The sequence below is a fragment of the Furipterus horrens genome, unplaced genomic scaffold, assembly GCF_987537825.1.
Source record: "Furipterus horrens unplaced genomic scaffold, mFurHor1.1.pri manual_scaffold_19, whole genome shotgun sequence".
Classification (NCBI taxonomy): domain Eukaryota; kingdom Metazoa; phylum Chordata; class Mammalia; order Chiroptera; family Furipteridae; genus Furipterus; species Furipterus horrens.
In genome coordinates this window covers 178,295-322,473 of record NW_028327189.1, presented here as the reverse complement: position 1 = coordinate 322,473, position 144,179 = coordinate 178,295, and the positions used below count along the sequence as shown (strand labels likewise).

General features: G+C 39.1%; 1 protein-coding gene and 1 pseudogene across 4 annotated transcripts; both read left to right on the top strand.

The window, feature by feature from the left end:
- Nucleotides 1-31,367: 31,367 nt before the first annotated feature.
- Nucleotides 31,368-78,490, top strand: LOC149990263 (eukaryotic translation initiation factor 1A, X-chromosomal-like). 4 transcript variants are annotated; one of them, XM_090265480.1, is made up of 8 exons: nt 31,368-31,453; nt 31,656-31,761; nt 40,940-41,023; nt 43,054-43,157; nt 44,229-44,279; nt 75,331-75,412; nt 76,727-76,818; nt 78,176-78,489. In XM_090265480.1, the coding sequence occupies exons 2-8, from the start codon at nt 31,746-31,748 to the stop codon at nt 78,179-78,181; spliced, it is 435 nt and encodes a 144-aa protein (XP_090121606.1). In that variant the 5' UTR covers nt 31,368-31,453; nt 31,656-31,745; the 3' UTR covers nt 78,182-78,489. The 4 variants fall into 4 exon arrangements, with proteins under 4 accessions (XP_090121606.1, XP_090121607.1, XP_090121608.1 ...); XM_090265481.1 differs by lacking the exons at nt 31,368-31,453; nt 78,176-78,489 and adding an exon at nt 76,106-76,217 and having other exon boundaries at nt 31,540-31,761; nt 76,727-76,788; XM_090265479.1 differs by lacking the exon at nt 31,368-31,453 and having other exon boundaries at nt 31,552-31,761.
- A 9,627-nt stretch (nt 78,491-88,117) lies between these two features.
- Nucleotides 88,118-89,745, top strand: LOC149990262 (eukaryotic translation initiation factor 5B pseudogene; annotated as a pseudogene).
- The last annotated feature ends 54,434 nt before the right edge of the window (nt 89,746-144,179 follow it).

The following is a 144,179-nucleotide window of genomic DNA, read 5'->3' as shown; positions in this document are numbered from 1 at the left end:
GTAGTTAAAACAGTCTGGTACTGACATATAACACACACATAGCTCAGTGGAACCGAATAGAGAGCCCAGAAATAAACCCAAGTCTCTACGGTCAATTAATATTTGACAAAGGGGGCAGGAGCATACAATGGCATAAAAATATTCTCTTCAATAAATGGTGTTGGGAGAACTGGACAGGTAACATGCAAAAAAATGAAACTAGGTGGCCAACTTATATCAGCCACCAAAATCAACTCAAAATGGATAAAAGAGTTAAATACAAGTTGTGACAATACAAAAGTCCTAGAGGGAAATGTAGGCGGTAAAATTTCAAATAGTCAACCTAATAATGTAACACTATATATCTCTTAGTGCATGGGAAATAAAGAAATGGTAGTACATCACATTAAAAAGTCTCTGCACAGCTAAAGAAACCATCACCAAATGAAAAGGAAATTGACTATATGAGAGAACATATTTGCCAATGATACCTCAGACAAGGTTTGATCTCCAAAATAAATGAAGAACTCATACAACTCAATACCATGAAGATAAACAATTCAACTAAAAATGGGCAAAGGATCTAAACAAACACTTCTCCAAGGAGGACATACAGAGGGCCCATCAGCATATGAAAGAATGCTCAACATCACTAGCCATCAGAGAGATGCAAATTAAAACCACAATGACTTCCGACCAAGATAGAGGCTTAGACTGACATGCTCTGTCTTCCTCTACAACTAAGTAGAAATACAACTACCTCAAAACCAAAGATAACCAGAAATTCCAGAAAATAAAACTACATGGAAGCCCAACATATGAAGTTACAAACCAGCCATGCTCATCTGGACAGTTAGGAGGGGCGAAATCGGAATCAGGACAAAAAGGCCAGGCTGTGCTGTTCATTGTAGGAGCGGGGACAGTGGCGAGACTGCGAGAAACGCCAGGGGAGCAATCCTGGCTGCAGTCGAGACCCAGCAGCTCGCTATTCCAATGCTGGGGAAGGCAGACCCCCTCCACCCCCGCATTGCCTTGGACGGTGAGGCCGTGGGGAAGGAGCCTCCCGGTTTCTCAGCAGAGAGTAATGGCAGGAATCCATCTTGGACCCCCTCCCCACACAAAGCGCCACAGGGCAGTGAAAAGGGTCGCCGGTCGCCAGGTAGTGACGAGTGCACAGGGCGCTGCCCCCTACAGCCCACCCAGGAAACAAAGCTAAACAGAAAACTGAGAGGATGAAGCAGACCATGATCGAAATCCCGGTGACACAGCTCACCAGGCAGCAGATGAGGAACGTAAACGATGAGCAAATAAGAAATCTTTCTGAGGCTCAATTCAGAGCTATAGTCATAAGGTTGCTTACAGAACTAACAAAAGATTTGGAACAAGATGGGGAAGGAATGAAAGCTAGTCATACTCAAACAAGTGGTGAGGAAATAAAAACCAGATATCAAATCAACAAATCGGAACACAGGGAAGGAACAAACAGTCAACCAGTGCAGAAAGAGGAAACAAAAAGGAATGAACACGAGGAGAGACTCAGAAACCTCTGGGACAGCTATAAGTGAATGAACGTTTGAATTATAGGATTGCCAGAGGGCAAAGAAGAACTAGAAATTTAAAAAAAAAAAAAAGTGAAAAAATAATGAAGTAGAACTTCCCTAACTTGAGGGAGGAAATACACTTACAGGTCCAGGAAGCACAAAGAGTTCCAGAAAAACTGGGTCCAGGGAGAACCACTCCAAGACACATTATAATCAAATTGTCAAAAATTAAAGATAAAGAAAGAATCTTAAAAGCAGCAAGAGAGAAGAAGAGAATTATGTACAAAGGGGTCCCAATTAGACTATCAGCTGATTTCTCAAAGGAGACCCTGCAGACAAGAAGGGACTGGCAAGAAATATTCAAAGTAATGAGAATCAAAAACCTCGTCGGCAGCCGTCCGTCTCGAGAGACGATGGTGTAGCTTCTTAAGAGTCTATCTGCACCGCCGAGAATGGCTGTGCTGTCCGACTCGGGAGTGACACGGTATCTGTCTCCTCCCGTGTTGAATCGACATCTTGCGATGACGCTGGAGTGTCCTCTCCAGTGAAGCTGAAGCTACAGAGCCTGGGCAGGGTGATATGGAGGGTCTGCTGTTGCCCATGCAGCAGACCCCCCCCTCTCTTCGCAGCTGAAGGGTCCAAGGGAAAGACGGAGTCAATACAGCTTGGCTTCAGGTGCGCCGCAGGAGTTGCCGGTGTTGACTACAACGTCAAACCGCCTTAGGGACTCCGGCTCCGGATTTTCTGTCGGGGTTTACTCCCTTAGCCTTTCCCCTGAAGAGGTATGCCGCAAGGCAGCGGAGGTTTTTTGGAGTCAGAGTTTTCCTTCTCTGATGTGCCCTGACTGGAAGATCGAACCAGCGACACTTAGCTCGCAGGCCGACGCTCAATCCACTGAACCAAACCAGCCAGGGCATCACCTTAAGGATACTCCCTATATAATCACCTGAATAAGCTCCCAAGGTCTTCAGTGCACAGAATTCCACCCATTACCCATTACCTCCCATAGGCCTTGCCACAGTACATGAGGATGAGGCAGAAGCATGATAGAAAATACCAGCAAGTAACAATGATTTTTTTAAAAAAGGTCAAAATGCATTTATCAACACTGGAGGGCCCAGTGTATTCCAGGCACAGGAAGCCTTAGGGAGTTTATGGCCTAAGAGAGACTAAAGAGGAGAGAGATCAAACAAATAGTTTCTAAAATATAATTATGATGAAGTTACTAAGAAAAATACAGAATATGCAACATAGCAGATGTAACCTACTCTGAAAAGTCAGAGAAGCTGCTCCTAATGAAGAAAGGGGCAATTGAGAATTAGGTCTCAACCAGCAAGAAAGTGTACTTGAAAGTCTTATCATCATCATAAATACACTGGTTCTAAGAACGCCTTCACTATTCATCTTTTAGGAGCAAATATCAAACGAAATCCTTAATTTATTCTAAATTTGCTATGGCAAACTTCTATCTCTACGTAACATAGCACATATTTTTTCTTTCCTGATGAATATTTACAAAACCACCCCACACAGGACTTGGCACAAGCAAAAACCTACAGCCACGAATACTCTATCCAGCGAGGCTGTCATTCAGAATAGAAGGGCAGAGAAAGTGCTTCCAGGACAAAGTAAAACTGAAGGAGTTCATCAGATCCAAACCACTATTATATGACATGTTAAAGGGACTGGTTTAGAAGGAGGATCAAAATTATGAACATTAAAATGAAAACTGCATCACAACAACCAACAACAGAAGCTAGGAAATCAAAACAAAGGCAAACTAAGTAGGCAACAAGAGGGGGAAAAGAAGCATAGTAGGAGGGAGTGGAGTAGATAGGAAGAAATTGAGAAGAATGATATGCACAACCAATGGACATGGACTAAAAGGGGGGGACAACTGGAGGGCGGGGGGTCACTGGGTGGAGGGGAACAGAGGGAAAAGAAATTGAGACAACTGTAACAGTATAATCAATAAAAGAAATAAGGAAAAACAAACCACAATGAGATACCATCTCACACTGGTCAGAATGGTCATCACTAACAAATCAACAAACAAGTGCTGGTGAGGATGTAGAGAAAAGGGAACCCTAGTGACTGTTGGTGGGAATATAGACTGGTGTAACCACTGTGGAAAACTATGGATTTTACTCATAAAACTAAAAATGGAACTGCCTTTTGACCCAGTGATTTCACTGCTGGGAATATAGCCTAAGAATCCCAAATCTCCAATTCAAAAGAACTTATGTACCCCTATGTTCATAGGGATGCTAGTTATAAGAGTCAAGTGCTGGAAACAGCCTAACCGCCCATCTGTAGATAAGTGGATCAAAAAACGGTGGCACATTTACACAATGGAATACTGTATATGGAACAAGAAACTCTTTTCACTACAGCATGGATGGAACTGGAGAGTATTACACTAAGTGAAATATGTCAGTCAGTAAAGAACAAATACCATTTGATCTCACCTATAAGGTGAACCTAATAAACAAAAATAAACTAAAGAGCAATATAGAACTAGAGACATGGAAATATGTAATTGACTGACAGGGACCAGAGGAGATGGGGAGGGGGATAAGCATGGAAAGAAGGGGAAGAGTCTAGCCAAAGAATTTTTTATAAATGACCCATGAACATGGACAACAGCATGGGAACTGATTGTGGAAGCAGAGGGTGAGATGGGTGGCAGAGGGCAAATGGGGAAAAATTGGGTCAACTAATAGAATTGTTACAGAAACAGGGCTGTTCCAAAAGACCCCAGAGTTTGCGGCTGGGGGATGGGGAAAAGGAAGCAGCTTTTAGAATGCCTCCACATGCCTGAGGCTGGTGGCTAGTGTCTTTTTTATGCAAAATGGCTTTAATGCATCCAACGCCTCAGGCGGATGGGAGGGGACTTGGACCAGGGGAAGGTGTGGAGAAAGCACACAGAGCTTGCGGGAGCTTCTGTGAATGGTCAGAACTGGTTACCGCACCCACTGCATCAGAGGACATAGTCAGGGACTTGAAAATAAGCGGCAGACACTTTAGGCAGGCGGACTGTGCGGATTTGACTGAGGCTGAGGCTGACTATGTGAATTTAACTGGGACTGACGCAGTTTTAAGGAAGGGACGTACCTTGCTGCTTTGAAAAGGAACAGACTGACCATGTGGATTACAAAAGGACTAACTATACAGTTTACAAGGAGGCTGAGAATCCACAGAGGTTCTTGATTAAAAGCTGGTGGACCCCATAACACAGACAAGGTCTCCCCAATCAGGATTGAATGATTGGCGGCTACTGGTAAAGCTGAACTGTGTTTGGAAAGTAGGGAAAGGGTTTCTCTGACTCTTCTAAAACTAGCCTGGTTTGGTAGGGGGGAGGCAAGGATATGTGTTTATGGGTATTTTAAAGAACATAAGACTTAACAACAGAAATCTGCAAATAACTAAATCTATATAACTGTTAAATAAACAATTCTTTTTCTTTTCTCTAAACTCTGGTATTGAGAGTTACAATTTTGGCGGCGGGCAATCGGGCCCCTAACTAAGGAGCCCGCGGATTTGTTTCCAATTGGAGCAGCCCAGAGGTTCTGTAACAGAATAACAATAAAAAATTTAAGAAACAAAAAATAAGTGAGTCTATTCTAAAAACCTTGGTGTGCTTCTTTTTACTTCCTCTATATTGCTTCATTTGATCTAATCAATACAACATTTGCTGAAGTACAAATAGGAGTTTCCTCTGGAGGGGCGGAGAGATCAGAGATGAAGCATTAGCAGCTTCTTAAATTTGACACAGTCCCATCTAATGGCAATCCTCATGCTCCCTTTGTGTCTGTGACAAAGACCACACTACCCATGCCCCTATGTAGCAGTATACATTCTCAGGCTAATTCATAAATAAACCAGTCGTTCTGGGATGACTCTTGCCCTATCACGGATATGAAGAATTTCCTTCCCACATTAACCTTAAAAATGTAGTTTCTTCAACTCCATGCCCATCACTATGATCAGCAGTTAAATATACAAAGTGAACCCAATTAAGGCAAGAAATTTCTACGTTCCTTATGCACATATCAAACAGCCAATGTTACTAAAATATTATTTACTTAGCTTTATTTTAGTTTTACCATTCGATAAAAATCAGGTCTTCTCTGCCTCCATTTGATCTCACAGATTATCTTGTTCCATTACTACCAGAGTTCTGTTTATTTCTTAAAACCTTATTTTAATGCTCATTGTCTGATTATGTCCACAGCAAATATCTTGATCTCCTGTCTGTGTGATAAGTTTGTCTTTGCACCTTGGATTCTTAACAAGCAGGAAAAGAAAACTCAGGGAACACCCTACTACATCTTGGGAAAACTCCCAAATCATTATTCTTATCTTTCCTCCATCATGCTATGGCACTTCAGGTTTTGCAGCCTCTAATTTACATCCCTTTCTTTGCAATGCAAAAGGTTTCTAGCTGATGATCTGTTTAACATTAAACCACAAGTAATGTTCCTGTGCATTTCTCAAAGTGTTGGGCAAAGGAAATAAAAATTAACAGCCTAGGAATAATTTTCACCCCCACCATCAATCCCCACTGCACTTCTAAAAAGGTAACTTCAGAAGTCCATTTTGGGGAAAAAGTTTAACTTTTTTTTTTTTTTAGATTATTAGTTCTTTATTAAAAAAAGATTGGGTCATCTTTTTTGTGTTATTTTAACATTGTCTTTATATTACTAGCCAAGTGCATATTAGACTCTCAATAATTCTTATTCCTTTGAATCAAATTGAACATACAGTGCTTTAGGATCTAGAACAGCCCTCCAGTTTTCCCTGGAGGTTAACTTCCGTTTTCTTTAGCGAATAATGCAGGAAGAACAAATTTACAAATATTCAAAGCCAGCACGCTCACAGAATAATAGATGATGAAATGCCAGTATCCGTTCCCTAGATGTCAGCTGCTGCACTCATTACGGAGGAAGAGCCTGAGAACTAGAGGGGTGAGGCCGTCTGATCAAGCCACAAGGCTATCATGATTTTGGGTCCTTTTCTGCTCTCACCGTCGCAACTGCTATATAATTATTTTCAAAAATACCTTCTTCTTACTCTGTAGTCATTTTTCAACAGTCTACCCAACTCTCCCACTATTGCTGATTAACAAACTCTTCTAAAAGTAAACTTTTCTTCAGCAAGCTTTCAAAAAAACATGAAAGCCTCTATTCATTTTTCCACATTTGCTTTTTGTTTTTAATTAAAATTTATATTTTAATTTTTAAATTATTTCTTCTTCTTTTTTTTTTTTTGGTTTTTCAATTACAGTTGTCCCATTTCCCCCCCATTTCTCTCCCCCACCCAGCCCACGCCCCCTGCAGCAACCATACCCCTCCCCGCTGTCCTTATCCATGAGTCATTTATACACATTTCTTGACTAAACCCCTCCCTTACTTATCCCCCTTCTCTCCCTCCCCCCCATTGACTGCTATTCTGCTCTTTGTTCTATTTAGTTCTTTTGCTTGTGTTTTTCTTTAGTTTCCTGTATTAGGTGATATCATATGGTATTTTTCTTTCTTTGCCTGGCTTATTTCACTAAGCAGAATTCTCTGTAGTTCCATCCATGTTGTTGCAAATGACAGGAGTTCCTTCTTTCTCTCCGTTACATAGTATTCCATTGTGTAAATGTACCACGGTTTTTTGATCCACTCATCTACAGATGGGCACTTAGGTTGTTTCCAGCACTTAGCTATTGTAAACAGAGCTGCAATGAACATAGGGGTGCATAAGTTCTTTTGAATTGGTGTTTCAAGATTCTTTGGGTATAATCCTAGCAGGGGAATCGCTGGTTCAAAAGGCAGTTCCATTTTTAGTTTTTTGAGGTACTTCCATACTGTTTTCCATAGTGGCTGTACCAGTCTGCATTCCCACCAACAGTGCAGTAGGGTTCCCTTTTCTCCACATCCTCTCCAGCACTTGTTGTTTGTTGATTTGTTGATGATGGCCATTTTGATTGGTGTAAAGTGGTATCTCATTGTGGTTTTTATTTGCATCTCTCTGATGGCTACTGATGTTGAGCATTTTTTCATGTGCCTATGGACCTTCTGTATGTCCTCTTTGGAGAAGTGTTTGTTCAGGTCCCTTGCCCATTTTTTAATTGGGTTTTTTGTTTTCTTGATGTTGAGTCGTATTAGCTCTTTATATATTTTGGAAATCAGTGCCCTGTCTGTGATGTCATTGGCAAATATGTTTTCCCATATGGTTGGCTTCCTTTTCATCTTGCTGATGTTTTCTTTTGCTGAGCAGAAACTCTTTAGTTTGATGTAATCCCATTTGTTTATTTTTTCTTTTATTTCTCTTGCTTTAGGAGATGTATCCATGAAGAAATTGTTACATGAGATATCTGAAATTTTCTTGCCTATGTTTTCCTCTAGAATTTTTATGGTGTCATGGCATACATTTAAGTCTTTGATCCATCTTGAGTTTATTCTCGTGTGTGGTGTAAGTTGGTGGTCTAGTTTCATTTTTTTTGCAGGTCCCTATCCAGTTCTCCCAGCACCATTTGTTGAAGAGGCTCTTCTCCTCCATTTTATGTTCCTTCCTCCTCTATCAAATATTAGTTGACCATAGAGGCCCGGGTTTATTTCTGAAATCTCTATTCTGCTCCACTGATCTATATGTCTGTTCTTATGCCAGTACCAGACTGTTTTGATTACAGTGGCTTTGTAGTATTGTTTGATATCTGGTGTTGTGATTCCTTCTGCTGTGTTCTTCTGTCTCAAGATTGCTTTTGCTATCCGGGGCCTTTTTTGGTTCCATATGAATTTATGGAGTATTTGTTTTAGGTCTGTGAAATATGTCATTGGTATTTTAATAGGGATTGCATTGAATCTGTAAATTGCTTTGGGTAGTATGGCCATTTTGATGATGTTGATTCTTCCCGTCCAAGAACATAGTATTTGCTTCCATTTATTTGTATCTTCCTTAATTTCTTTCTTCAATGTTACGTAATTTTCAGAGTACAGGTCTTTTATCTCTTTGGTTAAGTTTATTCCTAGGTACTTTATTTTTCTTGTTGCTATAGTAAATGGTATTTTCTTTTTTGTTTCTGTCTCTGTTATTTTATTGTTGGTGTACAGAAATGCCTTAGAATTCTGTATATTTATTTTGTACCCCGCTATTTTGCCAAGTTCACTTATTATATCAAGTAGTCTTTTAGTGGAGTTTATAAGTTTTTCTAGGTATACTATCATGTCATCTGCATATAATGATAGTTTTATTTCTTCTTTCCCAACTTGGATGCCTTTTATTTCTTTGTCTTGTCTGATTGCTGTGGCTAGGACTTCCAACACTACGTTGAATAGGAGTGGAGAGAGTGGAGAACCTTGTCTAGTTCCTGAATTCAGGGGGAATGCTTTCAGTTTTTTTCCATTGAGTATGATGTTGGCCTCAGGCTTCTCATATATAGCCTTGATTATGTTAAGGCATGCTCCCTCTATTCCCATTTTGCTGAGTGTTTTCATCATTAATGGGTGTTGTACTTTATCAGATGATTTTTCTGCATCTATTGATATGATCATGTGATTTTTGTCTTTCATTTTGTTTAATGATGTATTATATTTATTGATTTGCGAATATTTAACCATCCTTGCATCCTTGGGATGAATCCCACTTGATCATAATGTATGACCTTTTGAATGTGTTGCTTGATTCAATTTGCCAACATTCTGTTGAGGTTTTTAGCATTCATATTTATCAGTGATATTGGCCTGTAGTTTTCTTTCTTTGTTGTGTCTTGACCTGGTTTTGGAATTAGGATAATACTGGTTTCATAGAACAAGTTTGGGAGTCCTCACTCTTCTTCGATTTTTCGGAATAGTTTGAGAAGAGTGGGTGTTAGTTTTTCCCTAAATGTTTTGTAAAATTTGCCTGTGAAGCCATTCGGTCCAGGGCTTTTGTGCACCAGGAGTCTTTTTTATTACGGTTTCAATTTCAATCTTTGTTATTGGTCTGTTCAGGCTTTCTGCTTCTTTTTTATTTAGTTTTGGAATATTATATGTTTCTAGAAATTTGTTCGTTTCATCGAGGTTGTCAAGTTCCTTGCCATACAGTTGTTTCAGTAATTTCTTAACATACTTTGTATTTCTGTGATATCGGTTGAGATATTTCCTTTTTCATTTCTGATTTTGTTTATTTGGGTCCTCTCTCTTTTCCTTGATGAGCCTTGCTAAAGGCTTGTCGATTTTGTTTATCTTGTCAAAGAAACAGCTCCTACTTTTGTTGATCTTTTGAATTGCTTGTATTGCTATGAACTTTCCTCTCAGGACTGCTTTTGCTGTATCCCATAGATTTTGGGCTGTTGTGTGTTCATTATCATTTGTTTTCAGAAACTTATTGATTTCTTACTTGATGTCATTGTTAACCCACTCATTATTTAATGACATGTTATTGACTTCCGGCCAAGATGGAGGCTTAGACGGGCACGCTCGGTCTCCCTCTACAACTAGGGAGGAATACAACTACTTCAAAACAAAAGATAACTAGAAATTCCAGAAAATAAAACTACACGGAAGCCCAACGTACAAAGTTATAAACCAGCGGCGCCCTTTGGGCAGGTAAGAAGAGCAAAAGGGGGCGGAGCTGCTTGCGGTAGCACCAGGGACAGCGGCAGGGAGAGCAGTCTCAGCTGCAGTCGAACCCCGGCAGCTCGCGACCCCAACGCTGGGAGAAGCAGCCACCACATCACCCGGAACAGTGAGGCCCAGAGGGCGGGAGGATGGATCCCGGTCTCCTAGCAGAATAACTGCAGGAACCCATCTTGGACCCCCGCCCCCACACAAAGCGCCACGGCGCTGCGAAATAGGTTGCGGATAGCCACGGGTCGCTGGGTAGTGACGACAAAGTGCCACAGCGCGGTGAAAAAGGTTGCGGACCGCCGCTGGTCGCTGGGTTGTGAGGAGTACACAGGCACTGCCCCCTATAGCCGGCCCAAGAAAACAAAACGCATCTGTCAAAATGAGGCAGACAACTATAGAAATCCCGGTAGCGCAGCTCACCAGGCAACAGATGAAGAACCTGACAGATGAACAAATAAGAAACCTGTCAGAGGCTCAGTTCAGGGCCATTGTTATCAGGTGGCTTACAGAATTAACAAAAGATCTGGAAAAAGATGAGAAAGAATTGAAAAACACTCATACTGAAAGGAAAACCTCATGCGAGACAGATGGTGAGGAAATAAAATCCAGAGTTCAAATCAACAAACCAGAACATAGAGAAGGAACAAACAGTCAACCAATGCAGAGAGAGGAAACAGGAAGCAAGGAAAATGATGAGAAACCTCTGGGACAGCTATAAGAGATTGAATATACGAATTATCGAATTGCCAGAGGGCGAAGAAGAAGAACTAGAAACTGAAAAATTAAGTGAAAATATAATAAAGCAGAACTTCCCGAACTTGGGGAAGGAAATAGACTCACAGGTCCAGGAAGCACAGAGAGTTCCAAAACAAATGGACCCAGGGAGAACCACACAAAGACACATTATAACCAAAATGTCAAAAGTTAAAGATAAAGAGAGAATCTTAAAAGCAGCAAGAGAAAAGAAAAGAATCATGTACAAAGGGGTCCCAATTAGACTATCAGCTGACTTCTCAAGGGAGACCCTGCAGGCAAGAAGGGACTGGCAAGAAATATTCAAAGTAATGAAAATCCAAAATCTACAACCACGAATACTTTATCCAGCGAAGCTGTCATTCAGAATAGAAGTGCAGAGAAAGTGTTTCCAGAACAAAATAAAACTGAAGGAGTTCATCAGATCCAAACCACTGTTATATCAGATGTTAAAGGGACTGGTTTAGAAAAAGGAGGATCAAAACTATGAACACTAAAATGAAAACTGCAGCACAAGAACCAATAACGGAAGCTAGGGAATTGAAACAAAGGCAAACTAAACAGGCAACGAGAGTGGAAAAAGAACTATAGGTATGGGGAGCATATTGGGGGGAGGTCAGCAGGGAAGGGGAAGGGGGAGAGGGAGGGAGATGGTATAGGAATTAAGAAACATCATAGGAGGGAATGGAATAGACAGAGAGAGGTTGAGAAGAACTAAATGTACAACCAGTGGACATGGACTGAAAGGGGGGACAAGGGGAGGGAGGGGGGCCACCAGGTGGAGGGGAGCAGAGGGAAGAGAAATTGGAACAAATGTAACACTGTAATCAATAAAACACATTTAAAAAAATAAAAATAAATAAAAAAATAAAAATATCCAAGTGGAAATCCAAGGCAATTAAATACAGAAATCTGGACATCAAAGAGAAGTCAAACTTGGAGTTATAAACTTGGATATGATTAACAGAGGTTTTATTGATTCCCATTAGATGCTATAATGTGTTCCAAAACAACCTATTTTTAAACAGTTTTATTAGAAAATCCAAGGAAAGGAAAACAGAAAATCGAGTACTTCAACTATCCCAGAAAGAAACAGTTTATCTTGATGAATTAATCACTACTTCCCTCAAAAAAAAAAAAAAAAAAATTTTTTTTTCCTTTTGTTACTCTGATTGGATTTTTTCTTGTATTTTGTCTTCCAAGTCACTGATTTGATTCTCTGCTTCTTCTAACCTACTTTTAATTCCTTATTGTGTATTTTTCATTATAGACATAGTATTAATTATTACTAACTGGTTCATGTACATGACTTCTGTTTTTTTCATGCTAATGTAGTTCCCACTAAGTTCCTGGTAGTTATTGATAATAAGTTACTTAAACATCCTTATTGTAGGGGCACCAAATATTCCCTGTAAAAAGTTTCAATATATAAGTATGTAAGGGCTTTAAATGTTCTTTGTAAGAAGTAGCAAGGACTTGCTAAAAGGCCTTGGAAAAAGGAATGTAAGAAGGAGTGTTATAGCAATTAGTGATTTACAAGCTAAAAGGACTTCAGCCTCTATCACCTCCCATTTGCTTGCTTGTGTCTGGTTTATAACATTTGTGAAGGTTGTGCTTTGCAGAATGTCTAGCCCTTTGAAAATAAATTGCCTCACAGGGAGTTCGTCCCTGGCTGAAGAGCTATGCTGCCGTCGAAGATAACCTTTAGCCTTGCGAATTTCTGTTCCTGTTACTGCCAAGACATTCCTGCAGTCCTGCCCAGCACCCTCTTCCTAAGACTGTTTGCCGCCAAAGAAGAAACAAAGAGACTGCACCAGTATAAAAGCCCAGCGTTTAGACTCCATTGTAGGTTGGAGCATGTTAGAGACCTGCTCAGGGTCTGCCCAACTCCTGGCCAATATTAAAAATCCTTTGCTTAACTTTATACACCGCTTCAGAGTGTTCAATCTCGCCTATGTAGCCGTAACATTATAACCATTACTTTGAACTCTATGTCTGATACCACTTTATTTAGTTTATTTTTCTGGATTCATCCTTTTCTCTTGGGGCTTTTTCTTTGTATCCGCATATTTGTTGTTAATTTGTGTTTGTTTCTATCTATAGGATAGATCTGCTTTGACTCTAAGGCTTTGTGGGTGACCAAATGTGGTAGGAATCCTGTGTGACTTAGTGGTGCATTCTCTTAGATCTCCTAAGCTGGATGCTCTAGGAATGTCTCTTGAGTACATTATGTGGGTTCTCCTGTAGTAGTTGAGTCTTGATTGTTGTTTGTCTGTTTGTGGGTGACATCTCACTTCCACCTGACTAACATGTAACATGCTGCGCCCAGGCCATTGTGCTGGACATGAGTGGCATCAGTGCACTGGTGATTATAACTGAGGGGCTCAAGACAAAAAACATTGTGCAAGCTCCTGTACAGTTGCTTACAGAACAAATCAACACAAACACACAAAAAAACAAACAAAAATTTTCAACAACAAAAATGTAAAGAATGGGAGAAGAGAAAAGAAAAAAATGGGAAAAGAAAAAGTACAAGACCTAAGGAATATAAAAAGATTATGAGAGAAAAGAAGAGAAACAATAAGAATAAGGACTAGAATGTGAAAAATGAAAAAATAGGAAAAAAAGAATAAAAAAATAAGAGGATGGAGAATAAAATAAAGAGCACAGTAAGAGATATGGAAGAAAAATAGAAGAAATAGAAAAATAAAAAAATTTAAAAACTATGAACAAGAAAAAAAATGACAAAAATAATAAAAAGGAAGACAATGGAATTTGTCTCAGCAGAGATTAGTCCCTGCCTGCTGAGATCTCCCTATACACTGCTCTGATGTCTGAAGCTGGTGTGAGACAATGTCAGATACTGTCTACATCTGGCTCTTGGCAGCTTGTTCAAAACTATAAGCAATTCACAGTTTGTGTCTGCCTCTACTCAGCTTGGCTATACATAGGAGGGGCCAAGTAGTGCTCCAAGGTTGGCTTTATCTCCAGTGGGCCCTTTCTGATTCCAGCAGTAGAAGCTTTGTTGCCTTTCATGTGGGTGGCTTATCCCAGCCCTGGTGTTCCATGTTGAAGAGCCCAGGATAGGGGTCCTGGCTTAACTCCTCTCAGGGGGAAGCTCCTAAAACTGTGCTATTCCTTCACAACATTAGCCTGCCACCAGTCTTGACGTGGTTCCTTGAATAAATAGTCCTCTTCTTATAGTCTTCAATTGTTAATACCAGGTGATTGTTCCCTTGTTTAGTTTTATTTCCAGTTTGGCTCTCGGACGAGGCGTGAGAAAAAGTCTACTTCTGCTCCAGCATCATTAAAAAAACATTTTTTGTATATTTTATTGATAATGTTATTGTAGTCGTCCCAATTTTTTCCGCTTTGTCCCCTTCTGCCCTGTACCTCCCTCCCCTCCAACAACCCCACACTCTTAGTTCATATCCATGGGTCATGCATGTAAGTTATTTATCTTCTCCATTTTCTTTGTTATCCTCCTGTCTGTTTTATACCTACAATTTATGATTCTTGGCCCTAGCAGCTTTTTTCCCCTCCTCTTGGATAATCCTCCATATAATATCCATATCTGAGGTTTTGATCCTGTTCTAGTTGTTTGCTTAGCTTATTTTTGGTTTTTAGATTCATTTGATAATACTTGTGAGTTTGTTGTCAATTTACTGTCCAAGACTATGTTGAATAAGAGTGGGGAGAATGGGTATCCTTATCTTGTTCCTGACTTAAGGGGGAATGCTTTCAGGTTTTGTCCATCGAGTATGATGTTGACTTCAGGTTTCTCGTATATGGCCTTTATTATGTTGAGGTATGCTCTTTCTAATCCCAGTTTGCTAAGTGTTTTCAATATAAATGGGTGTTGTACTTTATCAAATACTTTTTGAGCATCTATTGATATGATCATGTGATTTTTGTCTTTCATTTTGTTTATGTGGTGTATGTAGTTTATTGATTTCCAAATATTAAATCATCCTTGCATCCCTGGGATGAATCCCACTTGATAGTGATGTATGAGTTTTCTAATGTGTTGTGGATCCAGTTTGCCATTATTTTGTTGAGGATTTTAGCATCTATATTTATCAGCGATATTAGCCTATAGTTTTCTTTCTTTGTTGTGTCTTGACCTGGTTTTAGAATCAGAGTAATACTGGCTTCATAGAAAGACTTTGGGATTTTTCCTTCTTCTTGGATTTTTTGGAATAGTTTGAGAAGAGTAGGTGTTAGTTCTTCCCTAAATGTTTTATAATATTCACCTGTGAAGCCATCCAGGCCAGGGCTTTTGTGTGTCAGGAATTTTTTATTGCTGTTTCAATTTCACTCTTTGTTATCAGTCTATTCAGGCTTTCTTCTTCTTAACTCAGTTTTGGAAGATTATATGTTTTCAGAAATATGTCCATTTCATCTAGGTTGTCAAGTTTCTTGTTATACAGTTGTTTGTAGTAATTCCTTACAATCCGTTGTATTTCTGTGATATTGGCTGTGATTTCTCCTCTTTAGTTTCAGATTTGGTTATTTGAGTCCTCTCTCCTTTTTTCTTAATGAGATTGGCTAAAGGTTTGTCGATTTTGTTTATCTTTTCAAAGAACCAGCTTCTACTCTTGTTGACCTTTTGAATTGTTTGTTTAGTTTCCAAGGCATTTAATTCTGCTCTGATCTTGATGATTTCCTTCCTTCTACTCATTCTAAGCATTGTTTGTTGTTGTTGTTCTAGTTCTTGTACCTTTAGGGTTAGATTTATTTATTTGGGGTTCTTCTATCTTTTTTAGGAAGGCCTGTATTACTATGAACTGTCCCCTCAAGACTGCTTTCGCTGTATTCCTTAGGTTTTGGGCTGTTGTGTGTTCATTATCATTAGCTTCCGGAAACGTCTTAATTTCTTCCTTGATGTTCTTGTTAACCCATTTATTATTTAATAGCACGTAATTCATTCTCCATGAGTTTGAACGTCTTTGGTTTTTTTCCCTGAGGTTGCTTTCTAGTTTCAAGACATTGTGGTCTGAGAAGATGCTTGATATAATTTCAATTTTCTTGAATTTGTTGAGGCTTGTCTTGTGTCCTATCATGTGGTCTACCTTTAAAAATGTCACATGTGCATTTGAAAGAAATGTATATTTTGCTTTTTGGGGGTGAAAAGTTCTACATATATCAGTTAAGTCCATTTTGTCTAGAGTGTTGTTCAATGTCTCAATATTCTTGGTGTTTCTTTGCTTCTAAGACCTGTCCATTGTTGAAACAGGTGTTAAAATCCCCTACTATAAGTGTGTTGCTGTTGATATCCTCCTTGCAGTCTTATAGAATTTTTCTTATATATTTGGGGCTCCTATGTTGGGTGTATATATGTTTACCAGAATTATATCTTCTTGTTGGATTGTCCCCTTAAGTATTATAAAATGCCCTTCTTTTCCTCTTTTTATGACCTTTGCTGTGAAATCTGTTTTGTCTGACTTAAGTATTGCTACCCTAACTTTTTCTTCATGTCCATTTGCTTGAAATACCTTTTCCACCCCTTCACTTTCAGTCTGTGTAAATCTTTTGTTTTCTTGTAGAAAACATATATGTGGGTCATGTTTTCATTTCCATTCTGCTACCCTATGTCTTTTGATTGGTCCATTTAATCCACTTTTATTTAAGTTTATTATTGAAAGGTATTTATTCATATCTGTTTGTATCTGTGTTCCTCACCCCCTCTCTTTTTCTTTTTCTTCTTTTTCTTCAAGCATTCCCTTTAGCACATCTTCCAATGCTGGTTTGATGGAGATGTATTCTTTTAGTCATCCTTTGTCTGGGGAACTCCTTATATCACCTTCCATTTTGAAAGAGAGCCTTGCTGGGTAGAGTTTTCTTGGTTGTAGGTCTTTGAAATATTTTTTACCATTCTTTTGTGGCTTGTAGTATTCCTGTTGAGAAATCAGTTGAAGCCTTATCGGAGCTCCCATGTATGTTATTTTCTGTTTTTCTCTTGCTGCTTTTAGGATTCTCTCTTTATCTTTGAATGTTGCCATTTTAATTATGATGTGTCTTGGAGTAGGACTTTTTGGTTCATCTTCATTGGGACCCTCTGTTCTTTCTGGACTTGCATGATTTTTTTCTCTGATCAAGTTAGGAAAATTTTCTGTCATTACTTTTTCAATCAGGTTTTCTATGCCATCTTCCTCTTCTTCTCCTTCTTTTATCCCTATGATACAAATATCTTTTCATCTCACGTTGTCCTACAGTTCTCTCAAACCCTCTTTATTTTTTTCCAATATTTTTCAATCTTTTTAAATTATGTTCTATTGTTTGGGAATCTTTTCTACATTGTTCTCTAACTCACTGATCCAATTCTCTGCTTTGTTTAGCTTGCTTTTGATTGCTTCTACTGTGTTCTTCAGTTCAGAAATTGTATTCTTCATTTATTCCTGGTTCTTATTGATAGTTTCTGTCTTTTTTCATGCTAGTGTAGTTCTCCATAGTTCCTCGTAGCTTTCCTGGAGTTCTTTGTAGTTTCCTGGAGTTCTTTGCAATTCTCCTGGAGTTCGTTGTAGTTTTTCTTTGAATTTTTCAAATTCATTGGGCTTCCTTATAAAAAAATTTTTTAATGTGTTTTATTGATTATAATGTTACATTTGTCCCGATTTCCCTTCCCTTTTCTCCCCTCCATTTTTGAATTCCATGTCTGATAATTTCTTATTTCTGTTTCATCTATCTCTCTTTGGGGATTCCTTTGTCCGTTCATTGGAAGGTTGTTTCTGTGTTTCCCCATGTTAGATTCTTTTATTTTTTTTTTTTGTTTCTTAGATTTGTCTGCTTTTATTTCTCATTTTCATTGTATGATATTTTGTATAGGAGAGCTGGGGGATTCAGTGTTGCAGTCTCTGATCTCCTGAGCTTGATGCTGTTGGGATGCCCTTTATGTTGTTTGTTTAAGCTGTCCTGTTGTATTTCAGTCACTCTTTGGTGGAAAGTCCCCTCTGCCTAGTTGATTGAGGGTCACTCTGTCTACCTTGTCTTGATTCTTTTGTTGAGATGCTGTTAAAACACAAACACATAACCCGGGCAAGAAACCCACACCCTCAATAATATTCCTTACCCAAAATCAGACCACCAGCAGCAAATGAGCCAGTATTAATATAGAAGAGGTTAAGACTATTATACTATATGAAAAACAGATAAGAGTTGTTTTGACTGAAAGAAAGATTATCTTTGAGAGGGAAGATGGTAGAATAATAATAGTAGCAAGTAACATCAAACCTAAATAAGACAGTAAGTAATATTTACATTGTATGTTGAAAAAGAGAGAGTAGAATGCAGAACGAAGTCAAGAAGTGGAAGCATATAATATTAGGTTTATATACTATGTATTTAGTGTGGAGAGAGGATAAACAAAACAGACCCCAAAAAACATTCAAGGAGAATAGAAGGGAGAGAAAGTAGAAAACAGATTAAAGAAAGAGTTTTTTCCCAGTACAACCTTTGGGCACTGTCTTCTTTTTCTAGATCTGCCCCTGGTCAAAATTTGATGGGTTTCAAATCTTCTTTTCTGGCTGGCTTGCTGTGAGGAGATCTAGCTGGATTCTGAGGCTGCTATTCTCTCACTCGTGGGCCTGCCACAGCTCTCTGCTGTGAGCCACTTTCAGTGAATCCCCTACCCTGTCCTGCAGCACCCTCCAGCCCTCCTCATGCTTGTCTAGCAATGCTGTTCTGCAGTTGAGCCAGTGTGCATGCCCATATTCCCTGCCCAGCCTCAGATCCTGTCTCTACTCTTTCTCCCAAAAAGTATCTGTGTTGCCTCCAAGCTGCAGTAGCGGCCTGCATTCCTGGCTGGTAGAGCCTTATTGTGTGCCTGCATGTACCTCTTGCCTGTCTGGGGTCCCTACCAGGTGTGCGGTTCCACCGCAGCTTTCCCGTATGGGCCCCTCTCCACGGCTCAGTTCTGCTTTTTTGTTTGGTGGAGCCTTGGTGCAAGTGCCCAGGGGGAAGGGTTGCCAGCCAAGATTGCCGGCCCAGGGATTCTTCACCTAGACTCAGTTCATACAGTTTCTCACAGTCCAAGCTGTTCACTGTCTTCCCACACCTCTAGCTCTTTCACCAAACTTACTCACTGACTCCCTCTGGGACTTTGCTGGTCAGGGTGCCTATGGCAGGAAGAAGTTTCCAAGCAGATCCTCACTAATGAGCTGGTCAGCAGCTGCCCCTTTCAGCTTGGAGAATGCGGGCCAAATTTTCTGTCCTCTCCCATGCTACTTTCATGCTCCCATCCCTGTTCATCCTATCTGAAATCCATACTCACTCACTCCAATCCGTGTTTGTACTCCAAGTCCTTCCGTGATAGGAGCAAGCAGACAAGACTGCTACGTACTCTGCCGTCATCTTATTTTCAGAATGTCAATTCTTGCCTATCATAGGCAACATAATACTAAAGACACTAGTCCTAGCAAATAGGCAAAATAAATTTTAAAATCATCAAACTGAAAAAGAAAAAATCTTAGCTTTTGTGAGAGCATGGATGGACTAACAGCATTATGCTAAGGGAAATTAACCAGTCAGAGAAAGACTAATAGCATATAATCTCATTTATATGTGAAAACTAATGAACAAAATAAACTAACAAAGTAGAGAAAGGCTCATGGACACAGAGATCAGACAGAGCTGTCAAAGAAGAGGGTTTTGGGGTGGGTAAGAAAGTTGAAGAAATTAAGCAAACAAACAAAAAAGACCCATGGTCACAGAGAACAATATGGTGATTGCCAGAGGAAAGGCAATTGGTAGAGGGAGAGGAGGATAAGGAAAACAAATGTGGGTGGAAGTAGAATTAGAGTGTGAACACACAATACAAAATACAAATTATGTATTTTAAAATTGTACACTTGAAAGCTATGTAATTTTATTAACTGATGTCACTTCAATTAATTATATTTGTTTAAAGTGAGAAGTAAAACTTTTTTCAAATGACACAAAAATTTAAAAACAACCGTATTTACAATTGACAAAAATACCTAATAATAAATGTATTCAAGGAAACAAGCTTGTACTCAAAAACTACAAGACATTTCTGAAAGAATATAAACAGATGCAAATAAATGTAAGGTTATAGTGTGCTGATAGAATTAACATAATTAAAATGTCATTACTATTATTTTTATCTTTAAGAAACTCCATACTGTTTTCCACAGGGGCTGCACCAGTCTGCATTCCCACCAACAGTGCAGTAGGGTTTGCTTTCCTCTCCATTCTTGCCAGCACTTGTTGTTTGTTGATTTGTTAACTATGGCCGTTCTCACCAGTGTGAGATGGTGTCACATTGTGGTTTTAATTTGTATCTCAGATAATTAGTTATGTTGAGAATTTTTTTATATGTCTATAGGCAATATGTATTACCCAAATATATCTACAGAGTGAATTAGATTCTTCTTTAAATGCCCCAAATAAGCAAAGCCATTTTCAGAAAAAGAACAAAGTTGAAGGCATCATGCTGCCCAATATTAAACTATACTGCAAGGCTTTAAGAATCAAAACAGCTGAGTCCTGTAATAATATAAAAAATATATATATATATAAATCAATGGAAGACAATAGAGAACCTAGTAATAAATTTTTGCCTACATATATCAATTAAGGTATGAGAAAGGAAGAAAGAATATACAATGGGGAAAATAAAGTCTGATGCTGGAAAAACTGGACAGATTCTTTACATGCAAAAATGACACTAGACCACCTGCTTACACTGTTCAAGAATGAACTCATAATGGATCAAAGACAAATATAATAAATGAAATAATGAAGCTCCTAGGAAAAAAAACACAGTTAACAATTAGATGTCGGTCTTAGCAATATGTATATTTTTTTGTGTATGTCCTCCCTGGAAAAGGCAACAAAAGCAAAAGCAAATAGGGCTTCATACTACAGAGAAAACCATCAACACGATGAAAAGTCAGTCACTTTGGGCCAAGATGGAGGTGTAGGTAGACACATTGCACCTCCCTCGCAACTAAGAAGGAATACACAACTCTCTCAAAACTAAAAAACAATGAGAATTTCCAGAAAATTGAACTACATAGAGGTTCATCAAACAAAAGAATAAAGAAGAAAAACTCTGCCAGACAGGTAGGAGTGTTACAGAAAATCCCTGGAGTTTGTGTCTGCGGGATGGGGAGAAGGAAGCAGCTTTCAGAATGCCTCCACACACCTGAGGCTGGTGGCTGGTGTCTTTCATTATGCAAAACTGCTTGGATGCTTCCGGGGCCTCAGGTGGATGGGAGGAGTCTTGGACCAGGGGCACACAGAGCCTATGTGGCGTTCTGTGAATGGTCAGAACTGTTGGTGGCACCCACTGCATCAGAGGATGCAGTCAGGGATATATAGGAAGCTGCAAACACTTTAGGGCGGCACGCTCTGGGACTGTCTCCCTCGCTGGCGGATGTTTCCAGGGGTGCTCTGGAGAAGGAGAGGAGATCCACGCGGTTTACAGAAAGAAGACAGTTTGCAAGGAGGCTGAGGATCCCGGCGGTTTTGTATTGAGAGCTGAATGGCACCACAGCACAGAAAGGACCTCCCCAATCAGATTGAATGATTGGCAGCCGCTGGTAGAGCTGAACTGTGTTTGGGAAGTAGGGAAACGGTGTTTCTGACCTTCCTAAAACTGGCTAGGTTTAGTAGGGGGGAGGCAAGGATATGTGTAACTGTTAAATAAACAATTTTCTTTTCATGTGACTGAACTATTAAGAGTTGTAATTCTGGTGGTGGGCAACCAGACCCCTAACTAAAGAGCCCATGGGTTTGTTTTCAATTGGAGCAGTCCAGGGGTTCTGTAACAGGAGGGGCAGAGATGGGACAGAGAGGATGCGGCGAGGTGGCAGCAGCAGCTCAGGCAGTTGTGCAGAGACTGAGGCCATGGCAAAAAGTTTGATCACACATTTTAAAAGTACACAGGGAAACCTAGGAAGTGATTCCAGCCCCATACAAAAGACTGCAGCTCATGGTTCCTGTGCTGGGGAAAACAGAGCCACATTCTTCTGACTGTGAAAACTAGTGGGAAGTGGAAGAGAGGAAAAAACTGCCGGTCTCTCAACAGGTGAGTGGCATAGTTCCCTCTCAGAGCCATCCCCTACATAAAGCACCACAATGTCATGAAACAGGTTACTCTGCATTGATGAATACAAAGGTACAATGGGAAAAAGGACAATGAATAAGTACCTATCAATAATAATCTTAAATGTAAATGGATTAAATGTCCCAATCAAAAACATAGGGTAGGTGGATGGATAAGAAAACATGACCCACATGTATGCTATATACAAGAGGCCCACATCAGAACAAAAGATCTACACAGACTGAAAGTGAAGGTATGGAAAAAATATATTCCAAGAAAAGGACATAAACGAAGCAGGGGAGGCACTACTTATATCCAACAAAATAGATATCAAAATAGAGACCATAAAATGACAAAGGAGACTGAATAATAACTAAAAGATTAACCATTCAAGAAGATATAATGTTTGTAAAAATATATGCACCCAACATAGAAGCACCTAACTATATAAAGGAAAGTCATGCAGTACTTCAAAGAAATATATTGACAACACATACTAAGAGGAGGGGATTTTAACATGCCAATGTGAACAATGGATAAAATTTCCAAGCAAAGAATTAACAAAAATATTGTGGCATTGTAAATACTCTAGATCAAATGGACTTCATTGATAAATAGAAAACATTTAACCCTAAGAGGCAAAATATGCACACCTTTCAAAGCACATGTAACATTTTCAAGAACAGATCACATGGTAGAACACAAAACAAAGCTTAATAAATTCAAGAAAATTAATATGATATCAATTATTGTCTTGGATAACAATGGCTTGAAACTAGAAAGCAACCCAGGTATGTGCTCTGAGCAGCAATCAAACCAGAAAGATTTTGGTTAGAAGGCCAGGACTCAATCCACTGAGCCACACCAGCCTGGGGCTCTTCCTAATATTTTTCTTACATACAAGTATTCTGCAATGAGCATGTATTTCTTTTATTATTAAAAAAATAATCAGAATATGGTATCCAAGACTGGTTCCTGGAAGAACATGGCAGGTGAGTGAGGAGAGGCTGCCCTTGCTCGCTCCTGAGACTGGTCGATAGTTTCAGGTGAATGTGGACAGAGTATCTGTTGGCATATGGATACTCACAAGAGTTGAGCCTTGGCGCTGTGGGCAGCAGAGGAGGCCACCTTTGTGCGACCTTTCTGGCAATGTGTGTGGAGGAGACACAGGAGAGGCGTGGGTTCTGGCTGGCTTGGACCCCTAGGCAGTGGCCAGAGGAGCACAAAGTTTTCTCAATGCCCCTGGGTCTCCCCTGAGGGAAGTAAGAGGTGGAGATCCAGACTGTGCCTGCCAGTGGAGCCAGGAGGTGGCCAGGTGACATCTGGCTCTGGGAGGCAGGGAGCAGCAGTTGTTTTTATTTTTTATTTTTTGTGGTTTGGTTTTTTCTTTTTCTCTTTTTCTATTTAAAAAAATTTATTGTTTTTTGCAGATAGGGAGGGAAGGCTAGGGACAGGGAGAGATCCTTGAGGAGCGTGCACACAGGAGCCCACTTGCAGGAATGTGCTAGGCCCTCATACCCACTGCCATCCAGTGGAGTGGAATGTTTCTGGCCTGCCCACATGCCAGAAGACGGATCGCTACAAGACCACACGAACACCAGCTAGTGCTGAGAGTGGTCCCAGCACGCTCACATGCTGGAGCGGGGAATCTGCTGGCGGCATGCACGCCAGTCAGCGTGGCGCAACACCTCCAGCCCACCCACCCACCAGAACAGGGAATAGCTACCAGTCCATGTGCATGCCAGCAAGCATGAGGAAAAGCCCCCACTCACTAGCATGGGAAAATGCTCCTGGCCTGACTCCCCAGCACCTTCCCACAGCCCCAGCCTGCCTGCCAGCTGGCAGAGAAAAGCTCATTACACACGCTCAACCTGGGCTGCAGCTGAAAGAAGGTGAAATGAACTAGAGGAGCTTTGGAAAACTTTGGATGCTGGCTCTGGAGAAAAAACTGGAGGAGTAGCAGACCAGATTCCAGGGCAGATTGAGCCTCAGTGCTACAGGAGAATTCTCATAAGCAGTATGCTCCCCTCCAAGAGGCATCAGCCAGAGGGAGCTCAAACACCGCCAGAAGTGGGCAGAGGGACTCTCAGCCAGCTAATTTAAAGGAAGGACCCACAAAAGAGCACACAACAAACAAAACCAAAATACTATTGGAGAGTCCAAATAAAAGACATAAAGAGCATCCCAAGAACATCAAGATAAGGAGATCAAGGAGTCTGCACCACTGAATAACACAGATTTCTACCACAGATGGTCACTCTACAAAGGCAGGAAGAAAAAGCAGATCAATCTAAGAAGCAGAAACAAGACCAGTGCCCAAAGGGGAGGCAGAATAACACCCCACCAAACAGAAACAACACCCCAAGAAAAGGAAAGGAGGAATTCCCATAAGGAGGGATAGATGAGATAGAAGCAAGCAAACTCTCAGACATGGAATTCAAAACAATAGTAATGAGGAAGCTCAATGAACTCAATAAACTCAAAGAAACTACAACAAACTCCAGAGAAACTACAAAGAACTCCAGGGAAACTACAAGGAACTCACAGAGAATTAAACAAGCATGAAAAAGGACATAGAAGCTATCAATAAGAGCCAGGAGGAAATGGAGAATACGATCTCTGAATTGAAGAACACAGTAGAAGGAATTAAAAGCAGGCTAGAGGAAGCAGAAGATCGGATCAGCGAGCTGGAGGACAACGTACACAAAAACTCCCAGACAATTCAACAAAATGAAAAAAGACTGAACAAGACTGAAGAGGTTCTAAGACAGCTGCAGGACAACATGAAAGGTAATAATATCCGTATCATAGGAATTCCAGAAGGAGAAGAAGAAGAGCAAGGGATAGAAAACCTCTTTGAGAAACTGACAGAAAACTTCCCTCACATGAGGAGAGAAAGAGTCACCAGGTAGTCCAGGAAGCACAGAGGGTCCCAATGAAGATGAACCCAAACAGGCCCACCTCAAGACACATCATAATTAAAATGGCAACATTCAAAGACAAAGAGATAATGCTAAAAGCAACAAGAGAGAAACAACTAATAACATACAAGGGAGCTCCAGTAAGGCTATCATCAGATTTCTCAGCAGAAACACTACAAGCCAGAAGGGAATGGCAAAAAATATTTCAAGCAATGAAAAACAAAGGCCTACAACCTATAATACTCTATCCAGCAAAGCTCTCATTCAAAATGGAGGTTGAAATAAGGAGCTTCCAAGACAAAAGAAGGCTAAAAAAATACCTCCCATCCAAACCAGCAATGCAAGAGTTGCTAAAGGGTCTGATTTAAGAAGATAAAGAAACAGAGAGAGACAGAGAAAAACATGAGTACAAAGGGGAAAAATGACAATGAATAAGTACTTATCAGTAATAACCTTAAATGTAAATGGATTAAACGCTCCAATTAAAAGACATAGGGTAGCTGAATGGATTAGAAAGAATGACCCGCATATATGCTGTCTACAAGAGACACACCTTAGAACAAAAGATCTACACAGACTGAAAGGGAAGGGATGGAAAAAAGTATTTCAAGTCAATGGACATGAAAAGAAAGCCAGGGTAGCAATACTTACATCGGACAAAACAGATTTCACAGCAAAGTCCATAAAAAGAGACAAAGAAGGGCATTTCATAATACTTAAGGGAAAAATCCATCAAGAAGATGTAACCCTTATAAATATATATGCACCCAACTTAGGAGCACACAAATATATAAGGAAAATTTTGAAAGACTCCAAGAAAGATATAGACAGCAACACACTCGATCTTTGAAGCAAAGAAACACTGAACAACTCTCTAGATCAAATGGACTTGGTCAATATATATAGAAGTTTTCACCGCAAAGAAGCAAAATATACATATTTCTCTAATGCACATGGAACATTTTCAAAGATAGACCACATGGTAGGACACAAAACAAGCCTCAATAAATTCAAGAAAATTGAAATTATATCAAGCATCTTCTCAGATCACAATGGCTTAAAATTGGAAATCAACCTCAAGGAAAAAACTCAAAAACATTCAAACTCATGGAGAATGAATAACATGCTATTAAATAATGAATGGGTTAACAATGACATCAAGGAAGAAATCAAAAAGTTTCTGGAAACTAATGATAATGAACACACAACAACCCAAAACCCATCGGATACAGCGAAAGCAGTCCTGAGAGGAAAGTTCATAGCAATACAGGCCTACCTAAGAAAGCTAGAAGAATCTCTAATAAAAAATTTAACCTTACAGCTACAAGAACTAGTGGAAGAAAAACAAGCAAAGCCCATATCAAGTAGAAGGAAGGAAATCATCAAGATCAGAGCAGAATTAAATGACATAGAGTCTAAAGTAACAATTCAAAAGATCAACAAAAGTAGGAGCTGGTTCTTTGAAAAGATAAACAAAATTGACAAGCTTTAACCAGGCTCATCAAGATAAAAAGAGAGAGGACCCAAATAAATAAAATCAGAAACGAAAGAGGAGAAATCACTACTGATACAACAGAAATACAAAGGATGATAATAAATTATTACGAACAACTGTATGGCAAGAAATTTGACAACCCAGAGGAAATGGACAAATTCCTGGAAACCTATAGTCTTCCCAAACTGAATCAAGAAGAAGCAGAAAGTCTGAATAGACCAATAACAGCTAGTGAAATTGAAGCAGTAATCAAAAAACTCCCAGCACACAAAAGCCCTGGACGGGATGGCTTCACAAGTGAATTCTACAAAACATTTAGGAAAGAACTAACTCCCATCCTCCTCAGACTATTCCAAAAGATACAAGAAGAGGGAAGACTCCCAAACTCGTTCTATGAACCCGGTATAACCCTAATTCCAAAACCAGGTCAAGACACAACAAAGAAAGAAAACTACAGACCAATATCGCTGATGAACATAGATGCTAAAATCCTCAACAAAATATTGGCAAACCGGATCCAGCAACACATTAGAAAGATCATACACCACGATCAAGTAGGATTCATCCCAGGGATGCAAGGATGGTTTAATATTCGCAAATCAATAAACGTGATACACCACATAAACGAAATGAAAGACAAAAACCACATGATCATATCAATAGATGCGGAAAAAGCATTTGATAAAGTACAACACCCATTTATGGTAAAAACTCTCAGCAAAATGGGAATAGAGGGAGCATACCTCAACATAATAAAGGCCATATATGAGAAACCTGAAGCCAACATCATACTCAATGGGCAAAAACTGAGAGCATTCCCCCTGAGATCAGGAACAAGACAAGGCTGTCCGCTCTCTCCACTCCTATTCAACATCGTCTTGGAAGTTCTAGCCACAGCAATCAGACAAGAAAGAGAAATAAAAGGCATCCAAATTGGAAAAGAGGAAGTAAAATTGTCATTATTTGCAGATGACTTGATAGTGTCCATAGAAAACCCTATAGACTCCACAAAAAAACTACTCAACCTAATAAGTGAATTCGGCAAAATAGCAGGATACAAAGTCAATATTAAGACATCGAAGGCATTTTTATACACCAACAATAAAAACTCAGAGATAGAAACTGAAAGAAAAATCCCATTTACCATAGCAACAAGAAAAATAAAATACCTAGGGATAAACTTAACCAAGGAGGTAAAAGACCTGTACTCAGAAAACTATATAACACTGAAGAAAGAAATTAAAGAAGATACAAATAAATGGAAGCATATACCATGCTCATGGATGGGAAGAATCAACATCATTAAAATGTCCATACTACCCAAAGCAATTTATAGATTCAATGCAATCCCTATAAAATACCAGCAACATATTTCACAGACCTACAACAGATACTTCAACAATTTATATGGAACCAAAGCAGAGCCCAAATAGCCACAGCAATTTTGAGGAAGAACACAGGAGGAGGAATCACAGTACCTGATATCAGACTATACTACAAGGCCATGGTAATCAAAACAGTCTGGTACTGGCATAAAAACAGACATATAGATCAATGGAACAGAATAGAGAGTCCCGAAATAAACCCAGGTTCATATGGTCAACTAATATTTCACAAAGGGGAAAAGAACATCAAATGGAATGAAAAGATCCTCTTCAACAAATGGTGTTGGGAGAACTGGACAGGGACATGCAAAAAAATGAAACTAGACCACCAACTTACACCATACACCAGAATAAATTCAAAATGGATCAAAGACTTAAATGTAAGCCGTGATACCATAGAAGTCCTAGAGGAAGAAATAGGCAGGAAAATCTCAGATATCCCACGTAGCAACATTTTCACTGATATAGCTCCTAAGGCAAGGGAAATAAAGGAAAGAATAACCAAATGGGACTACATCAAACTAAAAAGTTTCTGCTCAGCTAAAGAAAACATCAGCAAGATGAAAAGAAACAAACATATGGGAAAATATATTCTCCAATGACATCTCAGACAAGGGATTGATCTCCAAAATATGTAAAGAACTCATAAGACTCAACACCAAGAAGACAGACAACCCAATTAAAAAATGGGCAAAGGACCTGAACAAACACTTCTCCAAAGAAGACATACAGAGAGCCCATGGACATACGAAAGTATTCTCCACATCACTGGCCATCAGAAAGATGCAAATAAAAACCACAATGAGATACCACCTCTCACCAGTCAGAATGGCCATCATCAACAAATCAACAAACAACTTATGCTGGAGAGGATGCGAAGAAATGGGAACCCTGGTGCATTGCTGGTGGGAATGCAGACTGGTGCAGTCACTATGGAAAACAGTTTGGAATTTCCTCAGAAAACTAAAAATGGAACTGCCTTTTGAACCAGTAATTCCATTGCTAGGATTATATCCGAAAAATCCTGAAACACCAATTCAAAAGAACCTATGCGCTCCAATGTTCATGGCAGCACTATTTACAATATCCAAGTGCTGGAAACAACCTAAGTGCCCATCTGTAGATGAGTGGATCAAAAAACCGTGGTACATTTACACAATGGAGTTCTATGTAGCAGAAAGAAAGAAGGAACTTCTACCATTTGCAACAACATGGATGGAACTAGAGAAAATTATGCTTAGTGAAATAAGCCAGGCAACGGAAGAAAAATACCTTATGCTGTCACCTATTACAGGAAACTAATGAACAACACAAACAAATGAGCAAAATTGAACCAGAGCTATGTAAACAAGAAGTAGACTAACTGTAACAAGGGGGGAGGGGAGGGGGAAAGAAGGGGGTAAGAAGGGGAAGGTCAAGTCAAAAACATGTATAAACGACCCACGGACATGGGTCACTGAGTCGGGACTGAATGTGGGTGAAGGGAGAGGCAGGATGCAGAGAAGCAAGAGGGGGAAAAAAGTGAGACAACTGTAATGGAAAAACAAATTTTTTTTTTTTTAGTGGGGGAGAAATAAAAATATGAAGAATGGAAATGCCAGTTCAGCGAATATTAGGACAAAGATTTTTCTTCACGTTGTATATTTTTCTCCCTATTTGAACCCTCCAGAGTTTGGCATTCTAAACAAGTAAGTAATGACATAAGTTTCTTTGCATAGAACTAATAAGACCAGTTGTTAATAGAGGTTCCTTTTTTTTTGACCAAATCTTTGACTGGAATGTCAAGCCTAAAGGAGACATGCTTGGGCTCAGGTTGTTACCAAAAAGCCCTGAGGAACGGGGAATGACTTTCAAAAGTAATAAAAGGCCGCGAGATAAAAGGCCTGGTACCATGGTTGGTTGTGCGGTCCACAGCAATCTTTCCAGGGAAGGAACGAAGGTTGTTTTCCTGAAAGATGGCTAGAAGGGACCTTACGGCACAATGAAAAACCAGAAAGACTTGGAAAGGACAGGTGTGTACAGGCAGGGATGAATGCCAGGTATGTGGCTCAGCTTCTGTGCCCTGAAGAACAGACTGAGGGTCACCCTAAATATTCCTTGGGTAAGTTCCAGCAAAGCAGAACGGAAGATCATAAGTGATCATTTGCTGCTCTTATTATGTTTATGCAAATGAACAGGATAAATTAAAAATGGACTTAATGTAGTCCCTTTAAAGACAAGGAGGGTAATCTTAGGGAGAAAAATCACTATTCAAGGAAAATCACAATGATCAGTAGTAGATTATAAAATAGGGCAACTAACCATCTTAAGTGTCCACTGTAATTGTAATTGTTTTTCAAATTATAAATTCTTTAAGCCAAATACTTAACAGAGGATGGACCATAAATCTGGCTAGCATAGCCTAATGGTGTTTTTCCTGCACAGCAGACTTAGAAAGCATGTACCCCATTAAAAAATAAATCACCGTACCCAATAATAAAAGCCCTGAATCTCGACAAAAGGAGGGAGTTTTTGGAACTGAGAGAACTCACACTGGAACCCAGGAACCATCAGGAAGAACAGAACACAATAAGATTAAGTGATAGATTACTTGAAACAAAGGGGGCACTTGAAATGAAGCAGTGTTTTTTGGACCGAATCATACTAACACGTTATATATCCAACCAACTCCAACAATGTCAGAATATGGTAAAGATTTCTTCAAAGGTCTCAGGGTTTGCAACTTGAAACACAAGTAAGGTATAATGTGAGTGTTCCAGAGAAGAGAAAGCTGAGTTTTTATAGAATAAGTACATTTTTGAGAATAGGAAATCTTGCATTATTAGCCTCTGGATTGTTCTGAGATGGTAATCCTCTACATCAGGGATCCCCAGATCCATGCTGCCAGGAAAGTTCGTTTGAGCTGCACCTCCTGCCCGTTCCCTTTATACCCTGAATCTGGGCCCTGGTGCCATCAAGGTTGGGGACTACTGCTCTATATGAGTACTGGTCTGGATAACACATATGAGGTTTTCTGGATAACGGATGTGAGATCATCTGGATATTGTAATTCAGAGTGTAATAAAAGAGTTAGCTGAGTGTTTGATGTATATCCAGGCATTGATGCAATCCTGGAAAGTTCAAATGCTTAAGTTCCCAGGATAGATAAAATAACAAAAGAATAATTTTTCATGACATTTTATTTTGGTAATATAGCAGCTTGAGCTTAGTGAATCCATTTTATGTGTTAACTCTATTCCTCAGGTGGTAATTAAGTCACAATATAAAATTATAAAATAAACATTCCACACACCTTAAATTTAGACAATATTAGAATTATATTTTAATTTTTTAAGAAAGTAAACAAGAAAAGTATTAACAAACATTATACACGTAGGGAGTCTTGTTCTTTCCCAGTACGTGAAGTTAGCTGAGCATAAGAAAAGGTGTAAAATTCCGGTAAAGTGTTAGAGGTAATGAATCAGCCAGTAACTTGTGAAACTGGAAGACAGGATTGTTACAAAGCAGATGTCTGGATTCAATCACTAGTGGCGTTACGTCAATCAGTCTGCAACTAGTACGGCAAGGCTACAGATAAGCGTTGAGTTTGTCCCTCTGCTCCTCCCTCTCCCCAGGCCCACCCTTCCCCGCCCCTCTCCTATCTTCTCCGCTCTTGGCATCCTGCTTTGTCTTGCAGTCTTCACCTCATTTCCCCATTGGAATCTCTCACTCAAACAGGTATTAATCAACTGGTAGGCATGCGTAATACATGAGGGAAGCTAGGGGGTAGAAGGAAAGTTAGGGTAAAGGTCAGGTGAAGGCTCGGAAAAATGACGTAAACGACTGCGACGGCAGTGGCTGCGACGCTATTTGCTTATGCAGGAGTGTGGTGACCTGGCCGTCTACCTAGACCTCAGTTTTTACCTTGTCCTGCACGTAGTATCTGCGATTGTTTAGTCTGCTGGGCCCCTCGCTGGAATCGCCTTAAGGTATACACTACCGGAAACGACAGAAAGCGGCCCGTATCGTCATGCCCAAGAATAAAGGTAATTCCATGGAACCACGGTCTGTTCAGTCCAGGGCCATCAACCCGTATTCTAGAATAAACAGCGTTTAACAATCTTCCTTCCCGCCCGTGGCTGGGCGATTCCGGTGTTCTGGTTTCGGGAGTGGAGTATTTTGTGTTCATGCTTGGTCACATTGGGATGGGTCCGACGCCATTTTACAGGGCCTAGTGCGGCGAGATAGTAACCCGTGCGGAGACGTGGTCCTTCCGCACTTCCCAAGACTGATCTAAATCAGTTCTTAGGTTTTAATGGTAATTTTTACTTCATTGCTTTATATATAGGCGGTTAGTTATTGTTGAAGATATTACCTCTTCCTTGTTAAGAGTACGGGATTTCTTCATGCGTAGGTTAACCTCTATACTTCAGCCCTTCAGAGTTCAACATTGTTTTTTGAAAGTGTGTTACATACTTAGAAAAGTTTTCAGCTTTCGTTTCTACTATCGTTATGCTGTAACATTTTTACCTGCCCTCATTCTAATGCAAACCGTTTGCAAACTATCGTTCTGGAGAACAAGTTTACTTGGAAGTTCCAAAACTGGACACCTAACTTATGAAAAGAAGAACAATTGCACAATCATTTCTGAAAAAATAGTATGCTTTTTTACAGACAGGAGATCTTATGACATTATAGCAACCCTTATAATGCTTCGGCGGCTGTGGTTGCGGGTGGGGCAAGGACACAAGTAGAAACCGGAAAACGACAGAATAGCACCGTTTTACACAGCCCTCAAAAAGGATTTGATAATTCATTCTTTGGACACATACCTACTTATATATTCTCTTTCTACTAAGCATGTGGCTTCTGGGTTTCTACTTTTTCCCTCTTATACCTGTCACCATTTCTCTGTGCCTGCCTTAATCAGGGCACTGCTGTCTATAGATTCTTTTTGTACCAACGATTTTACTGGTAATTATTCTGGGAGAGACTGGGAGGGTCTTTAAGTATATATTAGAAAAGGCTTATAGCTTCCTTCTAACCTGTGTGATTCATAATTAATTCACAGATGACTAAATCCTTTAAAAATATGCTCACCATTATTTGTAGTGATGAGAGCTTCAGATACACAGCTCGTTAACAAATATACTCTAAAAGGAATGGTCCTGTTTTGTGGACACTATTACTGCAACTTGACACTTAATAATTGTTTAATAAATTTTCTTGGTGTTATTTCCCTGTGCTGACTCTGACTCCATCCTTAGATAAATGTTTCCCTCTTGGTACTCTAGGACTTGAAAACCAAATTCCAAAAAAAGATCCCATTACAAAATCTCTCCAAAACACATCTCATTAACTTAAGGAAGATCGTGAATTTTGGTTTAGTTTACTTGTTGAAAAGGGGCAAGGTAAAATATCTATATATATCTACGTATATATATATATAGGTATATATAATTTATTTATTTATTTTCTATTACAGTTATCCTATTTTTCCCCCATTGCTCCCCATAACCCTGCACACCCCTTCTTCCTCAGTAAATCCCCACTTCATTGTCCATGTCCATGGGTCATTTATAGTAGTTCCTTGACTAAACTCTCCCTTTTTACCCCACTTCTCGACCCCACCCCCCACCCCCGGTCTCTGTTAGTCTGCCCCTTGTTTACATGCCTTTGGTTCAATTTTGCTCATTTCTTTGTGTTGCTCATTAGTTATCTGTATTAGGTGATATCATATGGTATTTGTCTTTCGTTGCCTGGCTTATTTCCCTAAGCATAATTCTCTCTAGTTCCATCCATGTTGTTGCAAATGGCAGGAGTTCTTTCTTTCTGCTGCATAGTATCCCATCGTGTAAATGTACCACAGTGTTTTGATCCACTCATCTACAGATGGGCACTTAGGCTGTTTCTAGCACTCGGCTACTATAAATAGCACTGCTATGAACATAGGGATGCATAGATTATTTTGAATTGGGGTTTCAGGATTCTTCGGGTATAATCCTAGCAGTGGAATCGCTGGATAAAAAGGCAGTTCCATTTTTAGTTTTCTTAGGAAATTCCATACTGTTTTCCATAGTGGCTGTAGCAGTCTGCATTCCCACCAGCAATGCACCAGGGTTCCCTTTTCTCAACATCCTCGCCAGCACTTGTTTGTTGATTTGTTGATGATGGCCATTCTGACTGGTGAGAGGTGGTATCTCATTGTGGTTTTTATTTGCATCTCCCTGATGACTAGTGATGTTGAGCATTCTTTCATATGCCTCTGGACCCTCTGTATGTCCTCTTTGGAGAAGTGTTTGTTCAGGTCCTTTGCCCATTTCTTAATTGGGTTGTCTATCTTCTTGGTGTTGAGTCATATTAGTTCTTTTTTGGAGATCAATCCCATGTCTGAGGTATCATTGGCAAATATATTTTCTCATGCTGTTGGTTCCCTTTTCATCTTGCTGTTGTTTTCTTTAGCTAAGCAGAAACTCTTTAGTTTGATGTAGTCCCATTTGTTTATTCTTCCTTTCCCCTTGCTCTAGGAGATATATCGGTGAAAATGTTGCTACGTGGGATATCTGAAATTTTCCTGCCTATGTTTTCCTCTGGGACTTTCATGGTATCACGGTTTACATTTAAGAGTTTTATCCACCTTGAGTTTATTATGGCGTCTGGTGTAAGTTGGTGGTCTACTTTCAGTTTTTTTGGCACGTCCCTGTCCAGTTCTCCCAACACCATTTGTTGAAGAGGCTCTTTTCACTCCATTTTTATGTTCCTTCCTCCCTTGTCAAATGTTAATTGACCGTAGAGATCTGGTTTTATTTCTGGGCGCTCTGTTCTGTTCCATTCATTTATATGTCTGTTCTTATGCCAGCACCAGACTGTTTTGATTACCGTGGCCTTGTAGTATAGTCTGTTATCAGGAATTGTGATTCCTCCTACTGGTTATTCTTTCTCAATATTGCTGAGGCTATTCGGGGTCTTTATTGGTTGCATATAAATTTTTGGAGTATTTTTTCTAGGTCTGTGAAATGTGTGATTGGTATTTCAGTAGAAATTGCATTGGATCTGTAAATTGCTTTGGGTACTATGGCCATTTTAATGATATTAATTCTTCCCATCCATGAACACAGTATATGCTTCCATTTGTTTGTCTTTTCCTTAATTTCTTTCTTCAGTGTTATGTAGTTTTCTGAGTACAGGTCTTTTACCTCCTTGGTTAAGTTTATTCCTAGGTACTTTATTTTTCTTGCTGCTATACTAAGTGGGATATTTTTCCCTAGTTTCTCTCTCTGATATTTTATTGGACATCCTTGTCTTGTTCCTGATCTCAGGGGGAATGCTTTTTTAGTTTTTGTCCATTGAATATGATGTTGGCTTTGGATTTCTCGTATATGGCTTTTATTATGTTGAGTTGTGTTCCCTCCATGTCTACTTTGCTGAGTGTTTTCATCATAAATGGGTTTTGTACACTATTAAATGCTTTTTCAGCATCGATATATAATTTTATATGATCAATCCTAGCATTTTTTTCAAAAGAGATTTTTAAAGTGGATTCTATTACATAACAATAATGGGGTGATTACAGTGTGGCTAGTTCAGGAGCATTCACAACAAATTATTTTTATATTTCAGGTGCACCAGAACATACAGATATAATAATGTGAAATTAAATTACTTTTTTGAACTTAAGAATTGCAACAAACAGATTCATTTAAAGCCCCCTGTGTACCTCTCTCAAACCTCTCTCCCTCTTTTTTGGAGATAATTATCTTGAATTTTATGTTTTCAATCCATATGTAAACCAGTCTGTTATCTCCTAGGTTATTTAGTTGAAAGTGTCCTTTTTAAAAGTCATAAATTTCATCATAATGTAGACATATAACTATTGCTGTTTTTCTTTTTTTGAAAATCTACACTCTGGCTGGCGGCTCAGTTGGTTAGACCATCTTCCCTGTAGGCCAAGACCACAGGAATGATCCCTTGTCAGGGCACATACAAGAAGCAGCCAGTGAATGCATAAATAAGTGGGACAACAAATTGATGTTTTCTGTCTGTCCATCTATCCTCCCCTTCCTCTCTTGCCTCTCCGCCTCCCACCTCCTCTCACTCAATTCCTCTCTCCTTCCATCCTCCTTCCTCTCTTTTTCTAAAATGAATACATTTTTAAAAATTAATTTAAAAAAATAAGGAAAATCTGAAAGTCTGATCATCATGGTATTGGTGACAGTTACCCAAGTAAGAATATAAATTACATTGTGCCATGTATTGAATAGTTACTGCTTTGGGCTCATTCTCATTCAGCTTGTTACCTATAGAAGTTTCAGAGACCAGTCTTCAGGAAAAAGGGCATCCTCTTTGGCTCATTCATGAAGAGTATTTGGGGTAATGTGCTCCTACACTTTAAAGTTGTTGCTACATGTGATTTTTAAGTTGCTACTCCTTTACAAATGGATGAACTTTTCTTGACTTATTCATTTGTTATTTATTTGAAAAAATGCCAGACTTTGATATATATATATATATATATATATAATTTAGTAATCAAAGCATTTATGATTCTTATCCTTATGGAACTGGCATGATTAAGGGCTTGAGATATTTAGATTCTGTTGATAGCTGTGAGTTTGTTGTCATTTCAATGTTTATAGTTTTGATCTTTTTTCTTAAATAACTGTTTTTTGACATTTCATATAATAATGACTTGGTGATGTACTCCTTTAGCTTTACCGTGTCTGGGGCACTCTTTACCTGCTTTTCCATTCTAATTGATAGCTTTGCCAGATACAGCAGTCTTGGTTGTAAGTCCTTGCTTTTCACCACTTTGAATATTTCTTGCCAGTCCCTTCTTGCCTGCAAACTTTCCTTTGAGAAATCAGCTGTTAGTCTTATAGGGACCTCTTGTAGTCAGTCTTATAGGGACTCCTATTACTCTCTTCTTTTCTCTTGCTTCTTTTAAGATTCTCTGTTTATATTTAACCTTTGGCATTTTAATTATGATGTGTATTGGTGTGGTTTTCTTTGGGTCTAGTTTGTTTGGGACTCTCTTTGCTTCCTGTACTTGTATGTCTGTTTCTTTCACCAAGTAAGGGAAGTTTTCACATAAACTTTTGATTTCTTGCTCTTCCTTTTCTTCTTCTGGCACCCCTATGATTTGGATGTTGGCACATTTAAAGTTGTACCAGAGGTTCCTAAACTTCTCCTTGTTTTCTTGTCGTGTACTGATTGTTTTATTTTTTCCTCATGTTCCAAATCATTGATTTGAACCCCAAATTCGTTCCTTTCACTGTTGATTTTGTGTGGATTTTCCTTTGTTTCACTTAGCATAGACTTCATTTCTTACCGTATGCATTTCCCATACCTAATCTAGTCTGTCAAATCTGTGAGCATTGTTATTACATGTTTTGAATTGTGTGTGTGTGAGGTTGGCTATCTCCTGCTCACTTAGTTCTCCCACTGGAACCTTGATCTGCCCCCTCTTTTGGACCATACTTCTCTGTCTCCTCAACCTGACAGCCTCCTGTGTTTGCCTCTGTGTCTTAGGTAGAGCTGTCATACTTGTTACACTTGATACTGTTGTAAGGGGTTGAGGCTCAGTGCAGGGCAACCAGTTTCACCCTGTTGTGGTGCTGTATTGTAGGGGAGGGATCTGATAGGGAACGTTGCTCCTTGCTCAGCACTTGCCCCTTTTCCAGGCACTTCTTCCCCTTCCTGTATGGGACTGGAATCCCTCTAGCTGTTTCCCTGGTTGTAGTTTCCAGAGTGGGTGGATTTGTAGATGTTCTAGGACCATGGGATTCTGCTGAGAGACCGGCATTTTCTTCCACCAACCTAACTCCCACTGGTTTTCGCAGAAACAATGAGGCTTTATTTTCCCTAGCACTGGAGCCATGAGCTGCATGGTTTAGTCTGGGGCTGGGATTGCTCCTCAGTTGTCCCTCCCAACATTTATAATGTGTAACTGCTCTTTCCACTGACCAGTAACAGCCACTGCCTTGTTGCTGCTGCTGCTCCCACCAGCAAAGCCACACTACTTCCTCTCCGCCCTTTCTCTGCCCCTCCTTCCTGTCTGTCTGAATGAGTATTGCTTCTTTTTTTTTTTTTTTCTTTTCTGAGTATTGCTTCTTTATATCTTCGTTGGACTTCAATACAGTTCAATTTTCTGGTAGTTGGGGTTGTTTTAGCTTTGAGGTAGTTATATTTCTTATTGTGTTGGAGGGTGGCAAAGCATGTCTACCTATGCCTACATCTTGGCCGAAAGTCTATCCTCTGGAAATATTTTATGGAATTATCTTCAGTTCAGCATTATTTAACAACAATGGAACATTAAAAGTAAACAGAGTAAAGGATTAAATATACCCTAACTGTTAAACTGTTTATAAGTCTGGGGTTATTGACATCAAAATACATTTAGGACAAATTACTTGGTGGGATTATAAAAGTGCTATTAATATTTGGAAAGCATGGTTTAATATTCACAAATCAATAAATATAATACATCACCTAAACAAAATGAAAGACAAAAATCACATGGTCATATCAATAGATGCAGAAAAAGCATTTGATAAAGTACAACACCCATTTATGATGAAAACACTCTGCAAAATGGGAATAGAGGGATCATACCTTAATATAATTAAGGCTATATATGAGAAGCCTGAAGCCAACATCATACTCAGTGGACAAAAACTGAAAGCATTCCCCCTGAAATCAGGAACTAGACAAGGCTGTCTACTCTCTCCACTTCTATTCAACATGGTGTTGGGAGTCCTAGCCACAGCAATCAGACAAGAAAAAGAAATAAAGGCACCCAAATTGGGAAAGAAGAAATAAAACTATCACTATATACAGATGACATGATAGTACCTAGAAAACCCTATAAACTCCATTAAAAGACTACTCGATATAATAAGTGGATTTGGCAAAATAGCAGGGTACAAAATAAATATACAGACATGTAAGGCATTTCTGTACACCAACAATAAAATATCAGAGACAGAGACAAAAAAGAAAATACCATTTACTATAGCAACCAGAAAAATAAAGTACATAGAAATAAACTTAACGAAAGAGATAAAAGACCTGTACACTGAGAATTACGGTACATTGAAGAAAGAAATTAAGGAAGAAACAAATAAATGGAAGCTAATACCATGTTCTTCGATGGGAAGAATCAACATCATCAAAATGGCCGTAACTGCCAAAACGATTTACAGATTCAATGCAATCCCTATTAAAATACCAATGACGTATTTCACTGACCTAGAACAAATACTCCAAAAATTCATATGGAACCAAAAAGAGACCCTGAATAGCAAAAGCAATCTTGAGACAGAAGAACACAGCAGGAGGAATCACAATACCAGACATCAAACAATACTACAAAGCCACTGTGATCAAAACAGTCTGGTACTGGCATAAGAACAGACATATAGATCAGTGGAACAGAATAGAGAGTCCAGAAATAAACCCAGGCCTCTATGGTCAACTAATCTTTGATAAAGGAGGAAGGAACATAAAATGGAGTGAGAAGAGCCTCTTTAACAAATGATGCTGGGAGAACTGGACAGGGACGTGCAAAAAAATGAAACTAGACCACCAACTTACACCACACACCAGAATAAACTCAAGATGGATCAAAGACTTAAATGTAAGCCGTGACACCATAAAAGTTCTAGAGGAAAACATAGGCAGGAAAATTTCAGATATCCCACATAACGATATCTTCACAGATACATCTCCTAAGACAAGAGAAATAAAAGAAAAAATCAACAAATGGGACTACCTCAAACTAAAAAGTTTCTGCTCAGCAAAAGAAAACATCAGCAAGATGAAAAGGAAACCAACCATGTGGGAAAACATATTTGCCAATGACATCACAGACAGGGGACTTATCTCCAAAATATATAAAGAGCTTATACGACTCAACATCAAGAAAACAACCCAATTCAAAATGGGCAAAGGACCTGAATATACACTTCTCTAAAGAGGACATACAGAAGGTCCATAGACACATGAAAAAATGCTCCATATCACTAGGCCTCAGAGAGATGCAAATAAAAACCACAATGAGATACCACTTTACACCTGTCACAATGGCCATCATCAACAAATCAACAAACAACAAGTGGTGGAGAGGATGTGGTGAAATGGGAACCCTGCTGCACTGCTGATGGGAATGCAGACTGGTGCAGCCACTGTGGGAAACAGTATGGAATTACCTCAAAAAACTAAAGATGGAACTACCTTTTGAACCAGTGATTCCACTGCTAGGATTATACCTGAAAAATCCTAAAACACTAATTCAAAAGAACTTATGCACCCCTACGTTCCTAGCAGCCCTGTTTACAATAGCTAAGTGCTGGAAACAGCCTAAGTGCCCACCTGTAGATGAGTGGGTCGAAAACTGTGGTACATTTACACAATGAAGTACTATGTAGCAGAGAGAAAGAAGGAACTCCTGCCCTTTGCGACAACATGGATGGAAGTAGAGAGAATTCTGCTTAGTGAAATAAGCCAGGCAAAGAAGAAAAATACCATATGATATCACCTAATTCAGGACACTAAAGAACAACACAAACAAACGAACTAAGTAGAACAAAGAGCAGAGTAGCAGTCAGTAGGGGGAGAGGGGGAGGGAGAGAAAGGGGATAAGTAAGGGAAGGGTCAGGTCAAGGAACGTGTATAAATGACTCATGGACACGGACAACGGGGAGGGATATGATTGTGGGAGAAGAAATTGGCTGGGTGAGGGGGAGCAATGTGGGAAAAATGGGACAACTGTGATTGAAAAACCAAGTAATAAAAGAAAAAATAAAAAAATAAAAATACAAATAAAAAAGAAATATTTGTAAAGCATAGACCATAACATTTTAATAGTGACCTCTGGTAATGGAATTTTTATTTTGTGTGCTTTTATGTAAGATATACTTTATGTCAGAACAATCCAAGTAAAAATGTCAAAACGCCTAAGGAATTGATATATCTTTATCTGATAAAGAACGAACAGCAGACTCTTGGGACATTAAAAGTGTAACTGATTGAGTAACCAAATGAGATAAATGTTTAAAAATGTTATTTAAAGTTCTGTGAATGTTATAGTACTATGTAAATAATGATATTTATTTTTAAGTGGCTTTGTAAAGTTCATGGGCCTTATTCTAGCTTGTTTCATAGTTTAGGTTTTGAAATATGGATTATTCAATTTGATACTTTTAATTCAATTTTTTACTTAATTAGGTAAAGGAGGTAAAAACAGGCGTAGAGGTAAGAATGAGAATGAATCTGAAAAAAGAGAATTGGTCTTTAAAGAGGATGGACAAGGTAAGACTTTTTAAAGTTATTAACATTATTTACTGTGAATTTTAGTCATTAGTCATAAATCTTGGGTAGTTGTTCCAGTGTCTCCTTTGTTTTTTCTCTTTTGTAATCCTTTATACTCATCCAGAATTTGTCTATTAAATAATCAATTATATACTAGTTTTGGGTAGTAGATTAATAATGGCATTTTTGTAGTTATAGATTTTATTGTTTTGTATGGAAGAGCATATCTAAATGACTGAATTTTAGCATTTAGAGCAAATTACATCTGAAAAGTTGAATGTTATACATTATTTAGTAGATTATGGATGTTTGTGAGGGTTTTTGGCCCTCAGTTCTGTGTTGCCAGTAGTATGTAATACAATAAAACAACTGAATAACTTAATAATATTGGATTAAATATGTGTGGTCCAGGATACAAAAATGAAGGTAATAAATTAACTGGAAAACTTGGTTTTTCCCTATTAAAATATCATGTTAAACTTACAGAAAAGAATTGAAATATGAGTACACAAACTTCTTTGTAGATTCTGTAATTTTTTAACATCTTCTGTTTTCTTTCTCTTTGTACATGTATACATTTTTTTCTATTTTTTAAAACTTATAGATACCTAGTTACATAAAGTTACAGATTTCAGCCTGAAATATTTCAGCATATATCTCCTAAAAACAAGAAATTTTTCCTTCAGTACAATAGTGGAACTATTGCAAAAATTTTCACTTTAAAATTACACTGTTTTCTAGTACTGTTCTCTCTGCTGGATATCCAGTAGTCATATGTAGCTGTTTAAGGGAATTAAAATTCAAATTTTGAGCTGTTGATTATCATAATTTTCAATGCAGATATATAATGCTCCCATCAACAGAGAAAGTTGTAATAGATAGCACTTTAGAACAAAGCATTTGATTGCTCATGCCATACATGCAAAGCATGAAGGAGCCAACATTTTTATTAGTTATATAAAACATGTTTTCTGGTGAAAGGCAGTTACTTAGCTTTCATCTTTCTCACTTCCGTTAATGTTTGTTTTCAGGGCTGATTTTCTGTTTTTGTTTTTGTTTTTCTTATTTTCTCCCTGTTGAAGAAGTGCTGAGTAATAAGCAAGGTTTGTTGGCTGTGGTAAAAGGAACTCACTGCCATGTATCATTCACACAATGTATATCTAGTTTATATTTCAGTATAACTATAAATTTGTCCAGGCCTTCTTTGGGATTAGTTCTTACAAATTTTAGTAGTGTGAAGTGTTATAGTAATTTCCTGTTTCCCTTTCTCACTCCTCCTCCTGCTTGTTACATACCTAGAAAGAACCTGCCGCATGCTGTCCAATTCTCATATATTGTATTATCAGTCTTCTCTAGTGGCAGTGAAATGAGTTGGACTCCTAGGGACACTTGGAAATATTTTAATTAAAACATTTGGCATTTTATCAGGAACCTTTTTAAAAAGAATTTTAACTGCCATAGTATTCTAAAGTAAACAAAAGTGTATTAATAATTAACCTACTATGTCACTGAAGTTTCTCAGAGAAAGGAGAATCAAGTTTGGGCTAGTACTTATGGTGTGCAATTTGGAATGAGTCACTTTGTTGTATAATGGTAGAGCATACAGTCATGAAAACAAGAGTGAACTGATTTGCTCAAAATAAGGGGACAATTAAAATATTCCTAATAACAGAAAGCATGTCATGGAAATGCCACTTGTGACTTACTGATTTGTATATGCAATTATTTTCTTTAAAAAGAAAAGGATGAAGTGAATAAGCATAGCTGAAAGAGACCATAGGAATTGTTTTACTGGTGAGGAGTTCTCTGGTTTTCTTGGATAAAATTAGAATGTGTCACCCTGGAAGAGGTTATTTAGGGTAGAATACTTAAGCCTTTTGCTCATTATTCCTTACCTTTAAAAAAAATTGTAGTCTGATCTAAATTGAGCCGTAAAAGTGAAGTTATCAACTATGTACTAACTTTAGTTGTTAACATTTTAAGAAGGACTGGATAATAATCTCATACCCTTTCCCCATCCATTTGCTCAGAGTATGCCCAGGTAATCAAAATGTTGGGAAATGGACGACTAGAAGCAATGTGCTTTGATGGTATGAAGAGGTTATGTCATATCCGAGGAAAACTGAGAAAAAAGGTAGGTATGGAGATTTGTTTTACTTTACATTTTTAAAGGAAAATGGTTCTGCTTTAGATATATATGGGCCAAGCAATTCATTTTCTGAGTTTCCAAAGACAATCTTAAGAATAATGATCTACATGACCATATAAAAACAAGATCTTTGCTGGGAACTTTTATAATAGGAAATTCTATTTACAAAGAATTATCTGCTTCATATATCTGAACTTCTGCTAGAAATATTTACGCTGAATATAGTATTGAGGAAACAAGGAGACAAATACAGTCTACAAAACAATTCTTTATAGAAGTATACTCTTAAGAAAATATTATACCATGAAATAAAGAATAAAAGCCCAAGAATTGTTTTCAGATTAAAGGAGACTAAAGAGACTACTAATTGAATGTAGTGCATTTTCCTTGATTAAATTTTGCTTTGAGGGAAACACCTGTGCATATTAGGGAAATTTAAATTGGGATATGTTAGATGATATATTTAGTTCTTCATCACAGTTAGGCAGATTTATTAATCACGTTGATTAGAGTTTCTTCAGCTCTGATTTTATGGTGTAAAAAATTTTTTGTGTTATAATCAATTCTTTTACTAATTAATTGTAACTTTAGGACCTGAGTTTATATAGATTGGTAACTGGGTATCTGTTTATGTAGATGGCTAATTTTCATGTTTATTGACTAGTTAAATGTTATAACAGTATTTTGTGATTAAAAGTCTGTAATTTCCATGACAGATTATTACTTTTACAATTTTAAATTCCTCAAGTAGATGAAATAAAATTGTTACGTATTTTAATATCCTAAATTTAAAAATCTGAGACACGGTCCTACATAATACACTCTTTCCTAATATACTACAACTATATGTAACTAGGCATTTTCCCTTATATATTCACACCTACACACACACATACAAAATACTATAGTATATACTGTGGATTTTCCCTATTCTTAACATTTTTTTTTCCACTCTGGGTGAATAGTACATAGTTTTTGTAGGAGGAATGGTTTACCACTGCAGGTTATTATTTGTATTTATTTTGGATATGATAGGCAGTAAATTTTCTTTTATAGGTTTGGATAAATACCTCAGATATTATATTGGTTGGTCTGCGAGACTATCAGGTAACAATTACATTAACATTTGTATTGTGTACTTGTATGTAATAAGTCATTGATAGTTAAAGGGTAAAATATAAACATACTGACCAGCTCTTGCCAATTATGCCTTCATATCACTCTCATTAAAATTTACTAAGGGCAAGTTTTGTTTGAGGGTATGATATTCATAATAATTTCCATGGTTGATTAATAATTCATGTATTTAGTGGAACAACTGGTTGGCTCAGTACTGTACTTTTATTATTTTAATTTTAAGTATGAGATGCAGTTAATACTTTTTTGTAAGTTTAGGGTAAGTACCAAAGATAATTCTGTCTTCATTTACTTAAAGGCCAGTTGTATTTTAGACATTGTACCTGGTATTCTAGTATTATGACTTCCAAATGCAAGTCTGTAAAATATTAGTGATGAAGGATCAAATTTTTACTGTTCTATGGTGAAATGAGAAGATACATAGGTATTATGTGGAGTTTCCATGAAGCTTAATATTTTTCTTTACCTTTTTTGAAATGAGAGTGATAGTACATGGTAGTGGCTTTTATGCGTATTTTTACTTGTGAAAACAAAAATTTTGTTATGTTGGAATCCCATCATCAATTTTTATTTTTTACTTAAAGGACTCAAAACCCAAGTCCAAAAAACTGCTACTGTAAGAGATACAGCTAAAGTCAAACCTTCCTTGCTTCTAAAGGCTTAAAATGTGATTCAAGGGTTAGACATGTGGCTCAGTAGTTAGTACAGTGTTATATAAGTATATGCTGTAAATCTGAGATGAGCACTTAGAAAACAACATGATAGTTGCCCTCTGTGATCTCAGCCTTCAGATTATATATGCATTGAATCAAATTCACTGATTTCTGTCAATTGGAACACATCACCATATGTTTTGTCATATTGCGAGTTTGAAAGTATCACTTTTTTTTCACTGTTTAGATGTATTGCCTATATATATATATATATTTCTTTTTTTTTCACTTGACCCTTCCCCTACTTACCCCCTTCTCTCCCTCCCCTCTCCCCTCTTGTTACTGTTAGTTTACTCCTTGTTTACATATCTCAGGTTCAATTTGCTCATTTGTTTGTGTTGTTCATTAGTTTCCTGTAATAGGTGACAGCATAAGGTATTTTTCTTCCGTTGCCTGGCTTATTTCACTAAGCATAAGTCTCTCTAGTTCCATCCATGTTGTCGCAAAGGGCAGGAGTTTCTTCTTTCTTTCTGCTGCATAGTATTCCATTGTGTAAATGTACCACAGTTTTTTGATCCACTCATCTACAGATGGGCATTTAGGTTGTTTCCAGCACTTTGCTATTGTAAACAGTGCTGCTATGAACATAGGGATGCATAGGTTCTTTTGTATTGGTGTTTCAGGATTGTTCGAATATAATCCTAGCAATAGAATTGCTGGTTCAAAAAAGCAGTTCCCTCTTTAGTTTTCTGAGGAAATTCCAAACTGTTTTCCATAGTGGCTGCACCAGTCTGCATTCCCACCAGCAATGCACCAGGGTTCCCATTTCTGTGCATCCTCTCCAGCACAAGTTGTTTGTTGATTTGCTGATAATGGCCATTCTGACTGGTGTGAGGTGGTATCTCATTGTGGTTTTTATTTGCATCTCTCTGATGGCTAGTGATGTTGAGCATTCTTTCATATGTCTATGGGCCCTCTGTATGTCTTCTTTGGACAAGTGTTTGTTCAGGTCCTTTGCCCATTTTTTAATTGGGTTGTCTGTCTTCTTGGTGTTGAGTCGTATGAATTCTTTATATATTTTGGAGATCAATCCCTTGTCTGAAATTTCATTGGCAAATATATTTTTCCATATGGTTGGTTTCTTTTTCATCTTGCTGATGTTTTCTTTAACTGAGCAGAAACTTTTTAGTTTGATGTAGTTTCATTTGTTAATTCTTTCCTTTATTTCTCTTGCCTTAGGAGATATATCAGTGAAAATGTTGCTATGTGAGATATCTGAAATTTTCCTGCCTATGTTTTCCTTTAGGACTTTTATAGTATCACGGCTTACATTTAAGTCTTTAATCCATTTTGAGTTTTTTCTGGTGTACAGTGTAAGTTGATGGTCTAGTTTTATTTTTTTGCATGTCCCTGTCCAGTTCTCCCAACACCATTTGTTGAAGAGGCTCTTTTCACTTCATTTGATGTTCCTTCCTCCTTTGTCAAATATTAGTTGACCATATAGACTTGGGTTTATTTCTGGGCTCTCTATTCTGTTCCACTGATCTATATGTCTGTTCTTATGCCAATACCAGACTGTTTTGATTACCGTGGCCTTGTAGTATAGTTTGATATCAGGTATTGTAATTCCTTCTACTGTGTTCTTTCTCAAAATTGCTGTGGCTTTTGCGCTCTTTTTAGGTTCCATATAAATTTTTGAAGTATTTGTTCTAGGTCTGTGAAAAATGTGCCTGGTATTTTAATAGGGATTGCATTGAGTAGTATGGACATTTTAATGATGTTGATTCTTCCCATCCATGAGCATGGTATATGCTTCCATTTATTTGTATCTTCTTTAATTTCTTTCTTCAGTGTTATGTAGTTTTCTGAGTAGAGGTCTTTTACCTCTTTGGTTAAATTTATTTCTAGGTACTTTTTTTTTTTGTTGCTATGGTAAATGGGATTTTTCTTTCAGTTTATATCTCTGGTATTTTGTTGGTGTACAGAAATGCTTTCTATTTCTGAATATCGACTTTGTACTGTGCTATTTTGCCGAATTCACTTATTAGGTTGAGGAGTTTTTTTCTGGACTCTATAGGCTTTTCTATGGACACTATCATGTCATCTGCAAATAATGACAGTTTTACTTCCTCTTTTCCAATTTGGATGCCTTTTATTTCTCTTTCTTGTCTGATTGCTGTGGCTAGGACTTCCAAGACTACGTTTAATAGGAGTGGAGAGAGTAGACATCCTTGTCTTGTTCCTGACCTCAGGGGGAATGCTCTCAGTTTTTGCCCATTGAGTATGATGTTGGCTTCAGGTTTCTCATATATGGCCTTTATTATGTTGAGGTATGCTCCCTCTATGTCCATTTTGCTGAGTGTTTTTATCATAAATGGGTGTTGTACTTTATCAAATGCTTTTTCTGCATCTATTCATAATGATCATGCAGTTTTTGTCTTTCATTTTGTTTATGTGGTGTATTATGTTTATTGATTTGCAAGTATTACACCATCCTTACATCCCTTGGATGAATCCCACTTGATCGTGGTGTCGTCGGCAGCCGTCCGTCTCGAGAGACGATGGTGTAGCTTCTTAAGAGTCTATCTGCACCGCCGAGAATGGTTGTGCAGTCCGACTCGGGAGTGACACGGTATCTGTCTCCTCCCGTGTTGAATCGACATCTTGCGATGACGCTGGAGTGTCCTCTCCAGTGAAGCTGAAGCTACAGAGCCTGGGCAGGGTCAATACAGCTTGGCTTCAGGTGCGCCGCAGGAGTTGCCGGTGTTGACTACAACATCAAACCGCCTTAGGGACTCCGGCTCCGGATTTTCTGTCGGGGTTTACTCCCTTAGCCTTTCCCCTGAAGAGGTATGCCGCAAGGCAGCGGAGGTTTTTTGGAGTCAGAGTTTTCCTTCTCTGATCGTGGTGTATGATCTTTCAAATGTGTTAATGGATCTTGTTTGCCAATATTTTGTTAAGGGTTTTAGCATTTATGTTCAACAGCGATATTTGCCTGTAGTTTTCTTTCTTCGTTGTGTCTTGACCTGGTTTTGGAATTAGGGTTATACTGGCTTCATAGAACGAGTTTGGGAGTCTTCCCTCTTCTTGTATCTTTTGGAATAGTCTGAGGAGGATAGGAGTTAGTTCTTTCCTAAATGTTTTGTAGAATTCACCTGTGAAGCCATCTGGTCCAGGGCTTTTGTGTGCTGGGAATTTTTTAATTACTGCTTCAATTTCACTAGCTGTTATTGGTCTATTCAGACTTTCTGCCTCTTCTTGATTCAGTTTGGGAAGACTATAGTTTTCCAGGAATCTGTCCATTTCCTCTAGGTTGTCAAATTTCTTGCCATACAGTTGTTCGTAATAATTTCTTATAATTCTTTGTATTTCTGTTGTATCAGTTGTGATTTCTCCTCTTTCGTTTCTGATTTTATTTATTTGGGTTCTCTCTCTTTTTTTCTTGATAAGCCTGGCTAAAGGCTTGTCAATTTTGTTTATCTTTTCAAAGAACCAGCTCCTACTTTTGTTGATCTTTTGAATTGTTAATTTAGTCTCTGTCATTTAATTGTGCTCTGATCTTGGTGATTTCCTTCCTTCTACTTGATCTGGGCTTTGCTTGTTGTTTTTCCTCTAGTTCTTGTAGCTGTAGGGTTAAATTTTTTATTAGAGATTCTTCTAGCTTTTTTAGGTAGACCTGTATTGCTATGAACTTTCCTCTTAAGACTGCTTTCGCTGTATCCCATAGGTTTTGGGTTGTTGTGTGTTCATTATCATTGGTTTCCAGGAACTTTTTGATTTCTTCCTTGATGTCATTGTTAACCCATTCATTATTTAATAGCATGTTATTCATCCTCCATGAGTTTGAATGTTTTTGAGTTTTTTCCTTGAGGTTGATTTCCAATTTTAAGCCATTGTGATCTGAGAAGATGCTTGATATAATTTCAGTTTTTTTGAATTTGTTAAGGCTTGTTTTGTGTCCTACCATATGGCCTATCTTTGAAAATGTCCCATGTGCACTTGAGAAGAATGTATATTTTGCTTCTTTGGGATGAAAACTTCTATATATATCGACCAAGTCCATTTGATCTAGAGTGTTGTTCAGTGCCTCAATATTTTTGGTGTTTCTTTGCTTCGAAGACCTGTCCATTGTTGACAATGGGGTGTTAAAGGCCCCTACTATGAGTGTGTTGCTGTCTATATCTTTCTTGGAGTCTTTCAAAATTTTCCTTATATATTTGTGTGCTCCTAAGTTGGGTGCATATATATTTATAAGGGTTATATCTTCTTGATGGATTTTTCCCTTAAGTATTATGAAATGCCCTTCTTTGTCTCTTTTTATGGACTTTGCTGTGAAATCTGTTTTGTCCAATGTAAGTATTGCTACCCTGGCTTTCTTTCTTGTCCATTGGCTTGAAATACCTTTTTCCATTCCTTCACTTTCAGTCTGTGCAGATCTTTTGTTCTAAGGTGGGTCTCTGGTAGGCAGCATATATGTGGGTCATTCTTTCTAGTCCATTCAGCTACCCTCTGTCTTTTAATTGGAGCGTTTAATCCATTTACATTTAAGGTTATTACTGATAAGTACTTATTCATTGTACGCCCTGGCTGGTTTGGCTCAGTGGATTGAGCGTCGGCCTGCGAGCTAAGTGTCGCTGGTTTGATCTTCCAGTCAGGGCACATCAGAGAAGGAAAACTCTGACTCCAAAAAACCTCCGCTGCCTTGCGGCATACCTCTTCAGGGGAAAGGCTAAGGGAGTAAACCCCGACAGAAAATCCGGAGCCGGAGTCCCTAAGGCGGTTCGATGTTGTAGTCAACACCGGCAACTCCTGCGGCGCACCTGAAGCCAAGCTGTATTGACTCCGTCTTTCCCTTGGACCCTTCAGCTGCGAAGAGAGGGGGGGTCTGCTGCATGGGCAACAGCAGACCCTCCATATCACCCTGCCCAGGCTCTGTAGCTTCAGCTTCACTGGAGAGGGCACTCCAGTGTCATCGTAAGATGTCGATTCAACACGGAAGGAGACAAATACCGTGTCACTCCCGAGTCGGACTGCACAGCCATTCTCGGCGGTACAGATAGACTCTTAAGAAGCTACACCATCGTCTCTCGAGATGGACGGCTGCCAACGACGACTTATTCATTGTCATTTTTCCCCTTTGTACTCGTGTTCTTCTCTGTCTCTCTCTGTTTCTTCATCTTCTTAAAGCAGACCCTTTAGCCTCTCTTACATTGCTGGTTTGGTGGAGATCTATTCTTTTAGCCTTCTTTTGTCTTGGAATCTTCTTATTTCACCATCTATTTTGAATGAGAGCTTTGCTGTGTATAGTATTCTAGGTTGTAGGCCTTTGTTTTTCATTGCTTGGAATATTTTTTGCCATTCCCTTCTGGCTTGTAGTGTTTCTGCTGAGAAATCTGATGATAGCCTTATTGGAGCTCCCTTGTGTGTTATTAGTTGTTTCTCTCTTGCTGCTTTTAGGATTCTCTCTTTGTCTTTGAATGTTGCCATTTTAATTATGATGTGTCTTGAGGTGGGCCTGTTGGGGTTCATCTTCATTGGGACCCTCTGTGCCTCCTGGATTTGCGTGACTCTTTCTCTCATCATGTGAGGGAAGTTTTCTGTCATTAGTTTTTCAGAGAGGTTTTCTGTCCCTTGCTCTTCTTTTTCTCCTTCTGGAATTCCTATGGTACGGATATTATTACGTTTCATGTTGTCCTGCGGCTGTCTTAGAGCCTCTTCAGTCTTGTTCAGTCTTTTTTCATTTTGTTGCACTGTCTGTGAGTTTTTGTGTACGTTGTCCTCCAGCTCGCTGATCCGATCTTCTGCTTCCTCTAGCCTGCTTTTAATTCCTTCTACTGTGTTCTTCAATTCAGAGATCGTATTCTTCATTTCCTCCTGGCTCTGATTGATAGCTTCTATGTCCTTTTTCATGCTCGTGTAATTCTCAGTAAGTTCCTTGTAGTTTTTCTGGAGTTCCTTGTAATTTCCCTGGAATTCTTTGTCGTTTCTGCTGAGCTCATTCAGCTTCTCCAGAATCCATGTTTTGAATTCCATATCTGAGAGTTTGCTCTCCTCTATTTCATTTAGCACGCTCTCTGGGGATTCTATCTTTCCTTTCGATGGGGGGTTGTTTGTCTGTCTCCCCATTTTTGTGACTCCTATTGTTTATTGGTGCTTTTTAGAATAATCTGCATTTCCGGGATCTGCCTCTGGTAGCGTCAGATCATGTATGAGTCTGGCCCTAGGCAGCCTGTTGGAGACTTCCAGGGATCTACTGCCTTTGTCTGTCTTCTTTAGTTGTTAACCTATTCAATTTGTGAGTAGCCATCAGGCTTAAGGACCGTGGATGTTATAGCTTAATTCCTGTAGGCAGGGCTTTTCTTTTCCCTCAGGCTGATGCCACTTGGAGGGAATGGTCTGCCTGCAGTACTGGGGATGAGTTAGCACTGGACATGGTCGGTTGCTCCCCTATCTCCCTTCAAAGCCACCGCGCCAAACGCTCCCCAAGTGTCTTCAGTCCTCTCTGCCTTCCCTCTGATTGAGCCCAGGGTAAGTGGGGGCCAAAATATTTTCGTATGTGATCCACTTAAGAGCTCTTTTTCTCCTGCTGTTTCTTTCTGGCTAGCAAGAAACCCTGTGGCTTTTCACCTTTCACAGCTGGATACTATTTTACTTTCCACACTGTTGCTATAGACTGGGAATCCCAGCTCGGGCTTAGACCCTGCCCTTCTCAGGGGGAACCCCCGGCTCCTGATCTGTTTGTCAGTCCCTTCAGCTGCCACCCATTGGAGCCCAGCCAGCCCTTCCGTGTCTGTACTCCCTATCGGTCACGTTGTGATGTAGCGCCCTTTTCTGTCTCTCTGTGGCTAAAGGACTTTTTACCAGCTAGTGTTTGTTTGGTTATTCCAGATGCTTTCTCCAAAATTACGTTGTAGATCCAGACTGGTCCTGGGAGGAGGTTAGTGTCGCTTCCACTTACTCCTCTGCCCTCTTGGATCTCCGACTGTGTTGTCCTTGATGTTATTTCTTTAATCTGTCTCTTTGTATTTCAGCTACTCTTTGGTGGGTCTTTTCCTCTGGTTAGTTGATTGAGAGTCACTCTGCCCACCTTGTCTTGAGATCTTTTGTGGAGGTGCTGTTAAAACGTAATCACACAACCCAGGCAAGAAACCCACACCCTCCAATATCTTCCCCCAACTACAGTCTCACTATATATTGCAAATGAGCCCATATTAATATACTCCTGGAGATATTGAGACTCTTTTTTCATGGGAGAAACAGATAGGAGTTGTTTTAAATGAAGGAAGGGTAATTTTTGAGAGGGAAGTTGATAGAGTAATAATATTAGGAATTGGGATCAAGTTTATGTAAGACAGTAATTAGCATTTCCATTGTATGTTTGAAAAGGAGGAGAGGGTTACAGTGTGTAGTGAGAAAGCGGAAGTGTATAGTATTAGGATTATATAATCGGTGTATGCTATATGTTTAGTGTGGAAGAGAGGATAGACACAACAGACATCCAAGCAGACAGACAGCCAAAAATTGAAGCGGAGAGCTGAGGGGGTTAGAAGGTAGGAAACAGATTGAGAAAGAATTTTTCAAGAATAAAAATATAGAGTAGAAAATAGCAAGACAGGAAGGGAGAGAGGAAAGAAAGAGAGAAAGTAGAGAAGAGGAAGGTAGGAAAGAGAAAGAAAGAAGAAGGGGAGGGAGAAGAGGGTAATGAATTAAAATTTTTTAAAAAATGAAAAGATTAAAACATGATATAAAATAGTGAGATAGAAAGAAAGAGAATATATAGAGAGAGGAATAAGAGATGGGAAATGGAAGAAAAAAGTAATTGAATGGAGAGGGAGAGGGAGAGGGAGGCAAAATAAAGAAAAGTATTAATAAAATTAGAAGTACTTAGGAAGAAAGAAGAAGGTGAGGGAGGGAAAGAATAAGGGGGAGGGAAGGAAATAGAAAGGAGGAGGAGAGATTAGGGAGGGAAAAAATTGAAATTGAAGAGTTGGCAAAGGATAGGATGAAGGAGAGAAGTACAAGAGAGAGAGAAAGGAGAGAAGGGCTGGGGAGGAAACAGAAAAGGAATAAGAAGGGGAGGGAGAAGAGGAAGGGGAATAGATTAAAATTAAAATTTAAAAATTAAAAGATTAGAAAATAAAGTGGACGAGGGAGAAAGAAAGAAAGAGAGAATATATATAGGGAGAGAAGGAAAATAAGGGTAAGGGAAGAAAAAAATGAGTGGAGAGGGAAGGTAGACAAAATAAAGGAAGAAATTTAATAAAATTGAAAGTACTTAGCACGGAAGAAGGAGAGAGAGAGAGAGAGAGAGAGAGGAAACGGAGGGAGGATGAGGATAAGGGGGAGGGAAGGGGATTAGAAGAAGGGAATAGGAAGGAAAGGGAGAGAACTTAAATTTAAAAAATTAACAAAGAATAGGGTGAAGGGGAGACATGTTAAGGGGAGAGAAGGGAGGGAAGAGGAGGGGAGAAAAGGAGAGAGAATAAGAAAGGACGGGAGGGGCAGTTAGAGAGAGAGTGAGAAATAAGAGAATGAGAGGATTTTAACTCAATTCTACTTTTAGGCCCAGTCTCTGGGTATTTTTGGTTTGTTTGTTTTTTGTTTTTCCTTCCTTCCTTTCTGAGTCCGCCCCTATTCAAAATTCCATGGGTTTCACATCTTTTCTGGTTGGTTGGCTGGCTGTGGGAAGGTCCTGCTTGATTCTGGGGTTGCTAGTCTTTTATTCATGGGCCTACCGCCGCTCTGCTGTGAGCTGCGTTTAGTTGTCCCCTCCTGAGGCAGCCTCAGCCCTCCTCAGGCTTGTCCAGCTACTCCTTCCCACTCTTGGTGCAGCCTGTGCCTGCCTGCAATCCCCGCCCTGCCTCCAGTCGTGTCTCTATTCCCAGGCTACAGCTTCTGCTCTCTTCCCTGTCTATATGCCTGTGCACCCTACCTCTCTCCCTGTCTCAAGATCGTCCTTTTGTTCTGCAGGACTCTGGCACAGTCGGTCAAAGTGCCGGGCCCAGTGGCCCTTTCCTGCCCAGGGCCTCTCCCCTAGTCTGGAGCTCCACAGCTGCCTTTCCCTGTGGGCCCTTCTCCCCGCCCTAAAACCGTCTCCACTCCCAAGCCACAGCCTCTGCTCACTTCCCTGCTTATGCGCCCTGCGCGCTCTACCTCTCCTTGCCCTAAACCTGACCCTTTGTTCTGTGGGATTCTAGCTCAATTGCTCAAAGTGCTGGGGGCATGCAGTGCTCCCCTGCTCAGGAGCTCTCCCCTGGTCCAGAGTTCTGCAGCGGCTTTTCCGCGCAGGCCCGTCTCCTTGTCCCAAAACTGTCCCTTTGTTCTGTAGGGCCCTAGCGCAAGTGCTGCGCGTGCCCGGAGTGCCAAGCTTTCGGTCGGAGTTTGCAGCTGAGGAGGTTTCCCTCTAGACTCAGGTCACACAGTTTCTCCCAGTCCTGGTTGTTCACTGTTCGGTCACTCCCCTGGCTTTTTCAGCCAAATCCTCTCCTTAACTCCCTGCAAGAATTCACTTATCGGTGTGCCCCGAGCAGGGGGAGCCTCCAAGGAGCTCCAGGCTAGTGAGCTCTCAGGTGTGGTACCGCAGACGCAGCGGGTCCCGGGATGAGTCGGCTTGCAGTGTGTGGTAAACCCCTCCACCCCCCTCCACGCTGCTCCCACGCTCTCCTCCCTGTTCGTGCTAGCGGAGATCCACACTCACTCAGCCATCCTCTCTGCATTCATTCCTGGAGTCTCTCCGTAACAGGAGTGAGCAGAGAACACTACCCTACTCCGCTGCCATCTTCCCTCCACCCCACTTATATATTGCAAAATGATTTCCACCATAGCAGTAGTTAACACCTTCATTCTCATTCTCACTCTCTTTGTGTGTGTGTGTGCTGAGAACATTTAATATTTATTCTCATGTATAACTATACCCACCATGCTGTACCTTAGATTTCCAGAACTTATTCATCTTATAAGTAGAAGTTTGTACCTGTATGTAACATCTCATTTCCCTCTTTACGCAGCCCGTTTTTATGGCCTTGACTTTTTTAGATTTCACATGTCTTTCTGCCTTATTTGACTGAGCATAATGCCTTCCAGATTCAAGTATATTGTCACAAATGTCAGGACTTTTTTTTCTCATGGCTGAAAAATATAAATGTGCATGGGTGTTCATGTCTCCATGTTCAAGAGACATCTTTATCCACTCATCAGTAGACACTTATGTTCCCATGTCTTGGCTAGGAGGAACATGGAGTGCAAGTATTTTTTTGATATTCTGTTTTTCATTTCCTTTGAGTATATGCCCAGAAGTGGAATTGCCGAATCATAGAGGAGTTAAATTTTTAATCTTTTGAGGAATCTTTCTGCCATCTTTGATAGTGGCTTTGGCATTTTATATCCCAGTATATTGCCAGTATTTGTTCTCACGTGTCTTTTTGATAACAGTCTTCCTAACAACTGTGTGAAGTGATATCTTATGGTGGTTTGATTTACCTTTCCCTGATGGTAAGTGAAGTTGAGCGTTTTTTCATGTAACTGTTGGCCATTTAGATATCTTTGGACTTACGTGTGTGTTAGGACTTCTGTCCACTTTTTAATTGAATTGTTTGCCTTTTTGCTATTCTCCTGTGAGTTCCTTATGTATTTTTGGATATTAGCTCAGTATCCAATACATGGTATGAAAATAATTTCTCCCATTTTATACATTCTCTTTTCATTTTTGTTTGTTTGTTTACTTTGCTATGCAGAAACTTTTTAGTTTGATACTGGTACACATGATTTTTGCTTTTGTTTCTTATCCAAAAAATACTGGCCACATACAAGGTCAAGGAACTTTCTCCCTATATTTTCTTTCAGTCGTTTTATGGTTTCAGTTCTTGTGTTTTAAGTCTGATCAATTTCCAGTTAATTTCTTTGTGTAATATAAGGGTTCAATTTCATTTTTCTCTGTGTGTTTATAATTTCTTCAACACCATTTTTAAAGAGAATATTCTTTCCCAATTGATTATTCTTGGTTCCCTTGTCTGTTACTTGTTGACCATATATGGGAAGACTTATTTGTAGTTCCTTCATTTTGTTTCAATAGTCTGTGAGTCTGTTTTAATGCCAGTGTTATATTGTGTTGATTATAGTAGTTTTGTCGTGAGTTTGACATTAAATGTGATGTCTCCAGCTTTCTTCTTTCTCAAGATGGCTTTAGCTGTTTGGGGTCTTTGTGCTTCTTTTTTGTATGTTTATTATTTATTATTATTTTTCTTTTAAATATTAGGGGGTCGCTGGGTCGTGACGAGTACACAGGCACTGCCCCCTTATAGCCGGCCCAAGAAAACAAAACGCATCTGTCAAAATGAGGCAGACAACTATAGAAATCCCGGTGGCGCAGCTCACCAGGCAACAGATGAAGAATCTGACAGATGAACAAATAAGAAACCTGTCAGAGGCTCAGTTCAGGGCAATTGTTACCAGGTGGCTTACAGAATTAACAAAAGATCTGGAGAAAGATGAGAAAGAATCGAAAAACGCTCATAACGAAAGGAACAAAACCACATACAAGACAGATGGTGAGGAAATAAAATCCAGAGTTCATTTCAACAAACCAGAACACAGAGAAGGAACGAACAGTCAACCAGTGCAGAGAGGAAATGGGAAGCAAGGAAAATGATGAGAGGATCAGAAACCTCTGGGACAGCCATAAGAGATCCAACATATGGGTGATCGGATTGCCAGAGGGCGAAGAAGAACTAGAAATTAAAAAATTTAAGTGAAAATATAATAAAGCAGAACTTCCCGAACTTGGGGAAAGAAATAGACTCACAGGTCCAGGAAGCACAGAGAGTTCCAAAACAACTGGACCCAGGGAGAACCACACAAAGACACATTATAATCAAAATGTCGAAAGTTAAAGATAAAGAGAGAATCTTAAAAGCAGCAAGAGAGAATAAAAGAATCATGTACAAAGGGGTCCCAATTAGACTATCAGCTGACTTCTCAAGGGAGACCCTGCAGGCAAGAAGGGCCTGGCAAGAAATATTCAAAGTAATGAAAAGCAAAAACCTACAACCACGAATACTCTATCCAGCGAAATTGTCATTCAGAATAGAAGTGCAGAGAAAGTGTTTCCAGGACAAAATAAAACTGAAAGAGTTCAACAGATCCAAACCACTGTTATATGAGATGTTAAAGGGACTGGTTTAGAAAAAGGAGGATCAAAACTATGAAATCTAAAATGAAAACTGCATCACAAGAAACAACAACAGAAGCTAGGGAATTGAAGCAAAGGCAAACTAAACAGGCAACGAGAGTGGAAAAAGAACTATAGGTATGGGGAGCATATTGGGGGGAGGTCAACAGGTAGGGGGAAAGGGGAGAGGGAGGGAGATGATATAGGAATTAAGGAGCATGGTAGGAGGGAATGGAATAGACAGGAAGAGGCTGAGAAGAACTATATGCACAACTAATGGACATGGTCTAAAAGGGGGGGACAACTGGAGGGAGGGGGGGCCACCGGGTGGAGGGGAGCAGAGGGAAGGGAAATTGGGACAAATGTAACATTACAATCAATAAAACACATTAAAAAAATAATAATAGAAAAAATTAATAAACATCTTTCCTCTTTAATTATTAAAAAAAAAGAAAATTAGGGGTTTTCTATTTCTGTGAAAAATGCCATTGCAATTTTATGGAATTACATTAAATCTGTAGATTGCTTTGGGTATGCAGTAGGGCACTTAAACAAGTATTAATCCAGTTCAAGAACACTGGATATCTTTATGCCTTCAGTGTCACTCATTAGTACTTCACATTTTTTAACCAGCTCCTTGGTTGAAAACTGAGTATTTTGTTTTGAAGCTATTGTAAATGCTGTTGTTTCCTTGATTCCCTGTTTAGATAGTTGATTGCTAGAGTATAGAAGCACAACTGATTTTTGTATATGAGTTACCTTTTCTTTCAGTTTTATTTTGAATTTGTTTCAGGTGTACAGTTTAGTGGATAGACCATCATATAATTAATATAGTGTTCCTTTTGATTTTTTCAGTACCCACCTAGCACCATACATATTTTTTGCAGTATTATTGACTATATTTCATATGCTTTATATCCTCATTACTGTTTTGTAACTACTGATTTGTATTTCTTAATCCCTTCACTTGACGCTGATGTGTCTGTGAGTCTTTTTCAATTTGTTTCTTCTTTTTAAAAAAAGATTCTACTTATAAATGAAATCATATGTGTCTTTCTCTGAATGACTTATTTCATCGTTTGTTGTTCTTTTGTCCTGAAACTTTACTGAATTCATTTCTTTGTATTTATTTTTATAGACTGGATCATACATTAGTTGCTTTCTTTTTTTTTAAATTCTGGGATAACTGTGAGCTTTTTAAAATAAGTCATTTTAATGGTATAATCTTGGCTTGATATAACATAAATAACAAAAGTAGAGAGTGTTTATTAATTCCCTGCTTTCTGGGCAATGAAACGATAAATCTGAAAGGATTAATATTTTAATATTAGAATGATAGCCAACACCAGATCTTTTCATTCTTATTTTTTTGTGGATAATTCTATGCCCTTGCAACAAGGAGTGATTCAAAGATTATATTAGCAACAAAACCACTATTTGGTAGCATGTGAGCCATGCAAGTTTTTAGCCCAATTTTATGTCTACTGAGCCAGAATCTGAATTTTATCAAAATCTCTCTGTATTTTGTATGCACAGTACAGTTTAAGAAATGTTTGATACCACAGTGCAGTTGGATCACTGTGATTATTTTAGTGTACTCTTTGGAGTTAATTGTAACTTTTCTCTTGAAATGACTCAATTTTCTCTTTTCATCAACACTGTTACAGATGTCCCCTACTTCTCCCACCTTTGTTCCCTGCCACCTAGACCTGCCCCTAGGCCTCCACCACAATGTTGTGTTTGTCTATGGGCTATACATATATGCATATATATTCTTTGGATAATCTTTTTATTTTTAAAGTGTATTTTATTGATTATGTTCTTACAGTAGTTCCAATTCTTTTCCCTTTGCTTCCCTCCGCTCATAACCCACCTTCTTTCCAGCAACCCCACCCCCCTTAGTTCATATCATGGGTCGTGCGTGTAAGTTCTTTGGCTTCACCCTTTCCTATATTATTCTTAACTTCCCCCTGTCTATTTTGAAACAACCGATTATGTTTCTTAATCCCTGCACCATTTCCCCATTTCTCCCCCTCCCCCCTCCCATCTAATAACCCTCCAAATGATCCCCATACCTATGATTCTGTTCCTATTCTGGTTTGCTTAGTTGGATTTGGTTTTTATTTTTTAGATTTAGTTGTTGATAGTTGTGAGTTTGTTGTCATTTTAGTGTTCATAGTTTTGATCTTCTTTTTCTTAAGTCCCTTTGCCATTTCATTTAATAATAGCTTGGTGATGATGAGCTCCTTTAGCTTTACCTTGTCTGGGAAGCATTTCATCTGCCTTTCCTTTCCAAATGATAGCCTTGCTGGATAGAGTAATCCTCGTTGCAGGTTGCCTTTCATCGCATTGAATACTGCTTGCCAGTCCCTTCCTGCCTGCAAAATGTCCCCTGAGAAATCAACTAATAGTCCTATAGGCACCGTTTTGTAGGCAATGCTCTGCCACTCTCTTGCTACCCTCAGGACTCTGTCTTTATCTTTCACCTTTATAATCTCAATCATGATGCGTCCTGGTGTGGACCCCTCTGGGTCCACCTTGCCCGGGACCCTCTGTGCCTCCTGGACCTGTATGTCCATCTCCTTCACAAAATTTGGGAAGTTTTTTTCATTTTTTTCAAATTTTGCTTCCTCATTTTGCACTGATTGACTGTTTTTTTTTCTTATGTTCCAAATCATTGATTTGAACCCCCACTGCCTTGGACTGTGAGGTCCAGAAGGGGTGGGGATGGAGGAGGAGACTCCCGGTTTCTTGGTGGAGACTGAACAGCAGGAATCCATCTTAAACCCACACCCCCACAGAAAACACCACAGCATGGTGAGAAGGGTCGCCCAGTAGTGACGAGTGCACGGGGCTCCACCTCCTATAGCATAGGAGGTTGTGACAGCCCCGCCCAGAGAGCAAAGGTAAACACAAAACCGTAAGGATGGCACAGATCATGATAGAGATCCTGATGACACAGCTGACCAGACAGCAAATATCTAATCTAATGAAGCAGCAGATAGGAAATCTTTCTGAGGCACAGTTCAGAGTTTTGGTTATAAAAATGCTTACAGACCTAAGAGCAGATCTTAAGACGGGGAAGGAATGAAGGCTAGTCCTGCTGAAGTGAATGAAAATACATACAAACCAAATGGTGAGGGAAAGAAAACCAGGGATCAAATCAACAAATCGGAACATAGGAAAGGAACAAACAGTCAACCAGTGCAGAAAGAGGAAAAAAAATGAGGAAAATGAGGAGAGGCTCAGAAACTTATGGGACAGCAATAAGCAAACGAACATTTGAATTATAGGGTTGCCAGAAGGTGAAGTAGAAGAACTAGGAATTGAAAAATTATGTGAAAAAATAATGAAGCAGAACTTCCCTAACTTGGGGAAGGAAATACACTTACAGGTCCAGGGAGAACCACACCAAGACACATTATAATCAAAATGTCAAAAATTAAAGATAAAGAGAATCTTAAAAGCAGCAAGAGAGAAGAACAGAATTACATACAAAGGGGTCCCAATAACACTGTCAGCTGATTTCTCAAAGAAACTCTACTGGCAAGAAATATTCAAAGTAATGAAAACCAAAAACCTACAGCCACGATTACTCTGTCCAGCAAAGCTGTCATTCAGAATAGAAGGGCAGAGAAAGTGCTTCCAGGACAAAGTAAAACTGAAGTAGCTCATCACATCCAAACCACTGTTATATGAAATGTTAAAGGAGCTTATTTAGGAGAAGGAGGATCAAAACTATGAACATTAAAATGAAAACTGTATGACAACAACCAACAGAAGCTAGGGAATTGAAACAAAGGCAGACTAAGTAGGCAACGAGAGTGGGAAAAGAATTATAGGTGTGGGGAACATTATGGGGGGAGGTCAGCTGGGAGGGGGAAGGGGGGAAAGGGAGGGAGATGGTACAGGAATTAAGAAGCATAGTAGGAGGGAATGGAGTAGACAGGAAGAGGTCGAGAAGAACTATATGCCCAACCAATGGGCATGGACTAAGGGGACTTCAGAGGGTGACTGGAGGAAAGGGAGCCACTGGGTGGAGGGGAACAAAGTGAAAAGGAATTGGGACAACTGTAGCAGTATAATCAATAAAGCATATTGAAAAAAAAAAAAGTACATGGCCTTGGATGATGACCCCTTTCCACTCTGGGAATGGGGGCAGTCTACCTGCCATTGCCAGGGGTTGGAAATGATATTCTTGCATAGAGAACAGGGTCCCGGACGCCGTCACGTACCATTCTTTACCCAGTGTCTGGGATGCTTGCACTTATAATAGGTCTGATCCTTTTGCCCCTGATTCTTTTGAGGCCTCCCTGAGCTCACCTGGTGGGGCTGGTTTCCACCAAAAGCAGTACTAAAGGCCAGCTTGCTTCTCCTTTTTCTTCTTTCCATGTTTTCTTCCCTATGGTTAAGGACTAAAAAGGTTGTATTCATAAGCTGGTCTGGGGGGAAGGGGGAGGGGCTGTGGGCCCATTTATAATTTCTGTGGCTTTCTGTGAATATCAGGGATAGACTGGCTTATAAAATGTTGTCCTATCAAGGTTTGACTCTCCAGGGAGGATGGATCCATGTTCATATATTTTCAGAAGGCTTCTACTAGTCTCTTTCTCAAGAGAGTTGGGTTCTCTTCCTTGCCCTGGGCAATTTCCCTCATCTTTTCATAATTTACAGGTTTCTTGATACAATTTCTCTTTCCCCCCAGAAGGCCATCTATATTATTGCATCCCTACTCTGGATTCCCACCTGAGTATTGTATTCCCAGTTGGGATGCGTGGTCTGGGACAGCTTGGGTGGCAGGCTGGTCAATGCCAGGATTCTGGGTATGCAGCTGTTCTGCATATTTATGAGCCTTCTTCCTGATACGATTTTTCTCATCTGGGGAACAGCAGGTGGTCAGAATTATCTACAAATCCCTCCATGGCATACTAAAGGCTAAAGTAAGAGTCTGGAAATTACTAGTGACACATGAAGCGTCCTCCGAAAAACTCCCTAGCTTGTCCTTACATTGTTGTAAGTCAGTTACAGAGAAGGGCACTTGTACCCTTATAGCGTGCCTTTGGTGCCTGCTACCTCCCTCAGGGTAGGAGGATAGGAGTGGTAGGGAGATATGAAGCACCTCTCCTAGTATGTCCTACTGGGCTGAGATTTTCCCTCAGCTGGTGTCTTTGGGTAGTCCGTAGCATAAGGTGGTATAGAGGTTAATCCCTCTGAGGTAGAGGCAGAACTCTGGGGTCCCCTTAATCTCCCTTAAGCATCGATGGGGAACTAAGGACGGTATCTTCTAATTGGGCCTATAAGTTCTGTCAGGGTGGGGCCAGAGCAAAACCAGGCATCTTGGTACAGAGCATAAAGACCTTCATGTAGGGAGTTATGGATCATTTGCCTTCCCTCTGGCAGAATAGATCTAAGTGTAGTATGATATTATAACTCTTGCTCCCATTCTCAGGCCACGTCTCTCCATCCCCTAATTTATATCAGGGCAGGCAGTGTTAACAAAAGAAAACTAATCTTTAAATTTTGGGGGTCAAATTTATCCCAGTTGCTACGAATGCAACCCAGTGGTGATTTGCAAGGTATGGAAGGTGGTTCCCATCTCGACTGTGGTGATCCTAAAGAGAAGGAAAAACACTCTGTTCTTGCCTCAGGAGCCTCCCTAGTGGGCCACAGGACATCACCTGAGATCCCACTGACCTACCAGATGTCTTTGGTGAAAGAAATCCTAGTGATTGTCAGCCAACAGAATAAATCTAAAAGACTTGAGAGGATCACTACAGTCTATTTTTGTTTCTTTTCCTGTGCTCAGTTTAGATGTTCCAAGTTCCCTGGACACAATTTGCATAATTCATGGTCCTGGTGAGTGGCCAGGCTGCAAAGAAATATAGGGAGGGAACCACTCCAGCATCATTGAGCAATTGCCTGTAATCCTGAACACTCCAGACCCACTGCTCTACCCAAGTAGCTTAAATAAGTTTCCATTCCTGTATTCTCCACCTATAGAGACCCTCCTCTTTCTGTGAGCCTTCAGGTCTGGGGCAAAGGAACTATCTTACTAGCAAAATAGTTTCTGACACAGTAAACCACCAAGCAGGGCATCAAGAAGACCTTATTATAAAATGGCTCATTTTCAAATCAAAGTGGATGCTTGGGATTTCGTCTATCTAATAATTTTTATAGAGCTTTAATAAATTGTACCTGAGTCTGAAATTTCCCCAGAAGGGGTCTCAAGACATGCCTAAGAGTCCCCCCTTCAGATTGGAGGTGGATCTCATAGCAGGATCACAGACTGAGGGGGGAAGTTAAAATACTTCTATAGAGGCAGGTAGACCGCTTTAGGATTTCAGATTTAACTAACTGGGTAACAGTGGCTCCAAGTGCCATTTCTGGTAACAAATGACCAGCAGGTGCCTATTAAGTGGCTCTGGCCAGTGTTACTGTCTGTAGTGACAATATTTATACATCAAAGACATGAGTGGCTCATTCCTGCAGCTATACTTAGCAATGGGACGGTTAGTGACCCTGAAATAGATACTCTGTAAAAATACAGCAGGCACCCTTCCTACACAAAAGGCAAGAGGGGTGCAGGTACACGTATAATGGCCAAAAGTCAGCCAGAGAGGACAAGCATAAAAGACTATCTGGGTCTGAAAAGGAGACTACATAAAGAATTCATAGCTCAGGTGAGATGGTGACTGATATCCCATATGGAAGGTCAAACTATGCCTATGAGGAAGTGCCACAGGTTGGGGCATTGTCTTGTGGTTTTCACAGTGTGCCTGACAGGTGTACTGACATTTTCTGCACCTGACATGGGCTAAGGCTAACCCTGTTACACACCCATGTTATCCTATCACGGGTTACTTCAAGCTGCGGGCACCCTTGTGGCTTTTAAGTGTTCAAACCGTGCCCACAATTTAGTGGCTGACCTTCTGTCAGGGAACATCAGACTCTCCAAAATTGAATAAATGGCAATGGAAAGAGGATTTCCCTAGGTCCCAGGGCAGTAAAGGGGGCTTATCACTCCAATGTCTTCTCTTGGCAGTGACTTGCCAAAAACTTGTAGCTGGGCACCGGTAACCAGGTACTTGGTGATTATGGACAAAGAATTGAACTGAACACACACAGTTTAGGGCAGAAAGAGAGCAGATTTATTAAGTGATAGTACATTCCACAGAACATAGGAGCAGAACAACTCTGAGCAGACATTGACCTCGGACTGGAGGGATTCTATTTTTATACAGCAGATATTTCCTGGCTAATTTTGGCAGGCTTTTATTGCACATGTACAAGTAATTATATTACTTATAAGCCACTGCACATGAGGTCTCCCATGATTTACCTTGATTGGCCACTGGGAAAGGGGTTCCACAATGCTAATTTATTGTAACACTATTATAATGAAGCAGAGGTCATGTAGTGCCTTCTGCACAGGTGAAGTCATGCTTCACCATGATTCAGTGCTTTTGCAGAAAGTGGGGGAAACTGGTCTTAGAACAGGGTCTCTGTCCAGTATAGATGTCCTATGTCTTTGCCCTGGGGCCCTTCTGGAGTTTCCTCCCTCCTGACTATCTCCTGCTCAGTTGTAGAATCTCCTTCTAATAGAAAAAAAATTGAGGCAAAACCACTGCGTTCTATTTAATGCAGTATTCTCCACTTATCTTCAGGAAATATGTCTCAGTGTATATCTGAAACTTAGTTCTTCTTGGGATTATGTTAGATGATAAAATGCATGCTTGATGAGATGTAGAAAGGTGAATGAGTAAAGTAAAATAAGGGTTACTTGAACACAGAACTGTGATACCTCAACAGTAACCCAGGTGGCTACTGGCCCCTGTTTCTTTATTTTTCCTTTGTTTCTCTTGTCCAAGGTGATATATCAGCAAAAACCTTGCTACACAAGATATCTGAAATTTGACTGCCTGTTTTCTTCTAGGATTTTTATGTTTTTGTGACTTAACATTTAAGTCTTTTATTCATTTTGAGTTTATTCTTATGTGTGGAATAAGTTGGTGGACTGATTTCATTCTTTTGCATGTACCAGCTCAGTTGTCCCACCACCATTTATTGAAGATACTCTTTATTCCTTTGTATGCTCTTGTCTTCTTTAATGTATACTAATTGACCATTAAGGCGTGGGTTTGTTTCTGGGTTCTCTCTTCTGTTCCATTGGATCTGTATGTCTGTTCTTATGCCAGTACCATGCTGTATGATTATAATGCCGTTCTAGTTTAGTTTGATATCTGGGATAGTTATATCTTTCGCTTTGTCTTTTTCTCAAGATTGCGGATACTACTTGTTGTCGGTTTTGGTTCCAGAAATTTTCAGATTATTCTGTGTGGTTATTATTGGTGGTTTAATAAGAATTGTGTTGAACCTATAAATTGCTTTGGGTAGTATGGACATTTTAATGATGTTAATTCTAGCAATTCATGAACATGCGATATGCTTGCATTCATTTGTGTCTTCTCTTTCTTCAGGGTTCTGTAGTCTTTCAAATACAGGTCTTTTACCTCCTTGGTTATGCTTATTGCTATATAACTTTACACTTTTATGTTGTTGCTATGGTAGAGGTGATTATTTTCTTTATTTCTCTTTCTGAGAGTTCATTATTAGTGTATAAAAGTGTCACATATTTTTGCGTATTAATTTTGTATCCTGCTACTTGGCTGAATTCATTTATTAAATCTAGGGGTATTTTGGTGGAGAATTTAGGGTTTTCTATGTATAATATATCATCGGTGGTAGTGACAGTTTTACTTTCTCCTTTACAGTTTGGATGCGTGTCTGATTACTGTGGCTACAACCTGTAGTACTGTACGTTGATTGAGAGCGATGAAAGTGGATGTCCTTGTGTGGTATCTGACCTTAAGAGAAAAGCTTTTAGTTTTTGCCCATTGCATATCATGTTGGTTATAGGTTTTTCACCTATGGCCTTATTGTATTAAGGCATGAACCCTCTTCCCACTTTGCTGAGAAGTTTTATTATAAATGGGTCCTGGGTTTTATTGAATGCTTTTTCTGCACCTATTGATATAATTGTGCGATTTTTATCCTTCATTTTGTTTATGTGATGTGTCACATTTATTGATTTGTACATATTGTACCAACCTTCCATTCTGTGAGGGACAAGGAAACTGGTGACTCCCAAACCAGTATAAAATAATTAGCATCAAAGGACAAATGTAATCAAAGGCTCTCTGAGCCAGAGTTAACAGTATTAGCATATTTACAAATCAGGAAGGGGGCATTCTGTAGCTCAGCACACATGTTTCTGAGAACAAAGAATATCTGAGATCAAAGTGGGGGAAGATATTCATCACCAAACACAGGGAAATGGGAAAATATAGCTAGACCTAAGCCCAGCAAACAAGTTAGGAAAACTTCAAAGGAGAGCTGGAGACAGACCTATAATCAGATCACCCTTAATTAATTATCACCCTCAGTTAATTTAGCTAATCATGTTAGATTGTAACTTCGTAGTACACAGCATGGAAAAATGGAGAAGGAGAGGAGGGAGATGTGGGGAAGGGAGGGTTTTACTTGTATTAGGATAAGAACAGCCTGCTCCATCTTTTCTGCATGCACCTTTGATTTAGCTTTTTGGCTGTGTCCAGAGCTGCAGATCTGTGCATAAACAACTGCCTCTGTTACTGCTGAAGTCCTGTGTCCTGATGTTTTTATTGTGTTTATCATAATTCTGGAAATAAACCGCACTTGTTCATGGTGTATGATCTTCTTAATGTACTGTTGGACCCACTTTGTTAATATATTGTTGAGAGTCTTAGCAACTTTGTTCATAAGGAATTTGCCTATAATTTTATTTTGCTGTAGTGTCTTTATCTGGTTTTGAAATTGGGATATTGTTGGCCTCATGAGTGATCTTGGAAATCTTTCCTCCTTTTGAGTTTTTTGGAATAGCTCAGGAGGATATGTGTTGGTTCTTTGAATTTTTGGTAAAGTCATCATGTTCAGGACTTTTGTTTGCGAGTTTATTTTTTATTACTGCTGTCATATTGTTGTTATCATTCTATTCAGATTTTCTGATTCATCCTGATTGAGTTTTCAAAGAATATATGTTTCTAAGAATTTGTCCATTTCATCTAGGTTTCTTAATTTGTTGGTATATGGCTGTTTATACTGTTCTCCTATAATCTTTTGGATTTTGTGATGTCTGTTGTTTCTTTTTTTATTCTGATTTCATATATTTGGGTTCTTCCTCTTTTACCTGATAAGCCTGACTAATGGCTCATCAATCTTGTTTATCTTTCCGAGGAACCAGCTCGGTTTCATTAATGTTTTTGTGTGTGTTGTTTTTCAAATTTCTATGTTATTTACTTTTTCTCTGACCTATATTGTTTCCTTCCTTCCTTCCTTCTTATCCTGATCTGTTCTTGTTTTTCTTTTATTAATTTTTTTAGGTGTAAGGTTAGAGTGTTTATTTGAGTTTTTTGTGCTTCTTTAGGCAGGCCAATAATGCTGTGAACTTCTCTCTCATATCTGCTTTTGCTGTGTCCCATAGTGTTGGTTGTTGCATGTTCATTTAATTTATCTCCAGATATCTTTTGATTTTTTTCTTCAAACTCATTGGTAATCCATTCATTGTTTAATAACATAAAGATGTGTTTGACTGGTTTTGAGTTTATTTCATTGCAGTTCCTTTCTAGTTTAATGCTGTTGTAGTCTCAGATGCTTGATATGACGTAAGTCTTTCTGGATTTAAGACTTTTTTTTTCCCCTATTTTTGAGAATGTTACATGTGCACTTTATAATAATGTATATCATGCTTTTGGATAAAATGTTTGGTGATTATCAATTAAATTCATCTGATCTAGTGTGTCATTAAAGGTTGCTATTTCCTTGTTGATTTTTTCGGTGTTAAAGTGTTCTACTATGGCTGTCTTGTCATTTAATCCCTTGTTTTCTAATGTATTTAGGTACTCCTATATTGGATATACATATATTTACAAGGGTTATATCCTTTTTTTTTTTTTTAGTATTTGTCTTGACTTATTTTGTCTCTTGTTATGGCTTTGTTTTGAAGGGGTATTGTTTTTTTTTTTTTTTGTTTTTTTTTAAATATGATTTTATATCCCTTTGTTTTCAGCCTTGTGAATCTTTTGTTCTGAGGTTGGTCTCTTGTAGACAGATCTATGGGTTAAGTTTTCTTATCCATTCAGTTATTCTGTATCTTTTGATTGGGATATTTAATCTATTTACATTTAAGGTTATTATTGATAAGCATTTTCATACAAATACTGTCTGGAAAAAGCCTGGCCATTGTTACTATAGGAGAATAGTTTGCGTGACATCAATGTAACTTGGCAGCCAAGGACAGTGGTCTGGAATGCATGTGAGTGAACAGTGATGACCTCACTGTACTAGTCAGTGGGGGTGGTAGACGTCATTGGGTGAGCATGTTTGCTGTGTGGCTGTCACGTTAAAAATGACTTGAGTCAGTAGAGTGATAAATCTGCATCACATTTTGCATTGAGTTTGAACATTGCTCTGTGGAAACTGTTCCGATGATTCAGAACTCTGCAGCTATGGACAACTAGTGATTGGCAGTTTCATCATGACAATGTGCTCACTTATGCTCACGTCTTGTGCAGTTTGGCAAAACATCAAATCATCCAGATGACTCATCTCCCCTACAGTCCATACTTGACACCCTGTGACTTCTAGCTTTTCCTAAAACTAAAATCACCTTTGAAAGGGAGAGATTTCAGATCATTGATGAGATTCAGGAAAATACAGTGGGGCAGCTGATGGTAATTGGTAGAACTGTGTGAGGTCCCACAGTGCTTATTTTGAAGGAGGCACCGGCATAATTGTCCTGTGTACATTGTTTCTCGTATCCTGTTTCTGTTTTATTTGATAAATGTCTATTTTTCATAGTATGTGGCTGTGTACCTTCTGGACAGACCTCATATAGTACTGTTTTTGTTTACGCTCTTTTTTCTTTTTCTGATTCTTTTCGTTACTGTTTTTGTTGTTGGGTGGTGTTGCTGTTGAGTTGTTTTCGGTTCTGTTTTATCTTGTTTTGTTCTCTTACCAGCTGTACAACAGTTTTCATGGTATGGACAAGGTTTGGCCTCACAGTCAACCAGTCTGAGGGTCAAATTTACTCATGTTTAGGACAAGAGCAATCACTAACCAATTGCAACCAGAGGGCCCACATAACTCACACAAGGATCATTCTTTGAGCACCCAGCTCAGTAAGGAAGCCTCACCACTAGGTCCTACATAACACCTATTACAGAAGGCTACCTCACCAATATGGGGAGTCATAGCATTTTTAGCTAATGCATAGAACAACACAAAAAGAGTCAAAATGGGGAAACAAAGAAACAGGGCAGGCCTTGGCCAGTGTGGCTCAGTTGGTTGGAGTGTATGCTCATACCTGAAGGGTTATAGGTTCAGTTCCTGCTTACAACTTATACCATAACCAGTCTGGGCATGTATGGGAGGCAACTAATCCTTGCTATCTCTTGCATCAATACTTCTCTTTCTCCCTTCCTCTCTCTCTCTCTCGAAAAGCAGTGGAAAAAATGTCCTCAGGTGAGGATTAAAAAAAAAAAAAAAAAAGAAATAAAGAAAAAAGGTCCCAAATGAAAAAAACACGAGGAGTCTCCAGTAAAAAGATATAACTAAATAAAATGGAGATATGGAATTTATCATAACCAGTTCAAAATAATAGTTATAAGGATGCTCAGCAGCATGAAATAAAACTTAAAAACCATTAAAAACAGCCAGCTGTAAATGAAGAATGACACACCTGAAAGAAAAATCAATAGAAGTAGGTTACAAGGTAAAAAAATAAAAATTAAAAAAGTGAAATTAGAGCAGCAAAACAAAAATGAATTAAAAAGTAGGAAGGTAGTTTAAGGGATCTTTAGGACAACATTAAATGTCATAACATCTGAATCATAGGGGTACAAGAAGGGGAAGAAATAGAGCAAGAGGTGGAGAACTTTTGTTAAAAAAATATGGTGAAGGAAAAAAATCATGCAAGATCTGGAAGGACAGAAAATCACAATCAAGATGAACCTAGAGAGACTCATACCAAGATAAATCATAATTAAAATGGCAAAACTTAAAAACAGCATTTTAAATGCAGTGAGAGAGAGAATTACCTATAACAGAGTTCCCGTAAAGCAATCAGCTGATTTCTCAACAGAAACACTACAGGCCAGAAGGGACTGGTATGAAATATTCAAAGTAATGAAAAGCAAGCATCTGAAACTAAGATTACTCACTCCTGTGAGGCTCTCATTTAAAATTGAAGGTGAGCCCTGGCTGGTGTGACTCAGTGGATTAAGTGCCAGCCTGTAAACCCAAAAGGCGCTGGTTTGGTTCCCAGTCAAGGCACACCCCTGCGTTGTGGACCATGTCCCCATATGAGAGCATACAAGAGGCAACCACATATTGATGTTTCTCCACCTCTCTTTCTCCCTCCTTTCCCCTATCTCTAAAAATAAATAGGTAAAAAATACATAAAAAATAAAAGGTGAAATAAAGAACTTTACAAACTACAAAAAAAAAAAAAAAAGGCTAAAGGAGTTTATTACCATCAAACAGCATGGGAAATGTGAAAGAAATTGCTATAAGAAGAAAAAATAGAGAAATATGGTATAAAGAGTAAGAGTGGCTACACAAGGTCTGTCCAGAAGGTATCTGGCCACATACAATGAAAAATAGGAGATATTTATTGAAGAAGATATGAAAACCATTATACATAGGACAGTGATGCCTCAATCCCCTTCAAAGAAGTACCTTGGAACCTCACACGGTTCTCCCAGTCAACATCAGCTTCCCCGTCGTATTTTCCTGACTCTCATCAATGGTCTGAAATCTCTCCCTTTCAAAGATGATTTTAGTTTTAGGAAAAGCCAGAAGTCACAGGATGCCAAGTATGGGCTGTAGGAAAAATGAGCCATCTGGGTAATTTGATATGTTGCCAAAAAACTACACAAGATGTGATGCATAAGTGGTCATGTTGTCATGATGCCCATAGCTGTGGTCTTCTGAATCACCTGAACAGTTTTTGTGGAGAAATGTTCAAACTCAATGCAAAATTTGATGGAGATGCATTGCTCTATTTGCTCGGTCATTTTGAATGTGACAGCTACACAGTACACATGCTCACTCAACAGCGTCTGACTAGTACAGGGAAGTCATGATTATTCATTCATATGCCTTCCAGTCCTCTCTCATTGGCAAGATTATGTTGATTGTGCACAAACCATTTTTGTTATGTTAACAATGGCTGGACTTTTCCAGGATAGATCTCATAAAAATAAGTAAGAAAAAAGAATAATAAATTATGAGACAAAAAGAATTAGTGAAGGAAAATTGGAAAAGAAATAAGGGAGGCAAAGAAGGAAAAGAAAAATTATAATAATAAAGTAATAGTAATTATTAATATAGAGACAGAAAAGTAAAATAAAATAAAAACCAGGAAAAGAAAAGTGGGTCAAAAAGAAAAGAGAAAAAAAATAAGGAAAGAGAGTATAAGGGATGTGGAAGAAAAAGAGAAGGAAAGAAAAGATTAAAAAGTATGATTCAGTTCAGAAGATTATTGCGCTTGTTCAGTCACCCTCTGAATATGCTGTCTGTGAAGGCTGTTGGATCTTACTGCTGTGTTTTGGAGGCTGGCCATTTCTGCCATTCCTGGGAAGGTTCTTTGTTGCAAGCCAGCATCAGAAGTTGTTCCCACCTGCTCTTCTCAAGCTTGTCAGGGCAGATCTTCCAGTAGAGGGTGGCTGCTCTCTTCCTCCATGGGTCTGTGCCCAGGGGAGTTTCCCGGATCTAGCAGAGGTAATTTCAGATGGGCTCAGAGATGGGTTGGGTGGACACTTTAAGTTCTTGCTGTCACTTGCATGGACTACATTTTCTGGGGAGCTCAGCTCTGCTTCCCCATAATGCAGCCCTGCAGCCCAGCACACCTGGCTCCAGATAGAAGCCTAGTTTCAGAAGCCAGCTTGAGAGCCGCAGTAGCCAGAATTCAGGTTTGTGTGGCCTGCAAGATTTAAAAAATTATCAGGCCTACAATGGCCAGCAAAAGCAGGGAATGGTCAAAACTCCCAGCTCCCCAGTTTAGAACAGACCAAATGTCCCTCACCTCTATGAGGATGGGGTGATGGTGGGGCTAAATTTCCAGCCCCGCACCATACTTTTAAATTTTTTTTCAGAACAGCAGAATGGGCAGACCAACCAATTTAGCAACTGGGGAGAGGGGTACTGCCCTTGGCACATAATGGGCAAGACCAAGCCTCTTTCGCAGGCCTCACAGTTTAGATAGACTTACTGACTCTCTGTCCAAAGTCCTTCCTGAGAATAACTGGTTCATCAGATTCATTGCTGGGTATACCAGGTGGACCCTTCGTCTATCCTCGAACTTCCACTGTTCCCCTTCTCCCCCAGCAGTCACAGATTGGAGCAAACTTCCCAAGCTGTTGTTAACAGTGGGCTAACTCTTTCCTGGGAGGGTGCAAAATGTGTCTCCTAGGTGGACTGAATCCCCACTGATGCCCACCACTGGATGCTATATGGATCCCCTCCTTATCTTGTTGCTCTCGTTTGGGGACCCCTGCATGGCACTGAGACTCTATTCCCAGAAGGAGGGAGCTCCACTGCTGCATTATCCCTCCAGCTTCCCAGTTGCTCCACCTGTGGAAAGGAGTCTTCATCCTATGCTTGTCAGTTCTCATCTTCTTTCATGCTCTGATATTTCCAGATCAGCACTTCTCAGCTGGTTTTTCAAGTTGATTACTCTGCAGTTTTATGAGTCAGATTTTTCTAAATGCCAAATATGAATATATTTGGTAGTTTTCAGAGGCATTTGCATCACAAACAACACAAAGCTTTTTATTTATTTTTTTGTTTTCTGTGTGTGTTTTTATTTATTTTGCTGTTACAGTTGTCCCAATTTCTTTTCCCTTTGCTCCCCTCCACCCAGCACACCCTCCCTTCAGCAGTCTCACCCCCCTCCCCTTAGTCCATGTCCATGGGTCATACGTATAAGCTCTTCTCTACATCCCCCTGCCTATTTCTGTACCGTCATACTATGCCTAATTCCTGTATCATTTCCCTTCGCCCCACTTCCGCCTCCCAGCTGACACCCCTCCATACCTATGATTCTGTTCCTACTCTGGTTGTCTGCTTAGTTGTTCTTTGTTTCCATTCCTTAGCTTCTGTTGTTGATAGTTGTGATTTTAATGTCCATAGTTTTGATCTTTTCTTGAATAAAGTCCCTTTAATGTTTCATATAATAATGACTTGGTGATGATGAGCTCCTTTAGCTTTACCTTGTCTGGGAAGTACTTTACCTACCCTTTCATTCTAAATGATAGCTTTGTTGGATAGAGGAATCTCAATTGTGGGTTTTTGCCTCTCTGTGAATATTTCCTGCCAGTCCCTTCTTGCCTGCAGAGTTTCTTTTGAGGAATGAGCTGACAGTCTTATAAATATCCCTTTGGAGCTAATTCTCCTCTTCTCTCTTGCTGTTTTTAAGATTCTCTCTGTATCCTTCACCTTTGGCATTTTGATTATGATATGTCTTGGTGTGGTCCTCCCTGGGCCTAGTTTGTTTGGGACTGTCAGTGCTTCCTGGACCTCTACAGTATGTTCATTCCCTTCCCCAAATTTGGGAAGTTTTTCCTTCATTTTTTTTTCACATAGTTTTCCAATTTCTTCCTCTTCCTCTTCTCCTTCTGGCATCCCTATGATTTAGATGTTGGCAAGTTCAAAGCTATCCCAGAGGTTTGTAAGCCTCTCATTTTTTTTCAATTCTTGTTTCCTCCTCCTGTACTGGTTTACTGTTTGTTTCTTCCTTATGTTCCAGTTCATTGATTTGAGCCTTGGTTTCCTTTTTTTAACCACTAGTTTTGTGTGGATTTTCCTTCATTTCACTTAATGTAGCCTTCATTTCTTCACTGTCTTATTTAATCTTTTCTGTCCTGTCTGTGAGCATCTTTATCACCAGTACTTTAAACTGCATCTGCTAAATTGGCTATCTCTTTGTTAGGTTGTCTGTCTCCTCATCTGTTAGGTTTGCTATTTCCTTGTAGTTTAGTTCTCTCACTGGAACCTTGATCTAACCCCCCTTTTGGGCCATACTTCTCTGTCTTCTCATCTTGACAGCTTTCTGTGTTTTCCCCTGTCTTGATAGAGCTGTCGCACCTGTTACATTATAAGGGGCAGAGCCTTAGGTATTTGTTAGTGCTGGTGACCTGTTTCACCACGTTGTGGCACTGTATGTGGGGGAGGGGTCTGAGAGGGAACAGTGTCCCTTGCTCAGCACTCGCCCCTTTTCCAGGCACTTCTCCACCTGCCTCCTTTGAGAGACCAATAGTTTTTTCCTCGTCCCGTCCCGCCCACCCCCACCCCACCCCCATTGGTTTTCACAGTCAGAAGCGATGCAGCTCTATTTTTCCCAGAGCTGGATCAGCAAGCTACATGGTTTGCTCTGGGGCTGGGATCTGTCTGGTTTGGGGCTGGGATTGCTTCCGGGGTTTAAAATGTATGACTGCTTTTTGCCACATATACAATTGCTGTACTGCTAGCTGGACCACCAGCCCCACCGTCAGCCTCCGCTGGGGCCACCAAGCACCTCCCCTGCAGCCTCTTATGCTTCACTACTCTTTCCCTCCTGGCTCTGCCCCACCTACCGTTTTGGCTGAATATTTCTTTATTTCTTTGCTGAACTTCCCTGTAGTTTTGATTTTCTGGGTTTTTAAAAAAGTTTTGAAGTGGTTGTAAATTCCTTCTTAGTTGTGACGGAGACGCAGCATTTCTATTTATGCCTCCATCTTGGCTGAAAGTTCTCAACATAAAGCTTCTTAAATACAGATTTTTAATCTTCACTTCAGGTCTATTAGATTTCAAGAGATGGAACTATCTTTTTAAAAGTTCACAAGCAATTCTGATAAGTGAGATACCACAATGCAATTTTTTTCTATTTTTCTTTTCTTTTTTTCTTCTCATTAATATAAATTTATAAGCAATTTCCAATCCATTATCATTATTTAGTCACTTATGCAAAATGATTTCTACTTGATTAAATCCAAGGATATTTTAGGAATATAGATAGTTTGTAACAGAACAGTTAAGTGACATTTCCTTAATGTGTTTCATTTGAAAGTCATTTATGAAACAATTGGTATATTGTCATAGCCAGTTTAAAAATTGTTTGTTTATCTCTAAGGATAACAAAGCTGATGTAATTTTAAAGTACAATGCAGATGAAGCTAGAAGTTTGAAGGCATATGGCGAGCTTCCAGAACATGGTAATACCAGTTATGTTTCCTGTCTTAAAGGCATTAGTATTTATTAGTGTTATGGTGAAGCAATTTTTATAGAATTCTGTCATTTCTACATATTGTTTGTGTATGTACTTAACAAAAATTAGTTACAAGTATGCCTGTTTCTACTTCATAATTGTAATACCTTAGTAATAAAATTCTCTTTCTAATGAGTGTTCTTTGGTGAGGAGTTTTAAAGGTTTTAAGCTCTGAGCTTGTTTAAAATATCGGTGAAGGGACATTATTTTTTAATTGTCTTTAACACATCCTCAAAAGAGATGTGTCAGTTTTCCGCTATATCAGTACAACAGATATGATCCTAGGATTGATTTTTATGGAAAACATTGGTCAGTTTATCTTATATAGTAGTAGTTCAGAGTGGTGGTTTTTTTTTTCGGGGGGGTGTATTTTTTAACAGATATTTCTCTTTATTATTAACTGTTGCATTCTCACTGAAGTATACTTTAGAAGGTAAAATAAGTACCTCGTAACATCAATGAGGAAATTCACTATTTCTAAACTCACATTCTTCACTTAGAAGCTATTTTGTTTTCATTATTTTATTTTATAAAGAAAATATAAGATTTTATGTAAGCATGAAATTTTGATATAATTATTGACATTTAAAAAATATCTGGAAATCAAACCAGTATTTCCTCTTTCATTTCTGTTGCTTAGGGCAGCAATTTTCAACCAGTGTTCCACAAGAATTTTTAAAAATTGCAATATCATCCAATACAGTAGCCATCTGGTGTCAGTGAGTCAAAATCGTTCCTGTTTTATTTGTCAGGTCAGCAAAATACAGAATTTTAGGACTTAGTTTGTGTGTGTCATGAGAATAAGAAAATAATCATAATTTGACGAAGTATTTTTGACTGACATGGTGTCTTTCTAATAGTTGGTAAACGTAGTTTTCCTACTTCAGAAAACTTTGGATGTGCTAGGAAGTCTTTAACATGTCTTCACATCCTTTTTGAAGCATATATGGGAAGTGTGAGAGCCACTATGTTAGTGTAATTAGAGCCTGCTAGCCTTATAATACCTTTTCAAACAAATTAAAAATATTGTATATATACTCTTGATTATAATTACATAGCAATGAACTTTTGGAAATTTTACTATGATTTTGCTCCCTTATGAGTTCTTAGATATTAGGAATGTTTTTTATATAATGAAGTATTTCAACTGAAATAGCATTTTTAAGAGTCTTTTTTGATAGTTTAATGTCTTGTATCAGACCCTCTTTTTTAAAATAGTTAGTTCATCTGATATATGAATGTATCCTTATTGTGTCTTTAGCTAAAATCAATGAAACAGATACATTTGGGCCTGGAGATGATGATGAAATCCAGTTTGATGATATTGCAGATGACAATGAAGACATTGATGATGTAAGTAGTAGATGAACCTTGTGGTTTTTATCATTTTATTTATCTGCAAGTAAACCAGTTCTTCTCCCTAACTTCCTTTAATCTACGTATGTTCAACACTTAAATTCAGTTTATTTGAAAGCTTCTTCATGAATCTGAACATTCATTAATACTCAGGAACAACCCAGACTAACATTTTATACTTTGAAAAACTCATTATCTTTTGAAACATTTCTTTCTGAAAATATCAGTATTAGCTCTGACAGTGGGTACTCCAAAGAGTGTCTACAGAGATAACTATTAAATGTACCAATCTTGAGAATGTGTCTTCTCTCAAATGAAATATGAATATGTTAAAAGAACCTCGTTTGAATGAGTTTGCTGAAGCACTGAAATACTCTTTAAAAGCTTTATTAAAACATAACTGGTGTCAAGGTATGTGTTGTATTACATTATTTTATTTTGTTTGTTTCTTTATGTATTTTTTAGAGAGAGGGGAAGGGAGGGAGAAAGAGAGGGAGAGAAACACCAAGGTGTGGTTGCCTCTCACAGGTCCCCAACTGGGGACCTGGCCCACAACCCAGGCATGTGCCCTGACTGGAAATCGAACTGGCAACCCTTTGGTTTGCAGACTGGCACTCAGTATACTGAGCTACACCAGCCAGGGTATAACATTATTTTATTTGTCAGGTATCATTGGCCAAATTCAGCTCAAGTATAGGAAACATTTAATTAAACTATATAATCTTGGGGGCATGTATATTTTTGTACTCTTGAATTTAAAGTTCTTAAACTTCTCTGAATATCTGAAAATGTTGGTGATTGGAAAATCTGTAGATCCCTGTTCTAGGTCATTGATTTCTAATCACTTGTGGTACCAAACTTAGACTTTCCAAAGGCCTCGTACATTTGAAAAGCTCTGCTAATTTTGCTGCACAGCCTTTGTCAGAAACACAGATTCTGTGTTTTGTAAAATTCCATCTTAGTATTCCAACTTACTATATTTAGATTTGTGGTTTCTAATTTATAGTTATTACAGAGATAATTAAAAATGAGCCTAAACCTAACTGAGGTGTAAGTCATACTACTCTGCCATTATTAAGGAAATTACAGTTCTCCAAATTTATTCCGACTCTTATAAGGTCTATAACTACTGCATAAAGTAAAGGAGATGCTATTCTTCATTAAGAATAGTCTACATAACATAGTCTCAAAGACATTATAAAAATTTGGCAATTATCAGGAATTGAGAAAAAATTGATGTATCAATTTTTCTGTTGAAAACGATTTATGTTCTAGATACTCCAAGGGGGATCTTATTCAATTGACTGTTGTAAGAACTTTTTTTCGATTTATGTGATGTCCTTTCCACTTACAGATCTGAATTGAACCTAAAGGTTCAGAGCGTTGTTCTACAGTTTGGATTTTGTCCATCACCATGCAAGAAGACTAAAAGTGCAGCATGAATGTAGTTTGTTAAGGCATACTAATTTATTTTCATTGTTTTAAAAGTATTTTTATGTCTTTAAATGAAGTGTTAACACTTTATTCTTTTTATGTAGAGGGACTTAGGGTTAAAAAACCACAATGTCTGTGCTTAAAAGAAATGTTTTCCAGGTAATGGATGCTTTGAATAAATTGTCTTATCATTATGGGCAGTGGTAAGTCCTGGTTCCAACTTTTTCTTTCCAGAATATGTTCCAGTTACCTAGATTTTTTTTTGTTGTTAAAGTATAAGAAAGTTAGAAATCTACATGTAAAGTCAAGGAGATGGGCTATTTTTCTATCTCTGTAGCTGTGTTTTTATACTATGTTTCATAATAGTCTTTCCATTATTTTGTGAGCACCTTCATAAATTATTTCCCAACAGCAGATTTTAGAACATGTATTTGAGTAGCAGTTTCCAATTTATAAGATGAATAGTTTCAAAAGTTTGATCCTAATTAGTATGAAATTAACTCTAAATAGAAAGTAGTATTGTTGGCATTTTTTTTAACTTAATGTGTAGAAAATATCTTAAACAAGGCAACTTGTAATGGCAAAATAAGGAGAATAATTTATACTATACAAAAAGGTTGTGTTAAATTGCATCATTTTATTGCCAAATATATACTTGTAACGTATAGTTTTGGACTTTAATAGAGGACTAAATCACAATGTATAAATGAAAAATAATTTTATTATAAACTTGTGTAGAAAAAGAATGGAACCATAGTTAAGAAATGTAATAAAATCTTCATGGAATATATTTTGGCTATACTCTTTTGCTGCTTGTGTATTTCATTGTGTGTACCAATTTTTTGTGTATATTTTACTAGAAAGTTGCATTGTGACCTTCCTTTTTAATGTTTTGTTTGTTTTGAAAGTTATCAACCAAATAAAATGAAATGAACTGTGGCGCTAAACACTAGCCATAGTTAAATCTTATATGTACAACTTTCATAGAAAAGATTCAGTAAGTAGTTTTAGAAACATCACATTTTCCCAGAGGGTTTATTTTCAGCAGAGAAAATTAATGTAAAGAGAATACCTCTTTACCTGGTTTTAAACTATATGCATAAAAAAATTATAAATATATACATATATATATATATATATACACACACACACATACATGTATGTATGTGCATGTCCTGGGTGAGGTCATCCCATACACCAAAGAGTTGTTTTGATACCTAGTAAGGGCACATACCTCTGTTGCATGTTCAATTCTGGAAACAAATTGTACCCTCAGATTTCCCTCAAATTCTGAATTATCACACATAGGTTCTTCAACTGAGAAAATAAAATGTGTCTCAGTTTGGCTATTATTGACTTCTAATTGAAAAGATAAGCAAGTGCTATCAAAATTCTTTGGATTCTTTCCTAGCTGCATATAAGTCACCATCGTTGGAAGAAGAGATTTTGAGTATATAGAGGATCAGATTGCACCTGAGAAGTTTAAGGCACTATATTGAAGGATTATATAATTTTTCCAGCATTATCCTTGACCATCCTTTGAATACTTTGTTGAAACTGGAATCCTTTACTTTAGTCAGAGTAAAAAAACAAGTAACGTATTGACCTTCTCTATTGATGTTTTCACATTGGAGAATCTTTCCCAAGCTGCTTTGCCAGTAGTTAAGAATTCAGCCTAAGAGGCTGCAGCTGCAGGCTAAAGCTAACCTTGTAGCCTTGCAAATTTCTGTTCCTGTTACTGCCAAGACATTCCTGCAGCCCCTTCCAGCCCCCACTTCCCAAGGCTGCTTCACACCAAAGGAGAAACAAAGAAACAAACCCTTATATAAGCCCCTCCCAAAACCCATTCATGGTGGGAGCTGTGTTAAAGACCTGCTCAGGGTCTCTGCCCAACTGCCAGCAATTATTAAAATCCTTTGCTTGCTTTATACACTGCTTCAGAGTGTTCAGTCTCGCCTATGTAGCTGCAACATGAGGAAGTTTTAAACAGAAACATTCAAACTTGTCATCAGTGGCTGAGTTTCTGCATCCATAGACTGCAGAGCTGTGTCTGCAGCTGCATGCAGCCCCTTGCCTTTGAGCCTGGCAAAAGGCCACTAGTTTTTTTGTGTGGTGGTTGTTAAATTAAGGCATGACTACAGAGTTCTCAATATTAAATAAAGACAAAAAAGTGTTCGGCTATCTGGATTTATTTGTCAAGTTTTTGTGACTTTTGTTTGTTTTTCTTTTTGGTAGATAGCAGACTTTGTCTCGTGAAGGTTTTCTTTTAAAAATATTATATTTTATTGATTATGCAATTATAGTTGTCCTGGTTTTCCCCCTTTGTTCCCACTCCATCCAGCATGCCCACTCCCTCAGGCAGTCACCCCGCCATTGTTCATATCCATGGGTCATCCATATAAATTAATTGGCTACTCCATTTCCTATACTGTACATCCCATGGCTATTCTATGACTACTTGTTTATACTTTTTAATCCCCTCACCTCTTCACCAGTTACCCCACAACTCCCTCCCATCTGGCAACCATCAAAATGATCTCTATCCATAAAGCCATCTCTGTTCTTGTTTGCTTGCTTTGCTTTTTAGATTCAGTTGTTGATAGGTATGTGTTTATTGCCATTTCCTTGTTCATAGTTTTGATCTTAAGTCCGTTTAACATTTTATATAATAAAGAATTGATAATGATGAATTCTTTAGTTTTCCTTTTTTGGGAAGCTCTTTATCTGCTATTTGATTCTAAATGATATCTTTGCTGGGTAGAGTAAGCTTGGCTGTAGGTCCCTGTTTTTCATGGCTTTGAATATTTTTCCCAATCTCTTCTAGACTGCAAAGTTTCTTATGAGAAACAGTTGACAGTCTTATGGGAACTTCCATGTAGGTGAGTCTTCTTTTCTATTGCTGCTTTTAAGATTATATTTAACCTTTGGCGTTTTAACTGTGTGTTTTGGAATGGGCCTCTGCATACATCATTTTTGGGACTCTGTACCTCCTGGATTTGCATGTCTGTTTCCTTCACAAAATTAGGGAAGTTTTCTTTCATTATTTTTTAAAATAGATTTCCAATTTCTTGCTACTTCTCTTCTTCTAGAACTCCTATGATGTGTAAGTTGGATCTCTTGAAGTTTTCCAGAGACTGCTTCTACAATCCTCATTTTTTAAGGACTTTTTTTTTTTTTTTTTATAGTTCTGATTGCTTGATTTTTTGCTTCCTATGTTCCATACCATTGATATGATTCTTGGGTTCATCCACTCTTCTGTTGTTTCCCTATAAATTGTTCTTTATTTCAATTAGTGTATTGTTTGTTTCTGATTGGATCTTTTTTATACTGTTGAAGTCCTCACTAAGTTCCTTGAGCATCATTATAACCAGTGTTTTAAACTCTGCATATGATAGATGTTTACCTCCATTCATTTACATCTTTTTATGCAGTTTTGATTTGTTTTTTCGTTTGGGCCATGTTTTTTCTTTGTTTCATCATTTTGACAGCCTTCCTATATTTGTTTCTGTATACTGGGTAGAGCTACTTTGACTCTGTGTCTTGGTAGTGTGGCCTAATATAGTAGGTGTCCTGTAGGATCAGGGCATTGACTCCCGTATCACCCAACCTGGGTACTTAAAGTGTGCCCTTCATGTGGGCTGAGTACATCCTCCTCTTGTAGTTGGTTCTTGATTACTGTTTGCAGATCAATGGGAGTGGTTTACTCAGCCCAGTCAGCTGCAAGAACTGGATATGATGACTCACCACCAGCTTCTACCCTCTGTGGAGGATTAGCTGTACATGGACATGCTGGTGGTGCTCCAACATGGTCTGTAGCTGTCCACTGCGTGCATTGGCCCTGGGGTTTCTTGCCAATGCAGGCCAAGTTCAGGCCCCTCCTGTGTTTTTCCCAGGGATTCCCAGGTAAAGCCAAACTGTGAATCTCAGCTGGCTGCTGCTTCTGCCAGGCCTGGAGCTCACTGAGGCCAGCTGTTGCTTGTTTGAGGAAGTTGTGAAGCATGAGCCAAGCCCAGCCATTCATTTGAAAAAGCAGCTTGGGTGGGTGAGTAAGTTGGGTGGGTGAGCTCTGGGGATCCTCAAGGCAGTTCAAACAGTGTTAGCCAGGTTGATGGAGTCTCAGATATGGCACCAGCTTGCTGGCTTTGTGTGGGGAGGGTTTTCTAAACCAGGTTTCTGAACAAAATTTTGTTGTCCCCCACTTACTCTGTGCCCCAACAGAGGGAGGGCAGAGTGGACTGTAGACACTTGAGGAGAGATCGGGGTGGTGACTTTGGGAAGAGAACTGAGGGAGCAGCTGATGGGACCCCAGTGCTGACTCATTCCCCATATTACAGGAGCCATCTTGCTCAGGCAACCACTCCCCTCCAAGTGGAATCAGCCTGAGTGGAAACAATAGCCCCACTCACAGAAATTACTCTCCTCCAAAGAGCAGTGTTTAAGCCTGACTGCTGATTATAGAGTGATTTTTTTATAAGTATTTTATTGATTATATTGTTGAAATAGTTCCAATTTTCTCCCCTTTACTCCCCTCCACCCAGGATCTTCCTCCCCCAGCAATCCCCCCACCAAGTCCATACCCCTGGTTCGTAAAAAGTAACTACCCCTCCCTCTCAGATATTACGACACTTTGTAATCTTGTAAAGGACAATGGGTGAAGGTCTCAAGCTCCTCTAGCTGCTTCAAGCTGGACATGGTCGTCGTCCTACCTACCCTTGGGTCCAGAAAACCCTAATAAGAGTGGGGGTGTGTAGGGAAGGGTGGCCTTCCCACATGGGGAAGGATATTACAGACCCCAGGTCAGTTGGCTGTCTCCGGTCAACGGCGTGCTTGGTTTAACAGGCTGGCATCCTTGTTGTGTTCTGGGGCAACAGATTTGGCTAAAAGGGTTAAAAGACATCATTCAATCCATAACCACTAGATGACAAAAAGCAGATTAATTTTTCAATGTTCCATATTAGGGGAAAGAAAAGAAAACGAAAAAAAAGGGCTTCTTTGGAGGAAGGTGTGCCAGGCACATCTCACCTGTCCAAAACCCTTTTGCCCATTATACTTAGTTTGGGCTGAGGGAAATAGTTTAGGTTTCCCCCCTCTCAGACCTCTGGGTCCTTTCTGTCCAAGCCATTAGGATAGAAAAGAGAAACCCGTTTTAAAGTGAAGCCCACAGACCACCCCATTCTTCACCAACCCAGTCACTTAGTTCAGCCAAACCCTTGAGTCACAGGAGGCAGCGCTGCAGAGAGGATTAAGTGAGGCTTATGCGTACAGACAATCACTCAGGTAATGCGATCATAGGCTTATGTCCTTTGAAAACAGAAAACACATGTTATTTTATGTAACATAACTCAGAAACAAGTCTCTTAAATCTGTAAGACTGTCTTATTCGGAAGACATCCAGTTGCAAGGCACTTGACATTCTACTTGCCTGCAACTTGATTATCTTTGATGATATCACAGACATGGTTTAATTTTCAAGTGAAACCATATTTTAAATGAGAAGAAACTTTTAAGACGGTTAGTTGCCCTACTTTATAGTCTACTACTGATCATTGTGATTTTCCTTGAATAGTGACTTTTCTCTCTAAGACTACCCTCCTTGTCTTTAAAGGGACTACATTAAGTCCATTTTTAATTTATCCTGTTCATTTGTATAAACACAACAAGAGCAGCAAATGGTCACTTAGGATCTTTTGTTCTGCTTTGCTGGAACTTACCCAAGGAACATTTAGGGTGACCCTCAGTCTGCTCTTCAGGGCACAGAAGCTGAGCCACATACCTGGCATTCATCCCTGCCTGTACACACCTGTCCTTTCCAAGTCTTTCTGGTTTTTCATTGTGCCTTAAGGTCCCTTCTAGCCATCTTTCAGGAAAACAACCTTCGTTCCTTCCCTGGAAAGATTGCTGTGGACCGCACAACCAACCATGGTACCAGGCCTTTTATCTCACGGGCTTTTATTACTTTTGAAAGTCATTCCCAGTTCCTCAGGGTTTTTTGGTAATATTCTGAGCCCAAGTATGTTTCCTTTAGGCTTGGCATTCCAGACTTGGTCAAAAAAAAAAAAAAGGAACCTCTATTAACAACTGGTCTTATTAGTTCTATGCAAAGAAACTTATGTCATTACTTACTTGTTTAGAATGCCAAACTCTGGAGGATTCAAATAGGGAGAAAAATATACAACGTGAAGGAAAATCTTTGTCCTAATATTCACTGAACTGGCATTTCCATTCTTCATATTTTCATTTTTCCCCCACTAAAAAAATTTTTTTGTTTGTTTTTCCATTACACTTGTCTCACTTTTTTACCCCTCTTACTTCCCTGCACTCTGTCCCTCCCTTCCCCCACATTTAGTCTCCACTCAGTTTCCCATGTCCGTGGGTCATTCATATATATTTTTTTTTTTTCACTTGACCCTTCCCCTTCTTACACCCTTCTCTTCCTCCCCCCTCCCCCCTTGTTACTGTTAGTCTACTTCTTGTTTACATAGCTCTGGTTCAATTTTGCTCATTTGTTTGTGTTCATTCGTTTCCTGTAATAGGTGACAGCGTAGGGTATTTTTCTTTTGTTGCTGCCTTATTTCACTAAGCATAATTTTCTCTAGTTCCATCCATGTTGTTGCAAATGGTAGAAGTTCCTTCTTTCTTTCTGCTACATAGAATTCCATTGTGTAAATGTACCACAGTTTTTTGATCCACTCATCTACAGATGGGCATTTAGGTTGTTTCCAGCACTTGGCTGTTGTAAATAGTGCTGCTATGAACATTGGAGTGCATAGGTTCTTTTGAATTGGTGTTTCGGGATTTTTTGGATATAATCCTAGCAATGGAATTGCTGGTTCAAAAGGCAGTTCCATTTTTAGTTTTTTGAGGAAATTCCAAACTGTTTTCCACAGTGGCTGCAGCAGTCTGCTTTCCCACCAGCAATGCACCAGGTTTCCCGTTTCTCCGCATGCTCTCCAGCACAAGTTGTTTGTTGATTTGTTGATGATGGCCACTCTGACTGGTGTGAGGTGGTATCTCATTGTGGTTTTTATTTGCATATCTCTGATGGCTAGTGATGTTGAGCATACTTTCCTATGTCTATGGGCCGTCTGTATGTCCTCTTTGGAGAAGTGTTTGTTCAGGTCCTTTGCCCATTTTTTAATTGGGTTGTCTGCCTTCTTGGTGTTGAGTCGTATGAGTTCTTTATATATTTTGGAGATAAATCCCTTGTCTTAGATGTCATTGGCGAATATATTTTCCCATATGGTTAGTTTCCGTTGCATCTTGCTGATGTTTTCTTTAGCTGAACAGAAACTTTTTAGTTTGATGTAGTCCCATTTGTTTAGTCTTTCCTTTATTTCCCTTGCCTTAGGAGATATATCAGTGGAAATGTTGCTAGGTGGGATATCTGAAATTTTCCTGCCTATTTATTCCTCTAGGACTTTTATGGTGTCACGGCTTACATTTAAGTCTTTGGTCCATTTTGAGTTTATTCCGGTGTATGGTGTAAGTTGGTGGTCTAGTTTCATTTTTTTGCATGTCCCTGTCCAGTTCTCCCAACACCATTTGTTGAAGAGGCTCTTTTCACTCCATTTGATGTTCTTTCCCCCTTTGTCAAATATTAGTTGACCATATGAACCTGGGTTTATTTCTGTGCTCTCTATTCTGTTCCATTGATCTATATCTCTGTTTTTATGCCAGTACCAGACTGTTTTGATTACCGTGGCCTTGTAGTATAGTTTGATATCAGGTATTGTGATTCCTCCTACTGTGTTCTTCCTGAAAATTGCTGAGGCTATTCGGGCTCTTTTTTGGTTCCATATAAATTTTTGAAGTATTTGTTCTAGGTCTGTGAAATATGTTGCTGGTATTTTAACAGGGATTGCGTTGAATCTATAAATTGCTTTGGGTAGTATGGACATTTTAATTATGTTGATTCTTCCCATCCATGATCATAGTATATGCTTCCATTTATTTGTATCTTCTTTAATTTCTTTCTTCAGTGTTATGTAGTTTTCTGTGTACAGGTCTTTTACCTCTTTGGTTAAGTTTATTCCTAGGTATTTTATTTTTCTTGTTGCTATGGTAAATGGGATTTTTCTTTCAGTTTCTATCTCTGAGTTTTTATTGTTGGTGTATAAAAATGCCTTCGATGTCTTAATATTGACTTTGTATCCTGCTATTTTGCCGAATTCACTTATTAGGTTGAGTAGTTTTTTGTGAAGTCTAAAGGATTTTCTATGTACACTATCATGTCATCTGCAAATAATGACAGTTTTACTTCCTCTTTTCCAATTTGGATGCCGTTTATTTCTCTTTCTTGTCTGATTGCTGTGGCTAGAACTTCCAAGACTATGTGAAATAGGAGTGGAGACAGCGGACATCCTTGTCTTGTTCCTGATCTCAGGGGGAATGCTCTCAGTTTTTGCCCATTGAGTATGATGTTGGCTTCAGGTTTCTCATACATGGCCTTTATTATGTTGAGGTATGCTCCCTCTATTCCCATTTTGCTGAGAGTTTTTAATGATAAATGGGTCTTGTACTTTATCAAATGCTTTTTCCGCATCTATTGATATGATCATGTGGTTTTTGTCTTTCATTTCGTTTATGTGGTGTATCACGTTTATTGATTTGCGAATATTAAACCATCCTTGCATCCCTGGGATGAATCCTACTTGATCGTGGTGTATGATCTTTCTAATGTGTTGCTGGATCCGGTTTGCCAATATTTTGTTGAGGATTTTAGCATCTATGTTCATCAGCGATATTGGTCTGTACTTTTCTTTCTTCGTTGTGTCTTGACCTGGTTTTGGAAGTAGGGTTATACTGGCTTCATAGAATTAGTTTGGGAGTCTTCCCTCTTCTTGTATCTTTTGGAATAGTCTGAGGAGGATAGGAGTTAGTTCTTTCCTAAATGTTTTGTAGAATTCACTTGTGAAGCCATGCGGTCCTGGGCTTTTGTGTGCTGGGAGATTTTTGATTACTGCTTCAATTTCACTAGCTGTTATTGGTCTATTCAGACTTTCTGCTTCTTCTTGATTCAGTTTGGGAAGACTATATTTTTTTGCAGGAATCTGTCCATTTCCTCTAGGTTGTCAAATTTCTTGCCATACAGTTGTTCGTAATAATTTCTTATAATTCTTTGTATTTCTGTTGTATCAGTTGTGATTTCTCCTCTTTCGTTTCTGATTTTATTTATTTGGGTCCTCTCTTTTTTTCTTGATAAACCTGGCTAAAGGCTTGTCAATTTTGTTTATCTTTTCAAAGAACCAGCTTCTACTTTTGTTGATCTTTTGAATTGTTACTTTAGACTCTATGTCATTTAATTTTTCTCTGATCTTGGTGATTTCCTTCCTTCTACTTGATCTGGGCTTTGCTTGTTGTTTTTCCTCTAGTTCTTGTAGCTGTAGGGTTAAATTTTTTATTAGAGATTCTTCTAGCTTTTTTAGGTAGGCTTGTATTGCTATGAACTTTTCTCTTAAGACTGCTTTCACTGTATCCCGTAGGTTTTGGGTTGTTGTGTGTTCATTATCATTGGTTTCCAGGAACTTTTTGATTTCTTCCTTGATGTCATTGTTAACCCATTCATTATTTAATAGCATGTTATTCATTCTCCATGAGTTTGAATGTTTTTGAGTTTTTTCCTTGAGGTTGATTTCCAATTTTAAGCCATTGTGATCTGAGAAGATGCTTGATATAATTTCAATTTTCTTGAATATATTGATTCTTGTTTTGTGTCCTACCATGTGGCCTATCTTTGAAAATGTTCCATATGCACTTGAGAAATATGTATATTTTGCTTCTTTGGGGTGAAAACTTCTATATATATCGACTAAGTCCATTTGATCTAAAGTGTTGTTCAGTCGAGATCCTGGTGCGAGAGGCGGCCGCGCGGAGGGAACGGGAGCTGATCGGAGACCAAAGTCGGACGGGGATAGTGGATCTGTGAGAGACATACTAGAGGGGTTGGAACCGCGAGCGCCGCTATCACCCCATGGGGAAGAAGCAGAAAAACAAAAGTGAAGAGAGTGCCAAGGATGACATTGATCTTGATGCCTTGGCTGCAGAAATAGAAGGAGCTGGTGCTGCCAAGGAACAGGAGCCTCAGAAGTCCAAGGGGAAAAAGAAAAAGGAGAAAAAATGGCAGGACTTTGATGAAGATGATATCCTGAAAGAGCTGGAAGAATTGTCTTGGGAGGCTCAAGGCATCAAAACTGACAGAGAAACTGCTGCAGTAAAGCCAACAGAAAATAATGAAGAAGAATCCACCACAAAACAAGATAAAAAAAAGAAAGGACAGAAAGCCAAAAAACAAAGTTTTGACGATAATGATAGTGAAGAATTGGAAGATAAGGATTCAAAATCAAAAAAGACTGCAAAACCAAAAGTGGAAATGTACTCTGATAGTGATGATGATGATTTTAACAAACTTTATAAAAAAGCTAAAGGGAAAGCTCAAAAATCAAATAAAATGTGGGGATGGGTCAGAAGAGGATGAGGATAACAGTAAGACAATTAAAGAGCATTCCAGAGTAAATTCTTCAGGGGAAAGTGGCGATGAATCAGATGAATTTTTGCAGTCTAGAAAAGGACAGAAAAAACAAACAAACAAACAAAAAAAGGCAGGTACTAATGTAGAGAGTGGGAATGAAGATGAAGACTCATTCAAAATTAAGACAGTGGCCCAAAAGAAGGCAGAAAAGAAAGGGCGAGAGAGAAAAAAGCGAGAGGAAGAAAAGGCAAAACTGCAGAAGCTAAAAGAAAAAGAAGACTTAGAAACTGGTAAAAAGGATCAGAGTAAACAGAAAGAACCTCAGAAGAAATCTGAAGAGGAAACTGTAAAATCCAAAGTAACTCTTGACACTGGAGCAGCCCTTGCCTCTGACGAGAAAGGAGAGGCACCCACAGCTGCTGAAGATGACAATGAAGGAGACAAAAAGAAAAAAGATAAGAAGAAAAAGAAACTAGAAAAGGAAGACAAAGAGAAAGAGAAGAAAAAAGGACCTAGCAAAGCCACAGTTAAAGCTATGCAGGAAGCTCTGGCTAAACTTAAAGAAGAAGAGGGACAGAAGAGAGAAGAGGAAGAGCACATAAAACGGCTTGAAGAATTAGAAGCCAAGAGTAAAGAAGAGGAAAGATTGGAACAAGAAAAAAGAGAAAGGAAAAAACAGAAAGAAAAGGAAAGAAAAGAACGCTTGAAAAAAGAAGGGAAACTTTTAACTAAATCTCAGAGAGAAGCCAGAGCCAGAACTGAAGCTACCCTTAAACTTCTACAAGCTCAGGGTAAGAGAAATTCTTAAATTGGAGAATCTAGGTGCTTCTGGCATGAAGTTATGTCTTTACAATGGTCAAAAGGAGAATTGAATTGTATCAGAACAATGTCTATGAAAATGCTGTGAAAAAGTGCAATAGAGATAGGGGATATAATTTTCTTTTTTCTAAATTTACTTATTGTTTTTTTCTATTATAGTTGTCCCACTTTTTCCCCATTACTCCCCCCTGCACCGAGCCCACCCCTTCTCCCACAGTCAGTCTCCACCCTGTTGTCCATGTCCATGTCCTTGACTAACCCCCCCCCCCCAGTGGTGCTATGCACTTCCTATTGGTTCCTCTCAGGAGGCATGTGATCCAGTTGTCTCACTTCTAGTGATGCCAACAGTGATCAGTGGATTTAGCCATTAGCAGCCTTGTTCATTTTGAAAGTTCTTCATTGACTTTTTTACTTGATAATTTTAGTGTTTATTTGGTGATTATTGCCTGTATCCAGTATTTCATTAGGAATTGCAGAATTGTGATACTCTGTCATTCCTTCTGGATTTATTAGCTAGAATTTTTCTCTAAAGAAAAATTTTCCCTGAAATATAGGTACATGCAGGAAGGTCAGGATAGATGCTTAATTCTTTCCTTTTATTAACTTTCAAAGTAATAAATTGATGTCCTAAAAAAATAAATAAATAAATAAATAAATAAAGTGTTGTTCAGTGCCTCAGTATCTTTGGTGTTTCTTTGCTTTGAAGATCTGTCCATTGTTGACAATGGGGTGTTAAAGTCCCCCACAATGAGTGTGTTTCTGTCTATATCTTTCTTGGAGTCTTTCAAAATTTTCCTTATATATTTGTGTGCTCCTAAGTTGGGTGCATATATATTTATAAGGGTTATATCTTCTTGATGGATTTTTCCCTTAAGTACTATGAAATGCCCTTCTTTATCTCTTTTTATGAACTTTGCTGTGAAATCTGTTTTGTCTGATATAAGTATTGCTACCCAGGCTTTTTTTTTCATGTCCATTTGCTTGAAGTACTTTTTTCCATCCCTTTACTTTCAGTCTGTGTAGATCTTTTGTTCTAAGGTGTGTCTCTTGTAGACAACATATATGTGGGTCATTCTTTCTAATCCATTCAGCTACCTTATGTCTTTTAATTGGAGCGTTTAATCCATTTACATTTAAGGTTATTACTGATAAGTACTTATTCATTGTCATTTTTCCCCTTTGTACTGTGTTCTTCTCTGTCTCTGTTTCTTTATCTTCTTAGAGCAGACCCTTTAACATCTCTTGCATTGCTGGTTTGGTGGAGACGTATTCTTTTAGTCTTTAAGAAACTCCTTATGTCGCCTTCCATTTTGAATGAGAGCCTTGCTGGGTAGAGTATTCTTGGTTGTCGGCCTTTGTTTTTCATTGCTTGGAATATTTTTTGCCATTCCCTTCTTGCTTGTAGTGTTTCTGCTGAGAAATCTGAGGATAGCCTTATTGGAGCTCCCTTGTATGTTATTAGTTGTTTCTCTCTTGCAGCTTTTAGAATTCTCTCTTTGTCTTTGGATGTTGCCATTTTAATTATGATGTGTCTTGAGGTGGGCCTGTTGGGGTTCATCTTCATTGGGACCCTCTGTGCTTCCTTGATTTGCGTGACTCTTTCTCTTCTCATGTGAGGGAAGTTTTCTGTCATTAGTTTTTCAAAGAGGTTTTCTATCCCTTGCTCTTCTTCTTCTCCTTCTGGAATTCCTATGATACAGATATTATTACGTTTCATGTTGTCCTGCGGCTGTCTTCGAGCCTCTTCAGTCTTGTTCAGTCTTTTTTCATTTTGTTGCATTGTCTGGGAGTTTTTGTGTACGTTGTCCTCCAGCTCGCTGATCCGATCTTCTGCTTCCTCTAGCCTACTTTTAATTCCTTCTACTGTGTTCTTCAATTCAGAGATCGTATTCTTCCTTTCCTCCTGGCTCTTATTGATAGCTTCCATGTCCTTTTTGATGCTGGTATAATTCTCAGTAAGTTCCTTATAGTCCTTCTGGAGTTCACTGTAGTTTTTCTGGAGTTCTTTGTAGTTTCCGCTGAGCTCATTTAGCTTCTCCATAATCCATGTTATAAATTCCGTATCTGATATTTCATTCCCCTCTATTTCATTTAGCACTCTTTCTGGGGATTCTACCTTTCCTTTTGATGGGGTGTTGTTTCTCTGTCTCCCCATTTTTGTGATTCCTTTGTTTGTTGGTGCTTCTTAGAACGATCTGTTCTTCCTGGATCTGCCTCTGGTAGCGTCAGATCATGTACCAGACTGGCCCTAGGCAGCCTATTGGAGACTTCCACTGACCTACTGCCTTTGTCTCTCTTCTTTAGTTGTTACTATACTCAATCTGTGGTTGGCCGTCAGTCTTACGGACCGTGGGTGTGGCTACTTAATTCCTGTATGCAGGGCTTTTATTTCCCCTTAGTATGACGCCACTTGGAGGGGAATGGTCTGTCTGCTGTACTGGGGCTGAGTCAGCACTGGCTGGTCCTGGGAGGGGGTTAGTGTATGTTCCACTTACTCCTCCGCCCTCCTGGATCTCCGTCTGCGTTGTCCTTGATGATATTTCTTTAATCTGTCTGGTTGTATTTCAGCTACTTTTTGGTGGATCTTTTTCTCTAGTTAGTTGATTGAGAGTCACTCTGCCCACCTTGTCTTGAAATCTTTTGTGAAGGTGCTGCTAAAACATAATCACACAACCCAGGCAAGAAACCCACACCCTCCAATGTCTCCCCCAAATACAATCCCACTATAGGCTGCAAATGAGCCCGTGTTCATATACTTGTGGAGATACTGGGACTCTGATTTTGTAGGAGAAACAGAAAGGAGTTGTTTTAAATGAAGGAAGGGTAATTTTTGAGCTGGAATTTGATAGAGTATTAATATTAGTGATTGCGATCAAGGTTATGTAAGAGAGCAATTAACACTTACACTGTATGTTTGAAAAGGAGGGGAGGGTTACAGTGTAGAGAGAGAAAGTGGAAGTGTATAGTATTAGGATTATATAATCGGTATATACTACATGATTAGCGTGGGAGGTAGGGTAGACACAACAGACATCCAGGTAGACAGACAGCCAGAAATTGAAAGAGAGGGCTGGGGAGGTTAGAAGGTAGGAAACAGATTGAGAGAGAATTTTTTAAGAATAAAAATACAGAGTAGAAAATAGCAAGACAGGAAGGGAGAGAGGAAAGAGAGAGAGAAAGTAGAGAAGAGAAGGGTAGGAGACAGAATGAAAGAAGAAGGGGAGGTAGAAGAGAGGGGACTGGATTGAAATTCTTTTTTTTTTACAATTATCTATTATAAAAAAGATTAGGAGATTAAGACATGATATAAAGTTTCAAGATAGAGAGAAAGGGTGAATATAGAGAGAGAGGAATAGGAGGTAGGGAAGCAAGAGGATTTGGGAGGAAATGAGCTCAGAGGAGGGAAGGAAATCAGGAGGAAGAGGATATATTAGGGAGGGGAGGATTGAAATTGAAGAGTTGACAAAAGACAGGATGAAGGAGAGAAATAGAAGAGGTAGAGAAAGAAGTGAGGGGATGGGGTAGAAAAAGAGAAGGGGTAAGAATGGGAGAGTAAAGAGAGAGGGGGATAGATTAGAATTATAATTTGAATATTAAGAGATTAGAATATAAAGTGGAATAGGGAGAGAGAGAATATGTATAGGGAGAGAAGGAAAATAGGGACAAGAGATGAAAGAAACGAATGTAGACTGAAGGGGGACAAAATAAAGAAATTTAATAAAGTTGAAGGTGCGTAGCACAGAGAAGGGAGAGGGTGAGAAAGGGAGAGAACTTAAAATTATAAAATTAACTGAGAATAGAATGAAGGGGAGACATACTAAGGGGAGAGAATGGAGGGAAGAGGAGGGGAGAAAAGGAGAGAGAATAAGAAGGGACTGACGGTAGGGTTAGTTAGAGAGAGAGTGAGAGATAAAGGAATGAGGATTTTAACTCAATTCAACTTTTATGCACAGTCTCTGGGTATTTTTGGTTTGTTTGTTTTTTGGTTTTTCCTTGGTTCCTTCCTGAGTCCGCTCCTATTCAAAATTCCATGAGTTTCAAATCTTTTCTGGTTGGTTGGCTGGCTGTGGGAGGGTTCTGCTTGATTCTGAGATTGCTAGTCTTTTTTTCGTGGGCCTACCACTGCTCTGCTGTGAGCTGCGTTTAGTTGTCCCCTCCTGAGGCAGCCTCAGCCCTCCTCAGGCTTGTCTAGCTACTCCTTCCCTCTGTTGGTCCAGCCTGTGCCTGCCTGCAATCCCCACCCTGCCTCCAGTCCTGTCTCTATTCCCAGGCTACAGCTTCTGCTCTCTTCCCTGTCTATATGCCTGCGCACCCTTTCTCTATCCCTTTCTCAAGATGGTCCTTTTGTTCTGCAGGACTCTGGCACAGTCGGTCAAAGTGCCGGGCCCAGTGGCCCTTTCCTGCCCAGGGCCTCTACCCTAGTCTGGAGCTCTGCAGCGGCTTTCCTGCGTGTGCTCTTCTCCTTGCCCCAAAACTTTATTCCGAGCTACCGCTTCCGCTGGCTTCCCTGTCTATCAGCCTGCGGACTCTATCTTTCTTTCCACCACAGCATCGTCCCTTTGTTCTGTAGGATTCTAGTGTGGTCGGTCAGCGCAGCGCTCTCCTACCCCGGGGCTCTCTGCCGGTCTGGAGCTCCGCAGCAGCCCTTCCCTGCGGCCCCTTCTCCCTGCCCTAAAACCGTCTCCCCTCCAGAACCTCCGCCTCCGCTCTCTTCCCTACTTTCACACCCTGTGCGTCCTATTTCCCTCCTAGCCCCAGACCGGCCTTTTGTTCTGTGGATTCTAGCGTGAGTAAAGAGCAAACACTGGTTTCAAGAACGCAGTTCTCCCCCGATCCGGAGTTCCGCAGCAGCTTTTCTGTGCTGCCGTTCTCCTTGTCCCAAAACTGCTTCTTTGTTCTGTAGGGCCCTAGCGCTAGTGCTGGGCTCACCCGGAGTGCCGAGCTTTTGGTCGGAGGTTGCAGCTGAGGATGTTTCCCTCTAGACTCCGATCACAGTCTCTCCCAGTCCTGGTTGTTCACTGTTCTCTCCCTCCTCTGCCTTTTTCGGCCAAATCCTTTCCCTAACTCCCTACAAGAATTCACTCCGGGCTAGTGAGCTCTCCAGCTTGATACTGCAAACGCATGGAGTCTCCGAATGACTCAGCCTGCAGTTTGTGATAAACCCCTCCACCCCCCTCCACGATGCTCCCACGATCTCCTCCCCGTTCACGTTATCAGATATCCACACTCACTCACTCCTCTCCGCATTTGTTCCTGGATTCTGTCCTTAACAGGAGCGAGCTGAGAACACTGTTCCTACTCCACGGCCATCTTGGTCCCCCCGCACTGAGGCACCTTTTTTTTTTATATGAGAGCCTACCTGGATAGAGTAGCTTTGGCTATAGTTTCTTGCTTCTCATTACCTGGAATATTCCATGTCGTTATATCCCAGCTAGTAGTGTTACATTGAAAAATCAGCTTATTATTCTGGGAAGATGGCGGAGGAGTGAGGGGAGGCTACACTCTCAGGCTCCTGAGACTTGTCTGTAGTTTGGACTATTTGCAGACAGAACATCTCAGTGAGCAGCTGGACCCTGGCAGGAGTCGAGCCTTGGCACTGCTGGATTAGAGAAAAACCATCTGGGAACAACCTGTTTAGTGAAGATAGTGAAAGAAGAAAAAGGGACAAAATGGGATTCCTGACTGGGGTGGTTGCCCGAGCCATGGCTGAAAGGACCCGAAGGCTTTTTGGTGACCACAGGCTTCCCCAGAGGGAAGTCAGGAGGAAAGCGGATCTCTGCCAGGTGGCAGAGACAGGTCTCGACCAGGTGGCATAGGCGCTGAAAGACAGGAGACAGCATACTGCTGAGCAAGTGAAATCGTAATTTTTTGTTTATATTTTTCTCTTGTGATCTACGGAGAAGGGGGGAAAGTTTGGAGGTGAAAGTACATTCTTGAGGAGCACAGAGGTGCGTGCGCTCACTCCCCAACCCTCCCCTTGGGTCGCGGGCGTGCATAGGGAAGTGCCATCATTCACTGGCCCAGGTGCGCAGGGCCGAAAGTTCAGGGGCCCCTCGGACACAACCCAACAGACATAAGATCAGTGCCCAAATGGGCACAGGGAGGGACCTCTGGATACACAGAAGACTGTGCGCAGTTACCCTTGGCCAGCTCCAGTGGGAGCCAGGCACAAGTGCCAGGCCAGAATGCAATGCATCCTCTCAGGCTTGGTGAGTACCCGCCCAGGCGGGTGCAGGAATGGGTGGCGGCTGTGGCGCCGTAACAGCAGGCAGCAGCGACTCACACACACTTACCCAGAGTGCTACGCTGAGGCTAGATCCCCGGCTGCCCTGGGTGAATAGGGGCGTGCAAGGAACAGCAGGCAGCGGTGACTCACAGACACTTACCCGGAGCGCTGCACTGAGGCTAGCTCCCCGGCTGCCTTGGGCGAGCAGGGGTGCACAAGTGCCAAAATACCTCTCCGACATCAATAGGCACCAATCGCTCACTTCCACTGTACACGAGTGTCTGGGGCCCAGCACTGACAGACGAGAGACCATCTCCTAGGGCACAGTGCGGCAGACCTGAGGATAATCCACGGCCACCTTGGGAAAGTCCTGGAGCACTACACGACAGGCCTGAGGTGGGTTCTCGGGCCACCTTACCCGCTCAGAGGCGTGCCTGCAAAGACACCTTGGCTAACTCCAACAGACACCGAAGGAACGTGCAGTGTGGGGGCCCACTGCTGCAAGGAACAGGAACCTCTGACCCACCTCATTAGACCAGCTGTGGGTAGAGAAAAACAGGACAACACACAAAGGCTGAATTGACATCTCCACAAAAGAATTCGAGATAAGGTGGATAGAGTGATTCTCAATCAACCAGCCAGAAGGAAGATCCTAACCAAAAGCATCTGAAATATAACCAGGCAGCATAAACAAACGACATAAAAGATACCCCAAGAACATCAGGCTCAGGAGATCAAAGAGACTGCACCACTCAAACCCCCAGATCTACCATAAAGAATCTCATACCACAAAGGTGGGAAGGCAAAGCACACAAATCCAAATAACAAAAACAAACAAGAAGAATCCAACATGGTAAGATGCAGAAACAACCTCTCAATGAAAAGAAAAGAGGAATCCCCAGAAAGAGAGGTAGAGGAATAGACATAGCCCAAATGTCAGACATGGAATTCAAAACTATGGTGATGAAGAAGCTCAATATGCTTGAAAACCTCAAAAACAACTATGACAACTTCCAAGGAAGTTACCAACAGCTCCAAGAAAATTACAGGGAACTTGCAGAGAACTACACCAGCATAAAAAGAGACATAGAAACTATCAACAAGAATGAGGAAGAAATGAAGAATGCAATCTCTGAACTGAAAAACACAGTAGAATCAGTCAAAAGCAGACTAAACAAAGCAGAGGATCACATTAGTGAGTTAGAGGATAATGTAGGTAATAATTCTCAAATGATACAGCAAAATGAAAAAAGATTGAAAAAATATGAACAAGATGTAAGGGAATTACAGGATAGCATGAGAAGAAATAATATCAGGATCATCGGAATAAGGGAGGGAGAAGAAAAGGAGCATGGCATTGAAAAACTGATAGGAGAAATAGTGACAGAAAATTTTTCGAACCTGATGAGAGAAAAACTTATGCAAGTCCAAGAAGCACTGAGAGTTCCAATAAAGAGGAACCCCCCAAAAACCCACTCCAAGGCACATCATAGTTAAAATGGCAACATTCCAAGACAAAGAGAGAATCCTAAAAGCAGCAAGAGAAAAACAGCAAATAACTTACAAGGGGGCTCCAATAAGGCTATCGACTGATTTCTCAACAGAAACATTACAAGCCAGAAGGGAATGGTCAAAAATATTTCAAGCAATGAAAAACAAAGCCCTACAACAAGAATACTCTACCCAGCAAGCCTCTCATTCAAAATAGAAGCTGAAATAAGCAGTTTCTCAGACAAAGAAAGACTAAAAGAATACATCTTCACCAAACTAGCATTGCAAGAGATGCTAAAGGGAATATTCTAAGAAAAAAAAAAAGAAAAAAACAAAAAAAGAGTAGAGGAACAGAGATACAAAGGGAAAGGAATAAATATATGTCAATAATAACCTTAAATGTAAATGGATTAAATGCTCCAATTAAAAGACACAGGGTAATGGAATGGATAAGAAAACAGGACCCACATATTTGCTGTCTACAAGAAACACACCTCAAAGCAAAAGATTTACACAGACTGAAAGTAAAGGGATATAAAAAAATATTCCAAGCAAATGGACTTGAAAAAAAAGCTGGGGTAGCAGTCCTCATATCAGACAAAATGGATTTCAAAGCAAGGGTAATAAAAAGAGACAAAGAAGGACATTTCATAATACTTAAAGGAACAATCCATCAAGAAGATATTACACTGATAAACATATATGCACCCAACATAGGAGCACCCAAATACATAAAGCAAATACTAGAAGACCACAAGAAGGATATTAACAACAACACACTCATAGTAGGGGACTTCAACACTCCATTATCAACAATACACAGATCACCCAAGCAAAGATACACCAAAGATATACAGGCATTGAGCAACACACTAAACCACATGGACTTAACTGATATATATATATAGAACTTTTAACCCCAAAGAAGCAAAATATACATTCTTTTCAAAGGCACATGGGACATTTTCAAAGATAGACCACATAATAGGACACAAAACAAGCCTCAACAAATTCAAGAAAATTGAAATCCTATCAAGCATCTTTTCAGACCACAATGCCTTGAAACTAAAAATCAACCTCAGGGAAAAAAAATCAAAGACACTCAAACTCATGGAGCATGAATAACACGCTATTAAATAATGAATGGGTTAACAATGACATCAAGGAGGAAATCAAGAAATTTATAGAAACCAATGACAATGAACACACAACAGCCCAAAACCTATGGGACACAGAAAAGCAGTCCTAAGAGGGAAGTTCATAGCGATACAGGCATATCTGAAAAGACTAGAAGAATCTCAAATAAAAAATCTAACCCTAAAGCTACAAGAACTAGAACAGCAACAACAAACAAAGCCTAGGCCAAAAAGAAGAAAGGAAATCATCAAGATCAAAGCAGAATTAAATGACATAGAAACTAAACAAACAATCCAAAAAATCAACAAAACTAGGAGCTGCTTCTTTGAAAAAATAAACAAAATCGACAAGCATCTAGCCAGGCTCATCAAGAAAAAAAGAGAGAAGACCCAAATAAACAAAATCAGAAATGAAAGAGGAGAAATCATGACTGATACAACAGAAATACAAACAATTGCAAGAAATTACTACAAACAACTGTATGGCAAGAAATTTCACAACCTAGAAGAAATGGACAAATTTCTAGAAACATATAACCTTCCAAAACTGAATCAAGAAGAAGTAGAAAGTCTCAACAGACCAATAACAAAGAAGGAAATTGAAACAGTAATAAAAAATCTCCCTGCACACAAAAGCCCTGGACCGGATGACTTCACAGGCGAATTTTACAAAACATTTAGGGAAGAACTAATGCCTACCCTACTCAAACTATTCCAAAAAATCCAAGAAGAGGGAAAAATCCCAAACTCTTTCTATGAAGCCGGTATTACCCTAATCCCAAAACCAGGTCAAGACACGACAAAGAAAGAAAACGACAGGCCGATATCACTGATGAACACAGATGCTAAAATCCTCAATAAAATTTTGACAAACATGATCCAGCAATACATCAAAAAGATCATACACCATGATCAAGTGGGATTCATCCCAGGGATGCAAGGATGGTTTAATATTCGCAAATCAATAAATATAATACATCACCTAAACAAAATGAAAGACAAAAATCACATGATCATATCTATAGATGCAGTAAAAGCATTTGATAAAGTACAACACCCATTTATGATGAAAACACTCAGCAAAATGGGAATAGAGGGAGCATACCTTCACATAATTAAGGCTATATATGAGAAGCCTGAGGCCAACATCATAGTCAATGGAAAAAAACTGAAAGCATTCCCCCTGAAATCAGGAACTAGACAAGCCTGTCCACTCTCCCCACTTCTATTCAACATAGTGTTGGAAGTCCTAGCCACAGCAATCAGACAAGACAAAGAAATAAAAGGCATCCAAATTGGGAAAGAAGAAGTAAAACTATCACTATTTGCAGACGACATGACAGTATACCTAGAAAACCCTATAAACTCCACTAAAAGACTACTCGACATAATAAGTGAACTTGGCAAAATAGCAGGGTACAAAATAAATATACAGAAATCTAAGGCATTTCTGTACACCAACAATAAAACTTCAGAGACAGAGGCAAAAAAGAAAATACCATTTACTATAGCAACAACAAAAATAAAGTACCTAGGAATAAACTTAACCAAAGAGATAAAAGACCTGTACACTGAAAATTATGCAACATTGAAGAAAGAAACTAAGGAAGATACAAATAAATGGAGGCAAATACCATGTTCTTGGATGGGAAGAATCAACATCATCAAAATGGCCATACTACCCAAAGCAATTTACAAATTCAATGCAATCCCTATTAAAATACCAATGACATATTTCACTGACCTAGAACAAATCCTCCAAAAATTCATATGGAACCAAAAAAGACCCCCAATAGCCAAAGCAATCTTGAAACAGAAGAACACAGCAGGAGGAATCATGATACCAGACATCAAACAATACTACAAAGCCACTGTGATCAAAACAGTCTGGTACTGGCATAAGAACAGACATATAGATCAGTGGAACAGAATTGAAAGCCCAGAAATAAACCCAGGCCTCTATGGTCAACTAACCTTTGATAAAGGAGTAAAGAACATAAAATGGAGTGAGAAGAGCCTCTTTAACAAATGGTGCTGGGAGAACTGGACAGGGACGTGCAAAAAAACGAAACTAGACCATCATCTTACACCACACACGAGAATAAGCTCAAGATGGATTAAAGATTTAAATGTAAGCCGTGATACCATAAAAGTCCTAGAGGAAAACATAGGCAGGAAAATTTCAGATATCACGCATAACAATATCTTCATGGATACATCTCCCAAGGCAAGCGAAATAAAGGAAAAAATCAACAAATGGGACTACATCAAACTAAAAAATTTCTGCTCAGCAAAAGAAAACATCAGCAAGATGAAAAGGAAGCCAACGATATGGGAAAACATATTTGCCAATGATATCACAGACAGGGGACTGATCTCCAAAATATATAAAGAGCTTATACAACTCAACATCAAGAAAACAACCCAATTAAAAAATGGGCAAAGGACCTGAACAAACACTTCTCCGAAGAGGACATGCAGAAGGTCCATAGGCACATGAATAAGTGCTAAACTTCATTGGCCATCAGAGAGATGCAAGTAAAAACCACAATGAGATACCACCTTACACCTCTCAGAATGGCCATCATCAACAAATCAACAAACAACAAGTGCTGGCGAGGATGTGGAGAAAAGGGAACCCTACTGCACTGTTGGTGGGAATGCAGACTGGTGCAGCCACTATGGAAAACAGAATGGAATTACCTGAAAAAATTAAAAATGGAACTGCCTTTTGAACCAGCGATTCCACTGCTAGTTTTATACCCTAAAAATCCTAAAACCCTAATTCAAAAAAACCTATGCACCCCTATGTTCATAGCAGCACTGTTTACAATAGCTAAGTGCTGGAAACAGCCTAAGTGCCCATCTGTAGATGAGTGGATCAAAAAACTGTGATACATCTACACGGTGGAATACTATGTAGCAGAAAGAAGGAACTCCTACCATTTGAGACAACAGTGTATCTGATACATTGCTTGGCTCAATTTCATTTAACTCTTTGCTCTAGATTTCTCCTTTCTTTCCAACTGGGGGTTGTCTTATTTTTTAAATATATTTAGTTTTTATATTACAGTTGCTCCACTCTTTCCCCCATTTCTCCCTCCCAACCAGCCTAACCCTTCTCACTCAGTCAATTTCCACCCTGTTGTCCATGTTCATGGGTCATTTATATTAGTTCCTTAACTAGACACTACCCCTACTTATCCCACTTCTCTCCTCTTTCTCTCCCCCTTCATTACTGTTCGTCTACTTCTTGTTTACATGCCTCTGATTCAATTTTGCTCATTTGTTTGTGTCGTTCATTAGTTTTCTGTATTAAGTGATATCATATGGTATTTTTTTAAGCATTGCCTGGCTTATTTCACTAAGCATAATTCTGTCTATTTCCATCCATGTCGTTGCAAATGGTCGGAGTTCCTCCTTCCTTTCTGCCGCATAGTATTCCATTGTGTAAATATACCACATCTTTGGATCCATTCATCTACAGATATGTGTTTAGGCTGATTCCAGTATGTGATTATTCTAAATAGCATGGACAGGATGATAGGGGTGCGTAGGTTCTTTTTAACTAGTGTTTCAAGATTCTTTGGGTATAATCCTAGCAATGAAGTTGCTGGATGAAGAGGCAGTTCCATTTTTCATTTTCTGAGGACATCCCATTATGTTTTCCATAGTGGCTGCACCAGTATGCATTCCCACCAAGAGTGCACTAGTGTTACCTTTTGTCCACATCCTTGCCAGAACTTCTTGTTGGTTGATTTGTTGTTGATCCCGTTCTGACCGATGTGAGAAGGTATCCCATTGTGGTTTTTATTTACCTCTCTCTGATGGATAGTGATGTTGAGCATTCTTTCCTATGCCTTTGCACCCTCTAAATGTTCAGGTCCTTTGCACTTTTAAATTTGATAGTCTGTCTGCTTGGTTTTGATTTGTATAACTTCTGTATATATTTTGGAGATCAATCTCTTGTTTGAGGTATCATTGGCAAATATGTTTTCCCATACATTGCCTCCCTTTTCATCTTGTTCATGTTTTTCTTTTTTTTTTGCTGAGCCGAAACTTTAATTTAATGTAGTCCTATTTAAGTATTTTATCATTCTTGAATTTATCTTGGTGTAGGGTGTCAGTTGAGGGTGTATTTTCATTTTTTTTTTGCACATCCCTGTCCATTTCTTCCAGCACAATTTGTTGAAAAGGTTTTTTCACTCAATTTTTTATTCATGCCCACTTTGTCGAATATTAGTTGACCATATAATCCTGGGTTTATATCTGGTGTCTCTATTTTGTTCCGTTGATCTATATATCAGTTTTTATGCCAGTACCAGACTATTTTAATACAGTAGCTTCGTAGTCTAGTTTGACATCAGGTATTGTGATTTCTCTTACTCTGCTGTTCTTTCTCAAGCTTTCTGTGGTTATATGAAGCTTTTTTGGTTTCATGTAAAGTATTGATTTATTTGTTTTAGGCCTGTTAAATATGTCCCTGTTACATTAATAGAAATTGCATTCAATCTATAATTTTCTTTGAGCCGTATGGACATCTTAATGATGTTGATTCTTCCCATCCATGACCATGGTATATGCTTCCATTTATTTGTAACTTTCTTAAATTTTTTTTACAGTTCAACAGTTTTTAATATATTCAGAGTTGTGCAATTATCACTACAATTATTTTAGAACATTTTTATCACCTTAAAAAGAAGCTGGTACCCTCAACCTCTTCATACTTGGGGAACTTCTACTAATATGTGTTCTCTCTTTATAGTTGCCCTATTCTTGATATGTAATATAAATAAAATAATATATGTACATGTGTTATTATGTAATTGGATTCTTTTATTTAGCATAATGTTTGATGTTGCATGTCTCCTTTCTTTTTTTTTACAATTTTGGATCTCCAAGGAGCTTCTTTTTCTTTTTTCTTATTGCCAAGTAATATTGCATTTTATAAATATACCACAGTTTATACATGCAACAACATTTGGTCATTTCTACTTTTTGACTTTATGTGGCTTTAATGCTGCTATCAACATTCATGTATAAGTTTTCATTTGTCTTACATATGTGCCTCAGAGCAGAATTCCTGGAATATATGACAACTGTTGTAACTATTTCAGAAACTTTGAGAATGGTTTTCAAAGAGCCTGTACCATTTTACAATCCCTCCAATAGAAATGAGGTTTCCAGGCTCTTTATATTCACAACAACACTTGCTATTTTCTCTTTTCTTGATTATAGCCATGCTGGTGAGTGTGCAGTGATACATCATTGTGGTTTTAATGCATTCTTCCATCATGACGAATAATGTTGAGCATCTTTTTGTGTGCTTAATGTTCATTTGTATATCTTCTTTGGAATAATATTCATTCACATTCTTTGCCCATTAAATGGGTTTACTTCACTTCCTTGATGTGTTCTTTGAAGCACAAATACTTTTAGTTTTGACTGCATTTTTACTCACATTTGATGTTGCTGATAAAGCACTTTTACAACTATGTGTGTGAAGTAGATCTACTTATGTGTATCCTACTTAAAGTTTGTTGAACTACCTTCAAAATCTCTTAAAAATGAAACTTGAATGCTTGTGTTCCCATTGCATATATGTTGACATGCTTAATGGTAACCTACATTTCTTCATGACTGTTCAATTTTCCTCAATAATTTTCCTCTTTGTTTTTTGGATTGCATGATCAGTCTTCAAGTTTGCTAATTTTTTCTTCTTTCAGCTTAATTCTGTTGAACCTTTCTGGTATATTTTTTATTTCAGTTGTACTTTTCAACTTAAGAATTTCCACTAGGTTCTTTCTTAAAAAAGAATATTTATATATTTACTGATACTTTCTGTTTATAGCAACTCTGGATATTGATATCCCCCTAACTCTTCATTTCCTGGAACTTGTAATTTATTTATTTTAAAAATTTTTTATTTTAATTTTTCTATTACAGTTGTTCCACTGTTCTGCCCATTGATTTCTTTCCACCCTGCCCACCCCTTCTCCTACATCTATCCCCACTCTGTTACATGGTTGTCCATAGGTCACTTATACTAGTTCCTTGACTAGATCTTTCTTCTTCTTTCCTTCCTTCACCCCTTATCCCATCCACTGGCCACTGTCAAACTGCTCCTTGTTTACTTGTCTCTAGTTTAATTTGGCACATTTGTTTGTGTTGTTCACAAGTGTCCTGTATTCGTCTTTTACTGCTGGGATTATTTCACTAAGAATAATACTCTCCAGTTCCATCCATTTGTCCCAAATCGTAGGAGTTCCTTCTTTCTTTCTGCTGCATAGTATTCCATTGTGTAAATATACCACAATTTTTAATCCAGTCATCTACTGATGGACATTAGGATGTTTTCAAAACTTGGATATTGTGACTAGTGCTACTATGAAGATAGGGGTGCATAGGTCTTTTAAATTGATGTTTCTGGTTTCTATGGATATAATTCTCGCAATGGAATTGCAGGATCAAGAGGCGGCACCATTTTTAGTTTTTTGAGGAAATCCTATACTGTTTTCTATAGTGGTTGAACCAGTCGGCATTCCCACCAACAGTGCTCCAGGGCTCCCCTTTCTTCACATCCTTGCCAGAACTTGTTCGTTGAATTGTTGATGATGGTTTTTCTGACTGGTGTGAGGTGGTATCTCATTGTAGTTTTAATTCGCATCTCTCTGATGACTAGTGATGTTGAGCATTCTTTCATATGCCTATGGACCCTCCTTATGTCCTCTTTGAAGTAATGTCTGTTCAGTTCCTTTGCCCACTTAAATTGGATAGTCTGTCTTCTCGCATTTGAGTGATACAAGTTCTGCATCTATTTTAGAGATCAAACTTTGTCTTAAGAGACATTGGCAAATATGTTTTCCTATACAATTTTCTCCCTTTTCATATTGTTTATGTTTCTTTCTTTTTCTTTTTTGGATGAGCAGAAACTCTTTAGTTTGATGTAGTCCTATTTGTTTATACTTTCCTTATTGCTTTTGCCTTTGGAGCTGTATTGGTAAAAATATTGCTATGTGGGATATCTGAGATTTTTCTACCTCTTTTCCTCTAGGACTTATCTGGTGTCATGGTTTGCATTTAAGTCTTTTTTAATCTTGAATTTTTTCTGGTGTATGATTTAAGTTGGTGGTCTATTTTCATTTTTTTGCATGTTGTCCAGTTCTCCCAGTACCATTTTTTAAGAGGTTATTTTCTCTTCATATTTTTGTCCCTTCCCCTGTTGTCAAATATTAATTGTCCATATAGACCTGGGTTTATTTCTGGGCTCTTTATTCTGTTCCATTGATCTATATGTCTGTTCTTATGCCAGTAACAGAATATTTTGATGACAGTAGCCTTGTAGTATAGTTTGATATGAGGTATTGTGATTCTTCCTACTGTGTTCTTCTTCCTCAACATAGCTGCAGCCATTCAGGGACCTTTTAGCTTCCATAAAATTTTTTTTTAAATATTTGTTCTAGGTCTGTGAAATATTCTATTGATATTTTAATGATTGCATTAAATGTATAAATTGCTTTGGATAACATGCACATTTTAATGATGTTGATTCTTCCCAACCATGAACATGGCATAGGCTTCCATTTATTTGCATCTCCTTATTTTCTTTCTTCAGTGTCATGTAGTTTTAGAGTACAGGTATTTTGCTTTCTAGTTTAGGTTAATTCCTAAGTACTTTATGTTTTTTGTTGCTATCGTAAATGAAATCTGTTTCTTAGTTTCTGTATCTGGTATTTTATTGTTGGTGTACAGAAAAGCATTTGATTTTTGAATATTGACTTTGTACCCTGCTATTTTGCCAAATTTATTTATTAGGTTAAGTAGTTTTTTTGATGAGTTTGTGTTGTTTTCTATATACACTTTCATGCCATCTGCAAATAATGGTAGGTTTGCTTCCTCTTCTACAGTTTGGATGCATTTTATTTATTTTTCTTATACAACTTCTGTTGCTAGAAAACCTAAAACTATGTTGAATAGGAGTGAAGAGAGTTGACATCCTTGTCTTGTTTCTGATCTTAGGGGAACTGCTCTCATTTTTGCCCATTGTATGATGTTGTCTTCTGGTTTTCTCATATATAGCCTTCATTATGTTGAGCTGTGCTTCCTCTATTCCCATTTTGCTGATTATTTTTATCATAAATGGGTATTGTAATTTATCAAATGCTTTTTTATCATCTATTGATATGATAATTTTGTTTATGTGGTGTATTATGTTTTTGATTTGTGAATATTAAACCATCCTTGCATCCCTGGGATGAATCTCACTTCATCGTTGTGTATGATCTTTTTTATGTATTTCTGGATCCTGTTTGCCAATATTTTGTTGAGGATTTTAGCCTCTATGTTCATCAGTGATATTGGCCTGTAATTGTCTTTCTTTCTTGTGTCTTGACCTGGTTTAGGATTAGGGTAATACAGGCTTCACAGAAAAATTTTGGGATTCTTCTGTCTTCTTGGATTTTTTGGAATTACTTGAGAAGGGTAGGCATTAGTTCTTCCCTTAATGTTCTGTGAGATTCACCTTTAAATCTATCTGGTCTAGGGCTTTTGTGTGCCTGGAGTTTTTTGGTTACTGCTTCAAGTTCACTGCTTGTTATTGGTATTTCTGACTTTCTGCTTCTTCTTGAATCAATTTTTGAAGATTCTGTGTTTCCAAAAATTTGTCCATTTTATTCATGTTGTAAAATTTCTTGTCGCATTATTTTTATAGTAATTCCTTACAATCCTTTGTATTTTGGTGGTATTGGTTATGATTTCTCCACTTTCATTTATAATTTTGTTAATTGGGTTCTCTCTCTATTTCTTGGTGAGCCTAGTTAAAGCTTGTTGATTTTGTTTGTCTTTTCAAAGAACCATCTCCTGGTTTTATTGACCATATGATTTATTTTTAGTCTCTATGTCACTTAATTCTGCCCTGATATTGATGACTCCCTTTTGTCTACTCACTCTGGGTTTTGTCTGATGTTGTTCCTCTAGTACTTTTACTATATAATTAGATTTTATTTTATTTGAAATTATTCTATTCTCTCTAGGTGTACCTGTATTCAGATTAATTGTCCTGTCTGGATTGCTTTTCCTGTGTTCCATCGGTTTTGGACTGTTGAGTATTCACTATCATTTGTATCCAGAAACTCCTTGATTTTTTTTTCTTGATGTCATTCTTTTTTTCATCTTTCCATGTTAGGTGAACATCTGTTTGTTTTTTCCTCTAACATTTGTGAGTATGCTGCCTATGTACATAGGGTGGACCTATTTGGTAGTAGTTTTATGGGACTCAGTGATAGAGTTACTTTGTTCTCCTGATTTGTATATTCTAGGGTGGCCCTTTACTCAGTTTATGTGGGCTTTTCTATGTACTCAGGCTTAGGTTATTTGCAGCTTGTCTATTAGTTTTGTTTACCCTCTGTGTGGATGACTGGAAGTCGCCACTCCCACAACATCTTGTATGCTTTTGTATAGGTGCTGGTTAACAAAGAAAATTACCCAGAAAATCATACTCACACCAGCACAAATACTCCCTACCACATCAGTTATATCAACAGAAATTGAGAAAAAATAATATAAGTAAAGGGAGTTTAAGAAGAAAAAAATGGTCCATGAGATGATTAAGTCAAAGAAAGAAAGAAGAGAAAATTTTAAAAATAAGCAAAACAGGTGATGGCAAAATAGAGTAAGAAAAGTGGAATACTTAAGAGTTTTTGATGTACAATTTAAAGGTGACACAAATGTAATATAATTGCAGAAAAACCTCAAGAATGTCAATAACAATGACCACTAAGCAAAGATTAATAAAAGTGGAAAGAGAATATGAAAAATATACAAAAGAGAAAAGAGTATGAGCTACCATTAAAAAATTAAGTTATTTTGAAAGAATGGGGAGATATTAAGAGTAAAAAAAGAGCTAAGAAAGAGCAAAAATAATTCCTAACTCAAATAATCAAACACTGAATGAAAGCAAGTTACAGTAAGACTGGGAAAGAGTAACCTATGAGACTGGGAATTTAAAAAGTGAACAAATGGAAATATTATTGAATAAGAACAGCAATACCCATATTATCCACATGATACAAATCTCAAGTTATCAAGGTGGAAAGGAAATTAGAATATTATAAGAGGTGAAAAAGAATGTGAGAAGACCAAGGAAGAAAAATATCCTTTTGAGAGGAGAAAGGGAGAAGAAATAGTAAGAGCAAGGAATAGGAGTAAGGCATTGTGTAAGGGAAATTAAGTTTACAACAAAAGTAAGAAAAAGTATGATGAAGACAAAATGGATTAAGACAAAGGAATGGTACAATGTGATTTGAAATAACAATAAAACAAACAATAATACAAAATCTGAATAAAAATAACAAAAATAAAAACCCAATAATAGATAATTAGTTGGGATATAATTGAAGCAAAAGAAGACACATTAAAAGACGATGTGAAAAGAAGAAATAATTCAAATTTAGAAGAACAATGTGAAATTTGTCTCATCCATTTGGAGTTCACTTACGACTTCTCTTTCTGGATCACCCTCTGGTTTTTAATCAGCCCAAAGTCTCTTTGTGTCATACAACTTCTGGCAGCACCACATGTGTTACTTTCACCTACCTCTGGAGAAAGGGTCTGTCATGATTGGGAATGTGGGGCCCCTCGGTCTGCCCTGCAAGGCACTGTTCAGTCTTCTGGGGAACTTGTGGATGTGACTCACCTGTTCCTGCATGACCCATATTGGTCTGTCCCAGCTTCTTTCCAGTCATGTATAGTTTCAAATGAGCTTGCTGTTTCAAGGGAGACATCAATCTGTGTAAGAGGGACAGCTCTGTTCTGTTTAGTGTGAGGTTAGTTCTGTGTGTTAGCTGAGGCAGGGAAGGCCCCTGGATCTCTCGTTGTCCAAAACTTTCTGATTGCCCTGCTTTGCTGGCCTCAGTGAAATAGGGATGAGTGTATTTAGTCTTCCTGAGAGAAGTTCCAAATGGCCTCTTTAGGCATTCCTCTGTTGTCTTTATCTTGTAGAAATGTACCGTGCAGGGTTCTTGAGTGTTCATGCCCAGTATATTTTATAGGTATTCCCTGTTGGTGCTTTGGACACTGTAGGAGATAGGGGCTGTGAGTGACCTTTACTTCCTGGAGGTTCATCCAAGGAAGGGGATTCTGTCTGGCTTTAAATGATTTCATGTGTACAGTCACCAGTCCACTGCCCTCACAACATACAGAGACCTTCACTCTTCACTTTGCACTGCTGCTCCAGGCTTGGCCCAAGAAATACACTTGTCCACTTTTCTGATCAATCTGACCAGCTTCACTGAATGGGAGCAATCGCATCCACAAGTGATTTCCCTTGGTGGCAGGGCCACTGTATGTGGGGTCCAAGCACCGCTTGCCTCAGCTCTCTTTTTAAAGAGTCTCTGACAGATGGGAAGATGGTGGAGGAGTAAGTGGAAGCAACACTTATATCCTCCCAGAACCACTCTGGCATTACAATTTTATTGTGGTTAAACCACCCAGAATAATCAACTGAACACTAGTTGGAGAGAATACTTATAAGCATGGACAGACAGAAAATAACTTTCATCACAATGTGTCTGGTCCAGAGTGAGGAGGAGACAAAAGAGGGATGGTTGGGCTCTTATGGGTGGCAGCAGCAGGTACAAGAAAATATTTCAGAGCCAAAAGGTTACCCCCCAAAAATCTGAGGTATAAACCCCAAGTTGAGCCCACCAGCCAAAGCATCAGAACCAAGAATAAACCAAGTAGCATCTAGCTGTGAAAGGCCAAAAGCAGCATGCTTTTTTTTTTATATGGCCCAAGAGAGATGGCTAGAGACACAAAGGGAATCTTAAATGAAAAATTCACCAATTGTACTACACCAACTTACCCATTACTCTGGCAGAGGGAGTGCAGAGTGTACTAGAGACACATGAGGATACTTTGGGGTGGTAGAGTCAGGGAGAAAACTGAGAGAACAGCAGGTGAGACCCCAGTGCTGACTCATCTCCCATCCTGCAGGAGCCATTTCCACTAGCAGACCACTCTTCTGTGGCATCAGCCAGAGTGGAATCAATAGACCTGCTCCACAGAATTTAGACCGCACACCTGGTGCTTTCACCTGACTGAAGATTAGAGAGTGACTAGATTACCAACTCAAAGAAACACCCACAGGCAGTAGAATGCTGGTAGTCTTGAACAGGCTACCTAGGCCCATACTTAAACACAACAAGAGGTCATCAGGGGCAGATCAAGAAAGAGAAGAAAGTGGAAATACCCAGGTACTAGGGAGATCAATTCCACCATGGTCTTCTACATGAGTTATGTGTCTCTTGCATTTTTTTTTAACATTTATTTCTTTTACTTCAAGATTGTGCATTTTAAGTAACTTTTTTATATTATACCTTATTTCAGATCACATATTATGCTCCTCCCTTCTCTCCCTCAATTTTACCATCTGATTTACTCTTATTTTTGTTTTAAATTCTATCTTCTCTTTTGCCACAACTCATTTACATTTTGCACTTTTAGTACTTTTCCCGTCTCTAGCCTTTCAAAACCTTTTCCTTGTCATTAGTAACTTCACATTCTTTTTCCTGTTCATGAAATACATGTTTTCTCTATTTACTTTGATCAGTACTTGCTCACTGATTGTAGACATGGTGGTAATAGGGGCATTTCTGCAATTTTATTAATAGACCTTCACTGTTAGGGTATTTAAAACCTCAGATCTTATTGTCTCCCTCTCCTATTTTGTTTGTAACTTCCTCCGGCTATTTACTGATTTCATTTTAAATATGAATTTTCCCCTGTCTTAGCCTGGTTTTCAGTTTTCATTCAGCATTCTCTTTCTTTTGGACATCTCTTAAGCTTCAATTTCTTTATTTTTTACCTCTACTTCCATGAACCTATATTAATCTTAGCTCATAAGTTGTGAATAGTGCTCTGGTGAATTTTTTCTTTAATGTACTCCCACTTCTTATTTTTATTATTCTTTCTTATTTTTTGGTGGTTACATCACTATGTGTGCACACACACACACGCACACACACACAAACACACACATATCCGTTTAAACATAGTTCTATACACTTCTCTTGTTTAATAAATTTAAAAGAAACAATTATATAGATTAAGTCAACAAACTAGAAAGTCACGAAATACTCTCATGTCTTTATGGTCAATTAATATTTAACAAAAGATGTAAAGACTTAAGGTGGGGTAGAGAGTCTATTCAATTAATGCTGTTTCAGAAATTAGGCAGCTATAAATAAAACTATACCACCTTCTTACACCATACACACAAATAAAATAAAAATAGATTAAAGTCTTCAATAAGACTTGAAACCATAAATTCTAGGACAACAGGCAGTAAAACTCTCTAACATATTTTTGAGCAATAATTGTTTTGTGTATCTCCTTAAAAAAGAAAATCAAATAAAAATGTTGCTCAGCAAACATAATCATGTACAAAATGAACCTACAACCCACTAATTGGGAAACGTATTCACCGATGAGAGATATCCTGTAAATTAATAACTTATAAAGAATTTATGAGACTCATTATCCCTCAAAATAGCCACCCAATTGAAAATGGGCAAAATAATTCTTGAGTAGTGCAACTGCTGGAGCACATTACACTCAGTCACTTAGGCCTGCAGACAAAGAAGAATAAAGTGAACTAAAGGTGCTTTGGAATAGTTTTGGTGCTGATATTGGAGAAATACCTGTGGTGCAGTGGACCAGATTCCAGTGGAGATTCATTCCCAGTGCTACGGGATAAGCCTCTTAAGCAGAATATTCCCCTCTAAGTGACATCTTCTGGAAGGTGAGCAGTAGCCCCTCCTAGAGAATTTACTCAGCCCTGCCCCCATGGTGCTTAAACCTGGCTGCAGGTCACAGAGTAACTAAGCAAAAAACACCTGAAAGAGACAAACACGTGCATAGACATTAGAAGGTTTGAATAGGCAGCCTAGATTCATACTGGGACAGGAGAGCCAGATCCAGAAAGACAAAAGAGTAGGGGGGAAAAACATACTATGAACGCTACCACGTCTGAGTGCAGAGCTTCTTCTAGATATGAACCACAAGTGTATCTGCCTTATCATTTCCATGTGGGGTCAAAGTGGCATGTCTGGTATCATGGTCTGTGTTCTAATGCCCATGAGAATTTCCACATGACTTTGCACCATAAGGACCAGTGAGCCACCACCCATCCATATTCCATCCCATGTGCAACCTGCTAGTGAAACCGTGATACATAACCTTGCTGTCAGAGCAGATGATGAGAGGGGAGGGTTCTTTGCTAAGAAGCATCTATACAGTTCCTAACTTTTCCCATTGACTTCTCTGTCCAGTTCCATGTTCCATCCATATGTGTCTCTGTCAGGATGGAATGCAATACTTTCCATGTGTTAAGCTGCCCTGGGGTTGACCCATCTGTATGCCAACATACTTCTTTATAGAGGCTTACACGGGAAGTCTGCTCAGACATTGGCCCTTTATTTTCTTGTGTCTCAAGGTATTTTACAGGTCCCAGCATTGTTGATGCTCCTAACTTAGGGGACTAAAAAACAGAGTACATCACTGTTACAAATAAGCATGCTGCTTTGCATGGTGTGTACTTGGGCTTTTTCATCCAGGCACACACCGAGACAACAACAGGATAAATTGGAGTCACCTTTATGGGGGAAACACTTATAATAGTCTCTGTACCTACAAATCATGAAAGGTAGTGTTTAGTGCTTTTTAAAAATACATATTTTTATATTTTTATTTTTAAATATGCTTTATTGATTATGATGTTCCAGTTGTCCTAGTTTCTTTTTCCTTTGTTCCCTTCCACTCAGTGACCCCCCTCCTTCCAGTTGTTCCCCCCCTTAGTCCATATCCATTGGTTGTGCATATAGTCCTTCTCAATATTTTCCTATCTACGCCACTCACTCCTACTGTGCTTCTTAATTCCTGCACCAACTTCCTCTCTTTCCTCTCTTCCCCCTCCCGACTGACCTTCCACCAAAATGTTTCCCTTACCTACAATTCTTTTCCCACTCTCATTGCCTACTTAGTCTGCCTTTGTTTCAATTCCCTAGATTTTGTTTTTGGTTGTTGAGATACAGTTTTCATTTTAATGTTCATAGTTTTGATCCTCCTTCTCCTAAACAAGTCCCTTTAACATTTCATATAACAGTGGTTTGGATCTGATGAACTCCCTCAGTTTTACTTGGTCCTGGAAGCACTTTCTCTACCCTTCTATTCTGAATGACAGCTTTGCTGGATAGAGTAATCATGGTGGTAGGATTTTGCTTTTCAATACTTTTACTATTTATTGCCAGTCTATTCTTGCCTGCAGAGTTTCTTTTGAGAAATCTGCTGATAGACTTTTTTTAATGTATTTTATTGATTATATTGTTACAATACTTCCAATTTTCTCCCCTTTACTCCCCTCCACCCAGCATCTCGCTGCCCCAGAAATCCTCCCCAATCCATACACATGGTTCATACATACAAGCTTTCCCGCTTCACCCTTTCATATATTCTTCTTCTCTCTTTTTTTATCAAACGTGTGATTAATTAATTATTTTAACAATCAAAAATAACTATCCCTCCCTCTCAGATATTAAGACCCTTTGTAATCTTATAAGGGACAATGGGTGAAGGTCTCAAGCTCCTCTAGCTGCATCAAGCTGAACATGGTAATCGTCCTACCTACCCTTGGGTCCAGAAATCCCTAATAAGAGTGGGAATGTGGAGGGGAGGCTGGCCTTCCCAAATGGGGAAGGATCGTGCAGACTCCAGGTCAGTTGGCTATCTCCAGACAATGGCGTGCTTGGTTTAACGGGCTGGCATCTTTGTTGTGTTCTGGGGGCAACAGATTTGGTGAAAAGTGTTAAAAGACATCATTCACTCCATAACTACTAGATGACAAAAGGCAGGGATTAATTTTTAAATATTCCACATTAGGGGGGAAAAAAGAGAAAGGAAAAAAAAAGAAAATGAGGGTTACTTTGGAGGATCGTGTGCTACACACATCTCACCTGTCCAAAACCCTTTTGCCCATTATACTTAGTTTGGGCTGAGGGAAATAGTTTAGGTTTCCCCCCTCTCAGACCTCTGGGTCCTTTCTGTCCAAGCCATTAGGATAGAAAAGAGAAACCTGTTTTAAAGTGAAGCCCACAGACCACCCCATTCTTCACAAACCCAGCCATTTAGTTCAGCCAAACCCTTGAGTCACAGGAGGCAGCGCTGCAGAGAGGATTAAGTGAGGCTTATGCGTACAGACAATCACTCAGGTAATGCGATCATAGGCTTATGTCCTTTGAAAACAGAAAACAGGTGTTAATTTATGTAACATAACCCACAAACAAGTCTCTAAATCTGTAAGACTGTCTTATTGGAAAGACATCCAGTTGCAAGGCACTTGAAATTCTATTTGCCTGCAACTGGAATATCTTTGATGATATCACAGACGTGGTTTAATTTTTGAGTGAAACCACATTTTAAATGAGAAGAAACTTTTAAGACAGTTAGTTGCCCTATTTTATACTCTACTGATGATCATTGTGATTTCCCTTGAATAATGATTTTTCTCTCTAGGGTTATCCTCCTTGTCTTTAAAGGGACTACATTAAGTCCATTTTTAATTTATCCTGTTCGTTTGCATAAACATAACAAGAGCAGCAAATAATCACTTATGATCTTTAGTTCTGCTTTGCTGGAACTTACTCAAGGAATATTTGCGGTGACCCTCAGTCTGTTCTTCAGGGCACAGAAGCTGAGCCACATATCTGGCATTCATCCTTGCCTGTACACACCTGTCCTTTCCAAGTCTTTCTGGTTTTTCATTGTGCCTTAAGGTCCCTTCTAGCCATCTTTCAGGAAAACAACCTTCGTTCCTTCCCCGGAAAGATTGCTGTGGACCGCACAACCAACCATGGTACCAGGCCTTTTATCTCACGGGCTTTTATTAACATTGAAAGTCGTTCCCAGTTCCTAAGGGCTTTTTGGTAACAACCTGAGCCCAAGTATGTCTCCTTTAGGCTTGACACTCCAGTCAAAGACTTGGTCAAAAAAAAAAAAGAAAGAAAAAAGGAACCTCTATTAACAACTAGACTTATTAGTTCTATGCAAAGAAACTTATGTCGTTACCGACTTGTTTAGAATGCTGATCTCTGGAGGGATCAGATAGGGAGAAAAATATACAACGTGAAAGAAAATCTTTGTCCTAATATTCACTGAACTGGCATTTCCATTCTTCATAATTTCACTTTTCCCCCACTAAAAAAATTTTTTTGTTTGTTTTTCCATTACAGTTGTCTCACTTTTTTCCCCCTCTTGCTTCCTGCACCCTGCCCCTCCCTTCCCCCATATTCAGTCTCCACTCAGTTGCCCATGTCCGTGGGTCATTCATACATTTTTTTTTACTTGACCCTTCCCCTTCTTACCCCATTCTCTCCCTCCCCCCTCCCCCCTTGTTACTGTTTGTCTACTTCTTGTTTATATAGCCCTGGTTCAATTTGGCTCATTTGTCTGTGTTGTTCATTAGTGTCCTGTAATAGGTGACAGCATAAGGTATTTTTCATTTTTTGCCTGGCTTATTTCACTAAGCATAATTTTCTCTAGTTCCATCCATGTTGTTGCAAATGGTAGAAGTTCCTTCTTTCTTTCTGCTACATAGAACTCCATTGTGTAAATGTACCACAGTTTTTTGATCCACTCATCTCCTGATGAGCATTTAGGTTGTTTCCAGCACTTGGCTATTATAAATAGTGCTGCTATGAACATTGGAGTGCATAGGTTCTTTTGAATTGGTGTTTCAGGATTTTTTGGATATAATCCTAGCAATGGAATTGCTGGTTCAAAAGGCAGTTCCATTTTTAGTTTTTTGAGGAAATTCCAAACTGTTTTCCACAGTGGCTGCAGCAGTCTGCTTTCCCACCAGGAATGGATCAGGGTTCCCATTTCTCCGCATCCTCCCCAGTAAAAGTTGTTTGTTGATTTGTTGTTGATGGCCATTCTGACTGGTGTGAGGTGGTATCTCATTGTGGTTTTTATTTGCATCTCTCTGATGGCTAGTGATGTTGAGCATTCTTTCATATGTCTATGGGCCCTCTGCATGTCTTCTTTGGAGAAGTGTTTGTTCAGGTCCTTTGCCCATTTTTTAATTGGGTTGTCTGTCTTCTTGGTGTTGAGTCGTATGAGTTCTTTATATATTTGGGAGATCAATCCCTTGTCTGAGATGTCATTGGCGAATATATTTTCCCATATGGTTGGTTTCCTTTTCATCTTGCTGATGATTTCTTTAGCTGAGCAGAAACTTTTTAGTTTGATGTAGTCCCATTTGTTAATTCTTTCCTTTATTTTCCTTGCCTTAGGAGATATATCAGTGAAAATGTTGCTACGTGGGATATCTGAGATTTTCCTGCCTATTTTTTCCTCTAGGACTTTTATAGTATCACGGCTTACATTTAAGTCTTTGATCCATCTTGAGTTTATTCTTGTGTGCGGTGTAAGTTGGTGGTCTAGTTTCGTTATTTTTTTGCATTTTTTTGCATGTCCAGTTCTCCCAACACCATTTGTTGAAGAGGCTCTTTTCACTCCATTTGATGTTCTTTCCCCCTTTGCAAAATATTAGTTGACCATATGAACCTGGGTTTATTTCTGGGCTCTCTATTCTGTTCCATTGATCTATATGTCGGTTTTTATGCCAGAACCAGACTGTTTTGATTACTGTGGCCTTGTAGTATAGTTTGATATCAGGTATTGTGATTCCTCCTACAGTGTTCTTCCTCAAAATTGCTGTGGCTATTCGGGCTCTTTTTTGGTTCCATATAAATTTTTGAAGTATCTGTTGTAGGTCTGAGAAATATGTTGCTGGTATTTTAATAGGAATTGTATTGAATCTATAAATTGCTTTGGACATTTTAATGATGTTGATTCTTCCCATCCATGAGCATGGTGTATGCTTCCATTTATTTGTATCTTTTTTTAATTTCTTTCTTCAGTGTTATGTAGTTTTCTGTGTACAGGTCTTTTACCTCCTTGGTTAAGTTTATTCCTAGGTATTTTATTTTTCTCGTTGCTCTTTAGTAAATGGGATTTTTCTTTCAGTTTCTATCTCTGAGTTTTTATTGTTGGTGTATAAAAATGCCTTCGATGTCTTAATATTGACTTTGTATCCTGCTATTTTGCCGAATTCACTTATTAGATTGAGTAGTTTTTTTGTGGAGTCTAAAGCATTTTCTATGAACACTATCATGTCATCTGCAAATAATGACAGTTTTACTTCCTCTTTTCCAATTTGGATGCCTTTTATTTCTCTTTCTTGTGTGATTGCTGTGGCTAGAGCTTCCAAGACTATGTTGAATAGGAGTGGAGACAGCGGACATCCTTTTCTTGTTCCCGATCTAAGGGGGAATGCTCTCATGTCCAGCTTGAAGCAGCTAGAGGAGCTTGAGACCTTCACCCATTGCCCTTTACAAGATTACAAAGGGTCTTAATAGCTGAGAGGGAGGGATAGTTATTTTTTAATTGTTAAAATAGTTTATTAATCACATATTTACTAAAAAAAAGAGAGGGGGGGGCCAAGATGGCCGCGGAGTAGGAACAGTGTTCTCAGCTCGCTCCTGTTAAGGAGACAATCCAGGAGGAACAAACTCGGGGAGGAATGACTGAGTGAGTGGGAATATCTGATAACGTGAACGGGGAGGAGATCGTGGGAGCATCGTGGAGGGGGGTGGAGGGGTTTATCACAAACTGCAGGCTGAGTCATTCTGAGACTCCGTGCATTTGCAGTATCAAGCCGGAGAGCTCACTAGCTGGGAGTGAATTCTTGTAGGGAGTTAGGGAGAGGATTTGGCTGAAAAAGCCAGAGGAGGGAGAGAACAGTGAACAATCAGGACTGGGAGAAACTGTGTAATCTGAATCTAGAGAGAAACATCCTCAGTTGCAACCTCCAACGGAAAGCTCGGCATCCCGGGCCTGCCCAGCACTTGCGTTAGGGCCCTACAGAACAAAGGAGCAGTTTTGGGGCAAGGAGAACGGCAGCACAGAAAAGCTGCTGTGGAACTTCGGACCGGGGGAGAACTGTGTTCTTGAAATCAGTGTTTGCTCTTTAGTCGCGCTAGAATCCCACAGAACAAAAGGCAGGTTTGGGGCTAAGAGAGAAATTGGACGTGCAGGGTGTATAAGTAGGGAAGAGAGCGGAGGCAGAGGTTCTGGAGGGGAGACGGTTTTAGGGCAAGGAGAAGGGGCCGCAGGGAAGGGCTGCTGCGGAGCTCCAGACCGGCAGAGAGCTCCGGGGAAGGAGAGTGCTGTACTGACCGACCACACTAGAGTCCCACAGAACAAAGGGACGGTGCTGTGGTGGGAAGAAAGATAGAGCGCGCAGGCCGACAGACAGGAAAGCCAGCGGAAGCGGTAGCTCGGAATAGAGAAAGTTTTGGGGCAAGGAGAAGAGCACAGGCAGGAAAGCCACTGCAAAGCTCCAGACTAGGGTAGAGGCCCTGGGCAGGAAAGGGCCACTGGGCCCGGCACTTTGACCGACTGTGCCAGAGTCCTGCAGAACAAAAGGACGATCTTGAGACAGGGAGAGAGATAGGGTGCGCAGGCATATAGACAGGAAAGAGAGCAGAAGCTGTAGCCTGGGAATAGAGACAGGACTGGAGGCAGGGCGGGGATTGCTGGCAGGCACAGGCTGGACCAACAGAGGGAAGGAGTAGCTGGACAAGCCTGAGGAGGGCTGAGGCTGCCTCAGGAGGGAACAACTAAAGGCAGCTCAAAGCAGAGCGGTGGCAGGCCCACGAAAAGAAAAGACTAGCAACCCCAGAATCAAGCAGAACCCTCCCACAGCCAGCCAACCAACCAGAAAAGATTTGAAACTCATGGAATTTTGAATAGGAGTGGACTCAGGAAGGAAGCAAGGAAAAACCAAAAAACAAACCAACCAAAAATACCTAGAGACTGTGCATAAAAGTTGAATTGAGTTAAAATCCTCATTCTTTTATCTCTCACTCTCTCTCTAACTACCCCTATCGTCAGTCCCTTCCTATTCTCACTCCTTTTCTCCCCTCCCCTTCCCTCCCTTCTCTCCCCTTAGCATTCTCCCCTCCATCCTATTCTCAGTTAATTTTATAATTTTAAGTTCTCTCCCTTTCTCACGCCCTCCTTTCTCTGCGCTACGCACCTTCAACTTCATTAAATTTCTTTCTTTATTTTGTCCCCCTTCAGTCTACATTCATTTTTCTTTCATCTCTTGTCCTTATTTTCCTTCTCTTCCTATACATAATCTCTCTCTCTCCCTATTCCACTTTATATTCTAATCTCTTAATATTCAAATTATAATTCTAATCTATCCCCCTCTCCCTTTACTCTCCCATTCTTACCCCTTCTCTTTTTCTACCCCATCCCCTCACTTCTTTCCCTACCTCTTATATTTCTCTCCTTCATCCTATCTTTTGCCAACTCTTCAATTTCAATCCTCCCCTCCCTAATATCTCCTCTTCCTCCCGATTTCCTTCCCTCCTCTGAGCTCTTTTCCTCCCAAATCCTCTTGGTTTCCTATCTCCTATTCCTCTCTCTCTATATTCACCTTTTCTCTCTATCTTGCAACTTTATATCATGTTTAAATCTCCTGATATTTTTTATAACATATAATTTAAAAAAGAATTTTAATCCAGTCCCCTCTCTTCTACCTCCCCTTCTTCTTTCGTTCTCTCTCCTACCCTTCTCTTCTCTACTTTCTCTCTCTCTTTCCTCTCTCCCTTCCTGTCTTGCTATTTTCTACTCTGTATTTTTATACTTAAAAATTCTCTCTCAATCTATTTCCTACCTTCTAACCTCCCCAGCCCTCTCTTTCAATTTCTGGCTGTCTGTCTACCTGGATGTCTGTTGTGTCTACCCTACCTCCCACGCTAATCATATAGTATATACCGATTATATAATCCTAATACTATACACTTCCACTTTCACACTCCACACTGTAACCCTCCCCTCCTTTTCAAACAGACAGTGTAAGTGTTAATTGCTCTCTTACATAACCTTGATCGCAATCACTAATATTAATACTCTATCAACTTCCAGCTCAAAAATTACCCTTCCTTCATTTAAAACAACTCCTTTCTGTTTCTCCTATGAAATCAGAGTCCCAGTATCTCCACAAGTATATGAACACGGGCTCATTTGCAGCCTATAGTGGGATTGTATTTGGGGGAGACATTGGAGGGTGTGGGTTTCTTGCCTGGGTTGTGTAATTATGTTTTAGCAGCACCTTCACAAAAGATCTCAAGACAAGGTGGGCAGAGTGACTCTCAATCAACTAATCAGAGAAAAAGATCCACCAAAAAGTAGCTGAAATACAACCAGACAGATTAAAGAAATATCATGAAGGACAACACAGACGGAGATCCAGGAGGGCGGAGGAGTAAGTGGAAGCTACACTAACCCCCTCCCAGGACCAGCCAGTGCTGACTCAGCCCCAGTACAGCAGACAGACCATCCCCTTGCAAGTGGTGTCATACTAAGGGGAAATAAAAGCCCTGCCTACAGGAATTAAGTTGCCACACCCACGGTCCTTAAGCCTGACGGCTGATCACAGATTGAGTATAGTAACAACTAAAGAAGAGATACAAAGGCAGTAGATCCCTGGAAGTCTCCAACAGGCTGCCTAGGGCCAGTCTGGTACATGATCTGACGCTACGAGAGACAGATCCAGGAAGAACTGATCATTCTAAGAAGCACCAACAAACAAAAGGAATCACAAAAATGGGGAGACAGAGAAACAACCCCCCATCAAAAGGAAAGGTAGAATCCCCAGAAAGAGTGCTAAATGAAATAGAGGGGAGCAAAATATCAGATACAGAATTTAAAACATGGGTTATGGAGAAGCTAAATGAGCTCAGCGGAAACTACAAAGAACTCCAGAAAAACTACAGTGAACTCCAGAAGAACTATAAGGAACTTACTGAGAATTATACCAGCATCAAAAAGGACATGGAAGCTATCAATAAGAGCCAGGAGGAAATTAAGAATACAATCTCTGAATTGAAGAACACAGTAGAAGGAATTAAAAGCAGGCTAGAGGAAGCAGAAGATCGGATCAGCGAGCTGGAGGACAACGTACACAAAAACTCCCAGACAATGCAACAAAATGAAAAAAGACTGAGCAAGACTGAAGAGGTTCTGAGACAGCTGCAGGACAACATGAAACGTAATAATATCCGTATCATTGGAATTCCAGAAGGAGAAGAAGAAGAGCAAGGGGTAGAAAACCTCTTTGAAAAACTAATGACAGAAAACTTCCCTCACATGAGGAGAGAAAGAGTCACGCAAATCCAGGAGGCACAGAGGGTCCCAATGAAGATGAACCCCCAACAGGCCCACCGCAAGACACATCATAATTAAAATGGCAACATCCAAAGACAAAGAGAGAATCCTAAAAGCAGCAAGAGGGAAACAACGAATAACATACAAGGGATCTCCAATAAGGCTATCCTCAGAGATCTCAGCAGAAACACTACAAGCCAGAAGGGAATGGCAAAAAATATTCCAAGCAATGAAAAACAAAGGCCTACAACCAAGAATACTCTACCCAGCAAGGCTCTCATTCAAAATGGAAGGCGAAATAAGGAGTTTCTCAGACAAAGGAAGACTAAAAGAATACGTCTCCACCAAACCAGCAATGCAAGAGATGCTAAAGGGTCTGCTCTAAGAAGATAAAGAAACAGAGAGAAACAGAGAAGAACACGAGTACAAAGGGGGAAAATGACAATGAATAAGTACTTATCAGTAATAACCTTAAACGTAAATGGATTAAACGCTCCAATTAAAAGACATAGGGTAGCTGAATGGATTAGAAAGAATGACCCACATATATGCTGTCTACAAGAGACCCACCTTAGAACAAAAGATCTACACAGACTGAAAGTAAAGGGATGGGAAAATGTATTCCAGGCAAATGGACATGAAAAAAAAGCCGGGGTAGCAATACTTATATCAGACAAAACAGATTTCACAGCAAAGTCCACAAAAAGAGACAAAGAAGGGCATTTCATAATACTTAAGGGAAAAATCCATCAAGAAGATATAACCCTTATAAATATATATGCACCCAACTTAGGAGCACACAAATATGTAAGGAAAATTTTGAAAGACTCCAAGAAAGATATAGGCAGCAACACACTCATCGTAGGGGACTTTAACACCCCATTGTCAACAATGGACAGATCTTCAAAGCAAAGAAACACCAAAGATATTGAAGCACTGAACAACACTTTAGATTAAATGGACTTAGTCGATATATATAGAAGTTTACACCCCAAAGAAGCTAAATATACATATTTCTCAAGTGCACATGTAACATTTTCAAAGATAGACCACATGGTAGGACAAAAAACATGCCTCAATAAATTCAAGAAAATTGAAATTATATCAAGCATCTTCTCAGATCACAATGGCTTAAAATTGGAAATCAACCTCAAGGAAAAAACTCAAAAACATTCAAACTCATGGAGAATGAATAACATGCTATCAAATAATGAATGGGCTAACAATGACATCAACGAAGAAATCAAAAAGTTCCTGGAAACCAATGATAATGAACACACAACAACCCAAAACCTATGGGATACAGCGAAAGCAGTCTTAAGAGGAAAGTTCATAGCAATACAAGCCTACCTAAAAAAGCTAGAAGAATCTCTAATAAAAAATTTAGCCCTACAGCTACAAGAACTAGAGGAAGAACAACAAGCAAAGCCCATATCAAGTAGAAGGAAGGAAATCATCAAGATCAGAGCAGAATTAAATGACATAGGGTCTAAAGTAACAATTCAAAAGATCAACAAAAGTAGGAGCTGGTTCTTTGAAAAGATAAACAAAATTGACAAGCCTTTAGCCAGGCTCATCAAGAAAAAAAGAGAGAGAACCCAAATAAATAAAATCAGAAATGAAAGAGGAGAAATCACAACTGATACCACAGAAATACAAAGAATTATAAGAAATTATTACGAACAACTGTATGGCAAGAAATTTGACAACCTAGAGGAAATGGACAGATTCCTGGAAAACTATAGTCTTCCCAAACTGAATCAAGAAGAAGCAGAAAGTCTGAATAGACCAATAACAGCTAGCGAAATTGGAGCAGTAATCAAAAAACTCCCAGCACACAAAAGCCCAGGACCAGATGGCTTCACAAGTGAATTCTACAAAACATTTAGGAAAGAACTAACTCCTATCTCCTCAGACTATTCCAAAAGATACAAGAAGAAGGAAGACTCCGAAACTCGTTCTATGAAGCCAGTATAATCCTAATTCCAAAACCAGGTCAAGACACAACAAAGAAAGAAAACTACAGACCAATATCGCTGATGAACATAGATGCTAAAATCCTCAACAAAATATTGGCAAACCGGATCCAGCAACACATTAGAAATATCATACACCACGATCAAGTAGGATTCATACCAGGGATGCAAGGATGGTTTAATATTCGCAAATCAATAAACGTGATACACCACATAAACGAAATGAAAAACAAAAACCACATGATCATATCAATAGATGCGGAAAAAGCATTTGATAAAGTACATCACCCATTTATGGTAAAAACTCTCAGCAAAATGGGAATAGAGGGAGCATACCTCAACATAATAAAGGCCATATATGAGAAACCTGAAGCCAACATCATACTCAATGGGCAAAAACTGAGAGCATTGCCCCTGAGATCAGGAACAAGACAAGGCTGTCCGCTCTCTCCACTCCTATTCAACATCGTCTTGGAAGTTCTAGCCACAGCAATCAGACAAGAAAGAGAAATAGAAGGCATCCAAATTGGAAAAGAGGAAATAAAACGGTCATTATTTGCAGATGACATGATAGAGTACATAGAAAATCCTTTAGACTTCACAAAAAAACTACTCAATCTAATAAGTGAATTTGGCAAAATAGCAGGATACAAAGTCAATATTAAGACATCGAAGGCATTTTTATACACCAACAATAAAAACTCAGAGATAGAAACTGAAAGAAAAATCCCATTTACCATAACAACAAGAAAAATAAAATACCTAGGAATAAACTTAACCAAAGAGGTAAAAGACCTGTACACAGAAAACTACATAACACTGAAGAAAGAAATTAAAGAAGATACAAATAAATGGAAGCATATACCATGCTCATGGATGGGAAGAATCAACATCATTAAAATGTCCATACTACCCAAAGCAATTTATAGATTCAATGCAATCCCTATTAAAATACCAGCAACATATTTCACAGACCTAGAACAAATACTTCAAAAATTTATATGGAACCAAAAAAGAGCCCGAATAGCCACAGCAATTTTGAGGCAGTACACAGTAGGAGGAATCACAATACCCGATATCAAACTATACTACAAGACCACGGTAATCAAAACAGTCTGGTACTGGCATAAAAACAGACATATAGATCAATGGAACAGAATAGAGAGCCCAGAAATAAGCCCAGGTTCATATGGTCAACTAATATTTCACAAAGGGGGAAAGAACATCAAATGGAGTGAAAAGAGCCTCTTCAACAAATGGTGTTGGGAGAACTGGACAGGGACATGCAAAAAAATGAAACTAGACCACCAGCTCACACCATACACCGGAATAAATTCAAAATGGACCAAAGATTTAAATGTAAGCCGTGACACCATAAAAGTCCTAGAGGAAAAAATAGGCAGGAAAATTTCAGATATCCCACCTAGCAACATTTTCACTGATATATCTCCTAAGGCAAGGGAAATAAAGGAAAGACTAAACAAATGGGACTACATCAAACTAAAAAGTTTCTGCTCAGCTAAAGAAAACATCAGCAAGATGCAAAGGAAACCAACCATATGGGAAAATATATTCGCCAATGACATCTCAGACAAGGGATTTATCTCCAAAATATATAAAGAACTCATACGACTCAACACCAAGAAGGCAGACAACCCAATTAAAAAATGGGCAAAGGACCTGAACAAACACTTCTCCAAAGAAGACATACAGAGGGCCCATAGACATATGAAAGTATGCTCAACATCACTAGCCATCACAGAGATGCAAATTAAAACCACAATGAGATACCACCTCACACCAGTCAAAATGGCAATCATCAACAAATCAACAAACAACTTGTGCTGGAGAGGATGCGGAGAAACGGGAACCCTGGTGCATTGCTGGTGGGAATGCAGATTGGTGCAGCCACTGTGGAAAACAGTTTGGAATTTCCTCAAAAAACTAAAAATGGAACTGCCTTTTGAACCAGCAATTCCATTGCTAGGATTATATCCAAAAAATCCCGAAACACCAATTCAAAAGAACCTATGCACTCCAATGTTCATAGCAGCACTATTTACAATAGCCAAGTGCTGGAAACAACCTAAATGCCCATCTGTAGATGAGTGGATCAAAAAACTGTGGTACATTTACACAATGGAATTCTATGTAGCAGAAAGAAAGAAGGAACTTCTACCATTTGCAACAACATGGATGGAACTAGAGAAAATTATGCTTAGTGAAATAAGCCAGGCAACAAAAGAAAAATACCTTATGCTGTCACCTCTTACAGGAAACTAATGAACAACACAAACAAATGAGCAAAATTGAACCAGAGGTATGTAAACAAGAAGTAAACTAACAGTAACAAGGGGTGCGGGGGGGAGGAAAAGAAAGGTGTAAGGGGATGGGTCAAGTTAAAAATATATATATATATATATATGAATGACCCACAGACAGGTGCAACTGAGTGGGGACTAAATGTGGGGGAGGGGAGGGACAGGGTGCAGGGAAACAAGAGGGCTAAAAAAGTGAGACAACTGTAATGCAAAAACAAAAAAAAATTTTTTTAGTGGGGGAAAAATGAAAATATGAAGAATGGAAATGCCAGTTCAGTGAATATTAGGACAAAGATTTTCCTTTACGTTGTATATTTTTCTCCCTATTTGATCCCTCCAGAGTTTGGCATTCTAAAAAAGTAAGTAATGACATAAGTTCCTTTGCATAGAACTAATAAGACCAGTTGTCAACAGAGGTTCTTTTTTTTTTTTTTTTTTTTTTTTTTTGACCAAGTCTTTGACTGGAATGTCAAGCCTAAAGGAAACATACTTGGGCTCAGATTGTTACCAGAAAGCCCTGAGGAACTGGGAATGACTTTCAAAGGTAATAAAAGCCCGTGAGATAACAGGCCTGGTACCATGGTTGCTTGTGCGGTCCACAGCAATCTTTCCAGGGAAGGAACGAAGGTTGTTTTCCTGAAAGATGGCTAGAAGGGACCTTAAGGCACAAGGAAAGACCAGAGAGACTTGGAAAAAACAGGTGCGTACAGGCAAGGATGAATGCCAGATATGTGGCACAGCTTCTGTGCCCTGAAGAACAGACTGAAGGTCACCCCAAATATTCCTTGGGTAAGTTCCAGCAAAGCAGAACTAAAGGTCATAAGTGATCATTTGCTGCTCTTGTTATGTTTATGCAAACGAACAGGATAAATTAAAAATGGACTTAATGTAGTCCCTTTAAAGACAAGGAGGGTAACCTTAGGGAGAAAAATTATTATTCAAGGAAAATCACAATGATCATCAGTAGAGTATAAAACAGGGCAACTAACCATCTTAAAAGTTTCTTCTCCAGATTTAGAGACTTGTTTGCGGGTTATGTTACATAAATTAACACGTGTTTTTTGTTTTCAAAGGACATAAGCCTCTGATTGCATTACCTGAGTGATTATCTGTACGCATAAGCCTCACTTAATCCTCTCTGCAGCGCTGCCTCCTGAGACTCAACGGTTTGGCTGAACTAAATGGCTGGGTTTGTGAAGAATGGGGTGGTCTGTGGGCTTCACTTTAAAACGGGTTTCTATTTTCAATCCTAATGGCTTGGACAGAAAAGGCCCAGAGGTCTGAGAGGGGGAAAACCTAATCTATTTACCTCAGCCCAAACTAAGTATAATGGGCAAAAGGGTTTTGGACAGGTGAGATGTGCCTAGCACACCTTCTTACAAAGAAGCCTTTTTTTTTTTTTCCCCCCTAATATGGAACATTGAAAAATTAATCCCTGCCTTTTGTCATCTAGTAGTTATGGATTGAATGATGTCTTTTAACCCTTTTTGCCAAATCTGTTGCCCCCAGAACACAACAAGGACACCAGCCTATTAAACCAAGCACGCCGTTGACCGGAGACAGCCAACGACCTGGAGTCTGCACGATCCTTCCCCATGTGGGAAGGCCACCCTCCCCTCCACACCCCCACTCTTATTAGGGTTTTCTGGACCCAAGGGTAGGTAGGACGACGACCATGTCCAGCTTGAAGCAGCTAGAGGAGCGTGAGACCTTCGCCCATTGTCCTTTACAAGATTACAAAGGGTCCTAATATTTGAGAGGGGGGGGATAGTTAATTTTTACGAACCAGGGGTATGGACTTGGGGGTATTGCTGGGGGAGGGGGGTGCTGGGTGGAGGGGAACAAGGGGGCGAAAATTGGAACTGTTGTAACAATATAATCAATAAAAAACATTAAAAAAATAAAAAATAAAAAAAGAGAGAGAAAAGAATAATATACGAAAGGGTGAAGCGGGAAAGCTTGTATGTATGTACCATGGGTATGGACTTGGGGCAGGATTGCTGAGAGAGAGAGATGCTGGGTGGAGTGGAGTAAAGTGGAGAAAGTTGGAACTATTGTAACAATATAATTAATAAAATACATTAAAAAATACAATTAACCAGATTTTCCTTAATAGAATAACAAATAGTCATAACTAATAAAAAACATTTATTAAGAAAAATAAATAATTAAGTAAAATGTAAAAGTTTTTTTGAGGGGCTAGAGATGGGAGAAATATTAAGAGCGAAGAATGGAAATGAGTTGTAGAAGAGAGAAGATCGAATTTAAACAAAAAAGAGTAAACCAAAAGGTAAAATTGAGGGAGAAAATGGAGGAGCATATATGTGGTCTGAAATAAAGAATGACATAAAAATAGTTACTTAAAATGCACAATATGGGAGGACAACAAATGAATATTTAAAAAGATATTCAGGAGACACATAACTCATGTAGAAAGCCATAGTGGCATTTTTCTCCATAGTATCTGGGTATTACCACTTTCTTCCCTTACTTGACCTGCCCCCGATGACCTCTTCTTATGTTTTAGTATGGGCCTAGGCTGCCTGTTTGAGACTACCAGCATTCTACTGCATGTAGGAATCTCTTTCAGTTTTTAATCTAGTCACTCTCTAATCTTCAGTCAAGTGTATTCTCCAGTTGTGAGGTCTAATTCCTGTAGCGCGGTTTTATTTCTTCCACTCCGGCTGATGCCACAGAAGAGTGGTCTGCTTGAGGAAATGGTTCGTGCAGTATGGGGGCTGAGTCAGCACTGGGGTCTCATCTAAGGCTCCATCAGTTCTCTCCCTCACTCTACCGCCCCAAAGTCTCCTCTATTGTCTCTAGTCCATTCTGCCCTCCCTCTGCCAGAGTAATGGGTAAGTGGGTGTAATGCAAGTTGTGAGTGTTTCATTTAAGACTGTGACTCTAGCCATCTCTCTTGGATTATTACTTTAAAAATGCTGCTTTTGGCTTTTAACAGCTAGATGTTATTTGACTTACTCTTGGTTCTGATGCTGTAGGCTAGTGGGCCCAACTTGGGGTTTACACCTCAGATTCTCAGGAGGAACCCCTGGGATACTGAAATATTTCCTTGCACCTGCAGCTGCCACTCATAGGAGCCCAGCCATCCCTCTTGGGTCTCCTTATCACTCTGTACCAGACACATTGTGAGGAAGCAGGGCTTTTTTCCCTGTCTGTCCATGGTTATAAGGCTTCTCTCCAATTAGTTTTCAGTTGGTTATTTCAGATGATTTCTCCACAATTAAGCTGTAATTCCAGATTGGTTCTGGGAGGAGATCAGTGTTGCTTCCACTTACTCCTCCACCATCTCCCCATCTTTCAGACAGAATTTTTTTATAAAGAGAGCTAATGTATGCTGTGCATGGACCCCATGTACAGTGGACCTGCTACCAAAGGGAAACACTTGTGGTTGTGATTGCTCCCACTCAGTGCATCTGGGCAGATTGATCAGAAAAGACCACAACAAGTGTATTTCTTGGGCCAGGCTGGAACAACAGTAGCAAGTGAAGAGTGAAGTGCTCTGTATGCGGCGAGGGCAGTGCACTGGTTACTGTACACTTAAGATTATTTAAAGCCAGGAAGGAAAGATCACTCACAGTTCCCACCTCTTTCCGTATCCAAAGTATCAACAGGGAAGATCTGCAAAATGTACCGAGGAAGCAGGCAGAGTACATTTCCACAAGATAAAGACAGCAAGAGGAATGTCTAAAGTGGCCATTTTTAACTTTTCTCAGGAAGACATAATACACTGGGTTTGACTTCACTGAAGCCAGCAAAGCATGGGGATCAGAAAGTGGTGTAGCAAGGGGAATTCTGGTCCCTACTCAGCCTGAGCTCACACACAGAGCTAACCTCACACCAAACAGGACAGAGCTGTCCCTCTTACACAGACTGATGCCTCTCTTGAAACAACTAGAGCATCAGAAACTATATGTAACTGCAAAGAACCTGGGACAGACCAAGATGGTTGCTACAGGGACAGGTGAAACACATCCACAAGTTTCCCAGAAGACTGAACAGTGTCTCCCAGGGTGGACCTACAGGCCCCACTCTCCTGACCATGACAGAAGCCTTCTCCAGAGGTAGGTGAAGGTGACATATGTGGTGCTTCCAGACGTTGTATGAAACACAGAGGGACCTTGGGCTGATTAAAAACTAGAGTCGGATCCAGAAAGAGAAGTCAGAAGTGAACTCCATATGGATGGGACAAATTTCTCTTGTTCTTTGGAATTTGCATTATTTCTTCTTTTCACATAATCTTTTAATATTTCATGTTTTGCTCCAATTATATCCCAAATAATTCTCTTTATTGGTATTTCATTTTTATTATTTTTATTCAGGTTTTGTATTATTTTTTATATTTTTATTATTACAAATCAAATACTACCATTCTCTTGTCTTAATCCATTATGCCTCCATCCTACTTTTTCTTACTTTTGTTGTAAACTTTATTTCCTTTACACATTGTCTTAGTCCTATTCTTTACTCCTACTGTTTCTCCTCTCAAACTTTTGTTTTTCTTCCTTGGTCTGCTCACATTCTTTTTCACTTTATAATATTCTCGTTTGCATTTCATAACGAGACTTGTATGGTTTGGACAATATGGGTATTGCTGTTATTTTTCAAATATATTTCTATTTATTCACTTTTTTTTTATTTTCAATATCGTAGGTTACTCTTCCCCAATCTTACTCCAGTTTGCCTTCTTTCAGTCCTTGCTTATTTGAGCTAGAAATTATTTTTTTCTTTTTCTAAGCCTGGATTGTTTTATTTACTCTTAATAGTCCCTTAATATTGAGATAATAAAGTTATTTTCTCAAAATAGCTTTATTTTTTATGGTAGCTCATACTCTCTTTTGTATAATATTACTATTCTCTTTCCACTTTCATTAATATTTGCTTAGTGGTCATTGTTATTAACACTGTTGAGGTTTTTCTACCATTATATTACTTTGGGTCACCTTTAAACTTTATATCAAAAATTCAGTATATTCTATTTTCTCATTCCATTTTGCCATCACCCTTTCCTGTTTGCTTCTTTTTTTAAATATATTTTCTTTCTTTCTTTGCCTTGTGTCTATTCATTAATCATCATTTCTTCTCTCTTCCCACTCAAAATCATTTTTCTTTTCTTTAGTCATCTCATAGACCATTTTTCCTTCATAGTCTCCCTCCATTTATATTAACCTTTTTTTTCAATATCTGTGGATATTGTTGATGTGGTAGGGAGTATTTGTGCTGGTGTGTGTTTGGTTTTTCTGGGTAGTATAGTTTGTTAGCCAGCACCTATACAGCAGCATACTAGATGCTGGTAGTGGTGACTCCCAGTCAACAACACAGAGGGGAGACACAAACAATAAGTTATCTATCAATAATCAGAGCCTTAATATAATAGGAGACTGCACCTAAACTTAGTGAAGGGCAACTCTAGAACATCCAAATCAGGAGAACAAAAAAAATCTATCACCAAGTCTCATAGAACTACTACAACATAGGTCCACCCTGTAAACACAGGCAGCAAAATCAAAGCAACGTGGGATTACTAAACAAAGAAAAATTCACCTAACATGGAGAGACAAGAAAATAATAATAACATCAAGGAAAAAATCAAAAAGTTTCTGGAAATTTGATAGTGAACACACCAGTCCAAATGTCATGAAACACAGCAAAAGCAGTCCTGACAGGACAGTTAACATCAATACAGGTATACAAAGAAAGGATAGAATAATCTCAAATAAAAATATATAATTCTAATGCTACAAGAACTATAGAATCAACAACAAACAAAGCCCAGAGTAAGTAGAAGGAAAAGAATTATCAAGATCAGAGCAGATTTAAATGGCACAGAGACAAAAAAATGCAAAAGATCAATAAAAACAGGAGCTGGTTCTTTGAAAACATAAACAAAATCAACAAACTTTAACCAGGTTCACCAAGAAAAAAGAAGAGAAACCAATTAACAAAATTGTAAAAGAAAGAGAAGAATGTATGTCCCGCACATCAGTGTCTCTGTCCCTCTCTTTCTCCCTCCCTTCTGCTCTCTCTAAAAATAAACATATTTTTAAAAAAGAAAAGAGAAGATGTGGATGGCAGCACTATTCATAAGAGCTATGAGATGGAGGTTCCCCAAGTATCCACTGACCGCTGAAAGAAGAAAGGAAATGTAACTGTTTACCAGAGTCACCTCAGTAAATTTAATTTAAAACAAAAAAGAAAAGAATGAGCCCTGGCTGCTATGGCTCAGAGGACTGAGTGCTGGCCTGCAAACCAGAAGGTTGCTGGTTTGATTCCTGGTCAGGGCAAAAGCCTGGGTAATGGGCCAGGTCCCCATTTAAGGGTTCAAGAAACAGCTTATTGAGGTACCTCTCACACATCAATGTTTCCCTCTCTCTCTTTCTCCTTCTGCTCCCCTTTCTCTAAAAATAAATAAATAAATAATATATTTTAAAAACGAGAGAAAGGAAGAAAATGTGGTGTATCCATTCAATAGAATATCACTCAGCCTTGAAAAGAAAAAAACATCCGACACTTGCACCAACACAGATGGACCTGGAGGACACTACGCTTCACCAGAGACAGAAAGAGAAGTACTGCAGGATCTCAGTCATATGACAAAGCTGGAACAGTCAACCCTATACAGATGAAAAGTATGAGTGTTTGGCAGTGGCTTCTGGGAGGGGAAATGGAGAGGTATTGTTAATGGGTCAGTTTCAGACACGCAATAAAGTTCCATAGATATGCTGCACAACAATGTGAATGTGCTTAACGCTACTGAACAGCACATGTGTAATAGGTTAAGGTGGTAAATCTTATACTTTTTTACCACAATATTTTTTAAAAAGCACATAGGTTGAAATATAAAGGTAGGAGATATTGAAAAAGAATGAAGAAAGAGAGGGGATGGCAAGGCACAGGGGAAGATGCACAACAGATCTTTAGGGCAACAAAATTCATGAGGGGGCACTTGGGGAAATAGAGGAGGGGGAGACAGGGAGCTACATATAGAGAGGAACATGCCACAGTAGGCATTTGGAAAAGGAATTGAGAGAGACATAAGAGTTGGGGAGAGACATACAGAGGAAGAAATGCAAAGATGCATACAGAGAAGAAACGGCATAGAGGAGGGCTTACAGAGCTTGACAAAGGAGAGTGGAGAGGTGCAGGGAGTTTAGGTATTGGAGTTGGGAACAAATTGTGGATGGAGGAATGAAGAAGATCTTGAGGGGGGGTGAAGAAGGATGTATGGAGGTCAGTACTAAAGGAAAAATGCATACAGATGGAAGCTGCAGACATGTGGAAGGACACAAACCAGGGAAGAAATCAAGGCAGAGAGACTACTGATGAGGATTGTACCTCTTTCTGCCTCATATAAACACAACACACACACACACACACAGTGAGAGAGAAAAAAAGGAGCACAAAACAAGGCACGCATAGTCACAGAATGGAGGTGATCAACGAGTCCTCCTGAGAGCCACAATGGGAGGGAGGAAGAAAAAGTTTGAGCGCAAGAACTTGCCTCCACAAACCTTCCTTATTGTACCCATGAGGCCTGGCATGTCAGAGTAGAGTCAAATAAATGGAAGTAAATAACATGTTCTTGGATGGAAAGAATCAACATCATCAAAATGGACATACTACCCAAAGCAATTTACAGATTCAATGCAATCCCTATTAAAATACCACTGACATATTTCACAGACCTAAAACAAATACTCCATACATTCATATGGAACCAAAAAGGGCCCCGGAGAGCAAAAGCAATCTTGAGACAGAACACAGCAAGAGGAATAACAACACCAATATCAAACAATACTACAAAGCCACTGTAATCAAAACAGTCTGTTACTGGCATAAGAACAGACACATAGATCAGTGGAGCAGAATAGAGATTTCAGAAATAAACCCGGGCCTCTATGGTCAACTAATATTTGATAGAGGAGGAAGGAACATAAAATGGAGTGAGAAGAGCCTCTTCAACAAATGGTGCTGGGAGAACTGGATAGGGACTTGCAAAAAAAATGAAACTAGACCACCAACTTACACCACACACGAGAATAAACTCAAGATGGATCAAAGACTTAAATGTGTGTCATGACACCATAAAAGTTCTAGAGGAAAACATAGGCAAGAAAATTTCAGATATCTCATGTAACAATTTCTTCACGGATACATCTCCTAAAGCAAGAGAAATAAAAGAAAAAAATAAACAAATGGGATTACATCAAACTAAAGAGTTTCTGCTCAGCAAAAGAAAACATCAGCAAGATGAAAAGGAAGCCAACCATATGGGAAAACATATTTGCCAATGACATCACAGAGAGGGGACTCATCTCCAAAATATATAAAGAGCTAATACGACTCAACATCAAGAAAACAAACAACCCAATTGAAAAATGGGCAAAGGACCTGAACAAACACTTCTCCAAAGAGGACATACAGAAGGTCCATAGACACATGAAAAAATGCTCAACATCAGTAGCCATCAGAGAGATGCAAATAAAAACCACAATGAGATACCACTTTACACCAATCAAAATGGCCATCATCAACAAATCAACAAACAACAAGTGCTGGCGAGGATGTGGAGAAAAGGGAACCCTACTGCACTGTTGGTGGGAATGCAGACTGGTACAGCCACTATGGAAAACAGTATGGAAGTACCTCAAAAAACTAAAAATGGAACTGCCTTTTGAACCAGCGATTCCCCTGCTAGGATTATACCCAAAGAATCTTGAAACACCAATTCAAAAGAACTTATGCACCCCTATGTTCATTGCAGCTCTGTTTACAATAGCTAAGTGCTGGAAACAACCTAAGTGCCCATTTGTAGATGAGTGGATCAAAAAATCGTGGTACATTTACACAATGGAATACTATGTAACGGAGAGAAAGAAGGAACTCCTGCCATTTGCAACAACATGGATGGAACTACAGAGAATTCTGCTTAGTGAAATAAGCCAGGCAAAGAAAGAAAAATACCATATGATATCACCTAATACAGGAAACTAAAGAACAACAAAAGCAAAAGAACTAAATAGAACAAAGAGCAGAATAGCAGTCAATGGGGGGGAGGGAGAGAAGGGGGATAAGTAAGGGAGGGGTTTAGTCAAGGAATGTGTATAAATGACTCATGGATAAGGACAGCGGGGAGGGGTATGGTTGCTGCAGGGGGCGTGGGCTGGGTGGGGGAGAGAAATGGGGGGAAAATGGGACAACTGTAATTGAAAAACCAAAAAAAAAAAAAAGAAGAAGAAATAATTTAAAAATTAAAATGTAAATTTTAATTAAAAACAAAAAGCAAATGTGGAAAAATGAATAGAGGCTTTCATGTTTTTTTGAAAGCTTGCTGAAGAAAAGTTTACTTTTAGAAGAGTTTGTTAATCAGCAATAGTGGGAGAGTTGGGTAGACTGTTGAAAAATGACTACAGAGTAAGAAGAAGGTATTTTTGAAAATAATTATATAGCAGTTGCGACGGTGAGAGCAGAAAAGGACCCAAAATCATGATAGCCTTGTGGCTTGATCAGACGGCCTCACCCCTCTAGTTCTCAGGCTCTTCCTCCGTAATGAGTGCAGCAGCTGACATCTAGGGAACGGATACTGGCATTTCATCATCTATTATTCTGTGAGCGTGCTGGCTTTGAATATTTGTAAATTTGTTCTTCCTGCATTATTCGCTAAAGAAAACGGAAGTTAACCTCCAGGGAAAACTGGAGGGCTGTTCTAGATCCTAAAGCACTGTATGTTCAATTTGATTCAAAGGAATAAGAATTATTGAGAGTCTAATATGCACTTGGCTAGTAATATAAAGACAATGTTAAAATAACACAAAAAAGATGACCCAATCTTTTTTAATAAAGAACTAATAATCTAAAAAAAAAAAAAAAGTTAAACTTTTTCCCCAAAATGGACTTCTGAAGTTATCTTTTTAAAAGTGCAGTGGGGATTGATGGTGGGGGTGAAAATTATTCCTAGGCTGTTAATTTTTATTTCCTTTGCCCAACACTTTGAGAAATGCACAGGAACATTACTTGTGGTTTAATGTTAAACAGATCATCAGCTAGAAACCTTTTGCATTGCAAAGAAAGGGATGTAAATTAGAGGCTGCAAAACCTGAAGTGCCATAGCATGATGGAGGAAAGATAAGAATAATGATTTGGGAGTTTTCCCAAGATGTAGTAGGGTGTTCCCTGAGTTTTCTTTTCCTGCCTGTTAAGAATCCAAGGTGCAAAGACAAACTTATCACACAGACAGGAGATCAAGATATTTGCTGTGGACATAATCAGACAATGAGCATTAAAATAAGGTTTTAAGAAATAAACAGAACTCTGGTAGTAATGGAACAAGATAATCTGTGAGATCAAATGGAGGCAGAGAAGACCTGATTTTTATCGAATGGTAAAACTAAAATAAAGCTAAGTAAATAATATTTTAGTAATGTTGGCTGTTTGATATGTGCATAAGGAACGTAGAAATTTCTTGCCTTAATTGGGTTCACTTTGTATATTTAACTGCTGATCATAGTGATGGGCATGGAGTTGAAGAAACTACATTTTTAAGGTTAATGTGGGAAGGAAATTCTTCATATCCGTGATAGGGCAAGAGTCATCCCAGAACGACTGGTTTATTTATGAATTAGCCTGAGAATGTATACTGCTACATAGGGGCATGGGTAGTGTGGTCTTTGTCACAGACACAAAGGGAGCATGAGGATTGCCATTAGATGGGGCTGTGTCAAATTTAAGAAGCTGCTAATGCTTCATCTTTGATCTCTCCGCCCCTCCAGAGGAAACTCCTATTTGTACTTCAGCAAATGTTGTATTGATTAGATCAAATGAAGCAATATAGAGGAAGTAAAAAGAAGCACACCAAGGTTTTTAGAATAGACTCACTTATTTTTTGTTTCTTAAATTTTTTATTGTTATTCTGTTACAGAACCTCTGGGCTGCTCCAATTGGAAACAAATCCGCGGGCTCCTTAGTTAGGGGCCCGATTGCCCGCCGCCAAAATTGTAACTCTCAATACCAGAGTTTAGAGAAAAGAAAAAGAATTGTTTATTTAACAGTTATATAGATTTAGTTATTTGCAGATTTCTGTTGTTAAGTCTTATGTTCTTTAAAATACCCATAAACACATATCCTTGCCTCCCCCCTACCAAACCAGGCTAGTTTCAGAAGAGTCAGAGAAACCCTTTCCCTACTTTCCAAACACAGTTCAGCTTTACCAGTAGCTGCCAATCATTCAATCCTGATTGGGGAGACCTTGTCTGTGTTATTGGGTCCACCAGCTTTTAATCAAGAACCTCTGTAGATTCTCAGCCTCCTTGTAAACTGTATAGTTAGTCCTTTTGTAATCCACATGGTCAGTCTGTTCCTTTTCAAAGCAGCAAGGTACGTCCCTTCCTTAAAACTGCGTCAGTCCCAGTTAAATTCACATAGTCAGCCTCAGCCTCAGTCAAATCCGCACAGTCCGCCTGCCTAAAGTGTCTGCCGCTTATTTTCAAGTCCCTGACTATGTCCTCTGATGCAGTGGGTGCGGTAACCAGTTCTGACCATTCACAGAACCTCCCGCAGGCTCTGTGTGCTTTCTCCACACCTTCCCCTGGTCCAAGTCCCCTCCCATCCGCCTGAGGCGTTGGATGCATTAAAGCCATTTTGCATAAAAAAGACACTAGCCACCAGCCTCAGGCATGTGGAGGCATTCTAAAAGCTGCTTCCTTTTCCCCATCCCCCAGCCGCAAACTCTGGGGTCTTTTGGAACAGCCCTGTTTCTGTAACAATTCTATTAGTTGACCCAATTTTTCCCCATTTGCCCTCTGCCACCCATCTCACCCTCTGCTTCCACAGTCAGTTCCCATGCTGTTGTCCATGTTCATGGGTCATTTATAAAAAATTCTTGGCTAGACTCTTCCCCTTCTTTCCATGCTTATCCCCCTCCCCATCTCCTCTGGTCCCTGTCAGTCAATTACATATTTCCATGTCTCTAGTTCTATATTGCTCTTTAGTTTATTTTTGTTTATTAGGTTCACCTTATAGGTGAGATCAAATGGTATTTGTTCTTTACTGACTGACATATTTCACTTAGTGTAATACTCTCCAGTTCCATCCATGCTGTAGTGAAAAGAGTTTCTTGTTCCATATACAGTATTCCATTGTGTAAATGTGCCACCGTTTTTTGATCCACTTATCTACAGATGGGCGGTTAGGCTGTTTCCAGCACTTGACTCTTATAACTAGCATCCCTATGAACATAGGGGTACATAAGTTCTTTTGAATTGGAGATTTGGGATTCTTAGGCTATATTCCCAGCAGTGAAATCACTGGGTCAAAAGGCAGTTCCATTTTTAGTTTTATGAGTAAAATCCATAGTTTTCCACAGTGGTTACACCAGTCTATATTCCCACCAACAGTCACTAGGATTCCCTTTTCTCTACATCCTCACCAGCAATTGTTTGTTGATTTGTTAGTGATGGCCATTCTGACCAGTGTGAGATGGTATCTCATTGTGGTTTGTTTTTCCTTATTTCTTTTATTGATTATACTGTTACAGTTGTCTCAATTTCTTTTCCCTCTGTTCCCCTCCACCCAGTGACCCCCGTCCCTCCAGTTGTCCCCCCCCCTTTTAGTCCATGTCCATTGGTTGTGCATATCATTCTTCTCAATTTCTTCCTATCTACTCCACTCCCTCCTACTATGCTTCTTTTTCCCCTCTTGTTGCCTACTTAGTTTGCCTTTGTTTTGATTTCCTAGCTTCTGTTGTTGGTTGTTGTGATGCAGTTTTCATTTTAATGTTCATAATTTTGACCCTCCTTCTAAACCAGTCCCTTTAACATGTCATATAATAGTGGTTTGGATCTGATGAACTCCTTCAGTTTTACTTTGTCCTGGAAGCACTTTCTCTGCCCTTCTATTCTGAATGACAGCTTCGCTGGATAGAGTATTCGTGGCTGTAGGTTTTTGATTCTCATTACTTTGAATATTTCTTGCCAGTCCCTTCTTGTCTGCAGGGTCTCCTTTGAGAAATCAGCTGATAGTCTAATTGGGACCCCTTTGTACATAATTCTCTTCTTCTCTCTTGCTGCTTTTAAGATTCTTTCTTTATCTTTAATTTTTGACAATTTGATTATAATGTGTCTTGGAGTGGTTCTCCCTGGACCCAGTTTTTCTGGAACTCTTTGTGCTTCCTGGACCTGTAAGTGTATTTCCTCCCTCAAGTTAGGGAAGTTCTACTTCATTATTTTTTCACTTTTTTTTTTTTTTAAATTTCTAGTTCTTCTTTGCCCTCTGGCAATCCTATAATTCAAACGTTCATTCACTTATAGCTGTCCCAGAGGTTTCTGAGTCTCTCCTCGTGTTCATTCCTTTTTGTTTCCTCTTTCTGCACTGGTTGACTGTTTGTTCCTTCCCTGTGTTCCGATTTGTTGATTTGATATCTGGTTTTTATTTCCTCACCACTTGTTTGAGTATGACTAGCTTTCATTCCTTCCCCATCTTGTTCCAAATCTTTTGTTAGTTCTGTAAGCAACCTTATGACTATAGCTCTGAATTGAGCCTCAGAAAGATTTCTTATTTGCTCATCGTTTACGTTCCTCATCTGCTGCCTGGTGAGCTGTGTCACCGGGATTTCGATCATGGTCTGCTTCATCCTCTCAGTTTTCTGTTTAGCTTTGTTTCCTGGGTGGGCTGTAGGGGGCAGCGCCCTGTGCACTCGTCACTACCTGGCGACCGGCGACCCTTTTCACTGCCCTGTGGCGCTTTGTGTGGGGAGGGGGTCCAAGATGGATTCCTGCCATTACTCTCTGCTGAGAAACCGGGAGGCTCCTTCCCCACGGCCTCACCGTCCAAGGCAATGCGGGGGTGGAGGGGGTCTGCCTTCCCCAGCATTGGAATAGCGAGCTGCTGGGTCTCGACTGCAGCCAGGATTGCTCCCCTGGCGTTTCTCGCAGTCTCGCCACTGTCCCCGCTCCTACAATGAACAGCACAGCCTGGCCTTTTTGTCCTGATTCCGATTTCGCCCCTCCTAACTGTCCAGATGAGCATGGCTGGTTTGTAACTTCATATGTTGGGCTTCCATGTAGTTTTATTTTCTGGAATTTCTGGTTATCTTTGGTTTTGAGGTAGTTGTATTTCTACTTAGTTGTAGAGGAAGACAGAGCATGTCAGTCTAAGCCTCTATCTTGGTCGGAAGTCATTGTGGTTTTAATTTGCATCTCTCTGATGGCTAGTGATGTTGAGCATTCTTTCATATGCTGATGGGCCCTCTGTATGTCCTCCTTGGAGAAGTGTTTGTTTAGATCCTTTGCCCATTTTTAGTTGAATTGTTTATCTTCATGGTATTGAGTTGTATGAGTTCTTCATTTATTTTGGAGATCAAACCTTGTCTGAGGTATCATTGGCAAATATGTTCTCTCATATAGTCAATTTCCTTTTCATTTGGTGATGGTTTCTTTAGCTGTGCAGAGACTTTTTAATGTGATGTACTACCATTTCTTTATTTCCCATGCACTAAGAGATATATAGTGTTACATTATTAGGTTGACTATTTGAAATTTTACCGCCTACATTTCCCTCTAGGACTTTTGTATTGTCACAACTTGTATTTAACTCTTTTATCCATTTTGAGTTGATTTTGGTGGCTGATATAAGTTGGCCACCTAGTTTCATTTTTTTGCATGTTACCTGTCCAGTTCTCCCAACACCATTTATTGAAGAGAATATTTTTATGCCATTGTATGCTCCTGACCCTTTGTCAAATATTAATTGACCGTAGAGACTTGGGTTTATTTCTGGGCTCTCTATTCAGTTCCACTGAGCTATGTGTGTGTTATATGTCAGTACCAGACTGTTTTAACTACGGTGGCCTTGTACTGTAGTTTGATGTAGGTTTTATGATCCTTCCTACTTTGTCCTTCTTTCTCAAAATTGCTGAGGCTCTTTGGGTTCCACATATATTTTTGAAATAATTGTTCTAGATATGTGAAATATGTCATTGGTATTTATTAGGAATTGTGTTGAATCTATAGATTTAATGATATTAAACCTACCAGTCCATGAACATGGTATATGCTGTATTTATACCTTCCTTAATTTCTTTCTATAGTGTTCTGTAGTTTTCTGGGTATAGGTTTTTTTATTACCTTGGTTTAGTGTACATTTCTAGTACTTTATTTTTCTTGTTGCTGTAGTAAATGGGATTCTTTCCCCTAGTATCTCTTTCTGATATTTCATTGTTGGTGTACAAAATGCCCTTGATTTCTGATTATTGACTTTGTGCCCCACTATTTTGCTGAATTCACTTTTTAAGTTGAGTAGGTTTTTGGTGGAGACTAGGATTATCTAAGTGCACTATCATGTTGTCTGCAAATAATGGCAATTTTCCTTCCTTATTTTCAGTTTGGTGTCTTTTATTTCTTTTTCTTGTTGCTGTGGCAAGAACTTGCAGTACAATGTTGAATAAGTGTAGTGAAAGCAAATAACCTTGTCTTGTTCCTGATCTTATGGGGATAGCTTTTAGTTTTTGTCCGGTGCCTGTAGTGTTAGCTGTAGGCTTCTTGTATATGGACTTAAGTATATTGAGGTATGCTCCCTCTATTCCCACTTTACTGAATGTTTTAATAATAAATAGGTACTTGAATTTATCAATGCTGTTCTCACATCTATTGATATTATTGTGTTATTTTTGTCCATTTTGTTTATGTGGTGTATTACATATATATATATATATATATATTTATATATATATATGTGTGTGTGTGTGTGTGTGTGTGTGTGTGTGTGTGTGTGTATGTGTGAATATTGTACCATTTTTGCATCCCTAGGAGGAATGGCACTTGGTCATGTTTATGATCTTTTAAAGTATTGCTGAATCCAGATTGCCAATGGTTTGTTGAGGATTTTAGCATCTATGTTCATCAGAGATATTGGCCTGCAGTTTTCTTACTCTATTTTGTCTTGACCTGATTTTGCAATTAGGATGATACTGGCCTCATAAGAAGAGTTTGGGAGTCTTTTCTGTCCTTGAATTTTTTTGGAATAATTTGAAGAAAAGGAGTTAAATCTTCCTTAAGTGTTTAGAAAAATTCACCTGTGAAGTCATCAAGTCCAGGGCTTTTGTGTGCTGGCAGGTTTTTAATTTTGCTTCAATTTCACTTATCGTTATTGGTCTATTCAGGCTTTCTACTTCTTGATTCATTATTAGTAATTTATCCATTTCATCCAAGTGTTCCAATTCTTGACATATTGTTGTTTATAGTAATTTCTTAAAATCCTTTGTATTACTGTGATATCAGTTGTAAATTTATTCTTTCATTTCTGATTTTATCTATTTGAGGCCTCTCTTTTTTTCTTGATGACTCTGGATACAGGTATTTCAATTTCTTCCCCATCTTTATAAAGAATTAGCTTCTGCATTCATTTATCTTCTGAATTGTTTTTGGTCCCTATGTCATTTGATACTGCTTTGATCTTGATTACTTCATTCCTTCTACTCTTAAGCTTTGCTTGTTGTTCCTCTAGTTCTTGCAGACATCTGGTTAGGTTGTTTAATGAGATTTTCTTTCTTTTTTCTCCAGGTAGGCATGTATTGCTATGAACCTCCCTCTCAGGACTGCGTTCTCTGTGTTCCATAGGTTTGGGTTGTTGTGAGTTCTTTTACATTTATTTCTTCTATTTTTTGATTTCTTCCTTGATCTCATTGTTAATCTATTAATTTTTTAGAGTATGTTTTATTGATTATGTTGTTGCTATTTTTTTCCCCTTTGGTCCCCTCTGCCCAGTACCCTCCTTCCCCCAGCAATCCCACCCCCCCTTAGTTCATGTCCATGGGTCGTGCATATAAGATCCCTTTTTAAAAAGTTTTTTTAGCAGGGTTACTTTTTAATTTTATTTTATTTTAATTTTTATTTATCTGTTTTTAGAGAGAAGGGAAAGGAGAAAGAGAGGGAGAGAAACATCAATGTGCAGTTGCCTCTCATGTGCCCCCAACTGGGGACCTGGTGTGTAACCTAGTCATGTGCCCTGACTGGGAATCGAACCAGCCACACTTGGTTCACAGGCTGATGCTCAATCCACTGAGCCACAGCAGCCAGGGCCTAAGTTCTTTGACGTCACCCTTTCCTATATTATTCTTAACTTCCCCCTGTCTATTTTGTAGCAATCGATTATGCTTCTTAATCCCTGCACCATTTCCCCATTTCTCCCCCTTCCCCTCCCAGCTGATAACCCTCCAAATGATCCCTATACCTGTGATTCTGTTTCTATTCTCACTTGCTTCCTCGGATTTTGTTTTTATTTTTTAGATTTAGTTGTTGATAGTTGTGAGTTTGTTGTCACTTTAATGTTCATAGTGTTGATTTTCTTTTTCTTAAATAAGTCCCTTTAACATTTCATATAATAAAGGCTTGGTGATGATGAGCTTCTTAGCTTTATCTTCTCTGGGAAGCACTTCATCTGCCCTTCCACTCTAAGTGATAGGTTTGCTGCATAGAGTGATCTTGGTTGTAAGTTGCTTTTCATCATATTGAATACTGCTTGCCAGTCCCTTCCTGCCTGCAAAGTGTCCTCTGAGAAATCAGCTGATAGTCCTATAGGCACCCCTTTGTAGCTAACTCTCTGCTTTTCTCTTGCTGCTTTTAAGATTCTTTATATTTCACCTTTGGCATTTTAATTATTATGTGCCTTGGTGGGATCCTCGTTAGGTCTAGCTCGTTTGGGACTCTATGTGCTTCCTGGAATTGTATGTCTCTTTCCTTTCCCAAATTTGGGAAGTTTTTCTTCATTATTTTTCCACACAAGCTCTCAATTCCTTGCTCTTCCTCTTCTCCTTCTGGCACCCATATGATTCAGATGTTGACATGTTTAAAGTTGTCCCAGAGATTCCTAAGCCTCTCCTCATTTTTTTCAATTCTTTTTTCCTCATTCTGTACCGGTTGACTGTTTTTTCTTCCTTATGTTTCAAATGATTGATTTGAACCCCAGTTTCCTTGCTTTCACCATTGGTTTTGTGTGGATTTTCCTTCATTTCATTTAGCATAGCCTTCACTTCTTCCCTTATGCGTTTGCCGTACTCAAGCCTATCTGTCAAGCCTGTGAGCATCTTTATCACTAGTGTTTTGAATTCTGCGTCTGTTAGGTTGACTGGCTTCTCATCTGTTAGGTTGGCTATCTCCTTGTTGCTTGGTTCTCCCACTGGAACCT

Bases quoted from the DNA above. Each gene is read 5' to 3' on its own strand.
- LOC149990263 (XM_090265480.1), top strand. The intron at 41,024-43,053 runs GTAAGACTTTTT...CCATTTGCTCAG, and splicing joins CTTTAAAGAGGATGGACAAG to AGTATGCCCAGGTAATCAAA. The intron at 44,280-75,330 runs GTAACAATTACA...TTTATCTCTAAG, and splicing joins TTGGTCTGCGAGACTATCAG to GATAACAAAGCTGATGTAAT.